At 43.2% G+C, this 112,500-nt stretch overlaps 3 protein-coding genes across 3 annotated transcripts in view; 1 reads left to right on the top strand and 2 right to left on the bottom strand.

Moving 5' to 3' along the window:
* Positions 1-21,769: 21,769 nt before the first annotated feature.
* On the top strand, positions 21,770-84,000 carry LOC120024481 (serine/threonine-protein kinase PAK 5-like). Its single transcript, XM_038968737.1, has 11 exons — positions 21,770-21,973; positions 59,079-59,579; positions 59,658-59,981; positions 69,609-69,815; positions 70,000-70,141; positions 70,323-70,477; positions 73,878-74,011; positions 76,497-76,623; positions 78,792-78,917; positions 83,589-83,723; positions 83,845-84,000. The coding sequence occupies exons 1-11, from the start codon at positions 21,770-21,772 to the stop codon at positions 83,998-84,000; spliced, it is 2,211 nt and encodes a 736-aa protein (XP_038824665.1).
* Positions 84,001-88,599: 4,599 nt separating this feature from the next.
* On the bottom strand, positions 88,600-96,150 carry lamp5 (lysosomal associated membrane protein family member 5). The gene is made up of 7 exons (XM_038968033.1): positions 95,919-96,150; positions 93,600-93,699; positions 92,499-92,694; positions 91,879-92,010; positions 91,587-91,683; positions 90,511-90,699; positions 88,600-88,778 (listed from the first exon to the last, which is right to left on the bottom strand). Exons 1-7 carry the CDS (start codon positions 96,148-96,150, stop codon positions 88,600-88,602), a joined length of 1,125 nt encoding a protein of 374 aa, XP_038823961.1.
* A 5,035-nt stretch (positions 96,151-101,185) lies between these two features.
* The window catches only part of LOC120024510 (1-phosphatidylinositol 4,5-bisphosphate phosphodiesterase beta-4-like), a 65,454-nt gene continuing 54,139 nt past the window's right edge, over positions 101,186-112,500 (bottom strand). Inside the window, exons 30-36 of the mRNA XM_038968778.1 lie at positions 111,371-111,486; positions 111,024-111,099; positions 110,573-110,748; positions 110,160-110,261; positions 108,711-108,768; positions 107,659-107,745; positions 101,186-101,254 (exon numbers count right to left, since the gene is read on the bottom strand). Coding sequence (XP_038824706.1) covers positions 101,186-101,254; positions 107,659-107,745; positions 108,711-108,768; positions 110,160-110,261; positions 110,573-110,748; positions 111,024-111,099; positions 111,371-111,486 — 684 coding nt within the window. The remainder of the gene's footprint in view (positions 101,255-107,658; positions 107,746-108,710; positions 108,769-110,159; positions 110,262-110,572; positions 110,749-111,023; positions 111,100-111,370; positions 111,487-112,500) is intronic.

Genomic DNA, 112,500 nt, shown 5'->3' with positions numbered 1-112,500 from the left:
AAAAAAAACTTTTTTATGCCCTTTCAGATTTCTGTATGATATTCCTGATGCATGTTTGAACGAACTCTTATTACTTGTGCTCTACCAACGACCCACTGCGAGCCCCTGTGAGCCATGATGGGAAAACTCTGTGAAAACAGGTCGGCAGATGTACAACTACATATACTAGAGCTGAAGCCTGAATACTGGTCAAGTAGAAATAGAGGCAGAGAGAGGATAAACACCACTAGGGAGGGATGAGGAGATGGAATAGGGAGAGATGGAGGGAGAGACTGATAAATGTTTCATAAGTATGGCTACTGTAGTTGTATATATCATCTCTGGTGTGGGTTATTGTGCAATGACTCATATTGTACTACTGTGTCATTGGATAACCGGTGTGTGTGTGTGTGTGTGTGTGTGTGTGTGTGTGTGTGTGTGTGTGTGTGTGTGTGTGTGTGTGTGTGTGTGTGTGTGTACATGTATAGGTGTTATAGGTCAAACACAAAAGACACCCTTTAGGGAACAACTTTAGGGAACAACCGTTATTCAAGGGACCTTTTAACATGGTGACCTTTTGGTCAGCTGGCTAAGGTCATTACCTACCACTTCTGGGTAACCTGTGAGTGTGTGTTAAGGATTTATACCCAGATAAGACCAAACCGAAGACCTACATCCCAGCCCACCGCGCCGAAATAGCACTCTGTCATCAGTCACAATGACGTTGTGGTCAGAGACCTTGGTCAGATGTAAAGGACTGATGCCCTGTCAAGACCATGCCAGCCATGTCATAAATATCTGCTAGCGACTGCCAATTGCTGTGTCACCGTTAGGCCTTCAGTGTGGCCCGGCCCGGGGAGGTTTTTTTTATACCTCAAGCTCTGTTATGAAGAGGTTCTCCCTTCCCGTCTTTCATTGGTTACTCTGATCCAGGCCTGAGCTCTCTGTCTTTCATTGGTTACTCTGATCCAGGTCTGAGCTCTCTGTCTTTCATTGGTTACTCTGATCCAGGTCTGAGCTCTCTGTCTTTCTCTATCCATCTCTCCCTAACTCTTTCTCTCCCTCTCTATCCTTCTCTCTCTCAGTGTAGGCAGATAACCAAGTAAAATGCTGCTTTAAGTTATGCAATGCCTCAGGGGCTTAAAACCATAAAAACACACACACATACACACACACACACGCACGCACACACACGGTCATTATTAAAGCCCATTAAACACACCTTGCCCCAGCCGTTTTCAGCTGAAGAACAATTGGGCACACAACACAACCTATTAGAAGTCTGACAGGCAGTGGCTACACAACGTATAGAAAGCCAAAGGGATCATAACATTGATATGTAGCTACATACAAATATTTGCTGTACAAGTAAATATTTTTGTTCATACTTTACATCTCAATATTGATCCGAACTATGTCCGAACATTCTGACCTCTGACCTCACAACGGCAGTCAAGCACCCGAGCTAACTGTCTAGCTACTTCCAGACACATAATGAGAGAACACCTCACTCTGACCATTTTACTCTCCCTAGCAGAGCTGGTTAGGCAGTTTTCATGTTATCCAGAGCGTTGGTGACTGTGCTGCTGCCAACAATTTAATTATGCTTTTTTTGCAGATGTTTACTGACACCGGCCGTATTCAACGGGTGTTGAGTGTTCGTAAATTCATCAGTTATTCTGCACTCTGGTACACAGATATGAGACTGAGCTCTGAAATCGGAGTAGATGGCCAGAGCGAATTTACGAAAGTACCCAAATGTCCATTGAGAACTCACAACAACTATACCACTTAGCTAAGAATGACGTGAATAATCAAGTCAATAAACGTTGGGTAGTTAGATAGATAGCATATAGTTAATATACTGGCAAGTTTGATGTATTAGTGGCCAACTAACGTTAGGTAGCTAGCTAACATATCGGTACATACCAGCCAACATAACGTGCAAGTTCAAACTTATTTGAAAAGTCATTACTTTATTACATTGCTTAACATTTTCTTAACATTTGCCATAATTAGTTAAGGCAATGAATTTATATCCGCTCTCGTTGGACATTATTGACTTTAAATCTGAAAACAATGTGAAGCCACGCCCATTTCCTGAAGAATTGCATTATGGGAGTATATTCGAACACAGCTTAGCTGTTCTTCATGGTGGCACCTCCGTCACCCGGTTGCGTCGTTGCTATTGTTATCAACGTTCTACAGACGCCGCCGCCATATTGGTGCTCAAAAGTAGAACGGGAGCTAATGACTTTGAACCGGGGCTAATGACTGTGTCTTCTAAATTACACTATAGGGGCTTGGGAATACTATGACATTGATAAATTGGTCATATTTAGTAGGAAACAACTTTGCCATCATCATGTTGTCAAATTTACTTCAGCAAAGTTAGTCAAAAACAGCTCGCATTGCAAATGTTAGCTTGTTAAAATCTGGAGGTCTTCCCTCAATCTTAGCTAGCTAACATTGTACTGCAGCCACAGTAATTCACTTTTTAGATCAACTCTTCATCAGCTTTCAATGAGGATGCATTGAGTTGAATGCTCAGTTGGGCATCAGTCCTAAAACAAACGTTCAAAACAATATCGTGACGCAACATGCAACCCATGAATTGGCAGAGAGGCTTCCTTTCTTATTGGTATATTAACCAATTTGCAACATGGTGATGTCACCATGGAAGCTGAAACAATGCAAACCTGCTGATTAGAAGGTCCTGTGTAAATTGTATTTTTAACCAGCAACTATCAGGAAATAATACTGATCAAATGTTTTCACACTTCTAAGGTGTTAGTTTCATCAGCTGTTGTACATTGACTGCACTGTGTTACGAATCCCGCCGAGGATGGTGCCTCTTCCCGTTCGGGCGGCGCTCGGCGGTCGTCGTCTCCGGCCTACTAGCTGCCACCGATCCCCTTTTCTGTTTTCATTTAGTTTTGTCTAATTGGTTGCACCTGTTTTGTGTTTAGGGTTAGTGAGCTATTTAAACCCAGTTGGCCCGCCGACTTTTGTGCGGGCTTGTTATTCTGTTTTGCGGTGTTTGTTATAGTGTGGATTTTGTCCTAGTTATTTTTGGACTGTGTCTTGACACGCCCTTTTGTTGTGTGGCGTAGCCGTCTCATTTATATTCTTGTTGGAATATTAAAATATCCACTTGCTCGGAACTACCCTGCTCTCTGCGCCTGACTCCTTCATTCACCATTGGAATCGTTACACACTGGGCTTTTAACATGTTCCTCTAGTCTAGATAATGGGGGGAAAAGCCTGCTTTCATAGGACAGATTGCTTTTAGCCCACTGTAAAAAAAATATTTAAAAAATGTATTTTTTATGATAACTTACTGGCAGCCAGTTAACTGTAAGTTACTGTAAAAAAGGTACAGTATGTTACCGTAAATTCCTAAGAAACTTTGGTTTAAACAGTAAGTTACTATAAAGGACAGACAGACCGGCTCATCTGTTTGTTTGTGTGTGTGCGTGCATGCGTGGGCGCGCACACGTTTGTGTGTGTGCAAGTATGTGTGTGCATGTGTGTGTAAATGCTTTTAAGCAGAGCCTCATCTACAGCAGTGAGTGGAGAAGTGGTGAAGCATAACAGAGAGAAATACATTTACAGCCTCTCTGTGCTACATGTAGAATTGGGCTCTATGATTAGTGGTTTGTTAGTGATGCTGCAAGTGGCTGTTAAATGGTTAATGCGCCAAGCTAATGGAGCAGGAGAGTGAGTTTGATCAACGTTCAAGGAACATTACAAAGATACAGTATTCAAGTATTCAACTTATATTGTCAATGTAACTGTGTTTATACTGCCCTGTATATGTGTGTGTGTGTGTGTGTGTGTGTGTGTGTGTGTGTGTGTGTGTGTGTGTGTGTGTGTGTGTGTGTGTGTGTGTGTGTGTGTGTGTGTGTGTGTCAGCATCCCACTGGGCACACACTGGTTGAATCAACGTTGTTTCCACGTCATTTCAATTTACATGACGTTTCAATGAAATGACGTGTGGAACAAACGTGGAATAGACGTTGAATTAACATCTGTGCCCAGTGGGATGTGTGTATCTCTCCCGTAGCATGGTATGAAAAACCCTTGGAATGTGGTTGCTAATGGTTCATTAGCCATCAATAACAGACTGTTAGAAACAGACATTTTAACTCCCCACACTCCTCTTCGCAGGCCACAGGCTTGGCCTTTACAGTCCAGAGACAAACTCAACACTCAGACTCTTTATGTCTGTCCCCACTCTTCATCCCTTCTGATGGCAGGCAACGACAGAGGTCAAACGCTAAACAAATCTCTCCCTGTTTGACAGAGGAAGCCGCTGTGTGTGTGTGTGTGTGTGTGTGTGTGTGTGTGTGTGTGTGTGTGTGTGTGTGTGTGTGTGTGTGTGTGTGTGTGTGTGTGTGTGTGCGTGCGTGCGTGCGTGCGTGCGTGCGTGCGTGCGTGCGTGCGTGCGTGCGTGCGTGCGTGCGTGCGTGCGTGCGTGCGTGCGTGCGTGCGTGCGTGCGTGCGTGCGTGCGTGCGTGCGTGCGTGCGTGCGTGCGTGCGTGCGTTTGTGTTGTCTGTGGTCTGTGTACAGATGTTAGCCTTGAGGCGTTGTAAAAAATACCATATGGGTAGGTCTTCTTAAAGGAGTCTTGGTTTGAGATGAAATGAGATGAAATGAGTGAAGCGTGATGATGATATCGCTATACTTAGAAAATCACTGGCACTGAACAGATCTGGATATAGTCACTTCATATATCCTCAACACATGAGAAAGGCTTGGAGAGTGTCGTGAATACACTGAACTGATCTGGATACAGTCACTTCATATATCCTCAACACATGAGAAAGGCTTGGAGAGTGTCGTGAATACACTGAACTGATCTGGATACAGTCACTTCATATATCCTCAACACATGAGAAAGGCTTGGAGAGTGTCGAGTGTTTCACTTATAATTCACTGTGTCACAATTCCAGTGGGTCAGAAGTTTACATACGCTAATTTGACTGTGCCTTTAAACAGCTTGGAAAAATCCAGAAAATGATGTCATGGCATTAGAAGCTTCTGATAGGCTAATTGACATCATTTGAGTCAATTTGAGGTGTACCTGTGGATGTATTTCAAGGCCTACCTTCAAACTCAGTGCTTCTTTGCTTGACATCATGGGAAAATCAAAAGAAATCAGCCAAGACCTCAGAAAAAAAATTGTAGACCTCCACAACTCTGGTTCATCCCTGGGAGCAATTTCCAAATGCCTGAAGGTACCACGTTCATCTGTACAAACAATAGTACGCAAGTATAAACACCATGGGACCACACAGCCGTCATACCGCTCAGGAAGGAGACACGTTCTGTCTCCTGGAGATAAATGTACTTTGGTGCGAAAAGTGCAAATCAATCCCAGAACAACAGCAAAGGACCTTGTGAAGATGCTGGAGGAAACAGGTACAAAAGTATCTATATCCACAGTAAAACGAGTCCTATATCGACATAACCTGAAAGGCTGCTCAGCAAGGAAGAAGCCACTGCTCCAAAATTGCCATAAAAAAGCCAGACTACAGTTTGCAACTGCACATGGGGACAAAGATCGTACTTTTTGGAGAAATGTCCTCTGGTCTGATGAAACAAAAATGGAACTGTTTGGCCATAATGACCATCATTATGTTTGGAGGAAAAAGGGGGACGCTTGCAAGCCGAAGAACACCATCCCAACCGTGAAGCACGGGGGTGGCAGCATCATGTTTTGGGACTGCTTTGCTGCAGGAGGGACTGGTGCACTTCACAAAATAGATGGCATCATGGGGATGGAAAATGATGTGGATATATTGAAGCAACATCTCAAGACATCAGTCAGGAAGTTGAAGCTTGGTCGCAAATGGGTCTTCCAAATGGACAATGACCCCAAGCATACTTCCAAAGTTGTGTCAAAATGGCTTAAGGACAACAAAGTCAAGGTATTGGAGTGGCCATCACAAAGCCCTGACCTCAATCCTATAGAAAATGTGTGGGCAGAGCTGAAAAAGCGTGTGCGAGCAAGGAGGCCTACAAAGCTGACTCAGTTACACCAGCTCTGTCAGGAGGTATGGGCCAAAATTCACCCAACTTATTGTGGGAAGCTTGTGGAAGGCTACCTGAAACGTTTGACCCAAGTTGAACAATTTAAAGGCAATGCTACCAAATACTAATTGAGTGTATGTAAACTTCTGACCCACTGGGAATGTGATGAAAGAAATAAAAGCTGAAATAAATCATTCGCTCTACTATTATTCTGACATTTCACATTCTTAAAATAGAGTGGTGATCCTAACTGACCTAAGACAGGACATTTTTACTAGGATTAAATGTCAGTCATTGTGAAAAATTGAGTTTAAATGTATTTGGCTAAGGTGTACGTAAACTTCCGACTTCAACTGTAGGTACACATAATCTGTGTGTCATGTGAGATCAGAATAAACTCTGTTGTGTTTCTTATTAATTCTAACCAAAACTATTACTGTATATACTTCATGGCGTCAGATAGTCAGTTAGCTAGTTCATACTGTGAGGAGCCTGTTCTGAAGGACCATTCTGTCTCTACTCCTCTCCTTCCAATCCCAAGTAAAAGGAATAGTCAATCATATGATACATGTTATGTAAATATAGTACAGCCCACGGCAGCAGCTGAAGGGGTTTTTCAGTCTGTAAGTGATGCAATGTTGCACCTACACTGCAGGGTTTCAGGTAGAGAAGCACAGTACTGTACAGTATGTATGTAATATGACAACCATGGTGAGATAGTACTGTCGAGACAAAATGTGTAATGTGCAAGTGAATCATTTTTAACCCCTTACTATACCTCTACAACGAGCAAGCTCAGAATTGTGAATGTTCTGAGTGAGGATTTCACCATAATTTTACAAGCAGGCAGAATTCTCAGGAAAGGGCTTGGTAAATAATGGGTTAATCCATGGATAAATGGTGTTTGTAACGGCAGCCTTCCCTCTCTTCACTAGAAGAGGGGGTGAAACAGGGATCGGACCAACACGCAGCGTAGCCAGTGCTCAACATATTTAATAAAACGAACTGTGAACACATACAACACTACAAAACAACAAAATGTGGCAAACCGAAACAGCCCTATCTGGTGCAGACAAAACACAGAGACAGGAAACAACCACCCACAAAATCCCAACACAAAACAAGCCACCTATATATGATTCTCAATCAGGGACAACGATTGACAGCTGCCTCTGATTGAGAACCATATTAGGCTGGACACAGAAACAGACAAACTAGACACACAACATAGAATTCCCACCCAGCTCACGTCCTGACCAACACTAAACAAGCAAAACACATAAGAACTCTGGTCAGGACGTTACAGTGTTGCATAAAATCTTTGAATGAAACCATTACAATCTAAAAAATGCTGGGTCAATAATGACCCAATTTGGGTCATTTATAAAAACGGGTTTATTTTGACCCAGGACTGTTAGGTTACGTGAATGATACTTGACTTACCCAAAAATGTGGTTATTTTGTCCCAGCAGTGGGTTGCTTTTTACTCTTTTGCTGGGTTATTGTTATTCAGGTATTTTTGACCAATCTGTGGGTTATCTTACTTTATTACTGGGTAACCATTATTTCGATTTTTATTGCTTGTCTCTACTATAGAATCTGCTGTTTTTATAATAGTACAAACACTTCAATAACAATCAATGTTATAACGTTACTACAGTATGAAATTATTGACATATCATGACAAATTGTAAATATACATATTTTTTTTATTCAGCTATTCATTTCAGCTACGAAATGAAATCATACAAAAGATAAACAGCAAATAAGAAACACACAAATAAACAAAAGCTATAAGCACAATCCATCATTTTGAATCACTGCAGCCCTACCAATTAATAAAGCTGAGGAATGGGGCTGAAGAAAAGTAACCACTTTACTCCCCCAACCCCTACCAGGTATACATTTTTAATATGAATTGATGTAAACAACAAAACATAATGTATTCTGCTCCAGAACCTGCCCATTCATGATGGTGAATGCCAGGGAGTAGAGGCGATTGTCCCCTAGTCAGAACGAAGGGTTCGGGTCTCTTGTTCTTTTGGTCGCCTGGCGGAGATAGTCCCAACACCTGTTTGTAATGAAAGAAGGTGTTGTCACTGAAAAAAAACTGTTAGCTGCAACTGTGTTAAAATCGTTTAAAACAGTGTGCAGTAAAAGTGTATATTTTGCATTTGTGAAATTATTTTGATGTGATATGAAACTAAAGAGCTTTATGTTTCTAGAACCATATCGCTATTTAGAATCGATTCAGGTTTAGATGTCTGTTTTGCCTGCCAGACCCAGTCTAATTCTGAAGAGGTCCTTAAGAGTACACGGTAGGCTCCTTAAGAGTACATTTACCAAACAACCCAGAATTTTTTTTAGAGTGTATGGTCATGTGACCTAAACACACACATGCACACATGCCTATGTACACACACAAACACGTTCACACATGCGCGCATACACACAGACACACACATTTCTACGTGGTCCTGAGGGTTGTACAGATCTCATTAAGATAACCCTGCTGATCTCTACGTAGCTGACAGATTCCCCTCTGAGTTGGTCTATCGATGGTGGGATATATATACTATATGGATAGTACCAGAACAGATGCAGAGATTATTGCACTGATAATATAGGAGGGTTTTTCTGATCTGATAATGTAGGAATGATGCTCTGACCTGATAATGTAGGAAGGTTCTTTCTGTCTTGATCATGTTGGAAGGTTCTTTCTGTCTTGATCAAATTGAAAGGTTCTTTCTGTCTTGATCATGTTGGAAGGTTCTTTCTGTCTTGATCATGTTGGAAGGTTCTTTCTGTCTTGATCAAATTGAAAGGTTCTTTCTGTCTTGATCATGTTGGAAGGTTCTTTCTGTCTTGATCATGTTGGAAGGTTCTTTCTGTCTTGATTATGTTGGAAGGTTCTTTCTGTCTTGATCATGTTGGAAGGTTCTTTCTGTCTTGATCATATTGGAAGGTTCTTTCTGTCTTGATTATGTTGGAAGGTTCTTTCTGTCTTGATCATGTTGGAAGGTTCTTTCTGTCTTGATTATGTTGGAAGGTTCTTTCTGTCTTGATCATGTTGGAAGGTTCTTTCTGTCTTGATCATGGAAGGTTATTTCTGTCTTGATCATGTTGGAAGGTTCTTTCTGTCTTGGTCATGTAGGAAGATTTCTCTGTCCTGATAATGTAGGAAGATTTCTCTGTCCTGATAATGTAGAAATGTTTCTCTTTCTTAATAATGTATGAAGGTTTCTCTTTCTTGATAATGTAAGAAGATTTCTCTTTATTGATAATGTATGAAGGTTTCTCTGTCCTGATCATGTAGGAAGATTTCTCTGTCCTGATAATGTAGGAAGGTTTCTCTTTCTTAATAATGTATGAAGGTTTCTCTTTCTTAATAATGTAGGCATGTTTCTCTGTCCTGATAATGTAGGAATGTTTCTCTGTCCTGATAATGTAGGAAGGTTTCTCTGTCCTGATAATGTAGGAAGGTTTCTCTGTCCTGATAATGTAGGAAGGTTTCTCTGTCCTGATAATTTCAAGATTTCTCTGTCCTGATAATGTAGGAAGAATTCTCTGTCCTGATAATGTAGGCATGTTTCCCTGTCCTGATAATGTAGGAAGGTTTCTTGAAGTCTTTCTTAGTCTGGCTATTTCTCCTCAGATGATCATGTTGAATGTCTGTGGTATGGAATATTATGGAGAACATTTTAGGGTAGAGATAACATCAATACCCCAAACACATAGTAAATTACATTTATGGGAAAATTGCCAGTGCCACTATTGCTACAGTATAATTTTCCATATGTAATATAACGTATCTAAGGATGCTTAATATACAGTTCATAATTCATGGAATAGTTATCATACCCAGCACACCCCTAACTACAGTAACTACAGTGTGTTCCCTCTATTTAGGACCCAGTTGTCGCCTCAGCCTTTGCGCAGATATGCAGTGTGTGTGGGTGTGTGTGTGTGACAGTCCCCTCCCACAGTGGCATGTGTATTATTAGCCCAGGGGACTGGGGACGGGTGTGGCTGCCATACAAGCCACACTGGTTCCTGCTCTCTCCCCCCCACCCCACCCCCCTCTGAATGGCGGGTTAGAAGATGAGATCTCATGTTGAATGTGAGGCCGGACATTGTGTGTGTGTGTCTGCGCACGGCACACACTCTGATCCGGTCAGGGAGAGGACACAAGACACAGGAGACACACACACACACACACACACACACACACACACACACACACACACACACACACACACACACACACACACACACACACACACACACACACACACACACACACACACACACACACACACACACACACACTGACACTCAGCAGCAGCGATGGCACCAGAAGATCTAAAGGAGGATGTAGAGCAGAAGGCCTGAAGGGAGGATGGATGTGAAGATTGTGAGTGTTTGGTTAGGACCGTCAGGGTGAATATCATAGGGAAAGGAAAAAGGACGTGTCCTGGCTTAGGCTGTCTGGCTGTGCCCTGCCCTGGACTTTTCTGGGGCTGCTGGCATCGGCAGTTTTCCAGTATGTCCTGTCCCTATCTACAGTATCGTCTCTGACTGGGACTGAGCTGGGACAAACACACACTACAGGACAGGACAGGACAGGACAGGACAGGACAGGACAGGGTAGCTCGCTAGCTGGATAACACCTAGTACTTCGACTGCGAATCGGCCTGAATACCCAATGCCATCCATCACTCTGGATTATGTTTTTATTTTCCTAAATCTCTTTATTAGCTTTAAACGGGTAAAGAAGAATACATTTGGTAATCATACGTCCGGCAGTATGTGAACAGTAGAATAATAATAATACTGGAGAATAAACAGGACACAGACAGACACATTGACTGCAGTTGGAGTGTACTGGTCTGGATGACTTTGGTTGATGAATACTTGGACTGTACAGTTCTCATGATGTAGGATTATTACCGCCTTGTGGAATTCGAGCATTTCTATTGGTCGAGAGGAACTATGAATGGGTTACCAGGTAAGATCTGTTACCAGGATAAGTTTCTCTCTAACTGTCAGACCTTTCTTTACTATGACAAATGAAACGTAAAGCATAAGATACATTTGACGTTCATGAGTTTTAAATCTTGGACATACTCTAGAGAATGTAAGACTACTGCTGAATTCTGATCCTGGATCAAAATGCGGCTGTGTGCGATCACGTTCCTGGAAGAATACACCTCTAGCTTAACATGAATTTTGGACCAAATGAAAAGATCTTGAGGGAATCAAATCTTGATAGAACAAAGCAAACACAAATAAACACAACCATTTCACAACAGAGAACGTAAGACCAACTGAAGAACAAGAGCCTAAAAACATTACTCGTTGGGTTGGTACAGTCAATAAAAAGTGTCAAGCTGGCCAACCATGTGGTGTAGTAGCAGCAGACTGTACCTTAACAGGTGAGGCTGTCAGGCAACAGACAGATGATGGGACAGTGATTTGTGATCGGATGCCTTGATGGCTCTGTAGATTTGAACATGGTCTTAGCAACACCCTAATTGTGGGTTTAGTTTAGGATCTCTTTTAGGGCAATCGCTCAGTGTAGATTGTGGGCCACATTTGAACTCACTGGTCTTTATAAGAAATACTGCTTGTATGAAGATAACAGGGACCAAAAATAGAGCATAATATTTTGGTGTTTAAGAAATACCTTTGGATTGTAATGAAAATGCCAGGGAGAAAGGGGGAAAATGTCTACATTTGTAACCTCGTTCCCAGGCTCAAATTGCTGGCTCGTAAGAGCATGGTAACACTGTGCCTCAAAGTTCGACTTGAAACTGGTGTGGTTAAAATCTAGGCAAGAGAGGGAGCAAGCCTGCTATACAGCTGTATTAGATGGGACTTTGAAAAATTGCGAAAATCGGCAATTAATATATATGTCCTATCACAGGGTTCATATTGTTTTTGGAGAGCCCGATTGATTTGGAATTCAGGCATATAAAGTTTATGTGAAAACTGTTTCTTAGATGCATACTTTCCAATTTCCCAAACCCACTTCCTTGTTAAGCCCATTACGTGCGATGCTCGCACATTGAAATCCACAAAGAGGGGGAGGTGCTAGATAGTGATGGACTGAGAGATCAGCCAACTAAAACCCCTGGCTGTTTCGCGCCTGCCATAGACTGCAATTTAAGTCCCATTATGAGGCGCTCTGAAACTAGACATCTCGACAGAGAGACAGAGCCGCTGGTGGGTGGGATTACTACCCTGAATAAAAATATAAACGCAACATGTAAAGTGTTGGTCCCATATTTCATGAGTTGAAATAAAATATGCATTAAATGTGTCATGCGCACAAAAATCGTATTTCTCAAAATGTTTGGAACATATTTCTTTACATCCCTCTGAGTGAACATTTCTCGTTTGCCAAGATAATCCATCCACCTGACAAGGTGTGGCATATCAACACGCTGATTAAACAGAATTATCATTACACACGTGTGCTGGGGACAATAAAAGCCCAATCTAAAATGTCCAGTTTCGTCACACAACACAATGCCACAGATGTTTGTAGGGAGCGTGCAATTGGCATGCTGACTGCATGAATGTCCACCAGAGCTGTTGCCAGAGAATTGAATGTTCATTTCTCTACCATAAGCCACCTCCAACGTCGTTTTAGAGAATTTGGCAGTACGTCCAACCGGCATCCGCAGACCACGTGTATGACGTTGTGTCGGCAAGCGGTTTGCTGATGTCAACGTTGTGAACAGAGTGCCCCATGGTGGTGGTGGGGTTATGATATCGGCAGACAACAAACACAATTGCATTTTATTGATGGCAATTTGAATGCACAAAAACACAGCGACGAGATCCTGAGGACAATTATGAGGCCCATTTTTTTTTAAGGTATCTGTGACCAACAGATACATATTTATATTCCCAGTCATGTGAAATCCATAGATTAGGGCCTAATGAATTTATTTCAATTGACTGATTTCCTCATATGAACTGTAACTCAGTCAAAACAATGAAATTGTTGCATGTTGCATTTATATTTTGGTTGAGTATACATTTGTAACGCCTTTGTTGTGCCTAAATAGGGACTGCGGCTCTTAATAACACAAAAACATGTGCATATTTATGCTATACAGTGCGTTCAGAAAGTATTCAGACACCTTTACTTTCCCACATTTTGTTATGTTACAGCTTTATTCTTAAATGGATTCAATAGTTTTTCCCCTCATCAATCTACAAATAATACGCCACAATGAGAAAGAAAAAACGGCTTTTTGGAAAGATAATAAAAAATGTCATTTATATATGTATTCAGTACCTTTTTCTCAGTACTTTGTTGAAGTGTCTTTGGCAGCAATTACAGCATTGAGTCTTCTTGGGTATGACGTTCAAATCTTGGCACACCTGTATTTGGGGAGTTTCTCCCATTCTTCTCTGCAGATCCTCTCAAGCTCTGTCAGGTTGGATGGGGAGCGTTGCTGCACAGCTATTTTCAGGTCTCTCCAGAGATGTTCGACATTCAGAGACATGTCCCGAATTCACTCCTGGGTTGTCTTGGCTGTGTGCTTAGGGTCGTTGTCCTGTTGGAAGGTGAACCTTTGCCCCAATCTGAGGTCCTGAGCGCTCTGGAGCAGGTTTTCATCTAGGATCTCCATGTATTTTGCTCCGTTCATCTTTCCCTCGATCCTGACTGGTCTCCCAATCCCTGCCTTTGAAAAACATCCCCACAGCATGATGCTGCCAGCACCAAGCTTCATTGTAGGGATGGTGCCAGGTTTCCTCCAGACGTGACGGTTGGCATTCAGGCCAAAGAGTTCAATCTTGTTTTCTTCAAACCAGAGAATCATGGTCTGAGAGTCTTTTAGGTGCCTTTTGGCAAACTCCAAGCGGGCTGTCATGTGTCTTTTACTGAGGAGTGGCTTCCGTCTGGCCACTCTACCATAAAGGTCTGATTGGTTGAGTGCTGCAGAGATGGTTGTGCTTTGGGAAGGTTGTCCCATCTCCACAGAAGAACTCTGGAGCTCTATCAGAGCGACCATCGGGTTGTTGGTCACCTCCCTGTCCAAGGCCCTTCTCCCCCGATTGATCAGTTGGCCTGGCGGCCAGCTCTAGGAAGAGTCTTGGTGGTTCAAAACTTCTTCCATTTAAGAATGATGGAAGCCACTGTATTCTCGGGGACCTTCAATGATGCAGACATTTTTTGGTACTCTTCCCCAGATCTGTGCCTCGACACAATCCTGTCTTGGTGCTCTACAGAGAATTCCTTCGGCCTCATGGCTTGGTTTTGTCTCTGACATGTCAACTGTGGAACCTTATATAGACAGGTGTGTTCCTTTCCAAATCATGTCCAATCAATGGATTTACCACAGGTGGACTCCAATCAAGTTGTAGAAACATCTCAAGGATGATCAATGGAAACAGGATGCACCTGAGCTCAATTTCGAGTCTCACAGCAAAGGTATTTTTGTTATTTATTTTTAATACATTTGCAAAATAAAATACAAAATTTCGCTTTGGCAGTATGGGGTATTTTGTGTAGATTGATGAGGATTTCTTGTCAATCTAACAATTTTCGAATAAGGCTGTAACGTAACAAAAGGTGGAAAAAGTCAAGAGGTCTGAATACTTTCCGAATGCTCTGTATATGTATAAAAAGATATTCCGTGTTAAACAAAATCTGTATAAGTATAAAAGAACGTCTTCTTTTAGTTTTTATTTTGCATACAATATACGTAGCTCAGCCTTGGTATTATTTATTTTCGACAGTCTTTTGTGCTCATCTTTATCAAGGGATCCAATCATTCCAGACCCCACTGTACATGCTTTCTCATACACGCAGAGACACACACACACACACATGCAAAAGTGTGTGTGTTGTGGCTGGGTTTTGGGTGCAGGGAAACGCCTGCCATGGCTCAGATGGCGACAGATGGCTTGAGACAAATCAGCCTGGGAGTCAAGAACCCTGCCCCTCTTAGTCTGTGTGGAGGACGATCTGCCATGCTGGGGAATGTGTGTGTGTGTGTGTGTTTGTGTGTGGGTGTAATGTTGTTGTATATGTTTGTGTAGGTTGGCACTTACGTTGAACTGGGTTATGCAAGGCCCTCACAACTCCTTTTTACCAGTTCTGGTGAGAAACATGGCTAAGATACGACCACGATTTATCTGTGGAGCAGAACTCACTTTTACACGGGAGGTCAGTCCAGGTCAGTTATGAAGGTGTGGTACACACATGCACACGTGTGTTTGCAATACCTACCTACGCATTGTTTAGGAACAATTACGTGTACTCTATCTGACACTTTTACCATGATAACATTTCATCGTCTTGGCATTAACCAGGCTACTGTTTCTCATCCAGTGACATTGTACCTCTTTGCTGTAATAACCTTATTCTCCATGAAGTGCTTTATAATCTGCTCATAAATTATAGCTCAGTAGTTGCTGGTCTGGCTGCCAAGACAATCCGTGCATTACGTAGTCCCGTAAGGTTTTCCCATACAGGGAAATTCTCAGAGGGCTCCTCGCTTAAATACTGTTCACTCGAAACGATGCACTGCACTTCTACTTCATCTACTGTTAGTACTCAAGCCAGCCATGCACAGTGAATGCCGTTGCCCTTTTAAAAGCCTGCGAAATGAGTGAGCGTGTGTGTGCGCGTGCGCGTGTGTGTGTGGCCAAGACGAGCAGTCCAGCAGTCTGTGCCAGTATTCCTCTTTCTCTTACAATCAGGCCTTAAGCCCTGCTAACCTCTATAATCCCATTCCCAAATCACACACACACACTGCCCCGTGGCTCGCATCTCTCTGCCTGCTCCTAATCCCGATGCAATCCCCCTAAATGTGCTGCTGGGGTTGAGGTTCCCTGTCTGTGTATAGCATCAGTCTTCTCCAGCCCTGGTCCTGAATGGAAACAAAGAGTGTGCAGGCTTTTTGTTCCAGTCTGGCACTAACACATCCGATTAAACTAATCCTCAAACCCTTGATTAGTTAAATAAGGTGTGTCAGTGCTGGGCTGGAGCGAAAGCCTGCACACCCTTCTGGGCCCACTCCCCCAGGTCTAGTTAAGGCAGCTAGCCAGTGTTTGTCCCTGATATCCAGAGATAGTGTTTTAGTTTTCTGCTTGTTGAGGTAATTCACTCAGCTCTATTTTTAGTACGGATGTAATAGATGTAGAGTGGATGAATGCTGCCGTTTCACTTTCCAAAGGACACACTGGTGGTTAGGGATAAGAATAGTAAAATGTCAGACACCTCCGGCCAATCAGTAGAGGTGGTACTGGCACTCAGCCAATGAGGAAAAGCCTTGTTGACAGGTCCGCAGTGCGTAAGGAGATGATTGGCAGGTCAAATATGGATAAGGAGCAGAGGGAGATGGAGTCAGAGAATGCAGGAATGTGCATGTTAGCTGGTTATTTTGGGGAAGACGTGAACGGCATGCTAGTAATGCGTGTGTGTGTGTGTGTGTGTGTGTGTGTGTGTGTGTGTGTGTGTGTGTGTGTGTGTGTGTGTGTGTGTGTGTGTGTGTGTGTGTGTGTGTGTCACTGCCACTCCATCTCCCTCCCTCCTCTGGTGTTGGGGAAGCTGCTCTGAAAATGTGGTTTACCAAGCTACCAATGACTTCCCACTGGAAGTTAAGCTACTGTAACAACTCCGTGGAGGAGTGGGTCACATGTGTGGTCGTGCAAAACCAAGAGTCAGACAAGGCAATGCAGTTCAAAATGTTTGACAGGTAGGGGAATCTTCAGGTCCCAAAAGAATGTTCACTCAAATGTAAAACCTTAAAATCAAGTACTGGCCCTTTCACAGCGATAACTCAACTTAAATAGCTGGGGAAGATAATATTTAACCCCAAGACAGAGAGAACTTCCAACCTTAGGCATACTAGGGTGCTGGCTGGTCCAACAATTATGACAGAGCTTCAGTGGGTCCTCCTCCCAGCTCTTTCTCCCTCTTCTTTGGTATTATGGCAGTCCCCAAACAAGATAGGTGCATGCCGCCACCTACTGTATTGGCTTTGCATCAGCCTACTATTCTGTAGTATGAATTCATTACAATTTGAAAAAATTATAATAATTGCCCTACCAACTAACCCTGCACCCATTACAACCTCACCACTATTCCACTACTTTGGCCCTATCAGATACTACTCCAGACCAGTAGCCTGGGAGGATGGGACACTATCGTTCAAAACATCTTGTAACTATTCTGCTGTAATATTCCGTACACCCAAGTACACTATATACAAAAATATGTGGACACCCCTTCAAATTAGTGGATTCAGCCATTTCAGCCACACCCGTTGCTGACAGGTGTATAAAAATCGAGCACACAGCCATGCAATCTCCATAGACAAACATTGGCAGTAGAATGGCCTTACTGAAGAGCTCAGTGACTTTCAACGTGGCACCGCCATAGGATGCCACCTTTTCAACAAGTCAGGACATTCAATTTCTGTTCTGCTAGAGCTGCCCCAGTCAACTATAAGTGCGGTTATTGTGAAGTGGAAATGTCTTGCAGCAACAGCTCAGCGGTAGGCCACACAAGCTCAAAAGCGCGTTAAAATCATCTTTCCTCAGTTGCAACACTCACTACCAAGTTCCAAACTGCCTCTGGAAGCAACGTCAGCACAAGAACTGTTAGTCAGGAGTTTTGTGAAATGGGTTTCCGTAGCCGAGCAGCCGCACACAAGCCTCAGATCACCATGCACAATGCCAAGCGTCGGCTGGAGTGGTGTAAAGCTCTCCGCCATTGGACTCTGGAGCAGTGGAAACGCGTTCTCTGGAGTGATGAATCACGCTTCACCATCTGGCAGGCCGACAGACAAATCTGGGTTTGGCGGATGCCAGGAGAACGCTACCTTCCCCAATGCATAGTACCAACTGTAAAGTTTGGTGGAGCTCGGTGTGAAAGAATGTGACTGGCCTGCACAGAGCCCTGACCTCAACTACATCGAACACATTTGGGGATGAATTGGAACGCCGACTGCGAGCCAGGCCTAGTCGCCCAACATCAGTGCCCGACCCCACTAATGCTCTTGTGGCTTAACAAGTCCCCACAGCAATGTTGCAACATCTAGTGGAAAGCCTTCCCAGAAGAGCGGAGGCTGTTTATAGCAGCAAAGAGGGGGGGACAAACTCCATATTAATACCCATGATTTTGGAATGAGATGTTAGACAAGCAGGTGTCCACATACATTTGATCATGTAGTGTACATCTCTGCAGCTGCCACCACAACATCAATCCTTATCCTCTGTGATTTAGATTCAATTCCTGCGGTACAAATTGACAACCATGGCCATGAACGCCCCCCCCCCCCCCCCCCCCCCCCCCCAAAAAAACTTACTGAAGCACATGTTACTACTATCACTCTATTGGCCTCAGCCTACTCACCGATGCTACACATTCCTATGTCTCATGTGCTCCTGCACACTTCTCACATCTAGGAATCTCACTCTGACACACTGCTGCCACATGACCATAAGCTTGACACCTAAAACACCGTACTGGAGTCAGGTATAAAGTTCTCAGAGGATAACAGACACATCCTAACTTGACTTTATCTGGTAACGACTCTGCATCACCGGGTCTGAGTCACACCAAACGGCGGGCTTCACAGACAACTGGAATCTTCAACTTCAGTTGATCCACCTCAACGCCACTCGAGTTCTCTATTTTCGATGGCTCCCTACTCCGGAGAGGAAAGCAAGTCACAGTTCTTGGCCTCAGTCGTGTGGTGCGAAGTGCTTGCTCCCTCTGGACGGCAGAAACGCAACAACAACAAAATCAACACTTTCACCGACCCAACCTCTTCTCCAACCAACTTGACACCACATATTGATTTGCCTGAAGGCAAGGATCCATTCTCTCAAAAAAATCTCACTCCCACTGAGCCAGAATCATCATGTTCATCATCGGGACGAAGTTCAACCTCGGCTGTCTTCACCACACCTGCCACCGCAGTTAATTCATCCTCACTCTCATCACTTTCAGTTTCCTTCTGTAGCTCTTCTAAAAGTTATGTGTGATCCACCACTCCATATTCACTCAAAACATGTTCCACTTTTCTCATTTCTTTCCTGTCCGCCATCTTCTCCTTTATGAGATCTTCCAGAATAGCATTCCATATTTACTTATAATTTGCTCTACTTTTTTTCCTGTTCTTCTTCTTCTTCTTCTTCTTCTTCTTCTTCTTCTTCTTCTTCTTCTTCTTCTTCTTCTTCTTCTTCTTCTTCTTCTTCTTACCCCCACCTCAAGGCCACCCACAATCGGCCACACACTGGCCTCATTGGCCTCTCTCCCCCTTGTGCATGCCACTGCATGGTCTATATACTGCTGCTGCAGCCCTAATTGCAGCCAGGTGTCTAAGGTGTGCAGCTGCAGTCAATTAAGTCTCTGTGACTATTTGCCACACCCTGTACTGAGTCATTTAGCCACCAGCTGGGGCCAAAAGCGGGTCCCAGCCCTACACCCCTCGTGTGCTCACTAAAGCAAAAAATATTGTTTACTTAACAACAAAAAACAAACTACTTAGTTAAAAATGTGCATATGTAAATCTGAAATGTCATGGACAACAAATTGGAAGAACAGATCACGTTGGCGTCATATGGATAACAGAATGTGTAATTTAGCCTATTCTCATGTGAGCAAACTTGCAAACTTCACCCATATTTTAGTTTTGCAAAAAAAGTAGTGTGTAGTTCCAGTAGTTAGCTGCACCACTACATGGCAAAAAAAAAAATTAACTGAAAACACTAACTAGATTTGAATTTAGTTCAACGACCACCAAGCCACTGAAATGTAGTTAAATAAATAGTTGAAAATGTAGTTAAATAAATAGCACTACTCCCCAACACTGCCCTCCTCTCATCATTCCATCTCTTTCACCTCCTAACCACACCACCCTCCTCCCTTTCTACTCATATCCTCCCTCCTTTCCTTTCTTCTTCCCTCCCTCCCTCCCTAAATCAGCCTAACGTCTTTCCTGAGGGAGTGTAAGCAGATTGAATGAGAAAGACTCCATTAATCATTCTATCAGCTCTAGATTGGGCACCTGTTGGCGCTACTTCTGGGGTCCTCACTTTGTTTTTGTTTTTTAATCAGGCACTGTCACTGGCCAGAGCTACTTTATTGGGGTATTTGGGGCTCATGGGGCTGGTTCCCAGGTGCTCAGAGTCAGATAAATCTTCATATTTACTTAGACAGGGCTTCTTTGAAGGCACCAACACTAATTCACTAGCCTATTCCTCTCCATAGCTTGTCTCTCTAACCATCTGTCCTGTCCCTCTGTCCACTCACCGTGGCTACTGCAGCTGGCCTGGCAGGGCTGGTCTGTGTGTGTTGCTGGATCTGGCTGGCACGGCGGAGGTCCGGACCGGTGATACGGACAGACAGGGAAAACGTTTGTTTCCACTAGAAGACAATGTTCCTACAGGGGAGAGAGACAGGAAGACAGGGATACAATACGCTCCTTTCAGACCAAACCAACAGAGCGATGACGACATGGTGGATGACGACATGGTGGATCTATCTATCTGTCCATGTGTGTGCGTGCGTGTGTACGTATGTGCGTGGAGAACTATCCTCTTCCACAAACACAAGGATGACGTGGATTTGGAGAAATAAGTGATTTTCCATCAAAGTGCCAGTGAATCATAAGTAGTGTTAAACGGTTAAAATCTCTTGCTCCATTTCCGCTCCATCCACGAAGCCCATCAACATGAATAGTATTATGAAACAAGCTTTGGGAAAGCCAGTCTTCATCTCGCAGCTGAATCACGATGACAAGTTTTCAACACCATAGTGGTTTGAATAAACAGCAGACCATCAGCAAATGACATGCCAACTAATCTTTTCTTAATTGGTATGTGAAGTGTGTGTGTGTGCATGTGTGCCCTCATACAGTGTGCTCTCGTACAGTGTTGTGTGTGTGTGTGTGTGTGTGTGTGTGTGTGTGTGTGTGTGTGTGTGTGTGTGTGTGTGTGTGTGTGTGTGTGTGTGTGTGTGTGTGTGTGTGTGTGTGTGTGTGTGTGTGTGCATGTGTGCCCTCATACAGTGTGTGTGTGCTCTCGTACAGTGTGTGTGTGTGTGTGTGTGTGTGTGTGTGTGTGTGTGTGTGTGTGTGTGTGTGTGTGTGTGTGTGTGTGTGTGTGTGTGTGTGTGTGTGCGCGCCCTCATACAGTGTGGGTGTGGATAATGGAGGGCATTTTATTGTACTGCATAAACTAGGCTATAACATTGATTCTCTCTCCCACATGCACTTAACCTGTTTCTACAGCTAGTTACCCCACTGCATAATGCATAAAGGAGCATAAAGTACAGGTCAATGATGCTATAAGTGTTGAAATGGGAGATATCTTGACTAGCCTGTGTCCTAATAACTGTGTGTGTGTGTGTGTGTGTGTGTGTGTGTGTGTGTGTGTGTGTGTGTGTGTGTGTGTGTGTGTGTGTGTGTGTGTGTGCGTGTCAATCACAATCAACCAAATGATGGAATTTCTCGTGGAATGATGCTGTCGAATCAAGACACTTGTAGAATCTATGCCAAGGCGTATTGAAGCTATTCGGGTGGCTCATGGTGGCAATACGCCCTATTAAGAAACTTTACTGTATGCTGGTGTTTTCTTTATTTTGGCAGTTACCTGTATATACATATACACACATGTATGTATTAGTGTGTTTGGACCGCTATGTCTGTTTATTGGGATTCCCAAGATTTTTCTAAAATCTCTTGCTTTTTTCCCCCAGGTTTGTCCGGGTTTTCCAGCATGTTTGGGAAAAAGAAGAAGAGGCTAGAGATTTCGGCTCCGTCTAACTTCGAGCACCGGGTCCACACTGGTTTCGACGAGCGGGAGCAGAAGTTCACAGGTCTGCCCCAGCAATGGCAGAGTCTCCTGGCAGACACAGCCAACAGACCCAAGCCCATGGTAGACCCCTCCTATATCACACCCATACAGCTGGCTCCTATGAAGGTAGAGTACCGGTGGACAAATGGTGCTACTCAGTCTGTCTGTATTCTCAGATCCCTTTCTTTCTGTCTTTCTTTTTTTCTTTCTCTGGGATTCTCTCTCTACATCTCCATTTTATTCTCTGTCTGTCTGTGTCTGTGTCTGTGTGTGTGTGTGTGTGTGTGTGTGTGTGTGTGTGTGTGTGTGTGTGTGTGTGTGTGTGTGTGTGTGTGTGTGTGTGTGTGTGTGTGTGTGTGTGTCTCTACTGTACCTATCTATACACACCCAGTGTCTTTGAGCACCAGTCTGGCTCCTTTCACCTGTTATGAGCTGTTATGTTGTCTTTATATGGAGGGAAGATGGGCAATTCTTCAACGACATGAGTACACACTTCCTCAAGACTCTAAGAAGCCATAGACCTTGTAAGGAGAAGTAGAACTTCTGATAGTACCTGAGCTATCCAGGAATACTAATCTATTAACGGATTGACTGTTACATCCTTCGTCTTTCCATTATTGATCCTGGGAGTGTCTATTACTTCCAGTCACTTACATACACTTACAACACTTAAGGTGACGATTGGATGGTCCTGAAAGACAAAGTTATCTTTGGCCAAGATTGTTGCCAAACGTGAAGATATCAAAAGCGCTGCCATCCCAGCTAACAACAAACGTTCCCACAACTTTAGAGAACTTAGTCTCATTAGGTCATTAACTAACTTGTTTCATAGGAATGTTCCCGTGCTGTGCAAGGAATGTTTGCAAGAGACCATTCCCTTTATGTCAAATAAAACGTACCCAGAACGTGGTTATTATGTTCTAGACACGTTTAACGAGAACGTTGCAAGAACGTTTGTGTCCAGTTTTCTGTGGGTTAGGAGAATATTCCATCAACATCCCACCAAACATACACAGAACATGGTTGTCATGTTCTCGGAACATAAGCTATTCCTGTTCTAGACATGTAAAAGTTAAACATTCACGTATCCAGCTTTCTGTGGATTAGGAGAATATTCCATCAATGTCCCACCAAACACGGTTGCCATGTTCCCAGAATATAAATTATTAGGAGAATATTTCATCAATTGATAACATCTCATTACTGAGCCAATCAAGGCCCTGATTTACCCATTCATAGCACTTTGTCTGTCAAAGATACTCACACACAGTGCCTTGAACATACAGTACATGTTCATTTATACAGTAGTTATTATTCAACATGTCCTCACCTGGGATTTGAACTTACAACCTCTTGGTCCACGTTGCTCCTATCTTCCTGCTATGCCACCATGGCCATGTCATGTATCAGTTAATCTGACTATTCTCGCTTTTTTTAACTTATTGAAGGGCTTTCTGTCTAGTTGTCTAATGTTGGAGGGACATATTCACCTACTTTAATGATACCCCTGAATCACTATGATCAATGCCATCTTTGATTGAGTGTACTTTTAACAGAGTTGAGATTCACTTCAAAGTGCATTCACCCTATTGCTTACGCCTATCAAGTTGTTTAAGATCTTCACAAATGCCTATGGAGGAGGGGTTAGGGTTTCATCTTGACAAGGCCTAACTGTACTTGCCCAATAATTACATGGTGCAGTGATATTCCTTATAGGGATAGTGGTTAGGGCATTTTTCATTGGTGCTGTTGGCCTGGGTTCGAGACCCTCTACCGGAGTCCCCCTACTCTCACGTTCTTAGCAAAACACGTTAATGTCATTATTGCCCTTTTGAAATGCATTTATCAACCATTCCAATTGTTTATATGGATATTTCATTAGAGCACTTGGAAATATCATCTTTGCATCTTTCTTTATTATCATAATGGTTTATAGATTTCTCCTCTTTCACGCATCTCTGGAACTGGCTACCAGCTTTGTGCCTTTGTGCACGACCTCCAGATGCTTCTTCAGGTTTGATGTGGTGTTTCTGGACAAAGAGATCAATGCTGCCTTTGCAGAGTTGTTCATTTGACTAAAATGTTGTTCTCTTTCTCCTCGGGATAACTCAAAATAATGGGAGCGTTTCCACGAGGAACAGATTAAGCGGGTTGACAACCCAGCTGCCGTCTTTCTTCTGTTTTAAACTTTACGATAGGCTATTGGAAACGGGTAAACCTATAGAATGAATTCCATTAGCATGAGGACAAGGCTTTAAGAAATATATTTAACATGCCAGTAGATATATCCTTCTGAAAGTAATATACAGGTTACTTGAAAAAGTAACTAATAATATTACAATATTTGAAGACAGTTACTTGTTATATAACTCTGTTACTCATAAAAGTAACTGTTAGTAATTATTACCCCAACACTGGTCTGAAGTGATCCTGTTGGAATTTGTCTATTTTTACACATTAAAACTTTGAGATGGAACTCTATGTTCTGTACTGTTTTGGTATAACTGGCGTCATCATTGCTTAAATGGCAAACGTGAGAATGTACACGAGAAAGTACAGACACGCTACTGTAAATATACACATTGATGACATTCTGAGAATATGATAACCATGTTCTGGGTACACAGATTGTTTCTATCAGAAGCAACACTACCACCTGGGCCATGTACCGGCTACAAGTCAGGACCATTCCAGATAGAAAGGCAATGACGAGAGCTGATGTGATTCCTTATCAAGGGACACATTGTTCTACATGGTATACATGGTGTGGATTTCAAGAAGACAGAGAGCATTCTCTTTGAGGTGCTTAGCTTTCAATGCAAAAACACATTTGAATTAGATCGGTGTTGTAACTGTTGCCAAATAATGACATTAACATACTGTATGTTGCAAAGGAAGTAGGAGTAGGGTGAATCTCCTAAGCGGGTCTCAAACCCAGGCCACCAGGACCAATGACAAACACCCTAACCACTCTCCCAATAACGTATACAGTATCTTTAGGGCTTGTGTTTATTGGACCAGTATAGTTAGGCCCTGTCCAGATGAACTCCTAACCCCCCCACCCTAGGCATTTATGTAGATCTGAAACAACTTGATAGGTATAAGCAATAGGGTGAGTGCACTTTGAAGTGAACCTCAGCTCTGTTAAAAGTACACTAGTCACTTTTATTGATCATAGTGATTCAGGAGCATCCTTAAAACAGGTTAATATGCCCCACTGACATTAGACAACTACACAGAAAGTCCTTAAATTGTCGAAATAAGCAAATCAGATCAACGGTGACAGAATAGTCAAATAAAGTGAGAACTGATAGAGACATGGTGGCGTGGCAGGAATATCTGAATGCTGGGAACCAAGAGGTCGCGAGAACATGGCAACCATGTTCTGTGTATGTTTGATGTGACGTTGTTGGAATATTCTCCCAAACCTCCGAAAACTGGACATGGGAATGTTCTTGCAACGTCCCATGAAAAGTGTCTTGAACGTTAATGCGGTATATTCTGAGAACAGGGTAACCACGTTCTAGATAAGTTCTACTTGACATTGAGGGGAATATTCTCCTAACTTTAACACGAAACATGCAAAAAAGGTTCTCAGAAGGTTTTTGCTAACGTGGCTAGAATGTTCCCCTAACTAATGGAAAACTGGAAACAAACATTAGGGGAACATTACGGGTAACAAAAACGTTCTCTCTCCCTCGAATTGTCAGCTGGGGTAACTAGTAATGGTTCAGCGAAATGCAATATCCCATCATTCTGCTTGACAAAACAATACAATCTCTTTGCAGATGACACTGTGAGATGAATTGCCCATGTTTCCTCCACCTCTGTGACTGTGTTCCTCCTTGTCCCTGCCTCTTCTGAGTGTCTCCCAATGCTGTGTTGTTGTTCAATGATTATTTATATTGTCGTTTTTTTTCCGATAGGGGCAGATACAATTAATAACATAGACGCGTTGAATCTTCAACAGTCAGATGCATTCCACCATCGCGCTATAGCCTATGCGTGTTTATGTCGAAGCAGCCCTTGAAGTTGTAGTGCTTGTTTAAAATACTCTACTCCTTTAGGAAGCATCAGAGTGGCTTCTGAGGGGATTCTATCCATTATGCCCAGGCTGTTAGCTGTCGTTGTACCTAGGGGTCCCAGCCAGTGGTAGTGTCAGTCCTACTCCCTGTCTGTGGTGTCCCCTTCATACTGCATGTGTGGCTCTCGACCCTCACACCCTGTGTCCTCTGTGTCACCACACCTGCTTTTATTTACTGTTATTACACGCTGTGCAATGAACTGACACAAGCCAACGACGCACACGACACGGACAGACCACTTTATCGTTTCAGCAACTGTTTTGATATTTAACAATCAAACTGAATAGCTGCCACTGCTCAAATGGAAAAACAAATGAATCGTTCGTGATTGTCAACAACAGTGCAAATAATCCTTAAAGAGAAGCACTTAGTTAGATGTCACATCAGACTTACAGTGATGGTGAGCTGGCACGTCACAAACAGAGACATTCAAGGACGTTTCATCGAAATATTCTTACAGCAGTAGACCATCATCTTAGATAAAGAAAAAAAGCAGCAACTTTCTTAGTTAGCTGTACTAGTTCTCAATTGACCAGTATTGAAATGCTCCCTATTTAACAGTGGTCTACTGCGCAACGCTAGCTACATTTGTAGCGGTGGCTTGTTTAAAGCAATGGGACATAGGTTATTATCTTCAGCGTTAGCCGCTAAGCTAGGCTAGTTTATGAGGAGCCACGGGGCATTCGGGAGAATAGGAACAAGAGGACATGACATCACAGGATATGACATCAGATATATAGTTAAATACTTCCTGTCTAACCTCTAACCTCAATTGACTTTCTACCACTAGCTTAATAAAGGTTTTTAGACAGCGGCAGCAAGTACACAAAAACGTTTCTTGTGAAACTTGATCTTTCTAGAACAGCACTGTTGCCATTGGAGATATCTCTGAAGAGGGGGAAACAAGACTTTAATTATCTTACTCTCTTCACAGATATCTCCCAAGAAAATCCGGTCGGCCGAAACACCCTTGCGAAAAGTATGACTTCTACCACCCTTCAATTCCCTTTTCTGTTCTTCTCTTTTCTCTTCCTTTTTCGGTCACACACTATCACAACCACAAACCTCTGTTTCCTTTTACTACATCTTTCCGGCACTACCTGGCCACATGCATTCAGTCGGAGGTAGTGTGTTAAGGTTGTGGTAGGGGAGGGGCATAGTACATATTACATATTTTTGCTAGTTCTTATTTTCAATCATACGCATGACCCCGAAAAGTCACTATTCTGTAACCATAGCAGAATGTTGTTTTATTTTTTATTTGTATATAGTATTTATTTCCGAGTGCTAGCATTGATGTGCTGATATGGATGTGAAGTGCGTGCTACCATGGCCTGCTATACAGAGCTGACATGGGTTCAAATACTATTTGAAATTATTTTTTAATACTGCAACGGTGCTTGATTGAGCTTGACTGTTGCCATGAAACCAATAGAAAAGCCTAGAAAGTGTAAACCCCACCCACCTAGCCTTCCAAGCAGGCTAAAGCAAGTGGTAAAAGTATTTGAAAGATTTCAAATAGTATTTGAACCCAGGTTTGATACAGAACCGGAAGGGAAACAGGTCATAAGGGTTTTGCATGTTTTTCAGAACCCTCTCTGTCCTTCCCCAGAACCTTCCCTGCTCAGCCAACAACTAACTAACTAACCGACTGGCCTGAGCCAGTCCCATTACTCAGCTCCAGCTCGCATACACACAAACCCGCACACACACACACTTCAGCTCCTCTCATCTGGTAACTCATCAATGTTTCTCTCCACATAAATGAATGACATATGATGTGCAGTCTCTGGGTCGTGAAGGGACGATACGGAATGATTATATTTTCCTATTTGAAGATGAACAGTAGGCTCTCTTCATGTTTTATGAATGGCTTATAAATAGTTCATAAGTGGTATATAAATGATTGATTCCGTGATTTGCATCGTGTTTCTCTGTTTTTGAGAGCAAAGGCGAAGGTATCAGCGATTGTAGCGAACCAAACAACAATATTGTTGCTTTCCCTTTCTCTTTCCTCCTCTCCTCCCTCCTCTTTCTCATCTCTCCTGTCTTTGTTGGTCTCATTAGAGGCATGTGCATCCATATATGTGTGTGTTTGTGTGCCTGTGTGCGTGTGTGTGTGTGTGTGTGTGTGTGTGTGTGTGTGTGTGTGTGTGTGTGTGTGTGTGTGTGTGTGTGTGTGTGTGTGTGTGTGTGTGTGTGTGTGTGTGCGCGCGAGTGTGTGCGCGAGTGTGTGTGTGTGTGCGCGAGTGTGTGTGTGTGCGCGAGTGTGTGTGTGTGCGCGAGTGTGTGTGTGTGTGTGTGTGTGTGTGTGTGTGTGTGTGTGTGTGTGTGTGTGTGTGTGTGTGCGCCCGAGTGTGTGCACGAGTGTGTGTATGGCTGAGTCACAGGGTGGGTTGTGCTATATTTATCTCTCTGTGTTGGTCTGATGTCCCTCTCTCTTTGTTGTAATGACACATGAGTGATGCTACTCTACCTCTGGCTGGCAGGCCCCCCCAGCACTGTGTCGAGATGTATGTGTGTGTGTATGTGTGTGTGTGTGTATGTGTGTATGTGTGTGTATCTGTGTGTGTGTTCCTTTGCCTGGCAGTCTCCTAGCATTTTCATTGGGTACTGTAAAGGGGACAGAGGAAAAGGTCAGTGTGACGTGTGTGTGTTTTGGTAGGGTTAGGAAGGTTGGTGCGGTCATTGTTGCTCAAATAACTCCCAACATCGCCCTCTGGCTGGCACTCATAGTTTATTCATTTTCTCCCCTTCAATCTCCCCCTTCCCTTTTTTCCCTTCATTCTCTCCTCTCCTTTCTACCCTACTTCCCTTCTTCCCATCTGTTCTCCCCTACCCCCTCTCCTCCGCTCTGCCCCCCCCCCCCCCCCCCCCCCCCCCCTCCCCACTTTCTCTCCTTCAGAAGGTTTGGGTCTGTATGCACTCTCTCCTCTCTCCCAGATGGAAGTGCTCCATATCACTACCTTTATTCTTTATTCTTACCCCTCTTCTCATCTGACCCCCATCCCCCAGAAGTAGGCGAACGCAAAGCGCTAACAGCATTTCCATGTCTAAAACATCTCTGTGGCCCTGAGGGAGAGAGTGAGCTACAGTAGCTGCCTTTGGGTTAGAGAGATAGAGCTAGCCATTGGATTACCGATGGTGGTGAGATGTTTTTTTATTCTTGAGCCCACCACCAATCCCCTTCTTCAGAGGAATACTTTATTACCATGCTTCGTAATATTAAGGTCAGTCGGGGTTTTTTGTTGTATTATAAATATTATTGGATATGTTCTTTTCCCTCTTCTCTTTTCAAAAAGCTACCCAATGTTTGCCTATCGTCAATTTCTCCCGTTTGACAGCATTGTATACTCTGGCAGTGAGAGGGTTAATGTCGGTGTGAGGTTCATGCAGCACGTTAGCTTGACACCCTCATGGTGCCAGATCCTGTGAAGTACTGGCGATAATTGACCCTGAAGGGTAGTAACACAGGGACAGTGTGTGTGTTTATGGAGATGAGGTGGGGGTGGGTGTGGGGGGGTTCTATATCCTCAGCTGTGTCCCTGGTTTACAGTAAGACAGTGAGAAACTGTAAATGTTACTGGGGGAGATAGACTGGGACGGGACAAGGTCAGTGTGACTATACACTGGCTGATGGTAGCATTCTGAGATTTACAACTGGGCTGAGATAGAGAGACTAGCATGGTATAGACTTAAAGTAGATCAGTCACAAGGACTATGCTATAGACTTAGCAAGAGTAGAGCAGTAGGTCAGTGTGTGTGTGAGAGACTGGTACACTGAAAACAATATGGTCCAGTGAAGGCATATAGCCCATTGAGAAGTGTGTGCACAATAATACTACTGTGAGAGATTGGGGTGTGTGTGTGTTGGGTTGGCTACTGGAAATGTCAGTGGCTCAGTGACAGGGTCATTGACAACAGGACGTCACTGCACCGTGCCAATCCCCTGGCATGTGACGGGGGAAACAGATCTGGATAGTGTGTGTGCGTGTGTGCGTGTGTGTGTGTGCGTGTGTGTGTGCATGCTGGCATGTGAGAGTGTAGGGCGTGCTGGGTTCCAGGAGTTGCAGCTGGGCAGAGTGAGTTATGGTGGGGGTGGATGGGGGTGGGTATAAGGAGGGCCTAGAGGCCCAGGCACAGACCACAGATGAGAGGGGAAAGCGTTGGCTGGGCCAGAGGAAAAGACAGGAAGAGAGACAGGGACTACCAGTGTCAATGTGTGAGAGAGAGAGAGCTACAACACTGGAGTCCCACCGAGAAACGATTCGTACACTCTCACAGGTGGAGTATTATGACTGTTCAAGTTGTGTCAACAAGGCTGAGTCGTTGTAACGCTGTTAAAGGTTTAATATGTTATTTATTTCATGGGGGAGTTTCTCTGTCAGCAAACTGAAGTGTCGGGTGCGTGTTGTTATGTTAAGTCGGAGTTTAGGGTCTTCAAACGTGTTGTTTCCCTTGCTGTGAGATGTGTGGGTCACACGATGCAGTGTGTTGATGTGTTCTCTACTGGGGTCAGCTATTTGGAGGGTGGAAGTATTTATGTTCATCCACGGTGTTTTCACGGGCTTATGTGGTGGTTAACTGTCACCTTACGGTGTCTGACTGAAATCGATGAATTAGAAGTGCTGTTTAGGAGAAGTGTGACGTTTGGTGCAAGCATGACAGAGTTATTTTGGTATAGGAGCAGTGTTCAGGTGCTATGATTTCTGCCCTTAAACCGGATGGGACCGGGAGGGAGGGAGGGAGGGAGGGAGGGAGGGAGGGAGGGAGGGAGGGAGGGAGGGAGGGAGGGAGTCAGGTGCCAAAACGACTATTTGAACAGCGAAGTGTAGGATTAAAGAGTTCACACGTTACACAGAGCACCAAGACACTGGAGGTGTTAATGGCACTGGATTCTCTCCAAACCAACTTCCTCCACTGAGAATGGATAGTACTCAGAGTGTTCAGTTGAAAGTACCCCGGACTTCTTATGATCTATCTGTCAATGAACTGCATGACTGTATTACTTTGCTTCAATAATGAATGACTAATGAATAATAGTTTGCCCAGTGTTGGTTGTTGAAAGGTCACTTCTTTTATTATATCCTTTTCCGGTGTCTATTATCTGCATGTCAATTTGATTGTACTCCGGATTCGGTTTATCTTTGTACTTGCGCACGCACGCACGCACGCACGCACACACACACACACACACACACACACACACACACACACACACACACACACACACACTCCTAGACAGAGAGAGCATCTGTATTTCTTGGCAGTCATAGAGGCTGAAGTGGATGGCATTGATTTAAGCCTCTCTTTATCTTTCTTTAGCTCCATCCTCTCCTCCACCTCCTCATTCTCTCGCTCTGTGTTCGTCTCTCATTCCTGTCATTCACAGACACAGTCTCTAAATCTCAGAGCCGTCGGAGTCACGGTCAGAGAGAGATTTGACACACTCACACACACACACTCTGTGTCTAAATCAAATCAAATCAAATCAAATGTATTTATATAGCCCTTCTTACATCAGCCGATATCTCAAAGTGCTGTACAGAAACCCAGCCTAAAACCCCAAACAGCAAGCAATGCAGGTGTAGAAGCACGTCTACATCGGAGGTGGATCATTCTTCGGTCTCATTGTGACTGTGCATTCAGTTGACCTAATCAGCGGTGGGGGATTCATTGTATGGGTCTACTGCACCCCCTGGTGGTTAGTTTTAGCCTGTCCCTGTGACTCCCCTGTTACACCGTAGAAAATACATTGAGGAACTACTGTATCTACCCATATGCTCACTGGCCCTAGTTAGGAGGACACCATGTGGCACAGCAAGGTATTGTGAAAGTCAAAGTGATATGGTATCCATAGCTTTCTACTGTCAGTAGCCTGAACACCAATGAGACAAGGAGAGGAAGATAGGCAAGACAATGAGACAGAGCTGAAGCTTTCTGAAATCACAAATTGACTATGTGGGTCTATTGCACTGTACTGTATTCACCTTCCATTCCTCCCTCCCATAACTTATCTTGACACATAGACATATAGATTTCAATATGCACCAATGTATATTCAACTAAACCCTACTCAGGTATAACTCATGTCTGGTTCAATTGGTTTTGATATATTCTCCTATATCGCCTAGTGACTGACCTTGGGAGACTGAAGGTATGTGTGCGTGTGTGTGTGTGTGTGCGTGCGTGCGTGCGTGCGTGTGTGCGTGCGTGTGTGTGTGTGTGTGTGTGTGTGTGCGTGTGTGTGTGAAAGACAGAGAGAGAGTTAAAGGAAGAACAAGTGAAGTTAACTTTCTGACAGGACTTGGACTTAGATTAATGACTGTCCGTGTGTAATTAAGGCATGGTGAGTGGTCTATCTGGCCGTGTGAGTGTGCACGCGTACTTGCATGTGTGTGTTTGTTCGTCCGTGCGTGCGTGTGTGTGTGAAATGAAACCAGAGTGAGCTCCTGTCTCTCTCAAAGCGGTGAGAAGAAGATAACACTGGGATGCGCCTACTAGAGAGCCCTAATTGATCTCCTCGTCTCTGTGTGTAGGCCAGTGGATCAGGAAGTTTGTGACAGTGATTAACTCATTGAAAAACTCCTGGAGAACCTCCTCGAGACAGAGAGATTTGGGATTTTATTTAAGACATTACTATTGATTCATTGTGGGGGGCCTCCTCCATCCACGGCTGTTCATAGCCAAACATCAGTGTTTGCCTGCAAACAATTCTTGGTTTAAAGGTCTGTATTATGCACTTAAGGGATACAGCCATATGCTTGTCTTTGATGTGATCTGTAAATCCCACTAGCCTCTATGTGGTGAGTATCTAATATAGGCCTAGCATGACTCATGGGTCCTGGGGCTGGTAGTAGAGCATTTCCCCAGAGAGGTCAGGGGGAACGGGTCAGAGTGGTTTCAGCTGTGGCCTGGATCACATCACATCAGAGGAACACAGTAAACACACACACACAGCACCGCTAGGCCTGGGGTCTTTTCTGGGCTGCCCTAGTCTCCCGGGAGGAGATGACACATCCTACATCTAACAAACAGAAATACAATTCTAAAAAGGCAGCCATTTTGAAAAAGAGAAATGGTATGTGTTTGTTTGTTGTTGCGTCGTTACAATAGTCACAAGAGTCACAAGAGTTGGCTAAAGCACAGATTAGTCCAGGCTAATATCTCTGCTCTCGGGCCAGGGGTTTCATTTATAAACGTTGCGTAAATTTCACACGAAATATCTGCGTGCGCCATTTCTGAAAAGAATAAGTAATATATTGAATATTGTGATGTATAAACGTGGTGTTTATAAACGCCATTCATACGCATGTTTCTAGCAACGCGTATGCCCTGCCCACCTGAGATGTGTTTTTTTCGGCCTTCTATTTCCTGTGTTCGAGGGGCGCAAAATCCAATTGTCACTTAAGTCGTGCCGTATTGATTGCTTTCATTTTACTTCTGCGACTCTTTCATACTCTTCATACGCTGATGTTTTTTCCCCGCTGACGCTACTACCGCGGAAATGTCTGTAATGACCTGTCAAATACACCCCGGTAATGGCTGAAATGGGCTCAATGGAATACATTGTCCTACCGTTGGATCTATAACAGCGCTAAAGCTTCGTCGGGGATTTAACGTTTCAACACTTACATTACAAGAACGAGAAGAAAGAGGACTTTATTTTGATGGGTGTTCATTTTTAGTGGGTTTAAAAAAAATAATAATAATTGAATAGTATACGATAAACAGTAGCAGCCGCATATATGACGATTGTATATGAGTGGGTATGTATGTGTAGAGTCATTATAAATGTATGTGCATATTATGTGTGTGTGAGCAAATGATAGCGTGAGTATTTGTGTGTGTGTTAGAGTGTCAGTGTGTGTGAGTGTGGAGAACCTTGTGAGTGTGCATAGAGAAAGTGCAAAAATACAAATAAAATAAAATACAAGGGTCAACTCAGATAGTCCGGGTAGCCATTTTTTTTAGCTATTTAGCAGTCTTATGGCTTGGGGATAGAAGCTGTTCAGGAGCCTGTTGGTGTCAGACTTGATGCACCGGTACTGCTTGCCATGCGGAAGCAGAGGGGACAGTCTATGGCTTGGGTGGCTGGAGTCTTTGTAACGATTTTTGGGCTTGCCTTTCACACCGCCTGATATAGAGGTCCTGGATGGCAGGGAGCTAGGCCCCAGTGATGTATTGGGCTGTCCGCACCACCCTCTGTGCCGCCATATGATCAAGGGCTGTGCTATTGCCATACCAAGCAGTGATGCAGCCAGTCAAGATGCTCTCAATGGTACAGCTGTATAACTTTTTGAGTATTTGAGGGCCCATGCCAAACTTTTTCAACCTCCTGAGAGGGAAGAGGTGCTGTCGCGCCTTCTTCGTTTCGTAATGAAGCCGGTGACGGAGGTGGTTAGCTCGTTGATGTTATTGGTGGAGTCTTTGAAACATATTCCAATCAACGCTAGCAAAGCAGTCCTGGTGCATAATCTCCGATTCTGGTGACCATTTCTCAACGGAGCGAGTCACGGGTACTTCCTGTTTGAGCTTCTGCTTTTAAACAGGAGACAGGAGTATGGAGTAATGATCTGATTTGCCAAATGTAAGACGAGGGTGGGCCTTCTATGCTTGATTGTGGGTAGAATAACAGTGGTCTCGGACTTTATCGCCCTTAGTGGCGAGGGAGACGTGTTGATGGAAGTTGGGAATCACATGTCTTAATGACGAATATTTCAAATCACAGCCTCTGGATGTAAGTTGTCCTGCTTGTTCATAGCTTTGTACAGTTCGCTAAGTGCCAGCTTGTTATTTTTCTTGTCCTGAGGTGGAATGTATACAACAGTCACGATAACAGCTGAAAACTCCCTCAGGAGGTAGAAGGGTCAGCATTTGACCATCAGGCATTCCAAGACGGGTGTACAGTGGGTCGACACTTCCACCGCGCTCGAGTCAGCACACTAGTTGTTGTTTATGAAGAGGCAAACCCCCTCCCCCTTTCGATTTCCCTGACTCCATTGTCCTGTCCGCACGGTGAATGGAGAATCCATCAAGTTGGATAGCCAAGGGAAAGACAGCCAATTCACGGACATAAACCCCTTCTTCCGGACAAGCTAAACACCTTCTTCGCTTGCTTTGAAGAAAACAACACCAAGCCACCAATGTGGGCCGCAGCCGCTTATGAGGACTGTGTGCTCCCAATATCCATGGCTGATGTGAGTAAGACATTCAAGCGTGTTAACCCTTGCAGGGCTGCCGGCCCAGATGGCATCCCAAGCCGCATTCTGCATGTGCAGAATTTTAAGGACATACTGTATTCAATCTCTCCCTATCCCAGTCTGTTGTCATCACTTGATTTTGATATCACATGGATTAGCTTTTCTGCATAATTTATTTACAAAAAGTTTCAGATTTTTGTTACGAGGATGGAAAAAGACTACTCTTGAAATATTTTTGATATTTTCGTCAAAACAGAGATCAGGGTCCAGAGTAACTCCAAGGCCCTTCACAGTTTTATTTGAGATGACTGCACAACCATCTATATTCATTGTCAGATCCAACAGCAGATCTCTTTGTTTCTTGGGACCTAGAATTAGCATCTCCGTTTTGTCCGAGGTTCAATGTAAAACATTTGCCGTCATCCACTTCCTTATGTCTGAAACACAGGCTGCCAGGGTATGCAATTTTGGGGCTTCAACATTTCATCTAAATGTACAACTGTGTGTTGTCTACATAGCAGTGAAAGTTGACATCACCGAATGACATCACCAAGAGGTGGAATATACAGAATATACAGTATAGTGAAAACAATAGTGGTCCTAGAACGGAACCTTGAGGAACACTGAAACTTACCATTGATTTGTCAGAGGACAAACCATCCACAAAGACAAACTGATATCTTTCTGACAGATAAGATCTAAACCAGGCAAGAACTTGTCTGTGTAGACCAATTAGGGGTTCTAATCTCTCTAAAATAATGTGGTGATCGATGGTGTCAAAAGCGGCACTAAGTTCTAGGAGCACGAGGACAGACGCAGAGCCTTGGTCTTATGCCATTAAATAGTCATTTAACACCTTCACGAATGTGGTCTCAGTACTACGATGGGGTCAAAAACTAGACTGGAGCGTTTCGTTTGCATTATTTGTCTTCAGGAAGGCAGTGAGACAAAATTCACAAATTCTACAGCACGATGGCAGAGTCATGTCTTAAGTGTAAAACTAACAATGACTCAATAATTCATACTTTCTGGGAATGCTATAAAGTCCAACAGTTATGGGCAGAGCTAGAAAGTTGACTGTCAGAAGTAGTACAATGTAAACTTACTTTTAATCTGCCTGTCTGCATATTCCAAGACATGGCATATGGGGGTGTAATCTTGAAAGAAAATGTATACTAAAACTTGGAAATCCATCAATCCACTATCATTAACATTTTGAGAATAATGGGAAATTCAATATAGGCCGATTGGCTTTCTTATTTTCCGGGTCAATGTTTGGCTTTTTCAGGAGAGGCTTTATTACTAACACTTTTAGTGAGTTTGGTACACATCCGGAGGATAGGGAGACATTTATTATGTTCAACACAGGAGGGCCAAGCACAGGAAGTAGCTCTTTCAGTAGTTTAGTTGGAATAGGGCCCAGTAGACAGCTGGAAGATTTAGAGGCCATGACTATTTTCATGAATATGTCGAGAGATACAGGATTTAAAAACTTGAGTGTCTCAATTGATCCGAGGTCCTGGCAGTTCTGTGAATACTCAGGACAATAGATTGTTGAAGAAATATGCAGACTCAAAGATGTGTCCAAAATTTGTTTTATAATAATTATGATATTTTCGTCGAAGAAGTTCATGAATTCATCACTGCTGAAATGAAGGCGGTTCTCACTTGGGGAATGCTGCTTTTTAGCTTTGCAACAGTATCAAAAATACATTTTGGATTGTTTTTATTCTCCTCATCCAGGTTGGAAAAGTAGGCTGATTGAGGAGTAGTGAGAGCTTTTCGATATTGCACGGTACTGTCTTTCCAAGCTAGTCGGAACTCCGTTCCAATTTTCTGGGAGCTTGCTTCAGGATTCTGGCATTTTCTGTATACCAGGGAGCTAGTTTCTTGACTTTTTTAAATTTTGTTTTTAGCTGTGCGACTGCATCTAGGGTATTACGCAAGGTTAAGTTTAGATCCTCGGTTAGGTATTTAACTGATTTTTGTCCTCCAATGTCCTTGGGTAGGTGGAGGGAGTCTGGAAGGGCATTTAGGAATCTTTGGGTTGTCCGAGAATTTATAGTACGGCTTTTGATAATCCTAGGTTGGGGTCTAAGCAAATTATTTGTTGCGATTGCAAATGGAATAAGATGGTCCAATAGTCCAGGATTATGAGGAAAAACATTTAGATCCACAATATTCCACTGGACAAAACTAGATCCAGGGTATGATTGTGGCAATGCGTAGGTCCTGAGACATGTTGGACAAAACCCACTGAGTCAATAATGGCTCCAAAAGCCTTTTGAAGTGGGTCTGTGGTCTTCTCCATGTGTATATTGAAGTCACCAAAAATTTGAATATTATATGCCACGAGGTCCGATAGGAATTCAGGGAACTCAGTGAGGAACGCAGTATACGGCCCAGGAAGCCTGTAACAGAAACTTTTAAAAAAGCGATTGACTAGAACCTCAAAAAATGAAAACGGGGTGATTTGTTTTCAGAAATTGACATTTGCGGTCATAAATGTTTTAACAACACCTCCACCTTTATGGGATGCGTGGGGGAAATGGTCACTACTGTAACCAGTTTTTAACGCAGTCAAATCATCAGCCCTTAAGCAATGTTTCAGTCAGGCCAATCACATCAAGTTTATGATCAGTGATTAGTTCACTGACTATGACTGCCTTGGAAGTGATGAGGGATCTAACATTAACTATTCATATTTTGAGATGTAAGGTATTATCACAATCTCCTTAAAAAATGACGTATGGGGGAGGTTTTTATTCCAGTGAGATTGCTAAGGCGAACCACGCCATGTTTAGTTTGGCCTGACCTAGATCGAGGGACAGACATGGTCTTAATGGGGAAAACAGAGCTGACTACACTGACTGTGCTTGGGGCAGACTCCACTAAGCTGGCAGGCTGGCTAACAGCCTGCTGCCTGGCCTGCACCCTATCTCATTGGGGAGCTGGAGGAGTTAGAACCCTGTCTATTTGATAGATAAAATCAGAGCACCCCTCCAGCTAGGATGGAGTCCATCACTCCTCAGGAGGCCAGGCTTGGTCCTGTTTGTGTGTGAGTCCCAGAAAGAGGGCCAATTATCTACAAATTCAATCTTTTGTGAGGGGCAGCAAACAGTTTTCCACCAGCGATTGAGTTGTGCGAGTCTGCTATAGAGCTCATCACTCCCCCTTACTGGGAGGGGGCCAGAGAGAATTACTTGATGTCGACACATCTTTCTGGTTAAGTTACGCGCTGAAGCTATGTTGCGCTTGGTGACCTCTGACTGTTTCATCCCAACATTGTTGGTGCCGACGTGGATAACAGTATCCCTATACTCTCTACACTTGCCAGTTTTAGTTTCAAAAAGCACCATCTTCAGATTAGCCTTCACGTCGTTAGCCCTGCCCCTGGTAAACAATGTATAATCGCTGGATGATTCTTTTTAAGTCTAATATTGCGGGTAATGGAGTCACCAATGACTAGGGATTTCAATTTGTCAGAGCTAATGGTGGCAGTCTTTGGCGGCTCAGACCCCATAACGGGTGGAGGAGAGACCCGAGAATGCTCGGCTGAATGAGCGACACCTGTTGAGCATGCAGACAGCATTTCTTTCCACACTAAAAGTAAAAGGTTCCTGGAGTATCCTTGAGGGGTTCTTCAAATTTAATCTGTGGAGGAACCCCTATAAATTCTAAAATAAAATAAAAACTTTTAATGGATCATCGAAGAACCTTTTGGGGTTAATTTTTTTAAATTACCCCCCCTGTGATTTTCAGCAAACTTAACATGTGTAAATATTTGTATGAACATAACAAAATTCAACAACTGAGATATAAACTGAACAAGTTCCACAGACATGTGACTAGCATAAATGGAATAATGTGTGCCTGAACAAACGGGGGTCAAAATCAAAAGTAACAGTCAGTATCTGGTGTGGCCACCAGCTGCATTAAGTACTGCAGTGCATCTCCTCCTCATGGACTGCACCATATTTGCCAGTTCTTGCTGTGAGATGTTACCCCACTCTTCCACCGAGGCACCTGCAAGTTCCTGGAAATTTCTGGGGGGAATGGCCCTAGCCCTCACCCTCTGATCCAACAGGTCCCAAACATGCTCAATGGGATTGAGATCCGGGCTCTTCGCTGGCCATGGCAGAACACTGACATTCCTGTCTTGCAGGAAATCACGCACAGAACGAGCAGTATGGCTGTTGGCATTGTCATGCTGGAGGGTCATGTCAGGATGAGCCTGCAGGAAGGGTACCACATGAGGGAGGAGGATGTTTTCCCTGTAACACACAGCATTGAGATTTCCTGCAATGACAACAAGCTCAGTGCGATGATGCTGTGGCACACCGCCCCAGACCATGACGGACCTTCCACCTCCAAATCGATCCCGCTCCAGAGTACAGGCCTCGGTGTAACGTTCATTCCTTTAACGATAAACGTGAATCCGACCATCACCGCCGTCAGTGAAGAGCACTTTTTGTCAGTCCTGTCTGGTCCAGCGACGGTGGGTTTGTGCCCATAGGCAACGTTGTTGGCAGTGATGTCTGGTGAGGACCTGCCTTACAACAGGCTTACAATCCCTTAGTCCAGCCTCTCTCAGCCTATTGCGGACAATCTGAGCACTGTTGGAGGGATTGTGCGTTCCTGGTGTAATTCGGGCAGTTTTTGTCCCACAGGTGTGATGTTCGGATGTACCGATACTGTGCAGGTGTTACACGTTGTCTGCCACTGCAAGGATGATCTGCTGTCCGTCCTGTCTCCCTGTAGTGCTGTCTTAGGCGTTTCACAGTGCAGACATTGCAATTTATTGCCCTAGCCACATCTGCAGTCCTCATGCCTCCTTGCAGCATGCCTAAGGCACATACACGCAGATGAGCAGGGACCCTGGGCATCTTTCTTTTGGTGTTTCTCAGAGTCAGTAGAAAGGCCTCTTTTGTGTCCTAAGCTTTCATAACTGTGACCTTAATTGCCTACCGTCTGTAAGCTGTTAGGGTCTTAACAACTGTTCCACAGGTGCATGTTCATTAATTGTTTACGGTTCATTGGACAAGCATGGGAAACAGTGTTTCAACCCTTTACAATGAAGATCTGTGAAGTTATTTGGATTTTTATGAATTATCTTTGAAAGACAAGGTCCTGAAAAAGGGACGTTTCTTTTTTTGCTGAGTTTATATATTTCAACTATGCTGTGATGTTTAAAAAACAATTTCAATATATCTAATCGAATAGAATCCACAGATTGCGAGTTGAAGATAAATACTTTTACTAAGAGTATTAGTATATTAGTAATTGACTGACCCGGTCTCTCCAGATCTCCTAACAGTACTATTTCTAGGGTCCATTTTAGATCAATGCTATGCATTTTCAGCCATTCCTGAACCTGAGACCAGAAACAGGCTACCTGAGGTCAATACCAAAACAAATGGTCTATTGATTCTGTATCCTCACAACAAAATCTGCAGAGCTTCGATGATTTTATGCCCCAAATATTTAACATTTTGTTGGTGGCAAGAATTCTATATAATAATTTTTGCTGATCAGCACGGAGTCTTGAATCTTGTATTGTTTTATATATCAACTCATACACCCTGTACCATGGAATCAGTACATCAAAAATCTCTTCCCAACTATTTTGTAATCTGTATAGCACAGTTTTCAACATCCTGGTTCTCAAATGGAACTGGTGTACTTTCCTATTTATGCTATTTTTATTCCTCTGACAGTTTTGATCCTTTATATTGGGCAGACAGACCAGTTCCCTACCTCCTCCCACTGCCACCTGCCTCCTCCATTTTTGGGGTAATGCTGTAATCAATTGGTTGTACTCTTGGATTGAGCAGACCTTCCCGTACAATTCAGATAACTCCATGAAGGACATAACTCTACCATTCCAATTTACAATATAGTTTTAGAACAAAATACGCTTTTCAAACATTTTTCCCATAAATACAGGTATTTTATCAACCAGCCCATTTGAGTTTTTATGTCTCTATTTTGGTTTGGTCAGGGTGTGATTTGGGTGGGCATTCTATGTTCATTTTCTATGTTATGTATTTCTTTGTGTTTGGCCGGGTGTGGTTCTCAATCAGAGGCAGCTGTCTATCGTTGTCTCTGATTGAGAATCATACTTAGGCAGCTTTTCCCACCTGTGTTTTGTGGGTGGTTGTTTTCTGTTTTGTGTCTGCACCAGACAGTTCTGTTTCGTGTTGTTACATTTTGTTATTTTGTCTCAGTGTTCAGTTAAATAAATAATCATGAACACTTACAACGCTGCGCTTTGGTCCGATCCTTCTTCATCCGACGACCGTTACAGTTTGGCCATAATATTTGTTGTAATATTTGTTCTATCTTTTCAGGGGGATGAATTTGAAATTGTAGCCAGCTCTGGAATGCTTGTTTGAAAAAGAGAGATACTTTGAAAAAAGTATAATTTTCAATTAATTGAAAATGAGACATTTTTAAACAATGGATGAGCTTTTCTTAGTAATCTACTTGAGAACCATTTAGGGTTCAAGTAAAACTTTTGAATAAGGGAAGCTTTTAGAGAGAGGTTTAGTGCTTTTATATTTAGTGATCTCAACCCACCCAATTCATATTCATTATATAGATAGGCACGATTTATTTTGGCTGGTTTAGCGTCCCAAATAAAGCGAAATATTTTTTGCTCATATGATTTGAAAAACAAATCATCAGGAGTAGGCAGCGCCATAAGTAAGTGAGTAAACTGAGATATGACTACGGAGTTAATCAGGGCAATTTTTCCATAAATAGACAGGTATTTACCGCTCCATGGTTGCAGGATCTTGTCTTTTTTAGTTTTCTATTGAAATTCATTGTGGAGAGCTTATTTATATATTTTGTGATATGAATACCAAGTATGTCTACTTCACCATCAGCCCATTTTATAGGTAAACTGCAGGGTAATGTAAAGGTTGTATTTTTGAAAGATCCAATATGTAATATTGTACACTTATCATAATTAGGTTTTAGTCCAGAGAGTACAGAAAAGTTGTCTATATCTTCAATGAGACATTGCAGGGATCTAGCTTCCGGACTTAATATAAAACTTGAGTCATCGGCATACATGGATACCTTTGTTTTTAAGCCTTGGATTTTTATCCTCTAATGTTGTTATTCGATCTGATTTTAACAGCTAGCATTTCGATGGCCATAACGAATAGATATGTTGACAGCAGACACCCTTGTTTATACCTCTTGACAATTCAAAACTCTCTGAGAAGTAGCCGCTATTTATTATTTTACACCTGGGGTTGCTATACATTATTTTTCCCCATTTTATAAGAGAATCACCGAAATTGAAAAAATCCAGGCATTTATAAATAAAATCCAGTCTTATTTTATCAAATGCTTTTTCAAAATCCGCTATAAATACCAGGCCTGGCTTCTTAGATGTTTCATGATGTTCTATTATTTCTAGTAGTTGTCGTATATTATCTCCAATGTATCGTCGATGTAAGAAACCTGTCTGATCAGGATGGACAATACCTGGTAAAACCCTTTTAATTCTGAGTGCTACAGTTTCTACTACCATTTCTATAGGAGTAGTTAGAACAATTTAACAATGGAGCTTTTAGTATATCAAAAAAGGCTTGATATACCTCTACCGGTATGCCATCAAGCCCTGGGGTTTTTCCAGACTGAAAGGATTTAATAGCCTCAAAAAGTTTTTTTTCAAATTATTTGGAAGGAATTCCATACCATAATCTTCATTCAGTGGGAGAGGAGGGGACAGAAAGAGAACATCTGCCTAAAATAATTAGCTTCCTCTTTTAAAATATAATTCGGAGAATCATAGATGACTCCGTCTTCAGTAACGAGTTTCGGCAAATTCTTTTTGTTAGCGTTCCTGTATTGGAGTTCCAGGAAGAATTTTGTGAAATTTTCTCCATATTCCATCCAGTTTGCTGTATTTTTGTAATAGATTACATTAAATTGTTTTTGAATAAGTTCCTCAAGTTCTTTTTGTTTTTCCTCTAACTTATTTTATATATCTGTAGTATCGTTTTTATTGCTATCTACCTGTACTATTAGTTCATGGATTTCCCTTGTTAGTCTTGTCTCTTTAGCCAGAAACTGCTTTTTTGTTATTGATGAATATTGAATTGAATGATCTCTTAAAATACATTTAAAGATATCCCAAAGAGTAAGGGGATTTGCTGAACCTATATTGGAAAAATTATAGTTATAATTTTTTTTGTCTTAGATAAAAAATATGTTGTCCTCCAGTAAACTTTGATAGAATTTCCAATATCCCCGTCCACGTGGGATGGTGATGATAGTTTGTAGAGTGATTACCTTTACGGTCCATTGAAGTACTTAACAACCTGTCTAGGACTGGGGTTCCGCTAGCGGAACCCCCCCTCCACATTCCACTGAAAAGGCAGCGCGCGAAATTCAAAAATATTTTTTAGAAATATTCAACTTTCACACATTAACAAGTCCAACACAGCAAATGAAAGATAAACATCTTGTGAATCCAGCCAACATGTCCGATTTTTTTAATGTTTTACAGCGAAAACACCACGTATATTTATATTAGCTCACCACCAAATCCAAAAAAGCACAGACATTTCTTTCACAGCACAGGTAGCTTATACAAAACCCACAAATAGAGATAGAATTATTTACTAACCTTGGAAAATCTTCATCAGATGAGTCATATAACATCATGATACACAATACATTTATGTTTTGTTCGATAATGTGCATATATATATATTAAAAAAATGTCAGTTTACATTGGCGCGTTATGTGCAGTAATGTTTTGATTCCAAAACATCTGGTGATTTTATAGAAATACTCATAATAAACATTGATAAAAGATGCAAGTGTTATTCACATAATTAAAGATAAACTTATCCTCTATGCAACCGATGTGTCAGATTTCAAAATAAACTTTACGGAAAAAGATTAATCTGAGAACGGCGCCCAGAGCCCCAACCAGCCAAAGAAATAGTCACTATTTTGGCGTCAACAAAAGCTACAAAAACACTATAAATATGCACTTACCTTCGAATAACTTCATCAGAAGGCACTCCCAGGATTCCCAAATCGACAATAAATGACTGAAAAGTTCCATAAAGCCCATCATTTAGCCACTTGTTGTTATCATGTTCAGCCCACGAATCCATTTTCATGACGCACGAGCAAACCTCCAGGCAAAAACTCAAAAAGTTCCGTTACAGGTCGTAGAAACAGGTCAAATGATGTTTGCAATCCATATTTAGTATGTGTTTTACATTAATCATCAATAAGGATCCAACCGGAGAATTTCATTGTCTGTAGAAAGAGCATTGGAACGAGAGCTCTCTCTCTCCCTCGCGCGCAAATCCTGACTGAAAAATCTGACGACCACTCACTAGAACAGCTCTTCTGAGCCCCTCCCTTATAGTAGAATAACAAGACTAAAATCTAAAGACGACGACATCTAGTGGAAGCCCTAGGCAGTGTTTGTTCAGCCATATCTACAATGGGTCTCATTTGACACTGTTTTGAAAATCGACTTCTCATTTCCTGTTTTGACCTCTTCTCAGGTTTTTGTCTGCCAAATGAGTTCTGTTATACTTACAGAAATAATTCAAACAGTTTTAGAAACTTCAGAGTGTTTTCTATACAAGAGTAATAATAATATGCATGTATTACCTTCTGGGACAGAGTAAGAGGAACTTTCGTTTGGGCACGCAATTTGTTCAAAGTCGAAATGCTGCCCCCTATCCCTATGAAGTTTTAACACTGTGTTATAATCTCCTACCATAATGGTATGATCATTTGTTGCCTGTAAATTCAATAAATTGGTATAAATGTTTTCGAAGAAGTATGGATCACTCATCCTGATTTGGACCATATAGTTTAATGAGTCAAATGTATTTTTTGTCCACTTTCATATTCAAAAAGATCCACCTTCCTTGCGAATCATTCCTGACTATTTGCACATTCAGATCGAAATTTTTGTTAATTAATATCATCACATCTTTTGAGTTCCTTTGTCCATGACAGAAAATTATTTCACCACCCCATTCCTTTTTCCACACAACTTCATCTAAGGATGTAGAGTGCGTTTCCTGTAAACAGTATATGTTATATTCCTTTTCTTTTAGTCACGTAAAGACTGATCTTCTTTTTTTATAATCTGCTAAACCGTTACAATTATAACTGGCTCTACATATTTCACCCCTTACCATAACTAGATACTATTCTCAGTCTAAATTGACCATAATTAGTGCTTGTAAAGTTACTGCCATCAGAGATATTATGATGGTCAAAACTAGAGCTTTCAAATGTCTGATATTTAGAATCCAAGAAATAGGTTCTAGCAATATTTGTTTTATTCCCTTGCCTGTTTGCCTGTGAGCCAATGCCACAGAGGTTAGAAAATTGAAACAAGATATTATGTGTGTAGTAAATCTGAGTAGGTTGATGTGTATGATATTGAATGTGATTTAGTGAGAGTGTGTACGATGTCTGTATAAGAGTAAGACTATAATGTGTGATGTCCAAATAAATAATAACTCCGCCAATTTGCATGGTTGAGTGTCTATGTGTGTAACATGTAGTGCGTATAGCCTTAATATTCATGATGATAATTGTAATCCATATCGTATCACCGTCATCGTTGCATCATAATTACCTTTAATATCATTGAAAAACACATCCCAGCTTTTCCATAGCAATTGACGTTTCACATGATCATGAAAGAGACCTTGCATTACTCTAGAGACGGCTTCACTACAGTACAAATGTATTCCGTACAATATGTTATTATTCCCCAATGCCCCTATTCTGATATCTTCCCCTTGCTTGTTGTAAACATTCATAAACTTGTAGACAAATACATAAAAAAGATAGACAAACAAGAAAAATTCAATTATAAAACAGTTTTCGACAATAGAGAGTGAGAGAAGAGAAAAGAGAGAGAGTGAGAGAAGAGAGCGAGATCAGGTGTGTGTGTATGTACAGTGAGGGAAAAAAGTATTTGATCCCCTGCTTATTTTGTACGTTTGCACACTGACAAAAAAAGGATCAGTCTATAATTTTAATGGTAGGTTTATTTGAACAGTGAGAGACAGAATAACAACAACAAAAATCCAGAAAAACGCATGTCAAAAATGTTATAAATTGATTTGCATTTTAATGAGGGAAATAAGTATTTGACCCCCTCTCAATCAGAAAGATTTCTGGCTCCCAGGTGTCTTTTATACAGGTAACGAGCTGAGATTAGGAGCACACTCTTAAAGGGAGTGCTCCTAATCTCAGCTTGTTACCTGTATAAAAGACACCTGTCCACAGAAGCAATCAATCAATCAGATTCCAAACTCTCCACCATGGCCAAGACCAAAGAGCTCTCCAAGGATGTCAGGGACAAGATTGTAGACCTACACAAGGCTGGAATGGGCTACAAGACCATCGCCAAGCAGCTTGGTGAGAAGGTGACAACAGTTGGTGCGATTATTCGCAAATGGAAGAAACACAAAAGAACTGTCAATCTCCCTCGGCCTGGGGCTCCATGCAAGATCTCACCTTGTGGAGTTGCAATGACCATGAGAACGGTGAGAAATCAGCCCAGAACTACACGGGAGGATCTTGTCAATGATCTCAAGGCAGCTGGGACCATAGTCACCAAGAAAACAATTGGTAACACACTACGCCGTGAAGGACTGAAATCCTGCAGCGCCCGCAAGGTCCCCCTGCTCAAGAAAGCACATATACATGCCCGTCTGAAGTTTGCCAATGAACATCTGAATGATTCAGAGGACAACTGGGTGAAAGTGTTGTGGTCAGATGAGACCAAAATGGAGCTCATTGGCATCAACTCAACTCGCCGTGTTTGGAGGAGGAGGAATGCTGCCTATGACCCCAAGAACACCATCCCCACATCCCCATCCCCGCAAACGTACAAAATCAGCAGGGGATCAAATACTTTTTTCCCTCACTGTATAAGTCTGTATGTGTATGCGAGCATGTAATTGAGTATGTGTGTGTTCATATCCACTATCCACATAGTGTTCAGATATTTTAAACAGTTCCCATACTTTCTGTTTTTCGTAACCTGAAGTCCCTGTATAATTTAGTACAGCCACGGTGTTATTTGCTTTGCCAGCCTGTCTGTCTGTCTATAGATAGAGATAATCAGCTTGTATGTTGGCAAAGATCTCAGCCTCCCACTTGTCAAGTAGTTCCTCTTTGTTGTAAAGCTCCTCGTGGGTCTCTGTAGAAAACTAGAAGTTGAGAGCGAGTCAAGCACTGTCACCAAACTTGGTTTTAGGCTCATTTAGTGAGGAAACTGTGACACTTTTTACGCTCTAGTGTAGAGGCATTTTGACTCTTCTATCAAAATGCCAGATAATGCTTGTAGGCAATGTCATGGCGACGTTGGTTATCTAAGTTCCTGCTGTCCTTTCAAATTCAAATCCAAGTGTTTCAGTTGGACAGTTAGGTTCCTGCAAGAACTCCCACCAACTAAGGAGGTTCCTCAATGAACCCCACCTCCTATTGGTTTCTTGGAAGAACCTTTTGGGGGCCATTTTCAGTGCCAAGAACTCTAAGGTTCTTCGTAGAACTTTGAGGATCTTAGAAGAACCCTTGTTGACCCCCAAATGTTTTGTACAGAAGCCATGAGAAAATTGTGTAGGGGGATTAACCCTACTATCTGTACTTACTGGTGGTACAGATGTTGTTTCATCCTGTCCTACACTTAAATTGCCCTTGCCTAATGATTGCGTCTGAAGCCAGGCTTGCAACTCGACTATCCTCACCGTAAGGAGATAGTTCTCCTGCATATTATGAGCAACTTCAATTAGAAAGCCTAATGTTACTTAGCTTTTTTGGCTGGTGGAGGTCCTGTAGATCCATGTCCAGATAAAGTGTCCGGGGAGAGAAAGTTCAGTGAGGACAAAACTAAGACATTGGTAAATGTGTTAAATACAGTTTGATTAAACGGTTATTAAAAGTAAAAAAGCGAAAAGTTTGGCAAGTAGCCAAGCACTAACGAACAGCGCAACATAGTCATTGAACACTGATCACTTTAATAATGTTTACATATTGTTTTACCCACTTTATATTTAAGCCTATATACTGTATTCTAGTCATGGCTCATCCTATATAACTACTGCTATACACACCTGTTCTATTATATACTGTCAATACACACAATTCATATACATATATATTCATATTCCAGACTGACATTATTCGTCCTGATATTGGTCATTGGTCATATGTCTTGATTTCTTGTTATTTTTTGAAACTTTTGGATTGTGTGTGTATTGTCATTGTATTGTTAGATATTGCTGCACTGTTGGAGCTAGAAACATAAGCATTTCGCTCCACCTGCAATAACATCTGCAAAACGGTGTAAGCGATTAATAAACATTGATTTGATTTTGATTTGAACATCACCTCACATACCTCTCTTATTCTCTCTCACACACACACACCTTCCCCCATTCTCTCTCTCTCTGTCTCTCTCTCTGTCTCTCTCTCTCTCTCTCTCTCTCTCTGTCTCTCTGTCTCTCTCTCTCTCTCCGTCTCTCTCTCTCTCTCCCCCTCTCTCTCCCATTACTGTATAATTTCAGTTCATGAGCTTCTCTTCGTGGACATGACAGCTTATCAGTTTTACCACACGTTCTACTGTCAACGCTTGATTCTATTCCTATAATAGTGGTATTCTGAGAAGGGTATTCTTCCAATGTGTTTGTGTTCTAATGGTGTTGAGTCTCACCACTATTCCATAGGAGCATGATGATGATGATAGTGGTGATATTAGCTGCTTTTAATGAGGGGATTGGTGAATGTAAGAGGAAGGTTATTAACTAACAGGCAGCACGCCCCGAGGAAAGAGGTCAGCCTCAGCTCTTCTGTCTCTAATAGACACGTCGTGTTCTCGGAAACTCAATCTCGTGTTCTCGGAAACTCAAACCACAACGTAATACTGTTTCAAGAGCTGCACAATGTACTCGCTGTGTCGTTTTGTAAAAAACGGAGTAGGATAATGTCAACCCGAGAGACTGATCTCAGGTCAGATTGGATGAGGTTAGGATTTAGGGAGAGTTAGCTGATCCTAGATCTGTGCCTGCCTGGAGTGTTTTTGTGTGCTGTCCCTTTTCATTCATGCAACGATTAAATGTAACAGTGGCTCTTCCCATTTCGTTGGATGGTGTATACCATGTGTATCCCGTACAGTACATAAGACCCCAAAAAACTTACAGCTTGAATTTGAGCTGCATTACTGTTACAAACCTGCAGGGGGCAGAATAACCTAGGCTAGGATCAGGGGGACACCTAGTCAGTTGCACAACTGAATGCCTTCAACTAAAATGTGTCTTCCACATTTAACCCAACCAGAAAGGTGCAGCAGGCTGCCATAATCGACATCCACGTCTTCGGCGCCTGGGGAACAGTGGGGTAACTGCCTTGATCAGGGGCAGATTGACACATTTTTACCTTGTCAACTCGGGGATTCGATCCAGCACCTTTTCGGTCATGTACTGTATGCTACAGCACTTGGACGCTGTGTCTGAGCAGGGTTTGAATTCTATAGGGCTCTGGTCTAAAGTAGTGCACTATATAGGGAATAGGGCCCTGGTCTAAAGTAGTGCACTATATTGGGAATATGGTGCCATTTGGGACGCACCCTTAGTCTTACTGCGTTATGTGGCCCCTGGAGTTAATCTTCCCATTATGTGTGTCCCCTGGTTTGATCTTGATGGACGAGTGGCTCCAGATCTCCTTCTCCACCTGAGACATCCTCGCCCGGGTCATCTGGTAGGACTTATCCGTAGCACCCACCGTGATCTTGTCCTGGCCCTGCACCGTGTTCTGGACAGTCAAGTCAGTCAGACAATTATTGTTACCAACAATGACCAGTAGAGGGAGCTGGAGGAGTAAACATCCTCAGGCTACTGAACAGAACAGTAGAGGAAGATGTTGAGCAAGCGTACAGAATGGTGTGACATACAGGGGTTGAATTGCACTACTTAATAACATAGCATTACAAGAACACAAAGGCCTGAAGCACCATTTACGTATGCTTTATTATGTTTGAAAATGACTTTGGGAGAATGGTTTGTCAAACCTTATAAGCAAATGAAGGGAACTTATACATAATGTGATCATAATATGTCCTGCTCCTATCAATACTCTATTTGTATCAACATCCTTGATCTCTAGTTATGCAAAAGGCTCCTTTAAAGCATAATTTGCAGCCTAATTTGTCCCTCGTTAGATCAATGATACAGTAGGGAGCCATGAAGTAGAGTTGTAAAAGGGTTATTTGTCCCGGGTCTCAAGGGCCTTTTGACATTGTCTCACAAAAAATGGAAGGAATACACTACAGTCCAGAGATTGTTTACTGATACTTCAGTATCACAGTGTGTGCGCGCGCGTGCGTGCGTGCGTGCGTGCGTGCGTGCGTGTGTGTGTGTGTGTGTGTGTGTGTGTGTGTGTGTGTGTGTGCGTGTGTATTCTCTGCTGTGTAAGTCGTGACAGAAAAACGCCCTCAGTGAGAAAGAGAGAAAGACAAAGAGGAGCATAGAGAGTGGGTGGGAGATATTGGAAGAGAGTTTTATGTGAGTAATTTGCATCATCATAATTTGGATGAAACCAACAAAACATGTCCAAATTGTGTTTTAGTGTTGTTTTCCAGTGGCCCCTGAGGTTGAGTGTGAGGGTGTGAGGGTGTGAGGGTGTGAGGGTGTGCGAGACGGTTGTGGAGGAGCTGTTGGGGAGAGTGTGTTAAGGTGTGTTTACTGTAGGTGCAATGCATCAGTGTGTGACAAATGGAGACGAGGGGGCGGAGGAGGAGACACACCTGTGTCAGTATGTACCCACTAGGAATATACAGTATGACAAGAATCCAATATATGACAAGAATTACATGACCCCAATTTGTATACAACCAGGATCTCCCACTGAGATGAAGAATTAAATAAATAATAGTTGAGAGGAACGGCTTGGAGAGGAGGGTGATGTGTGTGTGTGTGTGTGATGGTCCCAGGGCTGTGGCCAGTGAACCGTAGGCTCTAAAACTGGGCTATAGGCAAGAGTTACCCAGAGGGCAACCTCATTAATCCCCCCCCCCCCATCCCTCCATTTCTCCCTCCTTCTCTTCTCTTCCCTCTCTCCCCTCCTTCATTACCTCCAAGGTTAATCGCCCTTATCTCCCAATGAGCCTAATTTTTCATCCCCCCCATCCCGTGTCCTCCCCTCACCACCACACCACTCTCGTGCTCCCCTGTCTCCCTGTCCTGCCTGCTCCTCTCCCCTCACTGTCTTGCCTCTACTTCTCTCCTCCCTTTTCCTCTTCCTCTTTCCCTTCCCTATGCCCTCCCTCCTCCTCCCTCCTCTCTCCCAGTGCGTACATTGAGCAGACAGACATACACTGAGTGTACAAAACATTTCCAATGCTCTTTCCATGACACAGACTGACCAGGTGAATCCAAGTGAAAGCTATGATCCCTTCTTGATGTCACTTGTTAAATCAAATCAAATCAAATTGTATTTGTCACATGCTCCGAATACAACAGGTGTAGTAGACCTTATAGTGAAATGCTTACTTACAAGCCCTTAACCAACAATGCTTTAAAAATCTATAAATAAGTGTTAAGTAAAACATAGATGAGTAGAAAATAGAAAATAAAAGTAACAAGTGGCTATATACAGGGGATACCGGTACAGAGTCAATGTGCGGGGGCACCGGTTAGTCGAGGTAATTGAGGTAATATGTACGTGTAGGTAGAGTGACTATTCATAGATTATAAACAGAGAGTAGCAGCAGTGTAAAAGAGGGGTGTGGGTAGCCCTTTGATTAGCTGTTCAGGAGTCTTATGGCTTGGGGGTAGAAGCTGTTAATAAGCCCTTTGGACCTTGACTTGGCGCTCCGGTACCGCTTGCTGTGTGGTAGCAGGGAGAACAGTCTATGACTAGGGTGTCTGGAGTCTTTGACAATTTCAGGGCCTTCTTCTGACACCGACTGGTATAGAGGTTCTGGATGGCAGGAAGCTTGGCCCCAGTGATGTACTGGGCCATACTCACTACCCTCTGTAGTGCCTTGAGGTCGGAGGCCGAGCAGTTGCCATACCAGGCAGTGATGCAACCAGTCAGGATGCTCTCGATGCTGCAGCTGTAGAACCTTTTGAGGATCTGAGGACCCATGCCAAATCTTTTCAGTCTCCTGAGGGGGAATAGGCTTTGTCGTGACCTCTTCACAACTGTCTTAGTGTGTTTGGACCATGATAGTTTGTTGGTGATGTGGACACCAAGGAATTTGCAACTCTCAAACTGTTCCACTACAGCCCCGTCGAAGAGAATGGGGACGTGCCCGGTCCTCCTTTTCCTGTAGTCCACAATCATCTTCTTTGTCTTGATGACGTTGAGGGAGAGGTTGTTGTCCCTGCACCACACAGCCAGGTCTCTGACCTCCTCCTTATAGGCTGTCTCATCGTTGTCGGTGATCAGGCCTACCACTGTTGTGTCATCGGCAAACTTGATGATGGTGTTGGAGTTGTGCTTGGCCATGCAGTCATGAGTGAACAGGGAGTACAGGAGTGGACTGAGCACGCACCTTTGAGGGGCCCCTGTTTTGAGGATCATCGTTGCGGATGTGTTGTTCCCTACCCTTACCACCTGGGGGCGGCCCGTCAGGAAGTCCAGGATCCAGTTGCTCCTTAGCTTAGTGATGAGCTTTGAGGGCACTATGGTGTTGAATGCTGAGCTGTAGTCAATTAATAGCATTCTCACATAGGTGTTCCTTTTGTCCAGGTGGGAAAGGGCAATGTTGAGTGCAATAGAGATTGTATAATCTGTGGATCTGTTGGGGCGGTACGAAATTTGGAGTGAGTCTAGGGTTTCTGGGATAATGGTGTTGATGTGAGCTTTGACCAGCCTTTCAAAGCACTTCATGGCAACAGATGTGAGTGCTACGGGTCGATAGTCATTTAGGCAGGTTACCTCAGTGTTCTTGGGCACAGGGACTATGGTGTCTGCTTGAAACATGTTGGTATTACAGACTCAGTCAGGGACAGGTTGAAAATGTCAGTGATGGCACTTGCCAGTTGGTCAGTGAATGCTCGGAGTACACGTCCTGGTAATCCGTCTGGCCCTGCGGCCTTGTGAATGTTGACCTGTTTAAAGGTCTTACTCACATCGGCTACGGAGAGCGTGATCACACAGTCGCACAGCTGGTGCTCTCATGCATGTTTCAGTGTTACTTGCCTCGAAGCGAGCATAGAAGTAATTTAGCTTGTCTGGTAGGTTCGTGTCACTGGGCAGCTCATGGGTGTGCTTCCCTTTGTTGTCTGTAATAGTTTGCAAGCCTTGCCACATCCGATAAGCATTGGAGCCGGTGTAGTGCGATTCAATCTTAGTCCTGTATTGATGCTTTGCCTGTTTGATGGTTCGTCGGAGGGCATAGAGGGATTTCTTATCAGCTTCCGGCTTAGAGTTCTGCTCCTTGAAAGCTGCAGCCCTACCCTTTAGCTCAGTGCGGATGTTGCCTGTAATCCATGGCTTCTGGTTGGGGTATGTACGTACGGTCACTGTAGGGACGATGTCATCGATGCACTTATTGATGAAGCCAGTGACTGACATGGTATACTCCTCAATGCAATCGGAAGAATCGCGGAACATATTCCAGTCTGTGCTAGCAAAACAGTCCTGTAGCTTAGCATCTGCTTCATCTGACCACTTTCTTATTGACAGAGTCACTGGTGCTTCCCGCTTTAGTTTTTGCTTGTAAGCAGGAATCAGGAGGATAGAATTATGGTCAGATTTGCTAAATGGAGGGCGAGGGAGTGCTTTGTATGTGTCTCTGTGTGTGGAGTAAAGGTGGTCTAGAGTTTTTTTCCTTCTGGTTGCACATTTAACATGCTGATAGAAATTAGGTAAAACTGATTTGAGTTTCCCTAAATTAAAGTCCCCGGGCCACTAGGAGCACCACCTCTGGATGAGCGTTTTTCTGTTTGCTTATGGCCGTATACAGCTCCTTGAGTGCGGTCTTAGTGCCAGCATCGGTCTGCGGTGGTATATAGACAGCTGCGAAAAATATAGATTTAAACTCTCTTGGAAAATATTGTGGTCTACAGCTTATCATGAGATACTCTACCTCAGGCGAGCAAATCCTCGAGAATTCCTTAGATTTCGTGCACCAGCAGTTGTCTACATATATACAATGGCCTCCGCCCCTTGTCTTACCAGAGGTCGCTGTTCTATCCTGTCGAAAAAGCTTAAAACCCGCCAGCTGTATGTTAATCATGTTGTCGTTCAGCCACGACTCGGTGAAACATAAGATATTACAGTTTTTAATGTCCCGTTGGTAGGATATACGTGCTCGTAGGTCGTCTATTTTATTATCGATTGATTGTACGTTGGCTAATAGGACCGATAGTAAAGGTAGATTACCTTACAAGGCACCCGTACCGTTGTCCACGATATCTCCTTCTTTTCCTCCTGCGAATGATGGGGATGAGGGCCTTGTCGGGTGTCTGGAGTAAATCCTTCCCGTCCGACTCGTGGAAGAAGAAGAATTCCTCCAGTACGGGGTGAGTAATCGCTGCCCTGATATAAATAAGCTATTTTCGGTCATAAGACACGGTGGCAGGAACATTATGTACAAAATAAGTTACAAATAACGCGAAAAAACATACACAATAGCACAATTGGTGACAGGATCGTAAAACGTCGGCCATCTCCTTCGGTGCCATTCCACTCAAAAATCCACTTCAATCAGTGTAGATGAAGTGGAGGAGACAGGTTAAAGAGGCAATTGAGGCAATTGAGACATGGATTGTGTATGTGTGCCATCCAGAGAGTGAATGGGAAAGACAAAAGATTTAAGTGCCTTTGAACAGGGTATGGTAGTAGGTGCCAGGCACACCAGTTTGAGTGGGTCAAGAACTGCAACGCTGCTGGGTTTTAATGCTCAACAGCTTCCCGTGTGTATCAAGAATGGTCCACCACCCAAAGGACACCCAGACAACTTGACACAACTGTGGGAAGAATTGGAGTCAACATGGGCCAGCATCCCTGTGGAACACTTTCGACACCTTGTAGAGTTTGAAGCTGTTCTGAGGGCAAAAGGGAACACAGCATAAAGTACACAGCATAAAGACTAGATCTCCTCTTCTCCTCTTGCCCAATCCTCTCCTCCTTCTGCCTTACCCTCTCCCGTCTGCCCTTCTTCTCTACCAGTGCTTACCTTGAGCAGACAGATGGACAGACAGACACAGAGAGAAAGACAAAGATACAGACAGTGGGATAGAGACTAGATCTATTACAGCTTCTCACCGGCGGATGGGCCAGAGTCTCAGCGCTCTGAAATATGGCTGCTGTCACCACCGAGACACTGTGAATAACCAAGAAGGGAGAAAGAGAGAGAGAGAGAGAGAGCTAGGTACTCCAAACTACCAGCCCTTAATTCAAAATAATGGGAAGATTTCCAGCACCGACTTGACGTGATGCCGGGACGCTTGACAGTGATTTGGCACACAATTAACCTTGCGTGTGTCTCTCTCTTGCTTTCTCTCTCTCACTCTCTCTCGCCCTCCCTCATTTCTCTCTCTTTCTGTCTCCTATACAGAGGTTATGGATTTTCAACCAAACAAGGTTAATGTTTTATTAAATAATTGACACTCTCCAGTGCTCCCTGCCAATTGAATTAGTGAGTGTTCATGATTAAATTCAGCCTTCCCAAATTACACATTGAATTCCTGAATTAGAATTTCAATTAATCTCTTGAATTGAATAGAAATTGATTCTAAAGGTTCTGTACAAAACATTATATATTTCTAACAGATTTCACTTTGAAAAACAGTACTTTCCAGACACAACCCCTACAGTTTGGGACGTACAGTGCAATGAAAAAGTATTTACCCCCTTTCTAATTTTCTTTATTTTTGCATGTTTTTGATACTGAATGTTATCAGATCTGCAACCAAAACCGAATATTAGAGAAAGGGAACAAATAACACAACAATTACATACTTATTTCATTTATTTCATAAACAAAGTTATGCAACACTCAATTCCCCTGTGTGAAAAGGTAATTGCCCCCTTACACTCAATAACTGGTTGTGCCACCTTCAGCTGCAATGATGCCAACCAATCACTTCCTGTAGTTGTTGATCAGTCACCCACGTCGCTGTGGAGGTATTTTGTCCCACTCTTCCGTTTCAAGTCCTGCTACAACATCTCAATTGGGAATAGGTCTGGACTTTGTCTATGCCATTCCATAACTTCAATTTTTTTGCTTTTTAGCCATTTTCATGTAGACTTGATTGTGTGTTTTGGATCATTGTCTTGCTGCATGACCCAGCTGCGTTTTAGCTTCTGCTCACAGACAGATTGCCTGACAATCTCGTGTAGAATTCTCTGATACAGAGCCAAATTCATGGTTCCTTCAATGATGGCAAGTCGTCCAGGTCCAAAGGCAGCGAAGCATCCCCAAACCCTCACACTACCACCACCATGCCTGACCATTGGTATGATGTTCTTACTGTGAAATGTCCAAAAAGTTATACTTTTGACTCATCTGTCCGTAGAACATTCAGGTGCATTTTGGCAAACTTGAGTCAACTTTTTGGATGAGATGGGTCCCATTATGCCTGGCAAAAACCCGAACACTGCATTCCTTAGTAAGAACCTCATATCTATTGTTGTTATTTGTAAACTCAGGTTCCCTTTATCTAATATGAGGTTTTGGTTGAAGACCTGACAGCATTCAGTATCAAGAATATGTGAAAGAAAACAGAGAATCAGAAAAGGGGCACATACTTTTTCACAGCACTGTATGTGACAGTTGATGACATACAGTATGTACTATGTAGCAATTAGGTGAGAGACAGGGGAGCGGGCTGTCGTGTGTGTCTGTTGATGTGCTGATGTTACACCGTTAGATGTATATACACCTGATCAAGTTATATGAACAAGGCACAACGCATTAACTATAGAATATAGAGCAGAAGGTGTAGACATCCCGATGCATTGTCCTTTTACATCTCCCTCAAATCCAAGTAGAGAGAGCGAGAGAGAGAGAGAGAGAGAGAGAGAGAGAGAGAGAGAGAGAAGCTGTGTCATCCTCGGTTGCCCTAATGTTTTTACCTCACATTGTTTTGATCCTCTGGAGGCAGAGACACACAGGGCTTTGATTCCCCTCACAGAGATCTGCACACACCGCCACACACACATGCCACACACACACGCAGCCCTCTCTGCCGTGTAAAGAGCTTACCGTGGGTAGGAGAGGATGAGCAATGCTGCTGTTGTTTCAGCTGCATGAGGGGTTTGAAGCAGCAGTGTGTGGTGTGTGTGTGTGTGTGTGTGTGTGTGTGTGTGTGTGTGTGTGTGTGTGTGTGTGTGTGTGTGTGTGTGTGTGTGTGTGTGTGTGTGTGTGTGCGTGTGCATGTGTGTGTGCGGGCCTGCAGAGGTACATGTGTGTGTGCAACTGTGTGTGTGTGTGTGTGTGCGTGTGTAAGCGGGGTGTAAGTGCAGTGCACCAAATGTCACAATGATTCATGTGAAAAAGACAAGGAGAGCCGCACACTCTAGGAGCTCAGAAGCAATAATTGAGTAACCTAATAACTAACATTTTGACAGACAAGATGTCTTCATCAGGGTATAAGACACATGTCTGTCAAAATGTTGCTTATTATGTTATTCAATTATTGCTTCTGAGCTCCTAGAGTGTGCGGCTCTCCTTGTCTTGTTCAAGTGTTCTACTCTGGCTGGCCTAAACAGGGGTGCGTTTCTTTCGCCTTACAATTATTAATGTGCCCTGATCAGTTCCCCTGACTGAAATTGAAGCTTATCTTTTGGGAAAGAAATGGGATAGAACATCTTTCCCAATATACGTTTCGCTTTCTCCTCTTCTCACATTTCAGGGTAGCTCTTTTAGTCCTTTCTCCAACTCACACTGACAGGGGGTTGTGGGGCGACTTGGACTCAGGGGTAGACGTAACATAGTAAAAGTAAATCCGGGACACTCCAATTAGTACAATATCTTACTAATTGCAATTTGTACAATATGTTACGAATTTGCAAAAAGTATGAAATGTTACGAATTCCAATTTGTTGTGGCAAACATTAGCTAGGTGGCTAACGCTAATGTTAGCTAGGTGGCTAAGGGTTAGGGATTAAGGCTAAGGTTAAGGTAAAGGTTAGGGTTAGGAATTAAGTTAAAGGGTTAAGGTTAGGGGAAGGGTTAGCTAACATGCTAAGTAGTTGCAAAGTAGCTAAAAAGTTGTAAAGTTGCAAAGTTGCTAATTAGCTCAAACTCTAAAGTTGTTTGCGATGCGATTTGAGCACGCAACCTTTGAACTCCTAAACGTTTGTGTTATATGCTTACCCATCCACCCGACTAACTCATTTCATTTTTGCCTTAAGTAATATTCTGTCTTAAGTAACCATACTAAATGTAACATATCGTACTCATTTGAGTGTCCTGGATATATGTTTACTATGTTACGTCTAGTCTATAAGACCAGGCTGTGTGGAGATGCCTATTGTTGCTGTAAGAGAAGTAGGCATTCAGTTCTCTCTCATTTTCATTTTATCACAGAAAACATAATACACAGCACCTCAGAGGAATGTTACTCAATGGAACAATTTGTATTCATATTTCCATTGATAGTACAGATATTTCCTTTGTATCATCATAGCTACTTATTATCCATCTACTGTGCATGGGCAGGTAGTTCCTTTCATAGAAATAGAATTACTAGAATGGACGTTCCCATTCCATTCTATTTCTATGGTTCCCTCACTGCGATGCGTAGCTACAGCACGTTAACTGTGTCCATCTACTGTGCATGGGCAGGTAGTTACTTTCATAGAAATATAATTACTAGAATGGATCTTCCTATTCCATTCTATTTCTATGGTTCCCTCACTGCGATGCGTAGCTACAGTACGTTAACTGTGTGTTTACTGTCTGTTCCCCAGACCATCGTTCGAGGGAACCGGCCCCCGAAGGACACGTCCATCAATGGTCTCCTGGAGGAGTTCGACAGCATCTCTGTGACACGTTCCAACTCCCTGCGTAAAGAGAGCCCTACGGGCCCCCACCAGGCCGGGTCCGGGGCCCCCAAACCCCCTTCCCACCACCCTCCACACCCCCACCCCAACACCCCGGAGGAGAACGGCTTCAGCCACTACTACTCCCGCTACTCCTGTGACCTGGACACCTCCAGTAGGGACTTCTCTCTGGAGCCCTACAGGAAGGACGGTAAAGGCTTCGCTCTAGATGGGGACTGGGCCGTGGGGAGACACTACCGCTTCCCCAAACAGAACGGCCACCTCACCCACGCCACCCGCGTTCCCTTCTACCCCGACGCCATGCCTCAGAAGACCGATTACGCCAAGCTGCCTCCGGACTACCACACGTACTTGGAGAGCAAGGTGGCGGGGGCGCGCTTGGCCGACGAGGTGGGATCTGGGTCCGGGGTGGGAAGCGCAGGGGGGTCTGCCGGGTCCACGACAGGGGGGTACTACCGGGCGTCCGTAGGCGGTTCGTCCAGTCAGGACTACCGGGATGCGTCGATGGTGGGGACACCGTCGCGAGCCTCGCTGCACAGCGAGCAAATCAACTACCCAGATAGCGAGTGGAGCTACAGCGGCATGTCCAGAGACGAGTACGAGAAGAGGCCCAAGTCGTCGTACGTGATGCAGACCAGCCCCACGCCGGCCATCAGACAGCGCTCCAGGTCGGGGTCCGGCCTCCAGGAGCCCAACGTGCCCTACGGGGCCAGCGGGGCCTTTAAGAGTCCCCCTCAGACACACCCCTACAGCTCCTACACTTACCCACGCCTTTCAGAGACTCTCACCAACTCACAGGCCATGGCCAAGGTACGTCTGGGCTGGTGTGTTTATTTACTCTGTAATCTGAGTCGGAAAATGTTATTGCCAAAGAAAGACACATCCAGTATGTTAGCAGTGTATTATTTTCTACTATTATCAAAATACTTTTCCAAATAGTCCAGTTTTGATAATAATTTGAATCAGGTGGTACTTCGGAAAGTATTCAGACCCGTTGACTTTATGCACATTTTGTTAGGTTACAGCCTTATTCTAAAAATGTATTTAAAAAAATTCCCTCATCAATCTCCACACACAAAACCCCATAGTGACAAAGCAAAACAGGTTTTTATGATTTTGTATTACTTTATAAAAAAATTCAAAACAGATATATCACATTTACATACCGTACGTATTCAGACCCTTTACTCAGTGCTTTGTTGAAGCACTTTTGGCAGCTTCAAGGAAGAGTCTTGGTGGTTCCAAACTTCTTCTGTGTTCTTGGGGACCTTCAATGCTGCAGAAAACTTTTGGTACTTCAATACCTTGACTTTGTTGTCCTGAAGCCATTTAGCCACAACTTTGGAAGTATGCTTGGGGTCATTGTCCATTTGGAAGACCCATTTGCAACCAAGCTTCGACTTCCTGACTGATGTCTTGAGATGTTGCTTCAATATATCCACATAATTTTCCTACCTCATGATGCCATCTATTTTGTGAAGTGTACCAGTCCCTCCTGCAGCAAAGCACCCCTACAACATGATGCTGCCACCCCCGTGTTTCACGGTTGGGATGGTGTTCTTGCAGGCCTCCCCCTTTTTCCTCCAAACATAACGATGGTCATTATGACCAAACAGTTCTATTTTTGTTTCATCAGATCAGTGGACATTTCTCCAAAAAGTACGATCTTCGTCCCCATGTGCAGTTGCAAACCGTAGTCTGGCTTTTTTATGGCGGTTTTGGAGCAGTGGCTTCTTCCTTGCTGAGCGACCTTTCAGGTTATGTCGATATAGGACTTGTTTTTACTGTGGATATAGATACTTTTGTACCTGTTTCCTCCAGCATCTTCACAAGGTCCTTTGCTGTTGTTCTGAGATTGATTTGCACTTTTCGCACCAAAGCACGTTCATCTTTGGAGACAGAACGCGTCTCCTTCCTGAGCGGTATGACGGCTGCGTGGTCCCATGGTGTTTATACTTGCGTACTATTGTTTGTACAGATGAACGTGGTACCTTCAGGCGTTTGGAAATTGCTCCCAAGGATGAACCAGACTTGTGGAGGTCTACAATTTTTTTTCTGAGGTTTTGGCTGATTTCTTTTGATTTTCCCATGATGTCAAGCAAAGAGGCACTGAATTTGAAGGTAGGACTCAAAATATGTAAATTAGACTATCAGAAGCTTGTAAAGCCATGACATCATTTTCTGGAATTTCCCAAGCTGCTTAAAAGCACAGTCAACTTAGTGTATGTAAACTTCAGACCCACTGGAATTGTGATACAGTGAATTATAAGTGAAATAATCTGTCTGTAAACAATTGTTGGAAAAATGACTTGTGTCATGCACAAAGTAGATGTCCTGAATGACTTGCCAAAACTATAGTTTGTTAACAAGAAATGTGTGGAGTGGTTGAAAAACGAGTTTAATGACTCCAACCTAAGTGTATGTAAACTTCCGACTTCAACTGTATGCAAATAAGGTATTCCAGTTTTTAAGTTGAATACATTTGCAAACATTTCTAAAAACCTGTTTTCAATTTGTCATTATGTGGTATTGTGTGTAGATTGCTGAGGATTTTTTTCATTCAATCAATTTGAAAATAAGGCTGTAGCGTAACAAAATGTCGAAAAAGTCAATGGGTCTGAATACTTTCCGAAGGCACTGTAAGAGCTAGGCAGCATTTCTCTCTGAAGTACCTAATAAACTGGAAGGTGCAAATGTTCATTGTGCATACACTAAGTTATAGTAGCCATCCAGGGAACACCTTTTTCCACGACACTGGAATGACAGCCCTTTCTGACAAACCCATTGAAACCACTGCAGAGAACATTACACAGATGTATTAGCCTCCCATGTATCCACCCCTTCCCGGTTTAAAGAGAGGATGCAGCGTTATCTCCCCAGTTGCATCTCTCCTTTCTCCTCTTCCCTCGCTCCTCTCTTCTACACAATCTACTTTCCTCTCCTCCTCTCCTCTCCCCTCCCCTCCCCTCCCCTCCTCTCCCCCTCTATATTTCTCCCTTCCCTCTCCTCGCCCCCCCCTCTTCTCTTCTACCCCTATCCTCTCCTTTCCTTCCTCTCCATTTCTCCTCCCTCTCTCCTCTCCTCCTCGCCTCTGTGTGATGGATCTAGTGTCAGTAGTTAATCTACTGTTCCCCAGCGGAGGAAGGCTCTGCCACAGACACAGAATTGCCTTTACAGAAGCCGCGCTAGAATCAATGAACGCCACAACACTGGGCCGTCAAGCCGATAACACAGTTCAAACGGGGGGTGGGAGAGGGAGAGGGAAGGGGAGACATTTGGAGGAGAGGAGGAAGAAGAGATAAACTGGCGTCAGTCCAATGCCACAGTTCATCTGAGAGAGAGGGATGGTGGGGGATAGAGGAAGCAAGGGAGTGAGGGGGACTGAGAGAGAAGGGCATGAAGGAGAGAGGGGCCGGGGGAGAGGGGAGAGAGAGAAGTGTTCTGTTTGAGCGTTAAGACTATCTTGTGCCATCACTCCTTACTCTTTGACCTGCGACTGCAGATATACTGCGGACAGGCACACTCCTATAGATTAGAGAAGAGCTGCGTGGAGTGGAATTATAATCAGGAGCTTAGTCTCTTTCAAAGTATCTGTAAAACAGAAGGTTTCACTGATTTCTTTTGTATACTAGAAGAAAATACACACTTGTGAGAACATCTAGAGAGCATTTTTTTTATTTGACCTTTATTTAACCAGGCAAGTCAGTTAAGAAGAAATTCTTGTTTTCAACGATGGCCTAGGAACAGTGGGTTAACTGCCTTGTTCAGGGGCAGAACGACAGATAGTGTGTGTGTGAAGTGTACGAGGCCCAAGCAAATAAATACCACTCTGCAATTGCAGTCCTCTATCTCAGGTTCAGTTATGCGCCAGTGGAGCGGCACACAGAGAGCTGGGAAGGTGACTCGCAGGCCTAGACCTCATGGAGATGCCATGATAAGCAACCTTCCACTGCAGTGTTCTTCCCCCCCCCCCCCCCCCCCCTGCTTAGTCCTGGTCCTGGAGAGCTGCAGTAGCATGTGTGGGCGGGGTTTCTGATCAAACCAGGACTAACACCACTCTGTCAGCGACAACAACGAAAAGGCTTGACGATTTGTTAAATCAGGTGTGTTAGTGCTGGGCTAAAACAAAAGTGTGCACGCCATCCCTCTCCAGGAGCAGGGTTGAAGAACATCAGTGTTTGGGAAGTTGTGCATGTGCAGGTCATGTGTCGTTTGCTGCCTCTGCCGATACGAACGCCTGTGTGATAACCTGAAGGTGAATAGCGAGCGTACATCCCCGCACTGAAACAGTGACCTTTCACTGAACTGTGCAGAGGAATGATCCGTCGAACGTCTCGTCCCCGTCTCCCTCGGTCACCGACTCTATGTCTGATTGTTATGTGTAGCTACAAACACGAGAACTCTTTGTCCATCTATTATCTTTGTCGAACCATGTACGATATTCAGAACACAAATTGCAACAAACAGAGGGCAAGAACAAAATGTGTTACACTGATGGACACTGAGTGTACAAAACATTAGGAACACCTTCCTATTGAGTTGTATCCCCTTTTGCCCTCAGAACAGGCTCAAACTCTACAAGGTGTCGAAAGCGTTCCACAGGGATGCTGGCCCATGTTGACTCCAATGCTTCCCACAGTTGTGTCAAGTTGACTGGGTGTCCTTTGGGTGGTGGACCATTCTTAATACACATGGGAAGCTGTTGAGCGGGGAAAACCCAGCAGCTTTTGCAGTTCTTGGCATAAACCAGTGCGCCTGGCACCAACGACCATACCCCGTTCGAAGACACTTAAATCTTTTGTCTTGCCCATCCACCCTTCCACCCATACACAATCCATGTCTCAATTGTCTAAAAGGCTTAAAAATCCCTCTTTAACCTGTCTCCTCCCTTCATCTACACTGATTGAAGTGGATTTAACAAGTAACATCAATAAGGGATCATAGCTTTCACCTGGATTCACCTGGTCAGTCTCTGTCATGGTCAGGTGTTCCTAATATATTTTGTACACTCAATACGTACTAAAACTGTACGTACATTTGTGCTCTGTATGAGCTGAGGAGAGGAGGCTGTCCGCTGTAGTACTGTACTGTACATCTGGTGTTACAGTAGTAATGCATCTGCTGATATTAACCCTAGGGTGCCCTGATGAAAGCCACTTGACCTCCAATGCCTTAGTAAACATCCACTCTGGGGGGGGGGACAATACACACAGAGGTAGAAACAGAAGTTGTGTTTTTTGTGGCAAGAGTTCTTTTTGTTGTCGTTACAAATAACTTGCTTGTGATTGGAGCACGACAGGTATCTGCTGTAGCTGACTGTACTTTATACACTTTTAGAAAGGCCTATAAGGTCTGTAATTGAAACCGAATGACACGCTATTTGGTTCCATCTGAACAAGATGTAGGAGATCTTGGAGAGGTATTGGAAGAAACAGTCGCAAGATACGTGTCGTGACGCGTGTAGGAGATTCCTAACATCGGTAGAACAAAAAAGAACAAAAAAAACAGAAGCGTGCTGTAAGTGATCTGGCCATTCTTCCTGCCTCATGGACCTTGTAATGAACCCACTTCTCCTCTCTCTCCCTCTCCTCTCTCTCTCTCTTTCTCTTTCAATTCAGTCATTGAACAAAATCCCCCTTTTTGTTGTGAGCCAGTGGGGTTATAACAGTAGACAGCACGGGCTTACAACACACACACACACACACACACACACACACACACACACACACACACAGACACACACACACACACACACACACACACACACACACACACACACACACACACACACACACACACACACACACACACACACACACACACACACACACACACACACACACACACACACACACACACGCAGCTACTCCTCCACTGCCGCGGCAGCAGCTCTCGTGACAAATTGATGTTGCGGCACTTTCTCCTTTCTGCAGCCTTCGCATAAAAACGGCCCAACGATGTTCCAGCGCGGAATTCAATTTCACAGTTCAGTTGGGTTGTTGATTACCCTGCCAAATTCAGATTGATGCGCGTTTAACCAACATGGCTGACAGCCAGCCGCCGGGGCCCGCCAACGATAGGGGGACTGGAGAGTAGCCCCGTCCCTCCTGCGGGCCGCGAGGAGCACCGCCGCTTCACAGTGATTGATTAAACAAGTCCACGCCACGTAATTATACCACCATCCCCACACATCAACCCAACCCTCCTCTTACTCTGTGTGTGTGTAGGTGGAGGAGTGTGTGTGTTTGTGTGTGAGACAGAGAGAGAGAGAGAGAGAGAGAGAGAGAGAGAGAGAGAGAGAGAGAGAGAGAGAGAGAGAGAGAGAGAGAGAGAGAGAGAGAGAGAGAGAGAGAGAGAGAGAGAGAGAGAGAGAGAGAGAGAGAGAGAGAGAGAGAGAGAGAGAGAGAGAGAGAGAGAGAGAGAGAGAGATTCTAATTTCGAGGTTTCCCCCTTCCTGCCCTGCCTCTTTCTTGTCATCGGGTTTTTTATTATGAGACTATTCATGTCCGGTTAGAGTGTGTGTTCGGAGTGTGTGTTTAGGGGAGTGTGTGTTCGAGGGGTGTGTGTGTCCTTTCAGAGTGTATGTTTGGGGGGAGTGTGTGTTCTGGGAGGTAATCTCATTAACTGCGGAAGTCAGAGCATCATCTCCTCAGTACTGGAGGCAGCTAGTCTTCACCATATGGATTATTAGTCTAGATAGTATATATCACAGTCTCAGCCCTGTACTATCCTGTATGACCAGGGGCAGTTCACAGCTATAATTTTGTGTACTTTTAAAAATCAATTTAGGCAAAGACAGTATTTGGAGTTCTTCTCTGATAACGTACCTAATAAAATAACGAAATTAGGATTAAATAAGGCTTCAAAATAAGTCTAAATATAAATACGTTTAAAAAAAATAAATAAAGGTATTTGTGCAACATAATATTAAGAGTGAACCTATATTATAATCAGAATCGTACAATGTTACCTTTTGAATCCTTTTTTAAATTCAAGTCATACATCAATCAATCAAGTTTATTTTATATAGCCCTTCGTACATCAGCTAATATCTCGAAGTGCTGTACAGAGACCCAGCCTAAAACCCCAAACAGCTAGAATGCAGGTGTAGAAGCACGGTGGCTAGGAAAAACTCCCTAGAAAGGCCAAAACCTAGGAAGAAACCTAGAGAGGAACCAGGCTATGAGGGGTGGCCAGTCCTCTTCTGGCTGTGCCGGGTGGAGATTATAACAGAACTATGCCAAGATGTTCAAAAATGTTCATAAGTGACAAGCATGGTCAAATAATAATCATGGATAATTTTCAGTTGGCTTTTCATAGCCGATCATTAAGAGTTGAAAAACAACAGGTCTGGGACAGGTGGCGGTTCCATAACCGCAGGCAGAACAGCTGAAACCGGAACAGCAGCAAGGCCAGGCGGACTGGGGACAGCAAGGAGCCACCACGCCCGGCAGTCCCGACGTATGGTCCCAGGGCTCAGGTCCTCCGAGAGAAAGAAAGAGAGAAGGAGAAAATTAGAGAGAGCCAAGATTTTCAAAATGTTCATAAATGACAAGCATGGTCAAATAATAATCAGGAATAAATCTGTTGGCTTTTCATAGCCGATCATTAAGAGTTGAAAACAGCAGGTCTGGGACAGGTAGGAGTTCCGTAACCGCAGGCAGAACAGTTGAAACTGGAATAGCAGCAAGGCCAGGCGGACTGGGGACAGCAGGGAGTCGTCATGCCCGGTAGTCCTGACGTATGGTCCTAGGGCTCAGGTTCTCAGAGAGAGAGAAAGAAAGAGAGAACGAGAGAATTAGAGAAAGCATACTTAAATTCACACAGGACACTGGATAAGACAGGAGAAGTACTCCAGGTATAACCAACTGACCCTAGCCCCCCGACACAAACTACTGCAGCATAAATACTGGAGGCTGAGACAGGAGCGGTCAGGAGACACTGTGGCCCCATCCGAAGATACCCCCGGACAGGGCCAAATAGGAAGGATATAACCCCACCCACTTTGCCAAAGCACAGCCCCCGCACCACTGGAGGGATATCTTCAACCACCAACTTATAATCCTGAGACAAGGCCGAGTATAGCCAACAAAGATCTCCACCACAGCACAAACCAAGGGGGGGCGCCAACCCAGACAGGAAGATCACGTCAGTAACTCAACCCACTCAAGTGATGCACCCCTCCCAGGGACGGCATGAAAGAGCACCAGTAAGCCAGTGACTCAGCCCCTGTAATAGGGTTAGAGGCAGATAATCCCAGTGGAGAGAGGGGAACCGGCCAGACAGAGACAGCAAGGGCGGTTCGTTGCTCCAGAGCCTTTCCGTTCACCTTCACACTCCTGGGCCAGACTACACTCAATCATATGACCTACTGAAGAGATAAGTCTTCAGTAAAGACTTAAAGGTTGAGACCGAGTCTGCGTCTCTCACATGGGTAGGCAGACTGTTCCATAAAAATGGAGATCTATAGGAGAAAGCCCTGCCTCCCGCTGTTTGCTTAGAAATTCTAGGGACAATTAGGAGGCCTGCGTCTTGTGACCGTAGCGTACGTATTGGTATGTACGGCAGGACCAACTCGGAAAGATAGGTAGGAGCAAGCCCATGTAACGCTTTATAGGTTAAATGTTTGTCTCTGCTGTATTCTTAGTTAATAACACTGTAAATACCTTGTATAACCAGTTCACGTCAACCTCACATTTATACAGGGTCACTGGTGAGTCGTGATGCCATAAAACACCTCTAGATGTACTACCTGGTAGAGTAAAACTGAAGGGCGGGAACAAGGAGAAGGGAGGGGGGACTCAGTGACTGACACACACACACACACACACACACACACACACACACACACACACACACACACACACACACACACACACACACACACACACACACACACACACACACACACACACACACACACACACACACACATACCCTTGCTTTCTGTTTGTGATTCCTCTCATGCAGAAGGCAGAATGCAAGGTCCCACTCACAATGCATAATGTTTAGTGTCAGGGAGAGAAGTGTCCCTTTGTCACCTCACTCCAAGCTATATTTATGACTCATCACCACCCACCTAGAACATGGAGAAACAGCTTTAAACCACCCTAGCACAGAGAGAGAGAGAGAGAGAGAGAGAGAAAGAGCGAGGGAGAGAAAGAGAGAGGGAGGGAGAGAGAGACAGGGATGCAGTTTTTCCTCTACTGTGAGAAATACTCCCAAATAAGAGAATATATGTTCAAGAAAATATCTCAATCAATTCCCAACTTCTGTGCATTTACTAATGACATAAAGCTGGGGATTGTTCTGGGTGAGGGAGAAACCACTAATATTACTACCAGATATGTATATGATTGCCATAGACTGAGAAACATCCCATGACCATTAACTCCCTGAAGTACAGTATTTACATTGTATATGACTTACAAGTAATACATAGTGTAACAATCATCCATGTACATTGTTGTTTATTTATTAGCCTTTCTTTCTTTTCTTAAATGTATTCGACCGAAGGTTACACAATAGAACTGCAGTAGTGTATACATGATTATATGTACTATTATTATTATTGCTACTGAAATTAACTGACATTTCCATATCCTCATTGCATTGTACTTTATTTACTGAAATGCTGTACCACTATACTGCTTTGGCAATATCTACAAATTGTATTTCATGCCAATAAAGCAGTCTGAATTTGAATTTGAGAGAGAGGGAAAGAGAGGGAAAGAGCGAGAGAGAGCGAGAGAGACAGAATAGAATAAAGATGGACAATCAGGTTTTGCTCGAACTGAGCAGCTACAAACCTGATTCTTCTACTCAAAGTCTTAATTGTTACTGTGTGGCTGGAGCAAAACCCTGCAACCACACTGGGTAACATAGCCCACCCCCCCAATACAGTCTACTGCAGGAATATAATCTAAAAGGTACTGTAAACGAGACTAAGGAGGGAAACGATGTGGAGCGTTGCCCCAGATCTGGGGGTTCCCTGGCCTAAAAGCATCTGTATGATGGATGGGGTATTGGAGGAACATTGTTTGGGTCTGTGTGGGGTATTAATGATAAAGTACAGCCACTGTCCCTTCGACTAAATGCCCTCCATTACACCTGTCCAGGGGTAATGTACCTACTCAGGTCACAGGGACAGGAGCTGATATTTCACAATGAACAGAAACGGATGAGGGAGAGAAATATCTCTGATAGTTTTATATTCATAATGCAAGTAAGGAGAGTCTCTGTTGTTTGGTGAGGTTGTCTTTCCCATGTGTTCTGTGGCGACCAAGCTTAACACGGGGTTTGCACGTATACAAATCACACTTTTGAGCCGGCTATCGTTCTATTAGCTTATTATTTTAATATTAGTTCATCCAGCTTAAATAGATTAGGTTTTCAGGGTTTCTAACACTGTCTCTGTCTGTCTTCCGTCTCTCGCAGGGTGATTACGACCAGTCGTCTTGGGACGGGAGTCCCCAGGTCCCAGGGTCTGACACGTACCCCCGCGGGCCCCTCAAACTACCTCAAAGCCACAGCAAGCCCTCTGGCTACCCCCCCGGACTCCAGTACCCCCCTGTGTTCCACCACTACAAACCCTCCCCCTACCACCACCCACCCTCACAGCCCAGCCCGCCATACACCCCACAGGTGGGTCTACTGTGTGCAAGCGTGCGTGCGTGTTTGCATGACTGCATGCGTATCTCTTTTAAGGATCTAAAAAGATTTTGATCTATAATTACGTATGACTCTCAGAGAAGCAGGTGTGTCACTGCAAAGATCGCCACCGACGATGCAGTGGAGGTATTAACCGGTTCTCTCCTTCCTCCTCCAGGGGGCATACTCCCAGCCATCGTCCCCCTACATCCCCCCGGGGGCCTACCCCCCTCCCTCCTGGGGCTCCAGTTCAGATGCCCAGCCCTCCAGGGTCTCCCACGAACAGTTCAGGGCTGCCTTGCAGCTCGTCGTCAACCCAGGTAAATACAGAGGAGCCTAAAAAAGAAATACAAGTACATCCCAAATCACAGGAGTTGAAATATACAGTATCTAGGCAGAGAAGTTATTGTGCTAGTTTGTAGATAATGTACAGACGCTTCGTAGATAAAGTATCTTGCTGTGAGTAGCAGACGTTGAAGATCTGTCTGTCTCTGACCCCAGGTGACCCCAGGGAGTACCTGGAGAGTTTCATAAAGATTGGCGAGGGCTCGACGGGCATCGTGTGCATCGCCAGCGAGAAGCATAGTGGCAAGCAGGTGGCCGTCAAGAAGATGGACTTGAGGAAACAGCAGAGGAGAGAACTGCTCTTCAATGAGGTGAGGGGTTAGAGGTCAAGGGTTGTTTGTCCCAGTAGATACCAAGCGATTTTGGTACTGTATTATTTTTCTTTAACAGACTCAAAGTTTTAGGTAAGAAAGCGCAGGCCTCTAATTTCAACAGTCAAAATGGTGAAATTATAAAGCACGCTTTTAGTCTCTCAGATTAGGCTACCTCACATACGAGTATTTTCTGTCCCTCAGATGTTTTGATCAGAGCAGTATGTTAGTGAACCTGATTTAGATGTTGCCACGGCAACAAGCTGACATTATTTTGGATCTGGAACGAGGTGAGCCAAGCCTTTTATCTCTACCCTACTGTATCATTCCTGCCCGCTATATAGCAAGACAGTAGAGCTGTTACTCAGTAGTCAGCCACAGTATTTATGTCATGAAGGGATTTCTGTTTAAATGAAGTGGGTGGCATGACTTACAGTATGTTAGCAAGAGACATCAAGTATCTTGTCCTTACAGATCATCGCACCCACATCAATGATTAATAATAATACTAGTGTGTCTCTGTGTGTGTGTGTGTGTGTGTGTGTGTGTGTGTGTGTGTGTGTGTGTGTGTGTGTGTGTGTGTGTGTGTGTGTGTGTGTGTGTGTGGGCGTGGGCGTGCTATATTGAAGCTTAATGTTATCCTATTAACACCCCAATCTAATCCCTTTTCATTAAGCTTCCATAGCAACAACCAAATTAGCAAAAAAGATTGCAAATACATTCATTTAATTTGTGATATAGAGGATTATTGATACAGGCTACCTGCTATTCTTATCTTTAATTCCAGCATATAATGTAGACATTGACATTTAGATTCAACCTAAATCTGGTTAGGACTAGAATGTTATTAAATATGCTTACAAGTACCCCAAAATAATAAGGCATTATGTACTAACCTCATTCATTCACATTTAATCTCAAATCCAGGTTTTTGGAATAGCCTACTGCAAAAAGAACAACTGATCTGTGGTCAATACTTGGAGGGCACTGTAGCCTACATCATTTGCTTTCAAGCTTCATAATTAGCCAGTTACCAATTCATCAATAGACGGGAAGATATCTAGGTAAAGCTGAAGTTGAAGTAGGCAAAGTGTGGTTGAGTTAGCTAGCTAGTTTAGCAGCGTTAGTTTATTTATAGGACATTAGGCAGGCAATCAACACCATTGTGGAACTAGAAAGTTTGAAAAAGCTTATCAGAGCTGGTCCTAAGTCAAACGGTGGACCATTTGCGATGCGATTCGAACTAGAATTCCTGTCTACTTGAGGATGACATCTTCACTGAACACTTCTAATTCTTCAAACTGTTTTAGTATTTCCATGTTGTATGTTTCACTGTTCTAACCGGGCCCAGTTTCATTGCACGATTCATAATCATATCCACACAGTAAAGACATCTGCCAATCACACCCTATTCTGTAGGGTTGGTGGCGGACATTTTGAATTGATTGGCCACACTTGTTCTTCATTGTTTGGGATTCAGGTAGGTACTATATCGGCTGTGTAGAGCACACTGGTGTGTGGGAATTCCACAAGTAAGGTAGCCATGCTGTCTGTTTCATAGATTTTTATTAAATTTTTTACATTGTCTACTTTTAGCATCCAAGTTTTACCTGTGTTCTTAAATACATATCGGACATTTTTGGAAAGAACCAGTCCTTTTGATTTTAAACCTCTGGTGCACAGCAAGGACAACTTTGTCACACTACTGATACAGTTGAAGTGGGAAGTTTACACACACTTAGGTTGGAGTCATTAGAACTCGTTTTTCAACCACTCCACACATTTCTTGTTAACAAACTATAGTTCTAGCAAGTCGGTTAGGACATCTACTTTGTGCATGACACAAGTCATTTTTCCAACAATTGTTTACAGACAGATTATTTCACTTATAATTCACTGTATCACAATTCCAGTGGGTCAGAAGTTTACTTACACTAAGTTGACTGTGCCTTTAAACAGCTTGGAAAATTCCAGAAAATAATGTCATGGCTTTAGAAGCTTCTGGTATGCTAATTGACATAATTTCAGTCAATTGGAGGTGTACCTGTGGATGTATTTCAAGGGCTACCTTCAAACTCAGTGCCTCTTTGCTTGACATCATGGAAAAATGAAAATAAATCAGCCAAGACCTCAGACAAAAAATGTAGACCTCCACAAGTCTGGTTCATCCTTGGGAGCAATTTCCAAACGCCTGAAGGTACCACGTTCATCTGTACAAACAATAGTATGCAAGTATAAACACCATGGGACCAGGCAGCCGTCATACCGCTCATGAAGGAGACGCGTTCTGTCTCCTAGAGATGAGCCTACTTTGGTGCGAAAAGTGCAAATCAATCCCAGAACAACAGCAAAGGCCCTTGTGAAGATGCTGGAGGAAACAGGTACAAAAGTATCTATATCCACAGGAAAATGAGTCCTATATCGACATAACCTGAAAGGCCGCTCAGCAAGGAAGAAGCCACTGCTCCAAAACCGCCATAGAAAATCCAGACTACGGTTTGCAACTGCACATGGGGACAAAGATCGTACTTTTTGGAGAAATGTCCTCTGGTCTGATGAAACAAAAATAGAACTGTTTGGCCATAATGACCATCGTTATGTTTGTAGGAAAAAGGGGGATGCTTGCAAGCCGAAGAAACCATCCCAACCGTGAAGCACGGGAGTGCCAGCATCATGTTGTGGGGGTGCTTTGCTGCAGGAGGGACTGGTGCACTTCACAAAATAGATGTCATCATGAGGAAGAAACATTATGTGAATATATTGAAGCAACATCTCAAGACATCAGGCAGGAAGTTAAACCTTGGTCGCAAATGGGTCTTCCAAATGGACAATGACCCCAAGCATACTTCCAAAGTTGTGTCAAAATGGCTTAAGGACAGCAAAGTCAAGGTATTGGATTGGCCATCACAAAGCCCTGACCTCAATCCTATAGAAAATTTGTGGGCAGAACTGAAAAAGCATGTGTGGGCAAGGAGGCCTACAAACCTGACTCAGTTACACCAGCTCTGTCAGGAGGAATGGGCCAAAATTCACCCAACTTATTGTGGGAAGCTCGTGGAAGGCTACCCGAAATGTTTGACCCAAGTTAAACAATTTAAAGGCAATGCTACCAAATACTAATTGAGTGTATGCAAACTTCTGACCCACTGGGAATGTGATGAATGAAATAAAAGCTGAAATAAATTATTCTCTCTAATATTATTCTGACATTTCACATTCTTAAAATAGAGTGGTGATCCTAACTGAACCAAGACAGGACATTTGTACTTGGATTAAATGTCAGGAATTGTGAAAAACTGAGTTTAAATGTATTTGGCTAAGGTGTACGTAAACTTCCGACTTCAACTGTATATTGTCTCTCTGTGATGTAGCCTTTGTTTGTTGATTTCTTTGTTTCTAGGTGGTGATCATGAGGGACTATCACCATGAGAACGTGGTTGACATGTACAACAGCTACCTGGTTGGAGACGAGCTCTGGGTCGTTATGGAGTTCCTGGAGGGCGGGGCCCTGACGGACATTGTCACTCACACGAGGTAACCAATCATCTGCCACTAGTCCATTCACCTCTCTCCTAATGGCTACCTACGCAAATCAAATCAAATCAAATGCATTTATATAGCCCTTCGTACATCAGCTGATATCTCAAAGTGCTGTACAGAAACCCAGCCTAAAAGCCCAAACGGCAAGCAATGCAGGTGTAGAAGCATTAGCTTGTGGCGCTAACATGACTCTTCAATTCCCTGTGTCTGAACAAAGAGGATTTGGATTGTTGTCCCGCTCTCAGGAACTGAAACAGCAAAGCAGAATTCCTTAATAACCCCAAACGGACCTGGTTTCAGGAGTTTTAGTTGTTATACTCAAACTTCTAGATCTTTCTTTCCTCTGTTGTTTCAGTGTCTTCTCCTAAACCTCTCGACGCCTCGTCGTTTAGATTAACACCCATTGTGTCCTTCGGTCTTTTAATTACAGTCATTTGCCTCGCGTGTGTCAGTGTGCGTGTCGGTGTTGTGTGCCGCCGTGTCGGTCGCTAATAACACGGTTGCGTGAGGACGCAGTGGCGTCCCTGTCAGCGTCAAGTCGTGAGACGGAGAGAAGAGTCTTCATTAGTTGTGTGAGGAGATGTGAATCCCTCTTTCACCTCCCTGTCTCATCCCTCTCTCCGACACAGCTGTTTGGATCATCTTTGTTGGGTGTGTGCACGCCAGGGTCCTATTTACCAAGGAATTGTGTTGATAATAGGAAGATATTCAATATACTTGTACCTACTAACACAAACAAATCCTGATAGATTTTGTAACCAGAGGGGGATTAGCAGTTAGACATTATAGTTCATGTGTAATAACAACCATATACCCTACCGTTTATTGCACTTAGTTCAAAGATGCACATGTATTTGTGTCATTAACACTGTTAATAGCCGTCAAATGACTGTCAGCAACACTTTTCAGTTATAGAATTCACATCTGTTAGGCCAGGTGAATTATACAAGCCTATTTCAGTCGACTCTTTTGTTGCGTAAATGACTGCTCACGGTGTAGAGCTGAATAGGAGAACACGCACACAAACAGTTCCACTGCAGGTGAGTACTCCCCTCCCCCCCAATTCTCTCTCTCTCCATCATTATCTCTCTCTTTCTCTTATTCTCTATCTATTCTCTGTCTCTACCATTCTCTCTCTTGCTTGCTCGCTCACCCTCTCTCTCACGTTCTCTTTCCATCTCTCTCTCTCGCACGTTCTCTTTCCATCTCTCTCTCTCTCTCTCTTTCTATCTCTCTCTCACTTTCTCTTTCCATCTCTCTCTCTCTCTCTCTCTCTCTCTCTCTCTCTCTCTCTCTCTCTCTCACGTTCTCTTTCCATCTCTCTCTCACTCTCTCTCACTCTCTCTCTCTCTCTCTCTCTCTCTCCCTCCCTCCCTGGGTGTCTGCCAACACACACAATGTACCAATGCCAGAATAGCCTATATCTGTGTCGTGTTCCTGTTCCTCAGCCATTTCAATTAGCAACAAAGTTCAATTATCCTCACTAGTAGGTGTCGTGGCTGTACTGTACTTTACACATAATCAGCTGATGGAGCTAGTGTGTCTGTAGGTGTGTGTGTGCATGCGATGCCCTTGGCAACTTTGACAGCCTCATTAAACAATACACTTTCTTTTTCATTCTCTGTTTGAAATAATGTACTATCTCGGCAATGATTTGTTTTGTGCGGGTGTCTGTGTTTGTGGACGTGCTTTTGTGTAAGTATGAGTGTGGGTGTATGTGTGCGGGTGTATGTGTGTGAAGCATTGAATCTCCTTTGTCTACACATCAACCTCCCATTTGCTAGATTGTTTTGCAATTCTCAATGCATACATGTGTGACAGCAAAACCTGGCACAGTCTACGATGGGAGGGAAGTCTAGAGTATGTGTGTGTGCGCGCACGCGCGCGTGTGTGTGTGTTGCGAGTTGTTCCTTGCTAAGACAATGGATTCCTGTGGAGTGAGGCGGTACAGGGAGGAGAGTGCTGGAGGGGCTGCAGATGAGAGCTGCGTTTGTGTGTGTGTAAAAAAAAGTATGTATATATAGATATATATTTGTCACGAGCCGAATACAACGGTTCATAAAAACATATTCTAATACAAATAGTAACACGAGGAATAAAATACACAAGAATGGAGTACCAGTACCAGATCAATGTGTGTGTTTTGTCTGAGAGTGTCTGCGTGTGTGTGTGCGTGTGTGTGTGATGATGGGGGAGGTTCTCGCCAGCTGGGGCTTCATGTTAATGTTCTGTGGAGTTCTGTGGAATCAGCCAGACGTACTGTTTACCCCCAGCCCATATGGGACCACACACACGACTGTTAAGCTTAGTGCACATTACATGGTTATCGCCATGAATTTCATGTTCCTCCGATGTTCTCATCTTCCTGGTATATATATTTTTTTTTTACGGTCACAGGGACCTTGTGAAAGAACGCATATGCTATAGGGTGTGTGTTTGGCGGTGTCCTAACCTCCATCTTGACCCACGTGTGTTTCAGGATGAACGAGGAGCAGATAGCCACAGTATGTGTATCGGTGTTGAGGGCTCTGTCGTACCTCCACACGCAGGGAGTCATCCACCGAGACATCAAGAGTGATTCTATCCTCCTCACCAGCGACGGACGGGTAAGACAACATGGATTCTGGACTCATAAATAATGTACAAAACGAACTTGTAACATTGTGAGAACCACTACAGTGTTTTCCAGATGTTGGCTTGACTGGTGGGTTGTGCCCAGTACCTGTTGGGTCACAGCTAAAACCTGTATTGTGGTTAGAAACGTGGGTTTTCCATAGTAACCTTTACCAGTAGCGGTGCGCGGGTAAAATCCCTGGGGAAGCTAAGCCAGAGCTAAAAGCCATATTACAACCTATGTATTACCTGTTAGTTCATATGCCTTGCGACCGTGATATGTAAGCCTAAAGGCCGAGACAATAAGAAGACACAGTGGCAGAATATATTCATCCACACCTTTTTGTTTCATCACAAAACCGGAGAGCAACCTCTGTCCGGTGAAGTCCACAAAGCACATTGCATGTAACAAACAGTTACATGACCTCCATCACGGTCAAGCAACTTAACGTTTCCGACGTTTTCGGACCACGAAACAACTATTGATTTAGAACCACGCAGAGTTACCGCAAGTCGCCAAGAAAACAGGAGCTGCCTCCACTATTCCAGCACCATTTCAACATCATCAAATCACCTCTGTTTAGTCTAATACAGTCACAACTAAAAGATACCAAAAACAATGTAGTCCAATCATCGTAAGCTAAATATGATGTGACTGTCCATGGTTCTGATGTCTGTGTGCATGCGTGTGCTTGCGTGCGCGTTCGTTCAAGTAGGAAAAACATGTTGACTCAACCTACTTGTAGAGAAATGCCAATGCCATCCTCCTCTCTCATGTTGAGAAACGGTCTATGACTCTGTCATACAGAACACACTTACATTTTTTGTTGTCCTAGGCTACCTGGCTTAAAAACATGCTCACTAGCCTAACTTCCTTAAATGGGCAATGTTAGCTTGTTAATATTAGCCTTCTACATCTAGCTACAGTACATATTGAACTTTGATCCTCTCAGGCCAGGGGCACAATGTATGAATTTATGGTTGGATCAGAATCGTCATTATAATCATTGGCCTGTATGGAGAATTAAGTAAAATCACAAGTCCAAATCCCTATCTTCATCCATGGCTAATTTAGGAAAGGGCCAATTTTAGCTAGTTAGCCACCGGAGGACAACAACACAACGAGATGCAGGAATTTCTGTCAGTGAAGTATGCTCTCGGTGCGATGTGATTGACACTTCTTTTGGTGCGCCAGGACCATTCACATTAGAGCTCACTTAGTTTAGCTCAACGCTGATTGGCTATTATTTTATTCGTATTTCATCAAGGGAGGCTAAATGCTCGCCGGCTTCCCTTGCATTCAATTCTATGGGCGGCAACAATGTCATACTCTTTTCGATCAGACAGCATCAGGGAGCCTACACATACCGAGACAGAGGGGCGCTGTTTTGCTTTCACAGATGCCTTTTCTGGTGGGGTACATTCAGCCTCTTGCGAATTGAAGGAACATTATGAAACACAGAGAGACGAAAGAGATTGTTTTATTTTTTAATATTTTTTTTTGTATGGGGGGGGGGGGGGGGGGTTGTCTTCTCTTGGCATCCGTGAATACACGCCACTGACCCTTACACCCAGTTTCTCACATGACGCCAAATGATACAATGTTACTTACAACGTAATGTTACACAACTCTGCCCTACACACACACAATAACCTACCTCTGTGCTATTGCCAGTGATGCAGTACGAACTCCTCAAGTGCCTCTGACTGCAGGACTTGAGAGAGAGGAGAGGAGATCATAATCAATTAGCACCCAGTCCTTATTAATTAAAGCCAGCCTAATGCCTCTTAACGAGCTGCTGGAATGTGATGGATGGCTAATTAAGGGATAATAGAACCAGGATTAGAGTGGCTTATATGAAAACCTCTTCGTCCCAAGAGGTCAATGTTCCATATAATGGTAAAAACACAGAGGGTTTCGATTGAAAGAAAAGGTTATTGAGTTCAATCTGTGAAAATTGTGAAATATTCATACTGTACCTCAATATATTTTCAGAAAAAGGCAACATACATCCACAATGTATACTGGTAAAATCAATTAAGATTTTTTTAAAAACTTGAATTTTATATGGGATTTTGTTTCCCCATGTACGAAAGTGCTCCAAGAATTCCCATCGTTAACACGTTGAGATGATCAACCAAATATGTTTTGTTCCCACAGATCAAGCTGTCAGACTTTGGCTTCTGCGCCCAAGTGTCCAAAGAGGTGCCCAAGAGGAAGTCTCTGGTGGGCACGCCCTATTGGATGGCACCAGAGGTCATCTCACGGTTACCCTACGGCACAGAGGTAAGAACACATGTTGCCAAATAACACATTCAAATGTCTGAATAAGTGAGAGAAGCCGGTGTTTGGAGGATATATTGGCACGGGTGTTGTCAGGCCCGAGACTAAAAGTATTCAGACCCCTTGACTTTTTCCACATTTTGTTACGTTACAGCCTTATTCTAAAATGGATTAAGTCGTTTTTTCCCTCATCAGACTACACACAATACCCCATAATGACAAAGGAAAAATGGGTTTTTAGAAATGTTTGCAAATGTATAAAACATAAAAAACTGAAATATTACATTTAAAATCAAATCTATCAAATAAAATGTTATTGGTCACATACACATGGTTAGAAGATGTTATTGCGAGTGTAGTGAAATGCTTGTGCTTCTAGTTCCGACAGTTCAGTAATATCTAAGAAGTAATCTAACAATTCCACAACAACTACCTAATACAAACAAATCTAAGTAAAGGGATGGAATAAGAATATGTACATATAAATACAGTGGGGAGAACAAGTATTTGATACACTGCCAATTTTGCAGGTTTTCCTACTTACAAAGCATGTAGAGGTCTGTAATTTTTATCATAGGTACACTTCAACTGTGAGAGACGGAATCTAAAACAAAAATCCAGAAAATCACATTGTATGATTTTTAAGTAATTCATTTGCATTTTATTGCATAACATAAGTATTTGATACATCAGAAAAGCAGAACTTAATATTTGGTACAGAAACCTTTGTTTGCAATTACAGAGATAATACGTTTCCTGTAGTTCTTGACCAGGTTTGCACACACTGCAGCATCGATTTTGGCCCACTCTTCCATACAGACCTTCTCCAGATCCTTCAGGTTTCGGGGCTGTCGCTGGGCAATACGGACTTTCAGCTCCCTCCAAAGATGTTCTATTGGGTTCAGGTCTGGAGACTGGCTAGGCCACTCCAGGACCTTGAGATGCTTCTTACGGAGCCACTCCTTAGTTGCCCTGGCTGTGTGTTTTGGGTCGTTGTCATGCTGGAAGACCCAGCCACAACCCATCTTCAATGCTCTTACTGAGGGAAGGAGGTTGTTGGCCAAGATCTCGCGATACATGGCCCCATCCATCCTCCCCTCAATACGGTGCAGTCGTCCTGTCCCCTTTGCAGAAAAGCATCCCCAAAGAATGATGTTTCCACCTCCATGCTTCACGGTTGGGATGGTGTTCTTGGGGTTGTACTCATCCTTCTTCTTCCTCCAAACACGGCGAGTGGAGTTTAAACCAAAAAGCTCTAATTTTGTCTCATCAGACCACATGACCTTCTCCCATTCCTCCTCTGGATCATCCAGATGGTCATTGGCAAACTTCAGACGGGCCTGGACATGCACTGGCTTGAGCAGGGGGACCTTGCGTGCGCTGCAGGATTTTAATCCATGACGGCGTAGTGTGTTATTAATGGTTTTCTTTGAGACTGTGGTCCCAGCTCTCTTCAGGTCATTGACCAGGTCCTGCCGTGTAGTTCTGGGCTGATCCCTCACCTTCCTCATGATCATTGATGCCCCACGAGGTGAGATCTTGCATGGAGCCCCAGACCGAGGGTGATTGACCGTCACCTTGAACTTCTTCCATTTTCTAATAATTGCACCAACAGTTGTTGCCTTCTCACCAAGCTGCTTGCCTATTGTCCTGTAGCCCATCCCAGCCTTGTGCAGGTCTACAATTTTATCCCTGATGTCCTTACACAGCTCTCTGGTCTTGGCCATTGTGGAGAGGTTGGAGTCTGTTTGATTGAGTGTGTGGACAGGTGTCTTTTATACAGGTAACGAGTTCAAACAGGTGCAGTTAATACAGGTAATGAGTGGAGAACAGGAGGGCTTCTTAAAGAAAAACTAACAGGTCTGTGAGAGCCGGAAATCTTACTGGTTGGTAGGTGATCAAATACTTATGTCATGCAATAAAATGCAAATTAATTACTTAAAAGTCATACAATGTGATTTTCTAGATTTTTGTTTTAGATTCCGTCTCTCACAGTTGAAGTGTACCTATGATACAAATGACAGACCTCTACATGCTTTGTAAGTAGGAAAACCTGCAAAATCGGCAGTGTATCAAATACTTGTTCTCCCCACTGTATATGGATGAGCGATGACCAAGCGGCATAGCCAAGATGCAATAGATGGTATAAAACACAGTATATACATATGAGATGAGTAATGCAAGATATGTAAACATTATTAAAGTGGCATTAATAAAGTGACTAGTGATCCATTTATTAAAGTGGCCAATGATTTCAAGTCTGATGGCCTTGAGATAGAAGCTGTTTTTCAGTCTCTCGGTCCCAGCTTTGATGCACCTGTACTGACCTCATCTTCTGGATGGTAGCAGGGTGGACAGGCAGTGGCTTGGGTGGTTGTTGTCCTTGATCTTTTTAGCCTTCCTGTGACCTTCCTGTGACATCGGGTGCGGTAGGTGTCCTGGAGGGCAGGTAGTTTTCCCCCGGGGATGCAGACCGCACCACCCTCTGGAGAGCCTTGCGGTTTTGGGTGGTGCAGTTTCCATTCACATAAGTATTCAGACCATTTACTCAGTACTTTGTTGAAGCACCTTCGCCAGCGATTACAGCCTTGAGTCTTCTTGGGTATGACGCTACAAGCTTGGCACACCTGTATATGGGGAGTTTCTCTCATTCTTCTCTGCAGATCCTCTCAAGCTCAGGTCTCTCCAGAGATGTTTGATCGGGTTTCAGTCTGGGCTCTGGCTGGGACACTCAAGGACATTCAGAGACTTGTCCCGAAGCCACTCCTGCGTTGTCTTGGATGTGTGCTTAGGGTCGTTGTCCTGTTGGAACGTGAACCTTCACCCCAGTCTGAGGTCCTGAGCTCTCTGGAGCAGGTTTTCCCTCGAGTCTGACTAGTCTCCCAGTACCTGCCGCTGAAAAACATCTCCACAGCATGATGCTTCCTCCACCATACTTTCCTCCAGACGTGATGCTTGGCATTCAGGCCAAAGAGTTCGATCTTGATTTCATCAGACCAGAGAATCTTGATTCTCATGGTCAGAGAGTCCTTTAGGTGCCTTTTGGCAAACTCTAAGCGGGCTGTCATGTGCATTTTACTGCTGCCATGTGCATTTTACTGAGGAGTGGCTTCCATCTGGCCACTCTACGTTAAAGGCCTGATTGGTGGAGTGCTACAGAGATGGTTGTCCTTTTGGAAGGTTCTCCCATCTCAATAGAAGAACTCTAGAGCTCTGTCAGAGTGGCCATCGGGTTCTTGGTCACCTTTGTCACTTCGGGTTCTGCAATTCCTTCGACCTCATGGCTTGGTTTTTGCTCTGACATGCACTGTCAACTGTGGGACATTATATAGACAGGTGTGTGCCTTTCCAAATCATGTCCAATCAATTGAACTTATCACAAGTGGACTCCAATCAAGTTGCAGAAAGGATGATCAAAGGAAACAGGATGTACCTGAGCTCAATTTCGAGTCTCGTATCAGAGGGTCATTTACTTATGTAAATGTGATATTTCAGTTTTTAATTTTTAATACATTTGTAAAAATGTATAAAAACTGTTTTTTTGCTTTGACATTATGGGGTATTGTGTGTCGATTGATGAGGAAAAATGTGTATTTAATACATTTTAGAATAAGGCTTTAATGTAACAACATGAATACTTTCCTAATGCGCTGTATCCTCCAAACACCTGCTTCGAGGGCATTATCAATTTTATGCAATGGGTTACCAACATATTCAAATAATGGTTGACATATTTTCATTAACAAAAATTATTTTGATGAATTTATTCATACTATTTCATCCTTCCACAAGATATTGTCCCGACACAAATCTGGGGTTGCTACCCAAGCCGGCTGGTCATTCGTTCTATGGGTTCGGTTGCCTAAAGCGCGACCCAGTCGTTCAGTCTTTTTGTTCTGTACCCAGTCGTTCATTCTAAACGTTCCAATTGCCATACTTGCTGGCAACGTTCTTATCCCTTGCTTGCTAGCTAGCCAACTACGGCTAACATACAGTCAGGTCAAAGTTCAAAAAGAATAACAACAGTAGCATTTGCATTTGTTTAAGTTGTTTTCCAAGTGACATATATTTGGATACAGCCTGGCATAGAAAATGTGCTCTCTCGTCAGGAAGATGTTGTTCAGAGGAGCTAGCCAACAAACACAGCTAACACAACCACTTCAAACTGAAGCTGGAAAGACTTCAAACTAGCTGCACTTCGTTTCGTTTTTATCTTTTTCCAATTGACATTTCTTTGTACGTATCCATAAAAACGATGCCAGCTGATTCATGATTCCGACTGGCTGAGAAACGCTGTCTGTCTCGTCCCCGACACGTTCATTACCATGGAACAGCTGGAGATCTCATTTTTAATATCGAAACAATGTTGCAAATGTCGGAGAGACAGACAGCAAGGTTTATACAAACCTCCTCTGTTGAAAACTAAATGTTAGTGTAAAATAAATGTGAGATAATGTCTAGATGCTGTTTAGAGTGGAGATCGTGTTTAAAACTGGCCTTGCTTGGCTGATGAGACAGTGGATTGCGCAGACATATGGCACAGAGTAAAATAGGCATTTTAACGTCATAGTGGAATAGACCAATCACCATTCAGGATTAGGCCCACCCGTTGCATAATGTTGTAGAGAGTGAGCTGTGAAAAAAGCCAATAACACCGTTCACACTGCCTGCTAGGTGGATATCTGGTCGTTGGGCATCATGGTGATAGAGATGATCGATGGGGAACCTCCGTACTTTAACGAACCCCCTCTACAGGCCATGAGGAGGATACGAGACAACCTGCCCCCACGGCTAAAGGAGTCACACAAGGTCAGCAGGGTTCATCATTTTTCATTATCATTTGAATTGGCACATTTACAGAAATGTTTATTGATGTCAGTTATTCCCCTAAATCAAGTAAATAGTCATGTGTTCTTTTTCTCTCCTTCAGGTATCATCGGTTATGAGGGCCTTCCTCGACCTGATGTTGGTTCGAGAGCCGTCTCAGCGAGCCACAGCCCAGGAGCTGCTCCAGCACCCCTTCCTCAAGCTCTCGGGCCCCCCATCTTGCATCGTCCCCCTAATGAGGCACTACCGCCACCGCTGACCTGACCTCCCGCCACCAGGGCGGCGCCACACACCCTGCCAAACAAACACCCACATGACCTGAGAGACTGCGCCACTAAAACAAACACTCACACCTGTAACCGAGAAGTAGTTTAGCTAGAGGAATTATTTACAAAGAAAAGATGAAAGAAAAACATGATATCTTCTATTTTGAAAAATACTATATAAAGTTCAACACTGGAGCATAGGGGACTGTACTGTAGGAGTCTCTTCTTCAGTCTTCTGTGGCAGGCTTATTGCTTATACGGGCGCCAAATGCTAACAAATGCTAGCCTCTTGGTTCGTACTCTTTGGCTTCACTAGGCTGTTAGACCAGTAGAGATCTGTAGGGTGGGTCGTCCCAGTGCAGTTTCCTCTCTTACTAGGCTGTCTGTGAGTCCTGTAGAGTTATACTGTAGTAGCCATCGACTAGAGCGTAGACGGTGTGCAGTGATCAGCTGACACTGCCTGGCTGGCAGCCGTGTTGAGGGACCTATGAGACACGCCCACCGCCCCAGACATGAGCAGTAGATCTCAGAGCAATCAGGAAGCAGCATTTGGTGTTGACGAGTATTTGGTGATGTCTGAGTGGGAGCGGTGTGGATGTGTCTTAGTCTGGCTAGAAGACAGGCTGTTCTCCTATTGGTGGAATAAAAACATCGCTCTCTTCACTTCTCTTTTCTCACACTAACAGTGAAAATGTATTTTAGAGAAATATGTAAGTTTTTCTGTACAGTTTTGATAATTTGCAGTATTTTATTGTGTCGTGACCATTGTGATATGGGCAGTATTACATAGAAATCAGAGTTTCTGCGAAGATCTTTCCTACTGTTTATAATAATAATCCATTTTTTTCATTAAGAATTTAACCCCTAACTGTTACAAAAATGAACAAGAATATATTTATTATCCCACATTTGTGGACAGAACCTCCATTGAGTGTGGAAAAAAGGGTTAGGCCAGAATTTTGTATGCTGTTTTAAAGTATTTATTTATTTTTTTGAATTGAAAGGTTTATTTTTTGGTAGTGTGGCCTTTCTTTTTGTTTTACGTTTCTAAATATCAACAGCCAGACAAACAGTGATGTAGGTTATATCATACAAGCAATACCCCAAGCATATCCATCATCGTCATCATTTATTAATCTTTATAAAAATTTCATTTTTACAAATCCCACGTAGCACTGTTTGAGTGGAACGATAAGAGAAGATATCAGTTTATTTGAAAAAGAGACCGTTTTCTTTACCCATCATGACACTCCTATAAATTCAATGGACACTCATACAAGACTCCTATAGCAATATCTGAGCTTCTCAGTCTGACACACACAATGATAAAAGGTCTGGTTTTCTACTCTCACACATCCTGGCTGTCATCTGTTCCTTATCTCTCTCTCTCTCTCTCTCTCTCTCACACACACACACACACACACACACACACACACACACACACACACACACACACACACACACACACACACACACACACACACACACACACACACACACACACACACTGTGCCGTGATCTGATACTCAGTTCTAATTGGAAAGTGTAACCACATTTTGTTTTTAACCCATCATTCACTGTGAGATGTAAATATGAACATGTGTGCGTGTGAGTGAGTGAGTGAGTGAGTGAGAGCTGGACTTGAATGAGTACTACTATCCGTGGTGTTGCTTGTACAGTGATATTGCATGTTTGTTATCAGTGAAGCTGGTTTCAATTAAAAAAGCCCATTAAAACATTGACAAGTGTAGCATGTGTTTTTCCACACTCTCATCTGTACAAACCCAGGGTCAATCCGAGGGCCTTTAAACCCACAGTCAGATATTTACAGAGTAAATTAATACAAAATACACATTCTTGCATGTTGTTGTATAGTTCAAAGAATCAAGAATAGTTCAATTAATTTCAAATAAGTGCACATTTAATCCTATAACCTATAATTCACAATTCTAAAAGTATGTTTGAACTGAAATATGGATGTTGGTATAGGAGACTGCCTGCAGGCTTATTGCTTCCTGTTTAGGTCTTATCCAACAAATGGGATTTTCCCAGTGGCCAGTTGCAGCTGCACTTGAGACCACCGCTGACCACTGTCCTGTGGTTCTGAACTTCAGATCGCGAGGTTCCCAGTTCAATGCTGTCCATGGTGCTGATATCTCCCATTGCCGCTAGTTGCTTGCTATATCCCACCTTGTCCACATAACACTACAGATTACCAATAATTATGTTTTTGCCCATCCCTGATACCAAATACCAAACCATGGGTTTTAATTGAATATGCCGCTAAACATACGTAATAACGTAATAATGTTTAGCGGGGCACTTCAGCGGACACTGGTGTGTCTCCAAAATAGCCTTGCCTCTTTAGCTGAAACGACTAGAGGACTAATAGATAGATACACGCATCACGTGACTAGACAATATAGGAGGCCATTGTTTTTTTCCCCTCTTAGCTCTGTTCCTGTGCGGAAGGAAACTAGAATAGGATATTGATTTGGTTTGACCCATAGAGATAGATAGAGGACTCATCTTTATGTCTGTGTCATTATAGCATCTGTGACAGCATGGGCAGCGCCATTGAGGCTACAACTCATAGGAATCCCCACCCAGTTGACTACTTTGACTACTTTGGCGGAAGCATGGTGGAAGCCCTCAATGGTGCTGCCCATGCTAAAACAGCCTTTTGGCCACTAAAGGCCTCTATCATTCTCTAAGGTTTGACCCAGGATAATACAAATCCTCTTTCACAGGAAGAAACTAAAAGGAAGACAGGTAATGCTATTTTTGCAAGACAGGTAATGCAATTTTTTGGATTACCCAAACTCAGTGAAGTCATTTGATTACTTTCAGTTACTTTTTTGATTACTTTCCCCTTAAGAGGCATTAGAAGAAGACAACAAATATGTTGAAGGCGATATGATTAATGATGTCTGTGGTGTTCAAACAGAGAGTTGTGGATGTCAGGCGTGCTCCATTTATTTTCAATTGGACTTGCTCATATCACGTTTCCTCTGACGGCCCGGTGTCAAACGGCGAGATCAATACTCCATCTCCGCCTCGACGCCTCGGCCATGCCGGACAGGAGCATCGATCACCCAGGTTCAGTCGCAGCTCTCAGCCGCTCCCATGGAGGACTCATGGTGAAGACTTTGATGAGTATGATGAATGTTACCCCCCCCCCCCCCCCCCCCATTTCTTTCAGTTTTTAAGTCCATTCAGTGCGACAATGTTTGATGTTTTGTTCTCACGTTCTGAAATATTTGGCAACTGTAGTATCTGAAAAACAGCCTACTGAACTTTATTTTACAATGCCTATCCAACCATCTGAGCGAATGAAAGCTGTCTAAAGGTAGTAGACGAGTTTGATAGTGAGCATACACAAAAGAAACATGAAAAACAGGCTTACACCGTCTTAGGATATCTCCTGTAAAATTTATTTCAGTGAACATTAAAGTAGCATCAGCATAGTTTTCTATGCATAGTCTTTTTGAAAATAGTGTACATTTATTATTTTTAAATCTTAAATATCTTTGCACATTTCTTTCACAATGATAAACGTTCTTCTTCTGACATTCTGATATGAGATAAATGTATTAAATATTTTTTGGGGGGGGCACGTTTTTACAGCCTTTGTTTTATTTACGTTTCATTTTTTTTTTCTTGATATAATTCCATAAAGTCAGATCTGGAAAATGATCCGTCATACCAAAGTAAAGTATTACTGTAATGATTTATTTTTCATGATTTCTGAAGTCCATGGAAACACCTCTGCACAGTGTACATACACACCACAACACTGTCCACTTTCACCACTATGATTGCATTCGAAAACAAAAAGTCAAAACTGGAGTTAGGAAAGTGAAAACTTCAGCTGAACATCAACTCTGGACCTGCTACCTGCGAGGTTTCTTTTGTAGCGCGTTTACAGAAAAGACAGAGACAAGTGATGGGGGGGGGTGACGACAAAAGCGCAGGCTTCTCGACAAAACGGCGATTTCTGGACACATAAACAACAGAACACACAGGGGTGGAATGCTAACTGGGGGGGGGGGGGGGGGGGGAACGTGTGCGTAAATCGAATGTTGCGCAAGTCTCCAAATGACTTCAATGCAGGATTTTACGAGAACGCTCCAAATTACGCACACGTATCTCAAGTTAGCCATATCGCAAGTTAGGCCTCCGTAAAGTTATGGCCTACTCTCCAATATATGGGGAGTTCAGAGCAGGGGAAGTCACATTGGTTTGACTTTGGAGAGGCAGGAGCGTTGTGGTTATAATCGTAGTCTAGTACCATTTTTTTTATATCCTTGAATGGAGAGTAGTCATGTCGTCTTGTTTTTAATGTCCTATATCCTTGAACATGGAGAGTCGTAGTGATCTGTAGTGTCTGATTCCTTACATGTCTTGAACATCATGTTGTGCTTGTTTCAATGTCCTATTACCTTGTACATGGAGAGTCATTGTGTCGATGTTGATCTAATGTTTGATTCCTTAGATGCTCTTGAACATGGGGAGTCTTGGAATGTTGTTCTACTGTATTATCCTTGACCATGGAGAGTTGTCATATAGTGTTTGTTTCAATGTCCAGTTCCTTACATGTTCTTGTACATGGACCGGTCGCGGGGCAGCTGTGGCTGGGTGACAGCGGTCAGTTTGAGGTGGAAGTGGTAGACGGACAGTGTGATGACGATGATGAGGCCCAGGATGAAGCCCAGGATCAGAGGAAGAGTCTCCTCCAGCTGTTCCCGCTGGTCAGTGATGCACTTATAGGCTGCAGGGTGAAACACACACACAGAATACATTAATGTGTGAATGTGTGTGTGTGTGTGTGTGTGTGTGTGTGTGTGTGTGTGTGTGTGTGTGTGTGTGTGTGTGTGTGTGTGTGTGTGTGTGTGTGTGTGTGTGTGTGTGTGTGTGTGTGCGCGCGTGCGCGCGTGCGTGTCTGTCTGTCTGTCTATCTATCGCATCTGTCTGTCTATCTGTCCATATGTGTGCATGTGTGCGAGCGTGTTACCCACACACATACACACACACACAGTTCTATCTACACATGGGTTTGGAACTAAAGCTACATGATTGGCCTGCAAACCTAATCCTAACCTTAACCCTAACCCTAAACCCTAACCTTTACACTAACCTAACTTTAACCAATAAGGAAATTCAAAATGAGTTCACTGGTGAGTCAGGTCCCTTTAGTTTTTCCCATGCCCACAGTGAGAAGATTCTCCTCTATGTGAGAGAGTAACATGACGTCACTGATTAGTATTAGATCAAAGGTCAACACATAATATTATGAGGTCGAAATGTCCCAGAAACAGTCTCACTGGTCTCTAAATTAGAAAGTGTCATATTTAAGGGCAACAGTCAGGGCCTTAAACTAGTTTAGCTCATATGAGGTAAGCGATATGTAGTACTGTTTACATGTACTATAACCTTCTGATGTCCTGGATCATGGGATGTATTTTCTTCATTGCTTATGTTCTCAATGGTGGCCTACTCTGGTGGTTTGCAGATTTTCGAGAATGTGGCTTTAAAGGTTAATACAGTATGTACCAGATGAAAGGCCACTGTATACCAAGGGTTAATAAACACTATAGTTGAAGGGCACTGTAGCAAAACGCAGTCTAGTTTACTGCAGTCCAGAGAGAGAAGAGTGATAGCCTTTAGAGGACACAGTGACTGACAGTATATATCTAGCTACAGTCGTAAAGTCTGCATTGAGGACAGGGCTATAACTACAGCCATAAAGTCCTAATGACCTCTCTCACGTTCCCCTCTATCTATCTCTCTCTTCTCTCTCTTCCTCCCTCCCTTCCTCTGCAGCCATGCTCTTCAAACTGCAGCAACCAGCCCCCCCAGAGAGAGAGAGAGAAGGAGGGTGAGGGAGAGGGCGAGGAAGGGGGGGGGGGGGTGCAGTTTGTAGGGGTTGTGAGATAAGTTCTGCAATACTACTGCACGGTAACCTCTCATTATCATCATCATCATTCTCATTAGTGTCATATCTCTCGTCAAGGTGACAACCTTTATTACACTGGGCTGTACATTTGACATGGGTGGGACATTTGCTGATTTTGCAACATTTGCCATGAGACGAGTACTGCCGTAGGTTGTTGTGCTATACCTTCACACGAGACGAGTACTGCCGTAGGTTGTTGTGCTATACCTTCACATGAGACGAGTACTGCCGTAGGTTGTTGTGCTATACCTTCACATGAGACGAGTACTGCCGTAGGTTGTTGTGCTATACCTTCACACGAGACGAGTACTGCCGTAGGTTGTTGTGCTATACCTTCACACGAGACGAGTACTGCCGTAGGTTGTTGTGCTATACCTTCACACGAGACGAGTACTGCCGTAGGTTGTTGTGCTATACCTTCACACGAGACGAGTACTGCCGTAGGTTGTTGTGCTATACCTTCACATGAGACGAGTACTGCCGTAGGTTGTTGTGCTATACCTTCACTGAACATGGCTTGGTATGATGTCATGGCTAGATCATGTACCTTCACTAAACATGAAGTCTGAGTTGATGTCGAAGGGCTGGATCTGAATGTCACTCATGGCGACAGTCACTCCCTTTTGGTGGTCACTGGAGATGAGGGTGAGTGTCTGCTTAGCCTCGCAGACATACGAGCGGCCAGCAGGGGTCACTAACGCTGACAGACCGTGGGAGCTGGCTGTGTGCTTCCCAGCTAGATGGAGAGATGGGATAGGAGAATTCAGTACGTGAGGAAACATACTATATGAGTAGGTAGGTCTAAAAAGAAGAGCACAGAAACTCCCACAAGACTGACAAAGTGAGACACACAGCTAGCTAGACAGACAGACTTGCGGACACAAACAGGCAATCCCGGAAGCACACACACGCACATCTACACATGCACACACAAGCATGCATGCATTTCATACAGAGAAACACAAAAACACAACATTTATATAAATAAGTAAAATAAAGACTACAAAATATTGAAATAAATTTGGAATAATAGAATATTCATATTAATATTTATGAAATAATTTGGAACAAATATCGAAATTTAACAACGTCTAAGTATAAAACGTAGTAGGGCTATAGGAATCACTTTGTTTCTACACACACGTAAAACGGACACTGCGGCAGATGCACACCAATAGCGTGTCCAGAAAAGATGGGCTTTTTATCCAGCAAAAAAGTCACCGTTTTCTTTCAATAATTCCGTGTTCAACTTCTGCCTGTCCCGTCATGACTTTTAAAATGTGGATTAATACTGAATCCAAAAACTGTGCTGTTGGGGTAGGCTACGGGAATTTCAACATTAGCTCATCATATGTCTAATCGAAATTACTGAAATAAATCAAAAGTGACGGAAAAAGAACTATTAAACAGGAGCATCATAATTATAATTATAATAATAAGAATAATGTTTTGTAGAAGAAAAAAATATATTTAAAAAACTCCGAAATATCCAAAGGCCTAAGACGTATGTGAATTGCCTTTCTTTATTGCACACGTTAGGTGCAAATATTAAATAATTATTCAACGAAACCATTCCGCAAAACATACACAGAAAATGCTGAGTGGGATATAAATGCTACTCACGGTTGTATGGGTTGATGAAATGCGTTTTCTCCGAGGTGTCATAAACAAACTGCAATTTGCTAATCTTCCACACCTCATCTCCCTTGTCACGGGTTTCCTGCCACACGCACACACACACACACACACACACACAGTCATCACCAGCAGAAGAACATTACGGATGTTATGTGTAGGCGTTGTTATCTAAACATATTTTTACAAGAATCCCACGCGGGATAAACGCTCTTAATGATTTTGGGTAATTGTAATTAGACGCGGTTGCCTACTGACTGTTTCACAGTAGGGGACAAACCTTGACGAAGTTGATGCGGAGTGTGTAGGCCTTATCCTTCCACGAGATGTGTATATCCGCGTCCTGGCTCCCGCATTTCCCTTCAATATCTGCCCCGCGAGGCAAAGCCAGATACGCATTCTCCGTGATGAGCTGCAGAGAACAGAAGGGCAACAAACACCAGTGTGTGATTGATTGTGATGATCACATGCGTTTCTCAATAGACTAGTCTTATTTGATGATAATATGACTTGTTTCACACTGGCACGCTGTTGCTACAGTCGACCAATATGGGTTTCCAAAATATCAGCACATCATTTTACGCACAGCCCACCGCGCGTAATACCGTGGCATGAGTGCCCCGTGTGTGTCTAAATGAGAGTAAATTCTCACATACAGAAATGTGTCAGTGTCAGTCTAAGTTGACAACCGAAGTCTGACGGGCTGTGTCCTCCCACACATTCCCATCAGTATACCAGGCTATTATAGTGAGGATACGGTCCAAAGGGTAAGTGCCATGAAAAGTAGTGTTAAACTAACTGTATTATCTACGCAGTTGTATATGAAATCTTGACTTGAACACCTTACATGCGAAGTCAAAAAATAACACAGAGCCATGAAATATCGGAGTTGTTACTTACGTCTATCCCGTTGATCGCGAGGACGTCGAAGGGGACCGTGAAGCGGACAGCGAACTCGACCATGAGGCAGGTGGTCCCGTTCTCCCGAACCACGAAGATGTCTTTGTCTGGGTTGGTGGACAGACCGGAGAGATTCTCTCCTTCCTGCTCAGCCGTCACGGTCAACCGGGCCAGGATCCCTGAAAACCGGGTGGTACTGTGTAAGGGTCATGTCAGCAGTGTAGAGTACAGTGGGAATAGAGTGGCAAATACATGACCGTTTATATGTTTTTTTGGTTTTTTTGCGTCATCGATATTGCAATGAATATGCTTAAAACATGAGAGGTCTGCAGAAGGAATAGAATGAAATAGAATCTGTAGGCAATAGTATAATGAAAGATGGTTCACGGGAATGTGTTTTACTGTCAATGCTCTTACAAACTGGAGTGCATGCCATGCAACATGCATGATCAGCAAAACCAGGCAGCCCGAAGACTCAAAGATTAGACTCAAAGGGGTTTCTTGTCTCCCAGAAGAAAACTGTTGGGAGCAATGAATGAGAACCTATAGCTTCGCTTGAGTACATTTGCCCACTTAGATGTAACAATACCCAGCTACATGACACGGATGTAGTATACATTTTAAATCTCACTGCATGCCTAAACTAGAAAAATGGGCAGGACATAGAGATGTCCATACCGGTGAGTCTAATACACTATGTTATAATAATGACTTGCATTTTAGTATTTTTCTCACAATGAGCTTTTCACTGCACTGACGTTGAATAGAGGTAGGGGATGTGCTACTACGCACACACTGAGGAGGAATGTATCTCTCTTTCTCCCACACACACGCGCACGCGCACACGCACACGCACACACACACAAAGACAGCCAGACACGCAGGCTGCTTTGTGCAGTCACGACCGAAATATCGTATGCAATACACGCACACACGCGCGCACACACACACACACACACACACACACACACACACACACACACACACACACACACACACACACACACACACACACACACAGACAGACAGGCAGACAGACAGACAGACAGACAGACAGACAGACAGACAGACAGACAGACAGACAGACAAGTCGTCGCTTACCGAACAAACGTAGCAGAAGTCCTGCGCTGTCCAAGGTGCTGAATCTGAGCCGCTCCATTGTACTGGTTCCAGGTGCTGAAACGGCTAACTGGCGGGTAGCCTGTGTAGTGAACCCGCAAAGAAAGAGAGAGAGGGAGAGATTGAAAGAAAAAAGAGAGAGCGAGAGAGAGAAAGAAAGGAAGCAATGAGGGATTCCGCTGCTCAGCGTCCGGTAGTCACGCTCATATCATCGCGAATGCAGCAAATCTCCAGGTGGACGTGAGAGAGATAGCATCCGGTTTACTGCGCATTAAAATGCCACAGTTGTTCAGTTGCCGCTGTCTGAACACCTTGTACTGCTCTAGACTCTCTCCTCTCTCTGAATTCAGTCGATGAGAGAGCTTTAGGTGAGCGTCACCTGCGTCAATGCAGAGTTTCCCCTGTACATACCAACAGACAGACAGTGAACCGGTAACAACCCTCTGGGTGACTCACGTGATTCACCGGGGGAGGAAGTTCAGTTTCTCTCCCGAAGTTTGTTTCTTCCAAAGAGCTTCGCTGCAGCAACCGCAGCTAGTCCCGCAATGCTTCTGTTTCCATCACTGTGATTGCAGCTGAGGTGTGTGTGTGTGTGTGTGTGTGTGTGTGAGGGGGATCGTTGCTACTCCCTCCTCTCTGCTTCTGAGCAAGATTGCAGCTGCTGTGGTGTATGTGCGTGCGTGGATTGCAGTCTGGCAACGCTCTCTCTCTCACACACAGCTCAGTGTGTGTGAACTCAGGCTTGAGGACACCCGCGCAGTGTCCTCCTCTCACACCTTTGTCAAAGACATTGTTCATAATATACAGCGTAAATACATACCGTTGACTACCGTGTGTGTATGATTAAAACAATTCTAAACGTCACTAAACATATAAGTCGAAACGAATGAATATGTGTGATGTGTCAGATGATGTTAGACTTTATCGCTTGTAATTTGGCAATAGTGGACATTGTCCGTAAACGCGACTGACTCAGAAAAGAATAGCTGACAGAGTCAAAACTCTGTCAACCGTTCAGCTGTGACAGTTGACACTTCTAGGCTCAAGTCACCTCCACCCCCCTTTCCACTTCACAAACACAGGCAACAATAAAATCTGCATCATACAGTGAAAATAGAGTCCTACAACGCCCTGTAAATGTGATAGCATTCTCAGTATACTTGACCCAGTACTCAGAATGACCCAGTTTTCTAAAGTCACGGTTTGGTGAGGGTTTTATAACTTACCAAGGAGCTTGACATTGAGGAAACACACACACATACTCTCTCCTTCAGAGAATACTAACCCTTGCCATTTTTAAATACAAACGAATAGTTATTAAGTCGTTCATCTTAATATTTCACAATTTAAGAAGATAATAATTATAATATAATTAGAAACGCAGACCATGAAAACGATTTAAAGAAATGTCATGTCTATTGATATTTCACAAACGTTATGAATAGCTATGCAGGTGATGGCGTTTGCTATTCATAGTAAATGTACATCATCTTTATGGTAGCACAGGAATCCTCTTTGTGCTTGAGGCTTCCCCGTGGATATGCCTTTACGTTTGTCCCACCCCCTTCCCAACACTATACAAGGGGGCAGTTAGTATAGTTTTTTGTTACAGCCCAAAACAGTACTAACACACCTGATTCAACTAATCTCATAGTCCTCAATCTGAAATCACGAGTAGGTTAGTTTAATCCGGTGTGTTAGTAGGCCTAGTTCTGGAATAAAAGTAGTGGGAATAAAAGCTTTCAAATACTTCGGCTCTCCAATGGGACATTTGGCTATTACGCATGACGCACAAGACATACGGTTTAATAAGAATGGGCCGTTTTAAAATTGAAGTCAAGCTCGCACTTCACGGCGTTTATGCGGTCTATGCTGGGCTTGCTCCCCACTTGAGGGTGTTTCGTACTCAGCGGAAACGTCTCTGAACCCGGCATTCCTCGCGGTGAACCTGAGGCGGGATCTCCTCCACACGCGACCTCCTGCGCCTCCTTCCCGCTCTGTTGAAACGCGGGGAAAGTAAATCTCCGTAACAGTTTGTTGCCCAATACTGTTAAAGTCGTCGAGGAGCTGGCAACAGGCAGTGTAACATCTGCAATGTTGGTGTTGGCAGTTGGTGGAACGTTTCTCCACATAGTTTTGAACGGTCAGGTAGCACAGGACTGATACTTGTGGGCAAACTGCACATTTTCTGGTAATAGCTATCGTCAAATCGCCTCATATTAAAGTCAGGTGCTGTTTTTAGTTTGTCCTTATCCGATTCGTCTTTTCCTTTGTTCCCTGTGAGGGCAGTTAGTAGGATACCAAGACGAGAGGCAGTTGGCGCAGCTATTGACGCACAGTTTTTGGTGGTCTTCAGGGTGTTGTCAGAGCTGGTCAATTTGCTCCCAGGTTTGGTGACCTTACAGACGTTTTTCGGGCAGGTCAGGTTGTTAGATCGAGGAGGGGGGTTGGGGGTGAGGACAACCGATACAAACAGCCCCTGTGGATATGTAGGGCTGTCGGTCTCTATCTCAAACTCCTCAATGGAATCCATTGACAGTCATTGACTCTTTTTATTCTGCGACCCGAAGCCCTCGGGAGCCATGTGATGTCCCGTACACGCTTTGGAGACACGCCTGAAGAACGTCTGGTCTCTTAAATGGGATCCAATAACTTTCTCACCAACGTCTCCTCATTTACGTTACAATCCGAGCTGACGTGGGAAGGACCACCTTTCTGAACCCCAACGTCGTTCTCATTCGTTTTTTTTTGTTTGTTACTGGTGAGCGCATAAAAAATGTCTGTGTGGCCGAGACACTTTATTCTGTCGGAAGCCCCAGTCTCTTGAAGGCTCTCACCAAAAACGCAACGACCGTTGAGTGACCTGTCACTGCCGCGCACATCAGCGCAGTTCCCCCACGCGTCAACCATCTCTGGATCTGCATTGTTACTAACCAAAATCTTCACCGCCTCCAGGTAACCTTTTTCACATAAGTAACTGAGCTCAGTGCAGCCACTCTTGTCTTGACAATTGACGCTGGCGCCTCTATGGAGAACCATTTCTATAAAAGTGGACCTGGTCTGACAGTCGGGGAGCAGAACAGAGGAGACGAGGGGGGATCTGCGGCCCCCCAGTTTTGGAGTCGATCATTTCCCTATCCAGCGCGTCAAGAGAGCCCTCGCCAAGTGGACCTTATCCTTCGACATGGACTTGAGGAGGATTCTGGTGCTTGTTTGTCCGTTGGACTACTCCGGAAGTTTCAACATGATGACTAAACTGATAGAATGACGTTGTAATGTTGGGATATGTTGGGGAAAATGCATTCCCTGTCAGGAGGAGCAGGTTTGGTGTCACCCCTCAAAGCTGTTTTATAGCGAAGAAAAGCCATGGAGTTGCCAGGACAATGCTAACATCATTACCATACTTTTTCACGTTTTCGAATGGTAACACTAATAGTTGAATTCTGAATAAAGCGCGTCAGATGCTGCACCGCCTGTTTGTATGTAGTGGTTTGGGGGGCTGTAAATGAATTCAGCGCTTGTTGAATCTGATTATTGAAACTGGAACGCGAACAGTATTCCACCGCTAGCTCCTGCCAGGGTTCATTGTTAAGGGATAGACGCGTGGGCGTCCCCCCCCCCTCCCCTCTCAGCCCTCAATGACACATACATCTTCAGTTGTCATCCTTTCACAAGGCAAGAACCAAGATATTTTTTTTACAGTAACATAACATTTACATTCACAGGGATATTCTTGGGAGAGTTTCACACTGTTAAAAAAGGAACAGGAGGTCTTAAACTATTGAACACTCCAAACCACTGGTTGACTGAAATGTACATAATTAAGGAATTGAGTGACTTGTGCCAAACAGAGTAAGTCAGTCTGTACAGGCCTTGAATTCAGAGTTTGGTGGCGAAAAGGCGCAACGAAGTAAGTTCTCTGTCACTTGTGGCAGCCAGAGGAACAACAAACACAATTCAAAAATCACACAAAAATAAGGAAAACATTTGATAAATTCTACCTGTTTTGGACGTTTGAAAAGGTTCTGAGAATCATTTAAAAAAATATATTTCCCAGCACTGGGAGCTAACTATGATGCTCATGGCCACAGAATGTTGCTCAGACCACTGCGCTATGGCAGTCCACAACACTCTAGCAAAACTCAAGAATACTGTGAATACTGATTACACCTGATGGTAATAGCAAGTCTGTTTTAATGATTTTGTTTTAAGCCTTCCCCAATCCATAACCCTAACCTTAACCACTCAGAATGAATACCTAAACTTAAACCCTTTTGAGTTGCTTCTGTTTTACCCTGTAACCAAGAGGAATTAACCCTGTAACCAAGAGGAATTAACTCTGAAACCAAGAGGAATTAACCCTGAAACCATGTGGAATGAATGAATCCAAAATAGAAGTTATTACATAATACTTTGAATTTGAGCAAAAGACCATCCCTCCAGCTCCTAAAAAAATATGTTAATGGTGGGCTCTTTTTAGGTATCCCTATAGGCCAATAAATAAAGAGCCAAGAAGACAGGTTTTATTTTACACCTGGATAGTTTATTGGTACACATACTATAAAACAGTATTAAAGGAACAGGGTAACCACAGTATTTTCATTGCTATAAGTTCGACAGTAGGCCTACGATATAAATACAAAAACACTCACAGGATGGTCTGTATGTCGACAAGCTACAGTCAAAATAGAAAACCAAAAAGAAAAGAGGATATACAAATCGTAAAGGAAATCAAAGGCGACATTGTTCAGCAAAAATAATCTGCTTTCTCAACAAACTAGAGAGCAAAAGGTTACATGTAGTACTAGTCGCACATAACAGAAACATTCAACTAGTGCAAAAAACATCATATCGTCTTAAACTACACACTATATTTAATATATAATATATATATTTATATACCTTTATATAAATAACCCCTTAGTTTGGCATTTATCGTTCGTAAAATAATTTAAACGTCCTAGCAGACATTGAGTGGCACATATGAAAGCAATGGAATAAAATATAAAAGCACTTTTTTTTTTAAACTCGTAATTCTGCACTAGATATGTGGTGAGAGGGTTCGTTCATGTAGTGTGAGGTGCCAGAGAGAGAGATAATGAAATGGACTGAAACAGAGACAATAAGAAAGGGAAAGAAAGAGGACAGGGGTTGATAATTGTCTTTCCCAGAAACCAACAGAAGTGCACTATTCCCCAGCCCTTGATTGACAGGGTCACCGGTGAACACATTTTGGTCAAAAGTAATTAACTACATTACATTCCCATATATACAATACTCTCTCTACACCAATCGAGTGAACTACAGCAGAATTATACAGCAGAACGTTTAAAAGTACAAAAATCTGTAGGGGTTGTTGTCACTTATTGTGTATTCTGTGTAATATCTGTTTTGGTCAATCTTTGTGAGTGTAATGCCATGCAGTATGAACGCCTGACCACACATTTGTCCGTCTGTGTACACAGTATATGCACACAAACTACAGTACCCATGATTACGTCATAACAACACTCCCACAATGCATCTCTCACTAAAATGGCCACCTGTCCAATACTGTCACTGCCAGAGGTTAGGCTACCCTTTACCCAAATCTAACGTTCACCATAAGTGGGATGAAACTATATCTGACCCTAGATCAGGTGTTAGGGGCAACTTCATCCAACTCCATTGTGTCATCATGGCTGAGACACAGCGAGCTATGCACCTCTGTTAAGTCCATCCTCACTGTCTCTACAAAACCAATAACAACAACAAACTAGTACTTCCTGTCCTGACATGGTTGGTTTTGATATTCACTCCAATAGCCAATGAAGTGGTTCTCTACACAGCTTTGCTTCATCACCGATAACAGAGCACAGGAATATATGTTTTTGAAATTAAATCAACTAGAAACGCCCGCACAACATACGGTTCCGAGCTGCTAAGGGGCGTGTCGTCAGCTAGCTCAGAGGCCAGTAAAGGGATATTAATAAGCATGTAATAAGCGCGTAACAAGGTTGTAATAAGCCTGCTATTACCATACGTAATCTCCCTGGCTATGGCACAGGCAAAAACAGTACAGGGATCATATTACAGCTGAGGTACAGTCAGAAGTGCATCTCAGAGCGCACGTCATTTTAAACAATGTTTTCATTACTGTGGAATAAGCAGAGCTAGATGGGTGTTTTCACTCACATGAGGCTGATGTACTTGTAGGGAGTCAAAGGGTCTATGAAAACACATTGCAGTGTATATATTGTTGAAAATGGATCCACACTGGGAGTTTATGAAGATACTTATTACGTTTGCCATTGACAAGCACAATACATTAACTGGTTATTTCTGAAGTAGCTAGCGAGGCCAGTGAAGGAACACCGGTCTATACAGTCATACCCCCTGCATACACTTCTGGCGGTGTGAAAGAATCAAAGAATCTCAGGCGTAGGCTTTAGGGGGGGGGGGGGTAAAATCATATAATACACATTCTGATGAAATAAAAAAAATTCTGCATGAAGGACAAGCCGCAGTGTTTAGGACTACCTGACGTTGGGTTTTGGGTTTCCTCCGAACAACGTTCATCCAACGTTTGTCTTAATCTTTGATTTGTTTTTTACATTCTTATCAAAACACAGAGAAACCTAGTGCACTGCTACATTTTCCAATTCAGTTATGATGGCCTACCACATATAAAGTGCTCAGGACATTACTTCAACTCTTGTGTAGCATACAGTATAATTCACATATTTTGTGCGGACATAAAATTCATAACTAATATATATACGTATTTTCCCCGTCCATATTCTGGTGCTGTTATTGATACCCGGTACCATTAAAAATACAAAATAAAAGTCTTAATAGAGTTTGAACAGAAAACATGATCTGTTCACTTCGGTTTGAGCCGTCATGACAACAGAAAGAGCAGACGAGATAATAAGTGTGTGTAAGTGTGTTGCCTGTATCGTTATGTATGTGTACAGTGACTATTGATAATATCTGCAAACATTGCTTCCATTAAAAACAGATAACAAAAAGATGGATGGAGGTGTATAAAAAGCAGATCCGGGAATGGGAGAGTGGTGGAAAAATGGAAAGGTGAAGGTGGGTTGTGTCTCAATGTTTCGGATGTCCCGTCCACCTTCCAACAGCAGTCGCTCGACTTACTGTCAATCACTGGTCTGCACCAATGGCTCCGCAGCACAGGGGAGTTGGGGGATGTCTCAGTGGGGTTTTCAGTGGAGGAGTGAAGGAGGGCAGGGTTTGGGAATAGCACGTGGGATAACTCTGTAACAGAGAGTGGTCAGAGATGGGAGGACAGACCGTGTGTGGGAGTGGTTCATTGCAGAGGAAGATATACATGGATAGAGAATTATGAACTATGACAATATTGCAGGTTGAGGATGAAAGGCGGAATCTAGGGTGTGTGTGTGTGTGTGTGTAGTGGGGTGTGTGAGTGTGTCTGGGTCAGTTGTTTGAGAGGGTAGTGTCTGTGTGTGTGTGTCTCAGGTGTTAGTGGGGGTGTTCAGACCACTGTGGCTGGTCTGGGCAGTGTGTGTGTGTGTTTCTGTGTGTGTCTCAGGTGGTGGGAGTGGTTAAACCACTGTGGCTGGTCTGCGGTCCATCTCCTCCTCCAGCTTCACCATCTGCTGGATGTCCTTGGCCTGGAGGGAACCAACACACACACACTGTTACACGCTGTTACACACACACCTCCCAATGCAAGAATCCACACACAGACTCCTACCAAAGGCAGGTACAGGATTCGACACTGTAGTGCAGCAGTACAGTCATTTCTTGATGGAAACTACACTAACAGCACAACTACATAAACTAGGTCCGGTCCCAAATGAACCCTTCCTTTCCCGTCCCAGTGTTGCAGCATAACGTGACATGATATCCAGGTGTCAGGAAGACTCGCAGTGAAGCAGCAATAGAACGTCTCCTGGGTCGTTGTGCTTAGTAATGCTCCCATGACTCATCATAATGATCAACGACTCATGTAGACAGGACTGACTGCTGACACCCCTGAGTGCTGCATGTTAAAAGGTCGCCATGTAGTTTAATAAAACAAAGACGAGCTCTCTCTCTCGCTCTCTTTCTCCCGCTCTCTCTCTCTCATAGAATAACACATCATCTGTAGGTAGAAAGGACCCGCAGAGAATCCACTTGAACTAAACAGAGCAGATACCAACAGATTCAACAGAAATAGGAAAACTGGAGTTGGAAAAGTTGACCAATCAAAGGGGGGGACAGGGAGGGACTGGGAATATCCAATGACACACACAGGTAGATCTGTGGGCACTTCGTGAAAGGTGGAAAGGAAGGAAGCATCATTAGTATTGGAGCAGGGTGTTACAGTGGTTGCTCAACTAAAAGTTTTTCTGCGGGACTTAGAGGTCATTTGTGGTTGAGTACGGTACCCTGCGTCACCACTTCATTGCTCCAGACCAGCACAAGGGGGAGTTAGAGCACTGATTATGCTTTTGGGTCCCAAGGCGCTACTGTGTCTCTAAAAAATACACTTGTTGTTTTGTTACTACTCGTCAGTATTACTTCCTAAAACTGTTGTTACACTAAGGTTTTTATTCTAACAGAAACTTAGACTACAATTAGGGTGTGGAAATGTTAGGATTATTTTTTTCTTACTGTAGTACTGTAGCCTACTCCCAACTGGTCACATTGTACAGCGCCCGAGTGGCGCAGTGGCCTAAGATGCAAACTGCGTTGCTACAGATGCTGGTTCAATACCTGTGCCGGCCACGACCGGGAGACCCATGAGGTGATGGTAGGCTTTTGAATTCTCTCCCTCTAAAAACATAAATAAATCATTCTAAACAGCAAACTGGCTTTGTTTAGAAATTAGTAACAATGTCTCACCCCATGTTCAAGAATGGCTGTCACGCCCTGACCTTAGTTATATATGTTTTCTGTATTATTTTGGTCAGGGTGTGACGTGGGTGGGTATGCGTGTTTTGTGTTGTCTAGAGTTTTTTGTAGATCTATGGGGTTTTTGTAAGTCTAGGTGATTGTAGGTCTATGGTGGCCTGAATTGGTTCCCAATCAGAGGCAGCTGTTTATCGTTGTCTCTGATTGGGGATCCTATTTAGGTTGCCATTTTCCATTTAGGTTTTGTGGGTTATTGTCTATGTGTAGTTGCATGTCAGCACTCGTTGTAATTAGCTTCACGTTCGGTTTGTTTATGTGTTCTTCGATTATTAAAGAAGAATGTACTCATATCACGCTGCGCCTTGGTCTCCTCCTTACGACGAACGTGACAATGGCCTTTTTCTCGCTCACTTTACGTTATTTGAAAACAAAATCATCTCCAAAACATTGTTATTTTTTAAACAAAGCTATTATTATGAATGAATTTAGAATGATATAAAAGCCCCTAAGATATTCTCAAAGATGTATTATTAACCCTGTTTTCCACAAGCATAGCAGAATGTAAATTCTGCAAACAACGTTTCTAGTAGGACAATATATATTGGTCATATTGGTCATGGCTCCCGAGTGGCGCACAATGGGATTGCCTTGCAGTTCTCCAGCCTTATCCACTGACTAGGGAAACGTTCCCGCTGTTCTTTGTGTCTGTCTGCACGTTCAAACTAATACAATATAACTATTAATTCTCAGACTGCACAGATGCCTAATAAACAAATGCAGGTTGGCTTCTATCTTCAAAATGCTTTATTATCCAAATGTTTAAAATGCGTGTGGGCGACCTCGTGCAACCGCAAAATGTCGGATGAAGCATATACTGCATGTACTGTAGGGTTTCTTCATTAGCATCTTTATGCTTTCGTTAATAAAATAATGATTCAAATACTCTTTCAAAATGCAGATGTTTATTTCCTTACGGATCCATAGCGAATTACTATGGGAATAAATATCACTGAATGACAGAAATATTGGAACAAAGTAGGCTAATGAAGGTAAACAAATTGTTGCTTACTGGAAAATACTCTTTCAAATACACACGGTCACGTTGTACAGCGCCATTATGGCTATTAGCAGGGCTATTAGAAGGACAAAAGACTTGCCTAGGAGGGTAGGGGGAGAATTCTATTTTCAAATGCATTTCTTAGTTAGGTTGGCTGTATCACAACCGGCCATTTTCATTGGGATACTAGATTTCTAAGGGACTTGTTTGCAGTTCCTACCGCTTCCACTGGATGTCACCAGTCTTTGGAAATTGGTTGAGGTTATTCCTTTGTGCAATGAAGAAGTAAGGCCATCTTGAATCAGTGTAACGTTATGTGTACTGTTTGAGAGTTGCGCAAGACTAGAAAAGTAGCGTTAGTTTGTTGTCCTCCTGTATTGAAAACAGATAGACCCGTCTTCAATTTGATTTATTATTAACATTTAAAAATACCTAAAGTTGTATTACAAAAGTAGTTTGAAATGTTTTGGCAAAGTTTAAACGTAACTTTTGAGATATTTTGTAGTGACGTTGCGCAAATTGGAAGCTGTTTTTTTTCTGGATCAAACGCGCCAAATAAATTGACATTTTGGATATATATGGACGGAATTAATTGAACAAAAGGACTATTTGTGAGGTTTATGGGACATATTGGAGTGCCAACAAAAGAAGCTCGTTAAAGGTAAGGCATGATTTATATTTTATTTCTGCGTTTTGTGTTGCGCCTGCAGGGTTGAAATATGCTACACTCTCTTTGTTTACTGTTGTGCTATCATCAGATAATAGCATCTTATGCTTTCGCCGAAAAAAAGCCTTTTTGAAATCTGACATGTTGGGTGGATTCACAACGAGTGTAGCTTTAATTTGGTATCTTACACATGTGGTTTGATTTTTATATAATTTTATTTGAATTTGGCGCTCCCACATATCCCAGAGAGGTTAAACTCAAATATCCTAATTGATTAAAAAAAAATCAATTGGAACCTTTAACATGTGGAAGGTGGATTCCATGTGGAAAAGTATTATTATTATTATTATGCATCACATCCGACCGTGATTGGGAGTCCCATAGGGCGGAGCACAATCGGCACAGCGTTTCTCTCCCTCTAAAAACATAAATAAATGTTTTGGCCTTTACAAATATTATTTAGCCCTTTATTCAGATTACAAATCGGTCCCTTTCGTTTTTTTGAAAATGAAATAATCTCCAAGATATCATTATATATAATCAAGTTGATGGCACAGTCACATATCCCGGCACCTACATAAAGCTGAGTGACTCACTCATTCATGGCTTTGGATCAAAATAAGTAAGTACCAACATTCTTTCTGATTGTATTTAATAAAGAAATGTTTTGGTTACCCTGACCTGGACAACATATAAAGTATTATAATAGCCCATTATGGGCTATTAGCAGGACAATATACCTTTACCAACACCTATCTGTAGTTTGATACATTGTGCAAGGCAATTGATCAGCATTAAAAGCTTTGCAGATGGGGCCTTCCGAGTGGCGCAGCGGTCTAAAACACTGCATCGCAGTGCAAACTGCGTTGCTACAGACGCTGGTTCAAAACCCGTGCCGGCCGCCACCCATGAGGCGGCTTTAATTTAGAATCCTCCAATCCTCTCAATGTAATTATTGGCGGAGTCACGTCATTGGGAAAAATATTTTTAGATATACTGTAGGCCTACCGAAGGCGAAATTAGTCTCACTAGTGTTGAGTAATGTGCTGTTAAAAGTGGTGTGGGTCTTATTTATTTGAAAAACATATTGAAGTTAGAAGCAACAGGATTTGAAGCAATAAGTATTTCAGCATCGTTTCGCGCTGCTCTGAGACAAGCATGGGGACTGGTCTTGATAAATCAATGAGATTTTGATTTTCACTGAATCTCCGTTTGGGTTTTGGTTACACTACAATTAGGGTGTGGAAATGTTATGCTCTTAGTACTGTAGCCTACTCCTGACCGTCATGTTGTACAGTGCCATATTTTCCTAACGGAGTGGCGCAGTGGTCTAAGACACTGCATCGCAGTGCAAACTGCGTTGCTACAGATGCTGGTTCGATACCCGTGCTGGCCGCCACCGGGAGACCCATGGGGAGGCTTTTGGTTTCTCTCCCTCTAAAAACAGAAATAAATAATTCTAAATAACAAACTGGCTTTATATACAAATTAGTGAGAATGTCTCATCCCACATTCAAGAATGGCCTTTTTCTCGCTCACTCTAGGTTAACCTCTTTCAGCTAGGGGGCACTATTTTTATGTTTGGAAAAATAACGTTCCCAAGGTAAACGGACTATTTCTCAGGCCCAGATGCTAGAATATGCATATAATTGACAGATTAGGATAGAAAACACTCTAAAGTTTCCAAAACTGTCAAACTATTGTCTGTGAGTATAACAGAACTGATTTTGCAGGCGAAAACCTGAGGAAATCCAACCCAGAACTGCCTTTTATTTGGAAAAATCCCTGTTCCATTGGCTGCCCATCCTCCATTTAAAGGGGTATCAACCAGATTCCTTTTCCAATGGCTTCCTCAGGCTGTGACCAGGCTTTAGACATAGTTTCAAGCTTTTATTTTGAAAAATTATCGAGATTTATCAAAACGCGTCAGGTGTCCTTTGATTAGTTCATGCGCCCGAGAGTTGTAGCTCGACATTTTCTTTCTCTGTAGTATTGAATAGTTCACAGTCCGGTTGAAATATTATCAATTATGTATGTTAAAAACAACCTGAGGATTGATTATAAAAAACGTTTGACATGTTTCTACGAACATTACGGATACTTTTTGGAATTTTCGTCTGCCCTCGTCTGCCCTTCAGGACCGGCACGAGCCTGTGGTTTTCTGAACATAACGCGCAAACCAAATGGAGGTTTTTGGTTATAAAAATAATCTTTATCGAACAAAAATAACATGTATTGTGTAACTGGGAGTCTCGTGAGTGCAAACATCCGAAGATCATCAAAGGTAATCGATTTATTTTATTGCTTTTCTGACTTTCGTGACCAAGCTAATTTGCGGCTAGCTGTTCTTACTGTTTTGTCTAGTGATTGATAAACTCACAAACGCTTGGATTGCTTTCGCTGTAAAGCATATTTTCAAAATCTGACACGATAGGTGGATTAACAACAAGCTAAGCTGTGTTTTGGTATATTTCACTTGTGATTTCATGATTATAAATATTTTTTGTATTTTTTTTGAATTTGGCGCTCTGCAATTCAGCGGTTGTTTACGAAAATGATCCCGCTAAAGGGATCCGTGCGTCAAGAAGTTAAATGAAAACCAAATAATCCCGAAAATAGTTATTTTTTTTAACAAAGCGATTATTATTACTATTAATTAATTTACAATTATATAAAAGCCCCTTAGATATTCTCACAGACCAGATTTGCTCCAAAGAAAAATACCCCTTAGATATTGATTTAGAATCCTCCAATCCTCTTATACTCTTAGTACTGTAGCCTCCTCCCGACCGCCACGTTGTACTGCGCCATATTTTCCGTTCCATCCTAACGGAAACCCTAAGGGTTTCGTTTTTCCTGGAATAGAAACACCTTAATATTAATCAAATTAATTCAGCTAAATTTCTTAAAATCAATCCCATATACTTTGTTTTTACAAAAAAGGTTTTACATTCTATAGTAATGCCAATATTGAAGACTATCAAATGCTTCTCAAAGATGCCCTCTAGTGGTCAAACTAGCACTAACTAGCATGAATGGTAAAAATTTCTGACAATTAAATAACATGCCATAGAAATCTGCAGCAGCCCGCAAGGTGTGCGGCAGTATGACGCAACTTTAAAGGAGGAACCACTGTATTGCTTGATTGGAGAAGGGTACATTGAGAGAGGGATGGTGGATGAGAGAGGGATGGTGGATGAAAGAGGGAAGGAGAAGATGAGAAAGAGGGGTCAGAGGTTAGGAAGATGGGACGGATGGAAGCGCCTACCTTGACACTGTTTATTGGCATGATGTGATTTCAAAAGCTGTGCAAAAAACAAGCAAATCATATTATAAAAGGGATGAGAGAGAACATACATGTAACATACATGTACAGGCCATGACGAAATGACGACAAACAATGCCACTATGATTTATTTGTGTGCTAATCTGATCCTAGATCAGCGGTGAGTTACCTGCTCATTGAACTTGTCCAGTTCCTCAAGCTGTTCTTTCTGAGACTTCTCCAGTGTCTCCATCTCCTTCTGGTGCTTCATAGCCAACTAGAGATGGAGGGAGGGAAGACAAATATGGAGGGAGGAGAAAGACGGACGGAGGAGAAAGATTTGATTTATTATTTTACTCACTTTTATTTATTTAGGGGAACTGAATTGAGACCAGTGTCTCATTTACAATGGTGCACTGAGGACACAAATTACATCAATACAGCAACAGCAGAAATATAAAAAACTACAAGACAGCTATAAATACATTACATCAGGTTATTACAAGTAATAATAGTCAATTGAAACAATAACACACTTCAGTGAACTCATTTAACAATAGAGTTCTAAACTACCAGGGAATCCAGGTGTAATTTGTTTTGTACGGTGTTCCACAACCGTGTTGCATTAAAACTAAAGGCCTTGATCGGGAGTCCCATAGGGCGGCGCACAATTGGCTCAGCGTCGTCATGATTAGGGGAGGGTTTGGCGGGGGGGCTTTACTTGGCTCATCGCGCTCTAGCGACTCCTTGTGGCGGGCCGGACGCCTGCAGGCTGACGTCGGTCATCAGTTGAACGGCGTTTCCTCCGACACTTTGGTGCGGCCGGCTTCCGGGTTAAGCAGGCGGGTGTTCAGTTGCGCAGTTTGGCGGGTCATGTTTCGGGGGACGCGTGACTCGACCTTCGCCTCCCGAGCCCGTTGCGGAGTTGCAGCGATGAGACAAGATCGAAATTGAGGAGGAAAAGGGGGTAAAATCCCCCAAAATAAAATTAAATATAAAAAAATAAAACTAATGGCAGATTTACCAAACTTTGTGGAGACAAGCGGGACCTCAAGAGTTAACCAACCCTGCAAACGGTTTTGGTATCTCATATATATATTTTTTTCAACAGGGAACTTAGGTATGTTGGAAGCTTGTGGAGCAAGAGATGGAGAGAGGAGAAAGATGGAGAGGACTAAGGCCTTAGTTGATTCACCTCAAAAGTGTCACAGCATTAGAATTAGTAGAAGATTGAACACCAACCCTTTTCCTCTCCTCAAGGAACTTTTTGGTGTTGCTGCTGTTCAACTCTCTAACTCTCCTGTGAAGAGAACAAGAGTGAGAGTATAAGATTATAATAATTCATCAAGAAGTACAGATACAGTGTAGGCCCTTTCCTGCAGTCAAATGACCAAATCGCCCTCTAGTGGCCTCACGGGTGGAATATTATTAATATCTTTCATAATTTCATAATTAATAAACATATACTTTTTTTTTTTAAACGCAGAAAACGGTTTTGTTACATCTCAGTCTTCTGTGATGTATATAAAGTGTAATATTGGGATGCAAACTCATAACTGAATACATTTCAACTCTATATCTGACATGGTACATGTGTCTTCTTTTTTTAAGCCAATAACCATGTGTGTGAGGTGTATACTTTGGTTTCAAAGTAGATGTGTTTAAGACTACCAAGAAACACTGTGCGACCCTGATTTAGCTGACTGCAGTAAAGGGTTATGAAATATGGAATCCACAGTAGTGGGAAACAGCGCCACTGTCCGCCCCACGGCAGTTGTTATTGTTTTGTTGACAAAGCAGAGGTGGGGAGCACTGGAGGAGCGTTGGGCCCCAAAAAAAAGGACGAAGATTGCAGTACATATGCTGCTGTTTAGTCGCGTGTGCAATGATGTCCGAGGGGAAAAAAACTGTGTTCGTTGTTTGCAGTAACTTCTTTGTTGTTGTAATATCACAACAGGATGTGGCAGTTTCACCATTAAGGACTCCATCTTTACGGGGTGTTCATAGGGGATGCGTAAGACATACATAGTATATATTCATCCTGACATAACCTACAGGTATTTGCCAAAATAATGGAAACACTTGAGTAAATGAGGGATACAAAGTACACTGAACAAAAATATAAACGCAACATTCAACAATGTCAAAGATTTTACTGAGTTACAGTTCATACAAAGGAATAAGTCAGTTGAAATCAATTCCCCACCCCCCCACAGACGCCTCGCAAGTCCTCAACTGGCAGCTTCATTAAATAGTACCCGCAAAACACCAGCTTCAATAATGGCTTTTTCTTTGCAACTCTGCCTAGAAGGCCAGCATCCCGGAGTCGCCTCTTCACCGGTGACGTTGAGACAGGTGTTTTGCGGGTACTATTTAACGAAGCTGCCAGTTGTTGTGTAAATATTTTCCGTCTGGATTTTAATGATTTGTTGACGTTGAGACTGGTGTTTGTGCAAACAGTGTGGCTAGCTCAAATGCCGACTGTTGCGTCAATCGAAACTGTACGTTCTAAATAAGCGTTCTAATCGTACGCTCCAGGGACCACTGTAGAATGATCACACCCGTTTGTTGGAACGAGTGAAAAGGTTAAGACACTTTATGTTGGTGTTTCCTTTATTTTGGCAGTTACCTGTATATTCTCCATGCAGTATAAGTCAGTGAGTGATTAGTTGGCGCGGCAGTGTGACCCACCTCTCCCTCTCGGCCTTGTTCTTGATGGTCTTGTCCTGGCTGATGGCCTTGCTGTTCTCCATGGACGTCTTGGCCTGGTTGGCCCGCATATCCTTGCTCTGCCTGAGAGGGAACGGGACAACAGCAAAGTCTGGTAAGGAACCTCATCAAGTACACATACACCTGACAGGACAAACTCGCAGCGCAAAGTGCCCAAGATGGGTTCACATGTCAGATAATTAGACATTCAAGGACATTCCGGGACATCACACCTATAAAATAATGCATGTGTGTTGTCCCACATAAAATCTCCGAAGTTCCCGGTTTGAGCAGGAGGGTCAGTTGTTCTGGCTGAGTGCTACAGTTCGTGGACGAGTTTGAGATTCAGTGTTTACTTTGTGCGCCTTGCACATGCGCGCGTCTCTCTCTCTCACCGTTCGTGGATCAGTTTGAGCGAGAGAGTCTGTTGTTCCTGGACTCCACTCAGTAGTTTCTTGAGGTTTTCACACTGCTGGACCACGTGGATGTCCTTCATATCCTGCTCAATACTGCTGTGGGAGTTGATCATCTCTGACCACTCCTTAGTGTGTTGGGCTGTGATGTCCTTCACCTGTAGGCCACAGGATACACACTTACACCCTAAACATTATATTATCTCTGACCGCTCCTTAGTGTGCTAGGCTGTAATGTCCTTCTCCTGTAATAAACACGTTACTTAAACACTACACACTAAACACTCCTTAGTGCGCTACACTGTGATGTCAACAACATAAACCCAGCAGTACAATCATATACATTCCAATGAGGGAGAACTAGAGTGAAACTGAATCACTTTTTCCCCCACTGCTCTCAGAGATGTCTGTACGACGGACATTGCAGGGTTACCTTAGCCTTGTGGTCTGTGGTCAGGTTCTCCACTTTACTCTCAGTCTCCTTCTTCAACTCCAGACAGTTGTTTTCTCTGTCGGGACGACAGAAAGGTACTTGTTAGCTAGGTGAGACATGGTAGAACATATTCACACCTGATCCCGGTTGACCCGGAACAAAAAATCTCAAAGGAAATTGGTCCGGTGCTCAATTGACATTGTCTGTCCACGAGAGATTAATTCACGCCTAATGGCTTTGTGCTGGTGCTAGATATCCCAGAATGAATGTTTAAGTTCAGCGTTTCATTATCGTTGATTGATTGACTGACTAACCGATTGACTGGTCCTTCAGGTCCTGATATTTACCCTAGTTTCTTGATGGCCTTCTCCAGCAGCTTCTCCTGTGTCTGCTTCTCCTTGTCGTGCTGAGCGATCATCTTGTCCACCTGGGTGACGTGGGACTTCTGCATGACGGTGCGGTCCTGAGACGAAACACGACATATTAATGACGATCTCAGAACTGAGGTCGCTTGGTCCAACCTTTCTTAATCAAGTAATTTAGCATTACAGTCAGCCAGATCATATAGCTGAGAACGAACACAACACCAGTACAGCATATTAAACTTCTGGGTACATGTGCTCTAAAACATCAGTACAACATATGAAACTACTGGGTACATGTGTTCTAAAACATCAGTACAACATATGAAACTACTGGGTACATGTGTTCTAAAACATCAGTACAACATATGAAACTACTGGGTACATGTGTTCTAAAACATATTAAACTACTGGGTACATGTGTTCTAAAACATCAGTAGAACATATGAAACTACTGGGTACATGTGTTCTAAAACATCAGTAGAACATATGAAACTACTGGGTACATGTGTTCTAAAACATCAGTACAACATATGAAACTACTGGGTACATGTGTTCTAAAACATCAGTACAACATATGAAACTACTGGGTACATGTGCTCTAAAACATCAGTACAACATATGAAACTACTGGGTACATGTGTTCTAAAACATCAGTACAACATATGAAACTACTGGGTACATGTGTTCTAAAACATATGAAACTACTGGGTACATGTGTTCTAAAACATCAGTAGAACATATGAAACTACTGGGTACATGTGTTCTAAAACATCAGTAGAACATATGAAACTACTGGGTACATGTGTTCTAAAACATCAGTAGAACATATGAAACTACTGGGTACAGGTGTTCTAAAACATATGAAACTACTGGGTACATGTGTTCTAAAACATCAGTAGAACATATGAACCAACTGGGTACATGTGTTCTAAAACATATGAAACTACTGGGTACATGTGTTCTAAAACATCAGTAGAACATATGAACCAACTGGGTACATGTGTTCTAAAACATATGAAACTACTGGGTACATGTGTTCTAAAACATCAGTAGAACATATTAAACTACTGGGTACATGTGTTCTAAAACATCAGTAGAACATATTAAACTAC

Source organism: Salvelinus namaycush, chromosome 29 (genome assembly GCF_016432855.1).
Source record: "Salvelinus namaycush isolate Seneca chromosome 29, SaNama_1.0, whole genome shotgun sequence".
In the NCBI taxonomy this organism is placed as follows: domain Eukaryota; kingdom Metazoa; phylum Chordata; class Actinopteri; order Salmoniformes; family Salmonidae; genus Salvelinus; species Salvelinus namaycush.
The sequence above is the reverse complement of the archived record's forward strand: the minus strand, read 5'-3'. Positions and strand labels throughout refer to the sequence as shown.

Coding starts and splice junctions, on each gene's coding strand:
- LOC120024481 (XM_038968737.1), top strand. CDS start 21,770: ATGTTTGGGAAAAAGAAGAAGAGGCTAGAGATTTCGGCTCCGTCTAAC. Junction 21,974..59,078: donor TACAGCTGGCTCCTATGAAG/GTAGAGTACCGG, acceptor TCTGTTCCCCAG/ACCATCGTTCGAGGGAACCG. Junction 59,580..59,657: donor AGGTGGGATCTGGGTCCGGG/GTGGGAAGCGCA, acceptor TCGTCCAGTCAG/GACTACCGGGATGCGTCGAT.
- lamp5 (XM_038968033.1), bottom strand. CDS start 96,150: ATGGATTCCATTGAGGAGTTTGAGATAGAGACCGACAGCCCTACATAT. Junction 92,695..93,599: donor ACTTCTGCTACGTTTGTTCG/GTAAGCGACGAC, acceptor ACCCTTACACAG/TACCACCCGGTTTTCAGGGA. Junction 92,011..92,498: donor TCGCGATCAACGGGATAGAC/GTAAGTAACAAC, acceptor TGTTCTCTGCAG/CTCATCACGGAGAATGCGTA.